General features: G+C 45.7%; 3 protein-coding genes across 7 annotated transcripts; all 3 read left to right on the forward strand.

The window, feature by feature from the left end:
• The first annotated feature begins 2,462 nt into the window (after nt 1–2,462).
• On the forward strand, nt 2,463–31,297 carry RAPGEF3 (Rap guanine nucleotide exchange factor 3). 3 transcript variants are annotated; one of them, XM_004428932.3, is made up of 29 exons: nt 8,723–8,910; nt 9,855–9,905; nt 10,360–10,572; nt 16,245–16,298; nt 16,383–16,489; nt 16,670–16,791; nt 16,941–17,109; nt 17,709–17,793; nt 18,098–18,158; nt 18,265–18,341; nt 18,534–18,680; nt 19,198–19,310; nt 19,585–19,673; nt 19,975–20,053; nt 20,261–20,411; nt 20,496–20,578; nt 21,241–21,280; nt 23,962–24,043; nt 24,351–24,497; nt 26,399–26,496; nt 26,945–27,070; nt 27,157–27,338; nt 27,586–27,676; nt 27,814–27,864; nt 28,835–28,922; nt 29,295–29,359; nt 29,817–29,871; nt 29,969–30,040; nt 30,882–31,297. In XM_004428932.3, the coding sequence occupies exons 2-29, from the start codon at nt 9,900–9,902 to the stop codon at nt 30,998–31,000; spliced, it is 2,772 nt and encodes a 923-aa protein (XP_004428989.1). In that variant the 5' UTR covers nt 8,723–8,910; nt 9,855–9,899; the 3' UTR covers nt 31,001–31,297. The 3 variants fall into 3 exon arrangements, with proteins under 3 accessions (XP_087298626.1, XP_004428989.1, XP_087298628.1); XM_087442500.1 differs by lacking the exons at nt 8,723–8,910; nt 9,855–9,905 and adding an exon at nt 2,463–2,544; XM_087442502.1 differs by lacking the exon at nt 9,855–9,905.
• An 11,608-nt stretch (nt 31,298–42,905) lies between these two features.
• Nucleotides 42,906–59,453, forward strand: ENDOU (endonuclease, poly(U) specific). The gene is made up of 10 exons (XM_004428931.3): nt 42,906–43,041; nt 47,556–47,678; nt 49,906–49,977; nt 50,506–50,640; nt 51,124–51,295; nt 51,677–51,876; nt 55,598–55,711; nt 56,352–56,458; nt 57,210–57,352; nt 58,299–59,453. Exons 1-10 carry the CDS (start codon nt 42,987–42,989, stop codon nt 58,417–58,419), a joined length of 1,242 nt encoding a protein of 413 aa, XP_004428988.1. The 5' UTR covers nt 42,906–42,986; the 3' UTR covers nt 58,420–59,453.
• Nucleotides 59,454–68,120: 8,667 nt separating this feature from the next.
• On the forward strand, nt 68,121–104,494 carry RPAP3 (RNA polymerase II associated protein 3). 3 transcript variants are annotated; one of them, XM_087442504.1, is made up of 18 exons: nt 68,395–68,693; nt 70,335–70,437; nt 70,778–70,936; nt 71,702–71,842; nt 75,307–75,429; nt 76,241–76,368; nt 79,398–79,519; nt 80,244–80,314; nt 81,840–81,965; nt 82,957–83,084; nt 94,102–94,223; nt 95,482–95,552; nt 95,670–95,771; nt 98,698–98,939; nt 100,222–100,408; nt 101,229–101,326; nt 101,814–101,914; nt 104,218–104,494. In XM_087442504.1, exons 2-18 carry the CDS (start codon nt 70,411–70,413, stop codon nt 104,301–104,303), a joined length of 2,034 nt encoding a protein of 677 aa, XP_087298630.1. In that variant the 5' UTR covers nt 68,395–68,693; nt 70,335–70,410; the 3' UTR covers nt 104,304–104,494. The 3 variants fall into 3 exon arrangements, with proteins under 3 accessions (XP_087298631.1, XP_087298630.1, XP_087298629.1); XM_087442505.1 differs by lacking the exons at nt 68,395–68,693; nt 70,335–70,437 and adding an exon at nt 68,121–68,203; XM_087442503.1 differs by lacking the exon at nt 70,335–70,437.
• Nucleotides 104,495–142,378: the final 37,884 nt, after the last annotated feature.

Here is a 142,378-nt window from a genome sequence, read left to right on the forward strand (position 1 = left end):
GAATGAATGAATGGAGCAGAACCCCCCCATGCCCCAGACCCTCGTCGGACTGTAATATGAGTGAAAAATACACCTTCGTTGTGCTAAGCCACTGAGATTTTGGGTTGTTTGTTACAGCTAACGTTACTACCCTAATGCACCATCCCTCATTCCATTTCAGGTCATGTAAACATATCCCGTATGGACAACCTGTCTGAACGATCAATCCCTCTGAATTCACTTTTGAATTGGGCCCTACCAATATTAAGACAGACTCCTAACACCCACCCACAGACATCTTGCCTGCTAAGACGTTTCTTCCTTACTCCCCTGAGGTGGGCACATTCCAGACATACATCTCTTCCCACCATGCTACGTCAGGGATACCCCTCCCGAGCTATATTCCAGTTGATTGAGTTTATTGGACTTGTCAGAGCTTCCTCCTCTCTGCTCCTTCATCCCCACACTGAGGGACCTCTGACGTTCTTTGGGGCATGTCCTTGTTTACTTGTGCTCCAGCCCCAAACCTTGGCGTCATTTCTGAGTCCTCCCTTTCTTTCACTCCCTACATCCAATTCACTAGCAAGCACAGCTGGGTCAGCCCTGTCCCTTCTCTCCATCTCCTGCTACCACCCTGGTCCAGCCACCATCATCACTACCTGCCCCCTGCAGCAGCCCCTAACTAGTCTTGCTCTGCTCATTCTTTCCCCTCCAGTCCATTCTCCAGCCAGCAGCTGGCGTTATTTAAAAATAGCAACCAGGGCCGGCCCCGTGGCTTAGCGGTTAAGTGCGCGCCCTCCACTGCTGGCAGCCCGGTTCGGATCCCGGGCGCGCACCCACGCACCGCTTCTCCGGCCATGCTGGGGCCGCGTCCCACATACAGCAACTGGAAGGATGTGAAACTATGATGTACAACTACCGACTGGGGCTTTGGGGGAAAATAAATAAAAATTATAATGAAAAAAAATAAATAAAAATAGCAACCAGAACACGGGGCTCCTCCTGCTTAAATCCTTCCAGTAGCTTCTCATAGCTCTTCCCTTAAATCGATCAGGGTCTTGATGATTACAGCGAGCCTCACCCTGCTCATTTCACTGCAGGCACATTGACCTTTCTGTTTCCCGAACTTGCCAAGCTTGTTCCTGCCTCAGGCTCTTTGTACTTTGTGCCTGGAAAGCTTTTCTCTGAGTGTTCATAAGCCTGATCCCTCATCCTTCACGGCTCAGCTCCAACGTCACCTCCTCAGAGAGGCAATCCTGTCCTCCCTACCTAAATATGATCCCTCACTCTGTTTCATTTCCTTCAGAGCACTTATCCCTCTGTGACATTGTCTTATGTATTTTTTTATCCTTTCCACCTCCACCCTCGCCATCTCATCGGAATACAACCTCCATGAGGACTGGGGCTTATCTGTTAGTTGACCAACTCCTCTCAGTTTGCCCTGGACTGTCCTGGTTTTACCACTAAAAGTCTCGCATCTCAGGAAATCCCTCAGTCTAGGGCAAACCACGATGGTTAGTCGCCCTACCACCTGCCTTGATCACTTCTGTATTCCCAGTACCTAGTCTAATGCCAGGTGCAGAGATAGGAACTCCACAAATATTTGTGCAGTCAATAAAGTATGGCTAGCTGTCCATAAAGAATTCTTTGATCCCGGCTCTAGGGGGCAGCCTTCTCCAACCTTGTGCCTGGAGACCCAGCTTTGCAAGGTTGGGCTAAAATCTCCTGTGCATTCCGATGCTGGCGGCCGGGGTTCGGATCCCGGGCGTGCACCGGCGCACCACTTGTCCGGCCATGCTGAGGCCACGTCCCACATACAGCAACTAGAAGGATGTGCAACTATGACATACAACTATCTACTGGGGCTTTGGGGGAAAAATAAATAAATAAATAAAATTAAAATCTCCTGTGCATGAATTTAGGTAGGGAGTTCCACAAGATTCTCCCCAGACCTCACGTGGTCCTCTTGCCCACCCCCAGCCCTTGTGGGGTTCAAGGCTGAGGACCTTGGTTAAGGCAGCTTGTGGCTGACACAGAGGTGGATCCACTCTCCCCACCCCACCTCGGCTCCCCCTCCTGCAGCTTCGTCTTCCTCCTGAGGTCAGGCTGATAGACCACAGAGCAGAAAGGACTATTCTAGAGAGGAGGAGCAGGTGGCTCGCTGCAGGGAGGAGCTGGCCCCATCACAAGCATCCCAGCTGCCCAGGCTGCAGGAAGGAACCCAAGTGGAGGACTCAGATCCAGGGGGTCACTTTCACCCCACTCCCAGTGCTGTTGCCCAGGGCTGTGGCTGCCTTCTCCCCCTCGAAAGGGATGTCTTCACTCCTCAGGTCTAGAGAGAAACTGCTCACAGTCTGGCTTCTCACTGAGATCCCACTTCCTCTGCCGGCCCACTGACAGCCTGGAGGTCCATGCAGAGGACAGGATGCTAAGTGAGAAGATGCTGAGCGGAAGCAACAGGTCTCTGAGCTCAAGAGCTAAATGAGCATCAGAGGCAGCGAAGTGAGTAGAGGAGGAACGTGTGTGTGCAACTTCCATCTCCTGACCCGAACCCCACAGTCACAGGTACCTACTCCAATTCTCTTTTCCCTTCCACTGTGGGGTTGTTGTTGGGGGTCGGGGGAGAGGTAAAGCCTGCAATTAACCTCTCCATGGACTTGCACCTGGTGCTGTGGGGGGTGAGAGGATGCTAAGCTGAGAGCAGGAGGAGAGGTCAGTAACTCTTGCTAAAGGACAATAAATGACAAAGCCTGGCATGAGGATTAGTACATATTTGTCCTTTAGATTTTAATGTGGGGATTGGATTCATTGAATGAGAAAGTCACCAGGAGGCTTGATTGGTACACGCAGATCTCCCCCTCGCCCAGCTGCAAGGGCCCTGGTGAAGTACAGGGACTACAAATAAGGCTGTCACCTGTGCCTAGTCCAGAGCATGGGACCCAGGAACAGCACCCTAGAGAGGTTCAAGCGGCCACATCTGAGGGGGCTTCCTGGAGGAGGAAGGGGAGGGATTAAAGATGGACTGAGGCAGTGCGAGGAATGGAGAACTGGGTGGAAAGGGATCAGAGAGAAAGACAGATAGAGGGAGCCGTGGGGGAGGTGAAAAGGACCCATGGCAGGATGGGGGGGGGCGGGAGACTCGGGCCGGCCCCGCGGCTTAGCAGTTAAGTGAGCGCTCTCTGCTACTGGCGGCCTGGGTTCGGACCCCGGGCGCGCACCGACGCACCGCTTCTCTGGCCATGCTGAGGCTGCGTCCCACATACAGCAACTAGAAGGATGTGCAACTATGACATACAACTATCTACTGGGGCTTTGGGGAAGGAAAAAAAAAGAAGGAGGATTGGCAATAGATGTTAGCTCAGAGCCGGTCTTCCTCAGCAAAAAAAAAAAAAGAGGAGGATTAGCATGGATGTTAGCTCAGCGCTGATCTTCCTCACTAAATAAATAAGTAAATAAATAAAAGGAGAGGGGGAGACTGGTTTACCTATTTAACTCCGAAACCTCTCTTGAGGCCCAGGGCCTCTGTACCCAAGGCCCCAACTGTGCAAGGCGTGCAGCCTTGAGCAAAGCAAGGCCAGCTTCTGCTCTCCGGAGGCTTTCGTTCTCTTGGAGGAGGAATCAGTAATAATTAGGCAATGATTTAATTTCTGTTGTGGTGAGTGCCAGGCATGTGGCAGGGAAATAGGGCCCTGCAGGGGGGGACCCTGACACAGGCTGGGTCTCTGTGGGGGAGGAGAACCAGGTTGGGGGGCGGCAGCAGGTGAGAAGCCACTGCTTTGCCTGGCATTGAGGGGCCCAGCAGGCACCCACCCTCAGCTAAGGCCTGAGGAGCCTGGGGCCTGGGGAGAACTGAAGCTTAGATGAGGGGAAATGAGGGGAAATGCAGAGTCCGGTGGGAAGTCTGAGCAGCTGGTGTCTGCCTCTCCATCCTGGAGGCCAAGACTGATACCAGGAAAGGAGGGAGCTACCGGCTGTCTCTCAGGCAGAACTGCAGACTTCCTCTCCCTTTTCCGTTTCCCTCTCTGGACCTCATTTCTCTCTGTGTCCCTCTCTGGACTCCATCTTTGCAGCCTCCCCTGGGCTTTCACTGTGTCCTCTCTGGAGGGAGGAGATGGGCAGTGGGGCTGGTGTCCAGAAGTCTTTGGATTGTTCAGCTTCCTCTCTGGCCCCAACACTTCCCGAGTGGGATTTGGGGCAGGATTGGGGTCTGCTCTGATGCTAGGAAGGGGCTTCTCTCTCTGGCCTGCTTGCCTGATTACCCACCTCCTTGCCCCCACCTCAGCCAGTGCTCTGAATCCAGATAGAACCAGGCATCTCATGAGCAGGGACCAGGGCCCTACTAGGACCCCTGCCTCAGGCTCCTGCAGTGCCCTTGCCAAGTCCCTAAAACAGGAGGGCAAAGTGGGTGCAGTTTGAGTCCTGAACAGAGGCCGTGGACCCAGGATGGGTTGGAAGATGGGAGCCCTTGAGATTAGGGTTTTGGGAAGGCTGGGGATGTTGGGAAGAGGGAAGGGGAGGAGGTCGTGTGTGTGTCAGCCCGGGGAGAGGCTAGGAATGGTGTAGGTGGGGATAAAGGCAAGTGCAGACTGGGAGCTGGGACAGGAGTACAGGGGTGAGGGCAAAGGAGAGACGCTTCGAGCCTGAGGGCAAGTGGCCACAACTGGCCTGGAGCTGCCATTTCAGAACACTGATCACTCAAGTTCAGAGGCAGTGTCTGCTGGCCATACACACACACACACACATCCGTTGAGAAGCAGAAGCTGGAGGGAGAAAGCAGCTGCTAATTTATGTGCATTCATATAATCCCAAATCTGCCTGGCAGGCAGGCCTGTTTCCCTCCCTTCAGCACAGCTCCAGACCTGCCCCTGCCTTCTCTCCTGCTCTCCCAGCCTCTCCTTACCCTCCGGCCACCACCGTCACCACCACAGGCCTGTTCAGTTATTATTTCCTTGCCCCTGTCACACGTAGGTAGCTTGAGCACCAGCCAGAAGAATGTGCCTCCAGAAAAATGTGGGGTCCCTGCCCTCGGTCAGCTCCCCACTGGTCCCCAGCCTTGTCCAGCCCTGTGAACCTCCCTCCAGTGTGCCTACCTCCCCCACTTAGAGAAGGCAGGAGCCCGTCTCTGCTCTGCCTCCCTGCTCCACCACTGTCATAAGTGGTTCACTAGTGACTGGCTGTGACCTGCTAGTCCTGGGAAGGTTTGGCTCAGTGCCCATCAGCGTTCCAGCTCCCTGCCTCTGCCCCCACCCCAGGAATGGGCAGGGAGGAGATGGGGGAACTGAACTGGAACCACCCTTGGGGGAAGGAGCCCAGGCAAGCATCCGAGGACCTTAAATCTTCCAGAGTCAGGAGGTAGAGCCCACATGTGGGTACCTGGGCTCTCTTCTCAGTCCCTCTCCATTGCCGGTCAACCATGGACAAAATAGAATGCCAGGGGTGCTGAGGGAGGCTGCAGCAGGCCCAGGACCCAGGCACAGCCCTGACATCTTCTGGTCTCCAAGCTGGGCCTTTTCTGCAGCCCCACTGGAGCCTGTTAGTTAAAACTTCCTCCAACCTCCCACTCTCCACCCAACCAACCAACCTCAAATGACACAGCTGAGATTTGTGAGCAATGTTTGCAGCACAGAAGGAGAAAAGAGTAGGGGACAAGGAAGCAGTGAGGAGGGACGGAGATGGAACAAAATGCCCTGAAAATGAACTGGGAAACCAGCCCTTCTCCCTTCAACCCTGCCCTTTGTATAGGCCCTCAGCAGGCACCAGCTCACTTCCCAGTTCCCATTCATTTCATTTCCACCCAAAATCACTTAGTGCCTACCTTATGCCAGACTCTGTGCTGTGTAGGGAGGCCTGACCAAGTTAGTGTGCTAGGGGCATAAAAGAAAATTCCACTAGACTCTGTGGTCCTGAAGCCCATTATCTGCTCGGTTTTAGATCTCCAGTTTCCAGCAGAGTTCCGGCACTTAACAATAGATGTTGAATGAATTAAAGATTCTGTGGCATTGCATAGGAAGGACTGAGGAAGGCAAGGTTGATCAGGGAGGCAGTACAATGTAGTGGTTTGGCGGATGGGCTCTGTAGTCAGACCACCTGAGTCTGGCTCTATCAAACTCAGCTGTGTGCCCTTGGGCAAATTACTTCACTTCTCTGTGCCTTCAGTGTCCTCACTTGCAAATAGGGATTGTTCTGAGGATTAAAAGTTGATGTCTATAAAATGACAAATATAGTACCCCGCACAGTGAGCGCTGGAAGAGATCATCCTTGGGCTAGAGGATGGAGTGGGGATGGGGCACACTGGGTGAATGCACCAGATTACTCACTGGTTGAATCAACCAGACTTGGTGGCTGATTGGATGTGGGAGAAGAAGGGACCGAGGTATCAGGTTCCTTGCTTAGGCAGTGGTGGCGCTCCTGGAGCAGGGAGCTGAGAGAGGCAGGGCAGGGGGAGGGGCAGGCTGGCGTGGGAAGGGAGTTTTAGACCAGCCTAGTGAGAGGCACCTGTGAAGACCCAGAAAGCTGTGGGCTGCACAAGTGTAGAGCTCAGCAAAGAAGCCTGGGTGTGAGGAACTCAGCCCAGGGTCAAAGCCAGGGGCTGGGAAGCCCTCCTTACCCATTCACCCTGCTCCACTATCCCTTGGGGGCCTCTGCAGTGCCCTGCCACCTGCCTGAAGGGAATGGGGCAGAGTGGGAGGAGGTCCATGCCTGGCGGAGAGCTCCTTGGATGGGTAGACTGCGTCAAGGGACCCTGCTCTTCAGCTTCCATTATCTGCCTCTTCCTTCCCTACCTCTGGAGCCTGTGCCCCCAGGTGTGCAGGAAATGACTCTGGATGTGGGCTTTTCCACCTTCGTGGGAACTGTCAGTATATTTGAGAGGCAGGATTGCAGAGTGCACACAGGATCCTAACTACTCACTGCTCCACATCTTCCTAGTTGTGGGACCTTTGGCACATCATTTAACCTTTTCATGTCAGCTTCCTCATCTATAAAATGGGATAACAATGATATCTACCTCATAGGGTTGTTGTAATGATTAAATCAGTGCCTATATATAAAGTATCAAGAACGGGGCCTGGTGCATGTTATCTACTGTTATTATTATTTATCTGCCCTAACACACCTGCCAGGCATCTAATGACAGTCAGGGAGGGTGAAGGCTGCACCAGGGCTTGGTGTGATTATCCCCAAGATGACTCACCATCTGGCTTGAGATGTCTTCCTCAGACACACTCCCCTCGTTCCCTGCCTCCTCCAGGCCTCCAGCTCAATCAAATATCTACTGAACTGTCATTCCACTGGTCAGTCCCCACCAGGGGATCCTGAGAAGGAAAAACTGGCCCCATCATCTGCCCTGGCAGGAGGTGGGGGGCTTGCCTGCCAGTTCTAAGAGTGAGACACCTGGAAGGCCCAATCCCGATGGTCCCCCCTGGCTACCAGTGGACAGGCGATCACCGCAGGCCATCGTCTCAGTCTCCCAGGAGAGGGGGAATGAGAAAGAGACGTGACAAAAGAAAGGAAAGGATGGAGTATGTTGAGGGGGGGACAGAGATGGCAGAAAGTGGGTTTGGAACACTTTCATTTTCACCGATTTGAATGACTTTCTTTGGATCCTTATACCTTCTCCCCCCCACACACACACATGCTCAATTTCCCTGTCTGTAGCTTCCTCTCTTAGGCATATCATCCAGGTTAGAAGGATGAATATGATGTATACACAATGCAGTATAGCATGGGGGTTAAGCGGAACCAAGCAACCTGGGTTCAAGGCCTAGCTCCACCATTTACTAGCTGTGTGACCTTGGCAAGCTACTTCATACCTCTGAGCCTCAGTTTCCCCATCTGTAAAGTGAGAATACCAGTAGTACTACTTCATAGGGCAGTGGCAGAGATTAAATACCTGTGAAGCACTTGGAACAGTGCCAGGCTCTCACAGGCTACAGTGGCCTGCGCAGAGGTCTGCAGGTGCCCAGCCGTCCAGCCTCACTCCCTGCTCCTTTTCCACATGCTCAAAGTAGGCGCAGAAATGGGGGACCCCTTTCTGACCCCACTGCATCTCTGGAAGCTCCTCTGCAAGAACCTCTAGACCAGGTCACTGGCCCCAGCAACCTGAAACTTCAATCCGTGCCCCCTCCCCCACCCCAACTCCTCCTCCTCGCTCTTCCCCGTGCACACCTGTGCCGCCCAGCCTGTTACTCTTCCCTGCCAATATCCAAGCTCTTCTTCCTCCTTTCAAATTCCCAGAAGTCGGGCGGGTGGGTTTGGGCCTGGGGCCAGATTCATTCTCAGCTCCCCTCCTTCCCTGAAGGGGCATTCAGAACTCCACCACCCTTTTCCAAAGTGTGGACACAGCAGATAACCCAAGAGGGTGTTTGTTCAAAATAACAGATTTTTCCATTTCATGCCAATAAGACTGAATCTGAATTTGGGTGGATGGAATTTGCTTAAAAGCTCCCGGGAAGATTTTTTTATACACATTAAAATTGAGATTTTAATCACAATTAAACCCCACCCCATCCCCAACTCCAAGAAAATAATCATCAGTGGAAGTGGGGGCTCAGGCGTCCCAGCGCAGGGGGGATGGGTTGTTAGTGATGTCTTTCCCAATCCAGGCAGGCTCAGCAGCAAAGGGGGAGGGGAAGAGATGGGCAAAAAGGGAGCGAGTCCTAGACAGCTGGGGGCGGGGCGTGCGCCTCCCTCCAAAACTCGCATTCACGTCCTGGGCAATTACGGGGCCGCGGGAGCCTCTGTCCTCCAGTCACTGTCTCTCCGTCTTCTCAGAAGCAGGAATGGGGCGAAGAGGGCGGCGCTGGGCCACCTGCGCAGTGGTGGAAACTGAGGCCCCGGGAGGAGACCGGCCTTGGGGCTGAGCCCGCACAGAAGGCTGGAATCCTAGGGCTCCCTCCACCCGCGGGGTCTCCGGGAAGCGCGCGGCGCGAGGTGTGGCCCTCTAAAACCCTCTCTTTTCGAAGCTCAGCCCCAACTCCAGCCCCATCCGTCCCGAGTGCAGTCCTTCCTCACCAGCCTCAATTTCCCTGCCTGCGCCCGGTGTGTGTGTACGGCCGGGATTAGGGGGATGGGGGGAGTGTAGGGAGCGCAACGGTGGGAGGCTCGGCGGCGGGATTCCCCACGGGAAAGCAGCCCAGTCCCTCCCCCGGGCAGTCGAGACCCTGAACCGAAACAGGAGGCAGGACGCCCCTGGCCGGGAAGCGGCCCCAGCCCGGATTTCCCTCCCGGGTGGGGCCGCAATGACTCACCCCCTTCCCCCTTCCCCCGGTTTCCTTGTTTGCATTTCTCCTCCCGGCCACGTGGCGGCCGGTGGAGCCACTCAGCGCCCCTATCCCGCCACCCTGGCCGCTGCGCCCCGCGCGCACACCCCAGAGCCGCTCCTGCCCGCTGGGCATTCTGAGGGCGCCGGATCGTGCCCGCGCCGCATACCCCCGAGTCCGGACTCCACCCCTGCCGGTGCTCGTCTCCTCCCCTACGCCCTCCTCTACCGTGAGGCCGGGCGCCTCCTCCCCGCCCCCTCCGCGGTCCGGGGAGGGGAAGGGGGCGGGCAGCGCAGGGGGTGTGACAGCTCCCGCCCGGACCAGTGCCAGCTGCAGCCTCGCTTGAGCGCCCGGTGCCAGCTGGCTGTTTCGTCTGGGACGGAGGCGGAGGCTCGGGGCTCCTTGTCTCTGGGGGGGGACTCCCCCCCACGCCCCCAGCCCTCCACCCACCCAAGAGGAGCCTCTCCAGCCAGCCCTGCCTCTGGCTCCCTTGGCAGCCGGTCCAGCTAGGAATTGGCCCTGATCGCTGCGCCTGGGACTTAGAGCCCGCACCCCTCCAGGATCCCCCTATCAGAGCTGACTGGGGGCTCACTGGCCCCCCCACCCCACCCCCAGCTTTTTGCTAGAGCCTGCACTGGCTGTGTGAGCTTGAGAAGGAACATGAAGGTGGGTAAGGTGGGGGGGGGGAGGAGGAGCGGGAGGAAGCTGACACTGTGGGGAGTTTGGGTAGGAGAGAGAGGGTTGGTCAGGGGTGAGGGAGGAGAGGACAAGAGGGGTTTGAGCTGAAGCTGCATTTCTGGGGGATCCAGTGAGTCCATAGCCTCATACTGGGAGGGGTGGAGATCCCTGAGGGGACATGGGCAGTGGGGTGGGGCAGAAGTCCAAAGAAGACTGGGAAGAAGGGCTCCATCTCTGGTGCGCCAGCTGGAGACCCCTAAGTGCGCCAGACTAGCAGGCCCCCGTGAAGGTCTTCCTGTCCCTCCCCCGGCTTCTGGCAGGGTTGCAGCACTTGGCCTGACCAGTCCAGAGGACTCTAAGGAAGTGGTTCTGCCTGGGGCAGTTATGCCCTGGTCCAGCTGCCCCAGCCCCATGGCTGTCCGCCTTCTTCCCCTTGTCACAGGTTGGCTGGCCAGGTGAGAGCCGCTGGCAGCTGGGCCTGGCTGTGGAGGACAGCCCAGCTCTGGGAGCACCGCCGGTGGGAGGCCTCCCGGACGTGGTGCCGGAGGGGACGCTGCTCAACATGGTCCTGAGGAGGATGCACCGGCCCCGAAGCTGCTCCTACCAGCTGCTGCTGGAGCACCAGCGCCCCAGCCGCATCCAGGGGCTTCGCTGGGTGAGTGCCAGTTGCCTGCCTGGGCCAGGGCCAGGAGCCAGGGCTGGAGGGGGGCCTGGATCGGGAGCACAGGCATGCTGCTGGTGGCCCAGCTTGATCTGGGGGCGTAGGGGGTACTATCGGCGTGGATGGTGGGTTGGGCAGATTGGCTGCAGTGTGCGTGGGTGCCTCACACAGCTGCGCTGTGTGTGTTTGTGTGCGTGTGGTGCCCAAGTGCCCCCATTTGGGCATGGTGGGGAGAGGAAAGGGATTTGTCATTTATCTGTCACCTGTGTGCCTTGAGTTAGGTGCTTGTGTGTTGTCCAGGTGGAAGGGGGAGGCATATGTGAAACAGTGGGGGCCAGGTCAAGTGGGAGTGAGGTAAGCTTAGTTACTATTCTTGAGACATCACCGTGGCAACATTCTCCTTTAGTGAGCTGCTGAACTGCACCTATTCTGCCTTTCGATCTTGGGGTGAGGTGGTCATGTGAACACTGCATGGCCTCTGGCTTTGGGGGGCTCAGGGAAGGAGTCTGAGAAGTTTGGAGAATCTGAGTTGATTGGAGCCTCTCTGTCAGTGAAGAGCATCTCTGGAGCTGTGAGAATGAAGGAGAGAGCAGGAGGGGAAAGAATGGTGGGGGGGGGGGCAGGGTCCAAATTAGCAGAGAGCTCCCAGCAGCCAACCAGACTTACTAGAGTGACTTCACCTGCTATCGGCAAGTCCCACTGAGTAGAATGACCACCACCTTCTGCCTCCCTCCTCTCCCGACCGCCATTGATATTTACCAAAATACGAGGCTGACTTGAAAAAACCAAGGCCCACCAACGGTGGTGGGGGGAGGGTCCTCCTCGCAATCAGAATGGGGAGGAGAATGTCCGTCCCCAGATCTCCCCCCACCCCTTCCTCCCTGGGTCTTCTTGATAAGGGGCCTCTTGGGCGTGGGTCCTGCTCAAGATGGGGCTCTGGAGGGGCAGAGGAGCTGGTCCCTCTGGGCTTAGTTGTCCCCCCACCTCCTCTGGGTCACTGGCAGTAGCTACTGCTTGGAGCCAGTGGGCTGGAAACCTCCCTCCCTCCTTCCCTCTCAGGCTATAATTACTTGTGCGTTTCCTGTCCCCTTCCCAGCTTGTAGAGGCAAGGTGGGGCGGCGTGGGGGGAAGGTCAGGTGTCAGGACAATGAGGTCACTGGAGGATCCCCTGGGACCCAAAGTCTGGGAGAGGGTGGAGGAGGCCGCCAGGCTGTCTCCTGACTCTCCCTGTCCCCCAGCATTGGAGGGCTGGTGTGTGGTGGGGAGGCAGGAAGGGTGGGAGTGAGGGTTGCTGGAGTGTAATTGGGGTCAAAGGCACAGAAACAAGGCCCCTTCCCTGCCAGGTGGGGGGGCACGTGAGGACTGGTGACTAGATTTTTAGGGCCAGGGGCAGGGGCCACACCCTCTCTGATAGCATCTCTGGGGAATGGGGGTGGGTGGTTTCAGCCCATTGCCTCTGTGTTTCAGAGGCTGTGGGTACCTGTGTAGCTGCACCTCTTGTCTCTGGGTGATGCCTTTGGCCCATGAAGGGCTCACGTGAAGGAACCGGTGCCGGACAGGGAGTATGCACACACAGGGTGACGGGTGGACGTTGTAGGGGAATGGAGCCCAGAGCCCCAGGAGGACAGTGCTGGGAGTTATTCAGACCATACCTACCTCTTGGAAACCCATCAACCTCCTGAGGTCTGAAGAGAGCACTTTCTGTTCCTACAGACCAGGGCAAGAAACAATGAAAGCAGGTTACAGCAGGAGGGCCTGAAGTTAGATGCAGAAAGGACTTACCAACTACAGCAAAGGGGACATTGAAATGGAATGGAAGAACATTTCCTTTGGAAAGCATGGGAGGGAGAGGAGATTGTCTGATGTCTGGGAGCCAACACAGGGATCAATCTATCTAGAGGCAGGGGCGAGATCAGGATGGCCTCTGGTGGGTCCCACGTGCTCAGAGAAGCCTGGGATGCTTCTCTTTGAGGGATTGTTTTGGGGGAGGCGGCTCTATTCTCAAACTCAGAAAACATGCTTTCATCCCATCTGTCCAAATAATGCTAATAGTTGATCCAATACCTATCCCAGGCACTCTTGTAAGAGCTTTACCTTTATCTTGTGAAATAATCTCACAACAGCCCTGTGAGATAGGTACTGATGTCATCATCTCATTTTACAGATGAGAAAACAGAGGCACACAGAGGCTAAGTGACAGGTCCAGGGTTACACAGCTGCTAAGGCACAAAGCTGGGCTTTGGTCCCGGGCAATCTGGCTGATCCTGGCAATCAGGAGAGACTCCAGGCTCGTGATGTACTCTCTCCTGCTGCAGATGGTAACCCTGACACCCCAAAGCATCACTGTGCCCCATGCATCCTTTCCCTGTCCCGCCATGCACAGCCTTGGCCCGAGACCGTAGCTGTGGCCTAAGGGAACTGGTCTGACGGGTCCCCACGTGGCTGTCTGGCTCTGTGCCTGCCCCTCCAGTGCAGCTCTGACACTCAGTGACAGGGAGGGTAAGTGGGGCAGGCCGGTACCAGGGGAGCTAACTAGCACCTCCTCCTCCCCCCAAGTCTTTCCTGTCCAGGCATGAGAGGAGGTGGTGGGTGAGGGCCTTCACCCCGACCCATACCAGCCACTTCCTTCCCACTGAGAACCCCTAAGCTGACCCTCAGGGTCATCAGATCAGGGCCAGGGTCAGCCAAGGTCCATTTCTTGCACTGTATCCACGTAATAGGTGCCCATCATGAAATAACAAAGTTTAATCAAATTACTTAACATGTACTAAGCAGTTACCATAAGCCAGGCCCTGCTTCGAGTGCTTTATATTATGAACTCCTTTGATCATTACCCTATGGGATCGGTATTATTACCATCAACCCCATCTTACAGATGAGGAAACTGAAGCACAGAGAGGTTAATAAGCAGCCCAAGGTCAGACAACCAGCTGGTAATGGGAGAACCAGGATTTGAACCCAGGTGTCTGGCTCTGGAACCCACACACTTGATCCCTGCCCCTGAATAGTACCCCACCCCCATCCTAGGAAGTTCCCAGTGCTGAAACTTTGTTTAAGACAATGCTTCCAAACTTACTTGCTCATGGAACATTCCAGAGGGCGGAATGCCTCTACTCTCTCGACTTCCATGGCACACAGTGGGGAAGCATGGGGTGGGCACCGTGGGCGATGGTAGGGCATGGTGGCTAAGAACACGGGCTTTGGAATCAGCATGGGGTGATCCTGGTGCCCCTGTTTACCAACTCTCAGGGCAGGTTGTATAAGCTCTGAGCATTCTCCTCTCAACTCTGAAATAGAAGACAAACATCTCCGTCCAGGGGCAGCGTTGGTAGCAGAGTTAGTCAATAGGATCTTACATTTCTAAGCAGTTGTGTGACTCTGGGTAAGTTACTTCATCTCTCTGGGCTCCTGCTTTCCTTGGCAAAATGAGAGGATGCCTTCAGGTCTCTTCCTTAGCCCTGATGGGCCAGAGCCCCCATCCTCTGAGCCTTGTGCTCATCCCCTGGGGCAGGACAGGAAATGGTTTAAGCAAGGCCTGCGGATCTGGGATCTGGGTCGTGACCAGCCTGGCCACATGACCTGGCATTTCCCCTCCTGCTGTGCCCTCTGGGGTCAGAATAATACCAGGAAGGGAGTGTGTGCTGGAGCCTGGGTCACGGGCACCAAAAGGAGTTGGGGCACCTGGGCATTTTGACATGAACAACAAGTCATTAGCACTGGGCACTGTTTGTTCTGACACAGGGGGCTGGCTGGGTAGCATTCCTGCCCTTCCTCCTCCTCTGGCTCCTCCTCCTCTTCCTCATTTCCTGTCCTTGAGTCTCCAAGGCTCTGTGTCTGGCACCAGGCTAGGCCTCATGACCGGGGCAGGGATACCCTTGGGACACCTAGAGACTTCCGCCCAGTGCTGGTCCAGGCGCCTACGCACGCCAGACCTCAGGCCTCTGCCTGGCGCACAGTGAGAAGGTGCCAGGACCAGGGAAGGAGGCTCTGGCCCCTGGCCTCATTGTTCCCCACTCCCCCAGCGAGGTCCTCTTCAGGGACCTGAGATGAGAGCAGCTGGGAAAGCAGGAGAGAGCTCCGGTGAGGAGGAGGGGAAGGGAGAGGAGCTGGGCAGGTGTGGCAGGTGGAGTGAGACCAAGAATGTGAGCACTTCAGGGTAGGAACTGAGTTTATTCCTGGCCGTCTGGCGCTCCCAGGTGTGCGTAATTGACTTACACGGGGCACTTCCCCTCAAGACTCTTGCTCCCTCGTAAGTCAAAAGGGGACAGCAAATAGCTGCTCTGCCTGCTTCATATCTGATCCTGTTCCATGTAAGATCAGAGGAAATCATGGAGGTGGTCATGCGTCGTAAACTGTAAAGGGCTCATAGAGGGTAGGGCATCCTGTCCAGAGATGTCCTGTTCTTGGATGCCAGGAAAAGAAGGGCCGTGAGGGGCTTTCATGGCCGATACTCCAGGTCGTACGGGCCCAGGAGTCCTATGGCTCAGTTGATATCCAGGGCAGGGAAACCTTGTTAACCAATGTTTCTACATAAACCCATCTTCCCGAGCCAGACCTATGTGCTGCCAAGTCTTACTCTCACCGGGTTCTGGACTAGTGGCAGCATCTTGAAGGAACAGCGCCTTCCAGCCAGCAGCCGCCCTTGGCCTCACAGATGAGTGCTAATAGCTAACATGTCCGTACAGCTCTCTGCCAGGCATGCTTTAAACATTTGATGTATATTGACTCACGTAATCCTTCCAAAAGCCTGAACTGGTATTGTGAGTGTTTTATAGATTTAACAGACAAGGAAACTGAGGCAGCGAGTGGTTAAGTCCTGTATTTGGGGTCACACTGCTAGTAAGTTGGAATCCAGGAGTCTGGCTCTGGGGTTTGTGTCTTTTGTTTGTTTGTGTTTTTAATAAGGAAGGTTAGCCCTGAGCTAACATCTGTTGCCAATCCTCCTCTTTTTGCTGAGGAAGATTGGCCCTGGGCTAACATCCTGGCCCATTGTCCTCTACTTGATATGTGGGATGCCCGCCACAGCATGGCTTGATAAGCAGTGCCTAGGTCTGCGCCTGGGATCCGAACCTGCGATCCCCGGGCCGCCAAAGTGGAGCACACAAATTTAACCACTACACCACCAGGCCAGCCCCACCGGGGTGTGTGTTTTTAACCAGCTGGTGGCCCCGAAACCCGCAGAGGGCAGGAGACTTGCCCACAGCCATGTGGTTGGGGACAGACCCTGGCTGGGGATCAGGTCTTGCGACCCCAGCCCAGGAGTTTCAGACCTCCCAAGCGGCTCACTTCCTGGCCTCTCACAAGCCTTCTTACCTCATATCCTCATGCTCCTCCAGCTCCATCACACCCCCCTAAACAGGTGCGGGTTCCCTGGCAGCCTGGGCACACCTGGGCCCTGAGTGAGCAGAAGGGGATCTCTGTGGGGAGGCAGTGCTTGGGTCTGGAAGGAAGACAAGGGTCTGGCGAGAGAGTGGCAGGGTGGGAAGAGGTGAGTGCCTGGCGCATGGGGGTACTCAGTGAGTATTTGCTTAATTGTTGAATGAGTGGCTAAATGGATGTGTTTACAGTTGGGATGGGGCAAGAATCAGGGTGATGGGGGAGAGTGGGGTCCAAGAACTGAATTTGAAGCCCGGCCTTCACGTGCACACCCTCCCCTCTGCCCTCAGACGCCACTCACCGACAGCGAGGAGTCCCTGGATTTCAGTGTGAGCCTGGAGCAGGTACAAGCCCGAGGGGTGGAGCTGGGAGGGGGCAGCACGGCCTGGGGGTCAAGGCCTGAGCCAGCTGTGCCCCTCACGCCCCAGGCATCCACGGAGCGGGTGCTCAGGGCTGGGAAGCAGCTGCATCGACATCTCTTGGCCACCTGCCCAAACCTCATCCGTGACCGAAAGTACCACCTGAGGCTCCATCGGTGAGTGGAGGCCTTGCCTGCACCCTCTCTTTACTGTGCCTGTCCCTCTATTCCAGCATCTAGCAGAACTGGGGCTGGGTCCAGGATGGTACCTTGCAGATGGAGAGTTCCTCCCTCTCCCCTGCACCCTCCTACCATTTGATGCTCCTTCTTCTTCCCTGTCCGCTTCGCCTCCCATAGGCAGTGCTGCTCTGGCCGGGAGCTAGTGGACGGGATCTTGGCCCTGGGGCTTGGGTTCCATTCCCGGAGTCAAGCCGTGGGGATCTGCCAGGTGCTGCTGGATGAAGGTGCCCTCTGCCATGGTGAGCGGGAGCCTGGGGTGGGCACCGGGGCTAAGCAGTCCTGGGGAGTGGGCATCGGGGATCAGGAGGGGTGGGCATTGCAGTGGGGGCCTCATACCCACACGGCCTCAATCTCCTCTCCTCTCCCATGTCCGGGCCTCTGCCCCCAGTGAAACACGACTGGACCTTCCAGGACCGAGACACCCAATTCTACCGTTTCCCGGGGCCGGAGCCAGAGCCCGCGGGGCTCCATGAGCTGGAAGAGGAGTTGGTGGAGGCTATGGCCCTGCTCTCCCAGCGGGGGCCTGATGCTCTGCTCACTGTGGCACTTCGAAAGCCGTGAGTTGGGCACCCCGCAAACCCAGGTCCCACGTGGCGCTCAGCCTCTGTGGTTCCGCGGTTTCATCTGTGAGGGGTTCCCTGACTTCTCACTGAGGGAAAGGACCATGGCTGGACCTGAAACCTGAGCTCTGGTCTGCATTCTGCTACAGACTTGCTGTGTGACCTTGAGTCCTCTCTCCTCCGCTGCGCCTGTTCCTTCCTCTGTAATTGAGGGTGTGGGTGTGGGGCAGGTGGCCTCCACAGACACTGCCCACTCTGAGGCGTAGCAGTGGCTGAGAGAGGTGGGCATTGGAGTCTGCAGGCAGGTCTGGGTTCAAATTCCAGTTCCACTGGCTACTAGCTGAGTGACTTTGGGCCCCTCCTTGCCAGCTTTCCTCTTCTGTCAAAGGAGGATGACAATGCCCACGTCATGGGGTTGTTGTGAGGCTGAAATAATGCGTGTGCAGTGCTAGTGTGGTGTCTGGCACGTGGTGTGCACTCGGTGAAGGCTGGCCCATTATTGATCACAGCCATTGCTGAGGCCTGAGCTTGGGGGTGAAATGGCCCCCGCCTGGCCACAATTCATTGTTTGCTTCCTGGCCCTCCTGTGCCTGCAGCCCAGGTCAGCGCACAGATGAGGAGCTGGACCTCATCTTTGAGGAGCTGCTGCACATCAAGGCTGTGGCCCACCTCTCCAACTCGGTCAGTCCCCCGGCCCAGCCCCGCTCTCGCCCTGTGATGGCCAGAAGACACTTCCCTCCCCATCTGTCTAGAGCTTGGACATTTCCACCTACTTTCCTGCCCCCAGCGTCCTTGTCTGACAATCCTCCGGCCTCTCCCAGCCCATGTCCTCCCTTGCTTTGCCTCCTGCGAGTTCTGGGCCACGTGACCCAGCTGCATCTCTGTCCCCCGAGCACTCGTGTCTTATGACCCAACTCCTGACCCCTATCCTGGCCCCTCTTCCCCTGGACTCGTGCCACTGACTCTCCTCTCCCTGCCCCTGCAGGTGAAGCGGGAATTGGCGGCAGTTCTGCTCTTTGAACCACACAGCAAGGCAGGGACTGTGTGTAAGTCAGATGGGACAGGAGGCGGGGCTCCTGGGGCCTGGACGTGGGCAGAGGCCCAGGAGAAGCATGGGTGCCTGGGGGCGTGTCTGACCTGCTCTTCTCTCAGTGTTCAGCCAGGGAGACAAGGGCACCTCATGGTACATTATCTGGAAGGGATCTGTCAACGTGGTGACCCATGGCAAGGTGGGTGTTCCCTCCCTCCTCACCCCTGGGCTGTAACTGCTCCCTCGTCCATGTCCACAGAGCAGTGCCTTTAATGGACCCAAGGCTGCGCATCTCCCAAGTCTCCTCCTGCCCAGTGGGTCTCCCGCTGTGGGTCTGTCCCAGTGATGGCTAGGGGGGCTGGGCTGGGCTGTGACCGAGGCCTGGCTGCAGGGACTGGTGACCACACTGCATGAGGGAGATGACTTTGGACAGCTGGCCCTGGTGAACGATGCACCCCGGGCAGCCACCATTATCCTGCGAGAAGACAACTGTCATTTTCTCCGGGTGGACAAGCAGGACTTCAACCGTATCATCAAGGTGCCGTTGCTGGGGGCGGGGAGGGCAGGGGACGGGAAGGGACACTTCTCTAGAGAAGTGGTGTGGGGCAAGGAGGAGGGACCAGAGAGAGCCTGTAAGGAGCAGGGAGAGGGAGGAGAGGGAGAAGCTTGGAGATGATGGCTGGAGGTGGGAGCACAGCCCTCCAGTGAGCCCCATGAACTCCAGCTCGGAGTGGGAGACCAGGGGGTGGTGGGGTTATGGAGGATGGGGGACTAGGGTGCAAGGGGAGGCAGTGTAATGGAGATTGGGCTCCATGGAGGGAGGCCAGGGAGGGATGGGGCAGAGGAGGGGCAGGCTCAGGCTGCATGATGGGCAGGGGTGGGAATAGGGAGCAGATCCAAAGCTGTGGGCATTGAACAAGATGGGAGAAGGGCTGAGGGTCCTTGTGGGAGCCTTGTGGGGCTCAGGGTCTGGAATAGGGGAGGTCGGGGGAGAGACCCTAGAATGGTGGAAAGGAGTGGTGTGTGCTGAGCCCTGGGTGTGGCTTCTTCTCCAGGATGTGGAAGCAAAGACCATGAGGCTGGAAGAACACGGCAAAGTGGTGTTGGTACTGGAGAGAACCTCTCAGGGAGCCGGCCCTTCTCGGCCCCCAACCCCGGGCAGGAACCGGTAACACACCACCAGGCTCTCTCTTGCCCACCTTCTCTCCTTGTCTTTCCCAGGCTTTACTCCCTTCCCCTGTGTCATACCTCTGCCAGCTGGCCCACTGGGCGTGGAGAGTCATCCAGAGACTAAGATGCACCCTTGAATCGGCCTCCCCTCCACCCCAAGGGAGGACAGGGCGGGCGAATAGGGAAGAGAGATAGGATTGATTATTGATGTCTGCCTGGCTGTGGGAGTGGGGATGGTGGCACAAGTGCTATGGATTGGCCGTTTCTGCTAGGTATACCGTGATGTCTGGCACCCCGGAGAAGATCCTAGAACTGCTGTTGGAGGCCATGCGGCCCGATTCCAGTGCTCATGACCCAACAGGTAGGGGCAGGAGACACCCTGCCTGCTCTCTGACTCATCGGGTGGTCAGCTTGGTCTGGGAGAGGGCCAAGCATCCTGCATCTGACCTCATCGGGCGCTGGATTGGTCCATTCGGCCAGTCAGCAGAAAGTCCTCATTCCTGTGCTCTTGGCTTGGGTGGGGAGCTGTCACAGGGCTGGGCATCACTGGTACCTTGCCCATGGTGGGGTTGGGGGCAGGGATGCTCCAGCTGTGCATATGCCTGTGCTCAGTAGACTTGACCTCTGAAGCCCCCTCCTGTCCCCCCGCCCCTGCCCTACAGAGACTTTCCTCAGCGACTTCCTCCTGACCCACAGCGTCTTCATGCCCAGCACCCAGCTCTGCGCTGCCCTCCTGCACCAATATCCTTCCAGCCCCAGGGTGATTAGGATGGTGTGTGGAGTGGGGAGGAGGAATCCCTCATAGCATGGCTATGCCGAGCCCCCCAAAGTATCCACCTTGTGCCAGGCCCAGCTTGTAAGCAGGCCTTGGGCGTCCTGCTCCCCGTTTGCCTGCGGCGTGGTGGGGGGGACCCGCTGGATGTTGTGGTTCCCTTGACTGGCGCCCACCTTCCACGCGGAGCCCGCGGGAGGCAGCGAGCAGGAGTGCAGCACCTACATCTGCAACAAGAGGCAGCAGATCCTGCGGCTGGTCAGCCAGTGGGTGGCCCTGTATGGCCCCATGCTCCACAATGACCCCGTGGCCACCAGCTTTCTCCAGGTACCTGGGAGGGAGGCAGGGCTGGACCGGGCTGCCAGGGTGGACATGGCTCCAGCCATCTCAGTGCATCTTGGCTCCTCCCAGAAACTCTCAGACCTGGTGAGCAGGGACGCCCGGCTTAGCAACCTGCTGCGGGAGCAGTGGCCGGAGAGGCGGCGACACCACAGGTGATGCTTTGGCTCTGGGTTAACCTGTCATAGGTGTGCTGGGCAGCACATCGGGGACTGCGAGCTCGCGGTGCACGTGGCGGGAGCATTGGCGGTGGTTGCTCATTTGTCTAGTCCCGCTTCTTTCCGTTCCTTATTCTTACCAATCCCTGGCTGTTCACCCTCACGTCACGCGTCGTCCATTCTCATGCGTCACGCGGTCATTCATGTGTCATTCTCGTATCCTGAGCATACCTGGATGGTTCTCACTTCCTCCATTCGCACGTATTTATTACCGGGCACCGTCAGTGCCAGCTCCTGCCGGCCCTTCCCGGTGAATCTCCTGGAGTTTACCTTGGTCTCCCCACACATTCCCACGGGGCAGCTGAGGTTTGGGGAGCGCTCATCCGCTGTGGCGCCTGCTCTACCTGATGTCCCGTCCATTTCTCCCGTGGACTCTCTTCCCTCCCCTGGCCTGGGAGAAGCACCGAGTCCAGGGTCCAGGTTTCAGGCCCCAGCTTTGCCCCTCTCTGGGCCGTGTTCACCAAGTCATGCTAACCTCTGAGCCTCGGTGAGGGCGATGGAATCCAGAGCCCCGGGCGCCTCCTTGCTCCTGGCCCCGTGCTGTCCTGCCCGCAGGGTCCCTGGCTCCCATCTCACCCCGCTTCTCACTTGCTCCACAGGTTGGAAAATGGCTGTGGGAATGCATCTCCTCAGATGAAGGTGCCCGCCCCGAATTGGCTCCTGTCCCCTCTGTCGGAGCCCCAGCTCCTTCCCTCTGCTCCCCCGGGGACCACTCAGCTCCTCCTTCAGGCCCTGCCCGAGGGGCTCTGCGTGGGAAGTTTCCCCAGGCACAGACACACCCTTGGGTCTGTGATGGGTGTTCACATGGCTTTGGGGACACAGAGGTCTAAGGTCACCCCCCCACCCCCACCCCCAGAGGCTTCTATCCTGACTGGGAGGTGATTGCTGCTCATAGTTAGAGCCTCTTAGCAGTTCCCCCTGGGAGATAAGGGATGGGGCCTGAAGGCAGCCTCTGAAGCCCCTGGTTCCTGGTGGCCAATGCCAGGAGCCCAGAGGAAGGCAGGCCCATCCCTGGGAGCCAGAGGTGGCCAGTGCCATTCCTGGCAGGGCCCAGGGGGAGCAGAGGGGGACAAGAAGATGTGACTGGAGCCGAGATTTGGTGAGGAATGGTGGGAGAAAGGACTGGAAAGGTAGGTTGGGGCTGGTTGTGGGGAGTGTTGCATTCGGAATAGAATCCAAATGCCCCACCTGGGCCTACCGGGCTCCTCTCCCACCTCATCTCGTCCCCCTCTTCCCTGCCGGAGACTCTCACAGGCTCCTTTTCTTCTATAGGTGAAGTTTATTCCTTGGAACTTTCTTTCTCTGGCTCTTTGCCTGTGTGGATCCTTCTTATTGTTCTGATCTCAGCCAAAATGTGGGGTTCCCAGGGAGGGCCCCCATCTCCCTATCCAGAGCATCCCCTATGCAGACCAGTGCCCCCAGCCCTGCCATGGCTGCTTCCCTCCGAGGTGTCCTCTGTGGTTTTCTTCAAAACATCATCACTGTGTAGAATTGTTTTTTCCTTTGTCTCCTTGCGTATTGTCTGTTAGTATCTGTCACGTCCCTCAGAATGCCGGCTTCACACGTGAGGGGCCTTGACCTGTTTCCCAGGGCTCACACGCTGCCTGGCCTGTGGCTGACGCTCAGGAGCCAGCGTGGACTTGTCCTCACAGGCGGGGCACGGTGTTAGGTGTCGACGATGCAGCAGTGGGCTGGGAGAGCCCCCCGCCTGGAGGGGCTTCCAGTGGAGGGAGGGACAGAGCTGCCAAGCAATCTTATCTGTATAAGGACAAGGATGGGGGCTGACCCAGGGTCAGGGAGAGCATCCCGGGAGCTGACTGCTGGAGCTGAGAGCGGCAGGGTGTGAGGTGGAGGGGCGCCCGCCCATCAGCCCTGGAGATGGGAGAGTGAGAGCCGGGCCGCAGAGGAGGCCGGGAAGGTGGGCAGGGGCCTGAGCGTGCAGGCCCGTGGGCCGTGGTCAGGGGTTTGGTCTCTGTCCTTACAGCAGTGTGAGCCATTGGAGCTATCTGAGCCAAGGATTGACAAGATCAGATTTGTGTCTTGAACTGGGCGGCGAAGCTTGCGCTTTATGCAGTGGACAGTGATGGCCTAGAAGCCATTAGGAAGCTGAACTGGGCTCTGGTCAGGCAGACTGGGGGAGGAGGGAGGGAGGCACCAAGGGGCGAGGGTGGAGGAGGATAGCTGGGCTGTTGCAGCAGATGACAAGTGAGGCGACCTGGGCAGGTGGAACTGGGGGGTTGGCCCGGGCTGGGGAGGGGGACACAGGGACACCCATTTCAGAGAAGAATCCCCAGAACAAGTGACAAGCTGTGCGGAAGCAGGGGAGGCGGGAACCTCAGTGCAGGAGAGTGTCTGGGAGGAGCAGTCTGGGAGGCAGGATGAGGGGTGCCGAGGGACGTGTGGAGTTTGGGGTGAGGGAGCACAGACATGGACAGATCCACGAGGCATTTAAGGCCAGGGCTTGGAAGAGAATTCAACACTGGTGGTGTGGTTTTGAGAGTCTTCCATGTGCCGGTGGCGCGTGAGGCTGCGAGGAATTCTGAGGCGAGCTCTGAGATTTGGAAATCTGGGGAAGAACCGTGGACTGAGGTGTGAACCTGATCTCCACAGTCAGAGCTGGAAGGAGGGAGAAAGTCAGTCCCAGCGTTGGCAGAACAGTCGGGGTGGGCAGAGGAACCATGGTAGGGAGGCCTTAGCCCAGCATGGTTTGCTGCATCAGCCCACTGTGGTTGGGGTTCATGCAGGAAGGGTTGTGGGATTTGACAGGGCAGTGACACAGTTGAGGGTTGATGGATAAGCGCACAGAGGGAGAGAGGAGCAGGCTAGCATTCCAGATGGGCCACTTAGCAGCTGTGTTGCCTTGGGCATGTTACTTAACCTCTCTGAGCCTCATTGATTTCATCTGTAAAATGGGAATGCTACTACTACTACTATTTTTGTCAAAGGGCTATTGTGTACATTTAGATACTTAGAATAAGCATGTACTTAGTCTGGTATATAGCAAAGAGCAAACTAGCAAATGGTAGCCGAAGGAGGAGAAGAGAGAGAAACCAGAGCAATAGCTGAGGTATGTTCCTCTCAGAACAGCTCTGGACCTATTTGGCAGACAGGGTGACACACCTGTAGAGGGGGACAGACTTCTTCTTAGCCCTACTCTGTCTCTTCTCCTGGAGCCTTGGTCCCTGGCGCCTGACCTGGCTCAGGTTCACGCAGCAAGCAGAGCCCCCGGGGGGTGTGCGTGCTGTGTGGGTCCCATGCTCCCAGTGACAAAAGCATGCTCTCCTTCGTGTCCTCCAGGCCTTACTTTCTCTCCCTCTCAGGCCCGGAACATACCTGTTTGGCTCCCCAGCCAAGACGAGCCCCTCCCCAGCAGCAACTGTGCCATCCGAGTTGGAGATAAAGGTTGGTGGTCCGAGCCAGCCAGGGGATAGCCAGCATCCTGCGGTTGTCATCCTCGACCTCAGTATACCTGGCCAAGGATGGCACGCTGTACTCCTTGGGTCTCTGTTCCAGGCTGCCAGGCAGAGCCTGCCTCCTGTGCCCCTCTCCTTGGCTCAGGGCCTCCCACCAGCTCTGCGCAGCATACCCACCCAGGCTTCTCCTTAGCGCCCTTGCCGCCTCCTCAGGGCCCCTCCCACTGCCCTCTCCCTCCTTGGGCAGGGAAACCAAGCAGCCTGCTCCCCCAGCTCAGCCCGGTCTTCCTCTCCAGTCCCCTACGACATCTGCCGGCCGGACCACTCGGTGCTGACCCTGCGGCTGCCTGTGACGGCCTCAGTGAGAGAGGTGATGGCCGCGCTGGCCCAGGAGGACAGCTGGACTAAGGGGCAGGTGCTGGTGAAGGTCAACTCTGCAGGCGGTGAGTTGTGTCTCTGAATAGAGTGGCCCCAAGGGAGAGGGTCCCCTCAGGGCCATGCCCAGATCTCCCACATTAAGGTCTTTATCATCTTGATCAACGTTAATGATGGTCGGCATTTATGGGAGGTTTATTCCGTCTCTTCAAAGTGCCTTGTGTGTCATGCTTAAGAGCATGGACTCTGGAGGCTGCTGCATGCATCTGATCTCAGCCCTTTACGTCACTGCCTGTGTGTCCCTGGGCAGGATACTTAATCTCTCTGTACTGTTTCATCATCTGTAAAAGGAGGATAATACGAGTACCTGCTTCATAGAGAATTGTGAGGATTAAACGGGCCAGTCTATTAATGTGTTTAGAATGGAGTCTGGCACATAGTCAGCTCTACATGGGTATCAGCTGCTCCTATTACCATCCTCGTGCTTATATATTCATTTAATCCTAATCACGATCTTAGGAGACAGGCACTTTTGTCCTATTTCCAGACAAGGACACTGAAGCTCAAGGGGGTTAAGCGACTTTCCCAAGCTCACACCGTCAGTGTAGCTGGCCTTTGCCTTTAGGTAGTCTTCATTCATTTAGTCAGTCAGCAAACATCTTTGAGGGTCAGCTATGGGCCAGCAATGGGTTAGGAGCTAGAGGTACCAGGTGAGATTGAGCAGCTTGATGGTTAAGAGCATAGACTGTGGACTCCCAGACCTGTGCTGGAATCCGAGACCTGCTGCTTACCACCTGTGTGATCCTGGGCAAGGTGCTTACCCCCTCTGAGCCTCCGTTGCCTGGTCTGTCAAATGAGCACTATAACTGTACCTATCACACAGGGCTGCTGTGGCTACTGAAGGAGATACTGTGTATAAAGCACTTAGCATGGGGGTAGCATGAGGATTATGAAGACCTGCCATTGGCAAACGTGGCACATTAAAAACTACAGTTGTCTGTGAAGAACACAGCCCAGGTCTGACAGCTGGAGCCCAGGGATTAGGAGCATCCAGAGAATAATGGCAGGGAGTGGAGGTGAGAAAAGCAAAGCCTTCTTCCTCCAGGAAGTAGGGGGAGAGGATGAGGTCACCTGTGCCTGTGCGCTGCTCTGGGAAGCACTGCCCTCTGCTGGCCATCTTGGAGAGTTGCAGTTGCCCAAAGCTGGTATTTGCTGAGACCCTACTCCCGCGCCAGGCGCTCTTCAGAGCACTGATCTCCAGATGGTTTTGATTGACACTCATGTCAGTAACCAAAATTTTATTACAAACCCTCTACTGTGTGTATATTTTCCTATGTCATACACATATATTCCTACACTAACGTTATGTAATTATAAAGCTACACACAAAATAGAAATGCAAAACAGATGAGAAAAATAAATCTAAGTAGAAGAGCTAATATTTTCTCCTGGATGCATGGATGGCCTCGTGTGCCTTACCCTGGAGGCTACTGACCTAGGGACTGGGGACTCAAACATGACTAAAAACACAGTCCCCATCCACGGAGCTGGTGAAAATGAACACCGAGGCTCTTGTAAGTTGTTCCCAATTTCAAAGGGCTTTTATATGTATCATATACCTACAGCTGCTATTTATATAAATTATTTCATTTGACTTGTGAGGAGTCAGGGCAAGTCTATTGTCTCAGTTTGCCAAAGGAGGAAACTAAGGCTCAGGGAGGTTCCCACCTTGCCCAAGTTCTGCCCGTCACATGAAGAATCCCCTTTCATCCTCCTCGGGGTGCTGCCTTGGGCGGTGTGTGTACGTGGGCACGTGCACCTGTGCATTCACAGCACCCGCCCAGGACTCCAACCCCGCCACTGGGAGAAGGGACCTCCCAGCCTCCTGAACAGGCCTCTACCCTGCGTCCAGTTACTCCCTGGGCTCCCTCTCTGTCCCCACCCAGAGCAGCCTCTGCTCTCTTTGCAGATGCCGTTGGCCTGCAGCCAGATGCCCGTGGTGTGGCCACATCCCTGGGGCTCAACGAGCGGCTCTTTGTTGTCAACCCACAGGAAGTGCACGAGCTGGTAGGGACAGGCAGGGCGCCAGGGCCCAGGGAGGAGCTGTGTTTTGGGAGTGGCAGGGGTGGGTGTGGGGGACAGTCACAGAGAGAAGAGAGAGGGGCTGGCTCTGGCTGCTGCTGCTAGCTCAGCTGATGGGGGGATTCCAAAGGTTGAGGGAGGGGGAGAGCTGGTTGGGAGCTGTCAAGGAGAAAGAGGAAGATCTGCCCTCATTAGGTGCTCCCCAGGGGACAGGAGCCCTACAAGGAGGGGTCTCAGTGTTGGGGAGCTGTCAGGATGATGCTCCTTGGGAAGCCCCATCCTTCAGAGGCCCCTTCACTCGCTGCAGCACCCCTCCCCTCCCCGACACTCCTCCGACCATGGGCACAGGGTCTCTGCCCCAAACTCTCTCCTCCCACCCTGTACCTCTCCCTGGATTACTCAGGCTCCCCCCTGAGCACTCTCCCACCTGCAGACCCCACACCCCGAGCAGCTGGGGCCCACCATGGGCTCTGCTGAGGGGCTGGACCTGGTGAGTGCCAAGGACCTGGCAGGCCAGCTGACGGACCACGACTGGAGCCTCTTCAACAGTATCCACCAGGTGCAGGGGCAGACTGAGGCCAGGAGAGCAGGCGGCGGGGGTGCCCCGCCCAGCACGCGCTGATCTCTCGTGCGCCCCCCGCCCAGGTGGAGCTGATCCACTACGTGCTGGGCCCCCAGCACCTGCGGGATGTCACTACCGCCAATCTAGAGCGCTTCATGCGCCGCTTCAACGAGCTGCAGTACTGGGTGGCCACGGAGCTGTGTCTCTGCCCCGTGCCCGGCCCACGGGCCCAGCTGCTCAGGAAGTTCATCAAGCTGGCGGCCCAGTGAGTGCCCGTGGGGTGTGTGGCAGAGTCCTGTGGCCGCCTTTTCTTAAGTCCCCCATTCCTGGTCAGTATGTTGCCAACTCTGCCATCCCTTTGCTTCCCTGGCCCCCTGGAGCCTCGGCCTCTCCACCCCATCCAGCCCCAGTTCCCGCAGAGGCAGCACTGGCCTGGCGCGCTCCTGGGCCCCAGGCCTGGCTCTGTGGGTGTGGCTGCTTCCCCTGAGGGTCCCTGGGTCTTCTGCTCACAGCCTCAAGGAGCAAAAGAACCTCAATTCCTTCTTTGCCGTCATGTTTGGCCTCAGTAACTCGGCCATCAGCCGTCTGGCCCACACCTGGGAGGTAGGTGCACTCTGGAGGGGAGTCCAGCCCCCTCCCCCAGTCCTGAGGTCAGGCCCCATGCCCGTCCTGGGAGTCTGGGCTGGGGATGGGGCTCTCATCGCAGAGCGGTGACAGCTCCATCTGCGTCTCCTTCGCAGCGGCTGCCCCACAAAGTCCGGAAGCTGCACTCGGCCCTTGAGAGGCTGCTGGTGAGTGCTGGGCCTCGGCTCCTCCCTCCAGAAACCCCGATTCCTGGCATCCCAGCAGCCTCTTTCCCTGTCCTCGGCTACTTCTAGGATTTCCAACCCCGGTCCAGGGCCTGGTTCCCTTTGGCCTGTGAGATTGGGGAGGTGGCTGAGGACTGGGGTGTTCAGCATTATGGTGGGGGTGCGTAGTGTCTTATATCCCTCAGGACGTGTAGGTGTGTGTAGGTATGGGGACATTTGCTGTGGCTGTGAGGTCCTATGTGAAGACCAGGACAGGCCTGGTGTCCGGCCTGGGGTCTGAGTTGCGGGGGGACCAACAAGGGGATGCTGATTCACCTCAGGACTCAGGAAGCAGGTCCTGGCACCAGCACCCACGGTGTGCCAGGGCCCGTCAGTGGCCCCTCGGGAGACTCAAGGAGCCTGTGGGCCAGACTAGGCCAAAAGATGAGGAAATTGTTGGGGAGCTGAACCCCTCGCCCTGAGGAATTGTGGGGGGCAGAAAGGGTTTGATGGGGCTCAGGAGAAAACTGGTGCAGAGGTGTTGTAATTAGCATGGCTCTGCGAGCTCTTGAGGAAAAAATTCACCCCGTGGGGCTCAAGAGCTTCACAGGGATATACCCACCAGCGAGAGCCGGAGACAGAGACAGTCAGACACAGGGACAGGGACAAAGGCAGAAGAGAGAGTTTTCCATGAAACCTCAGGGCCCCTGTGACTAATGGCCGTGAAGTTTCCTTGGGGGCTAATTGGAGGCTGGGAAGCCACATGCACAGACTGACAGTCGCAGCCTCGGGCCCCCTCCGGCCTGCCACCGGGCCTGCCTTGGTGGGCTCTGGGCTGAGAGGAAGCTGAGCTCCGTGGGGATGGGCAGACGGCCTCTCCTTGGTGGGGTGGGGTGTCTGGTTGTGCTGTGGTATGTGGTGGGTTACGGCGTGCGGGACCCTCCCTCTCTCACTGTGGCTCCTTCGCTCTCAGGACCCCTCGTGGAACCACCGAGTATATCGACTGGCCCTCACCAAGCTCTCCCCTCCCATCATCCCCTTCATGCCCCTTCTTCTCAAAGGTAATAGAACCAACGCTTACCTTCCCGCCTCCATCCCTTCCATTCCTGCACCTCTCTGTGTGTCCACCCAACCCTCTCTGAGTGATTCCAATGTGCTTATGCGTTTGGGAGCGCAAAGATGAACTAGTAGGTCTCAGGCGAGAAGCAGAGTTAAGACATGCAGACAAATAGTGGTGACATTAGATGGCCTATGATATGAGGCCTACGGGATGCAAGGAGATTGCTCTGGGAGGTCAGAGGGGAGCCGGAGGAAGAGGGTCATGTGGTGGTGGGACAGGCCCAAGGCTCCCCATTATCAGCCTATCACCTTTTCTGGGCTGCAGGAAAGGGAAGGAGTTTGGGGACCTATGAACAAAACCCATCTCTTTGCAGACATGACCTTCATCCATGAGGGAAACCACACGCTGGTGGAGAATCTCATCAACTTTGAGAAGATGGTGAGTTCCAGGACAGTGGGCGTCTGCTGCTGGAGTGGCTTGGGGGCTATGACTATGGCCTTGGAAGGGAGCAGGGGTGGGAGATGGTCTAAAGTTATTAATAATATAAATATGAATACTTCTTTTAAAATAGCCCCTGCCTTACTCCATTGCATACCAGAGGGCCTGGTCTCTATTAGGGGGTGCTGGGGTGACAGCCTCAAATATCTCCCTTCAACCAGAGCCCTCCAGGCCTCTTCCTCTCTGAGCCCTTCCTGACTTCTGTTCTTCTTCCCACTGCCTGGTCCCCGCTGGGCTCTGGGTGTGCTGGGGCGGAGCAGACATGACCCCATTTCCTACAGCCCCCTCGTCCCTAGGAGCATCCTGCTCAAAGAGAGCTCAGGGTCTCAGCTGCCCCCCAGGCCACGCCAGGGGCCTGCCCCTCAGGCCCAGTCTCATGGCCTTGCCTTGCCCGCAGAGAATGATGGCCAGAGCCGTGCGGATGCTGCATCACTGCCGAAGCCACAGCAGCGGTGAGAGGGCTGGGCCCCCTGGGTAGGAACCCCCAACCAGTGTCCCCTTCGAGGCTCCAGCTTGGCCTGTCTCCCTGACTCCCACCTGCCCCCACAGTGCCCCTCTCGCCCCTCAGAAGCCGCGTCTCTCACCTGCACGAGGACGGCCAGGCGGCAAGGATTTCCACGTGTAAGTGGGGGCGGGGTGGGTGCTGACAAGTTTGCCAGGGCGGCATTCACAGGCACCTGCACACATGATGCTGCTAACACCTCCTTCACAACACCTCTCTGAGGCGGGCAGAACGTTATCCTGACTTAAGGATGTGCAAACAGGCCGGGGTGTTGAAGGAACTCATGGAAGGCCACGCAATTCGTTAGCGGTAGAGCTGGGACCCTGGCACTTACTCCAGACCTGCGTTTTTTAAGTGGCCTTCAGTTGCATGGAATGGGATTAATTCTAATCCACAGTTCATGCCACCCTGTCATCATTGGGCCTGTGCGTGATGTTGTGTATGTATGTATTCTGCTGACACAGTGAACACCACAGGACCTAAGCCAACTATGAGCACGTTGACGTTAACTTGTGTCTCCCTGCACAATGTATCCCTTTCTTGTCCGCTCGCCTCTCCCCACCCAAGGTAACCACTATCCTGAATTTTGAGTTACTCATTTTCTTATTTTTTAAGATAGCTGTATCATATATATTCACACACACACACATATACTTAAAATGCCTCATATATGTAATATATATCATGACAACAAAATATTCTTTTAGTTGTTTTTGAACTTGGTAAGGGGTGTTATGCTGTATGTAACCTTGGGGTCCTGCTATTTTCAGTCTGTGCTCTGAACCCCAGTGCTACCTGCCCCCAGGTCCGTGGGGGCGGGGCAGCAGTCTTCAGGACTGGCCGTGGGAAGTGACCGGGTGGGTGGCGGAGGGCAGGAAGGCGATGAGCTCCATGGAGGGGGAAGGGATGGGCTCTACATAGTGGCATGGGCGCCCCCCTGACTGCTGTCCCCCCCGCCAGGCTCGGAGCAGTCCCTGAGCACCCGGAGTCCAGCCAGCACCTGGGCTTACGTCCAGCAGCTGAAGGTCATCGACAACCAGCGGGAACTCTCCCGCCTCTCCCGGGAGCTGGAGCCTTGAGGAGGGGCCTGGGGGAGCAGGCACTTCCGCTGGGAAAGCCAGGGTGCGCCCGGGCCAGGAGGCCCACAGGCTGGCCACAGCTGGGCAGGGCTCTCCGCGGAGCGAACTCGAGGCCCTGGAGCGGGCAGTGAGGACGCAGCTGTCCCCTGTGATGACTGGCGGCCAAGGAGGACCTCGGAATGAGCTGGGCCCAAGGCCAAGGAATGGGGGACAGAGAGGCCCTGAGTGGGTGGGAGAGCGGAGCAGACGCTGGGACTCTGTGTTCAATAGAGAGCTCTCCACACCAGGTTTTTTCCAGATTCTGTGCCTCGTGGCTTTGTTGTCCGGCCATCTCCAGGCCCCTGTGGCTTGTTTCCACAGTGGACTGAGAGCGCCTGCATGTGTGTGGCATGGGTGGGGCCGGTTGCCTGGGGAGGGCAGGGTGGGGTGGGTGGGGGCAGTCCTGCTTTTCTTTCCACAGCCTGTGAGATAAACAGCTGGGTGTGGTCAGGGCTGTTTGCACGGGAGTGGTGGTCCCTGAGGAGCCTTATTGTTACCATCAGTTACCGGAGATGCCTGTGTTCTGCCGCCAGCCCTGTGGGGTGTGGCGGAGAGGCGAGACCTGCCATCTGGGACAGGAACTGAGGAGGAGGTGTGCCTGCCTCCGGAGTGGACGCGGAGAGGCTGACGGAGCAGCCCACCCCCATGCGTGGTCTCTGGGACCCGGGCGGGGCTCCGGGATGGCTGACTGCTGTCCACATCTTAAGCCCTAGCCCAGGACCTGCTGGAGCCTGGAGCCCCTGTCAGCGGCCGGCCAGGGTGACCCTCGGCCCTCCATGGTGGTCTGAGAGGACTCCTACAGCCCAGCTGCAACTACCTCCTTCTGCCGCCCCCTCCTGGCTCTGCCTCCAGCGCAGCACTGTTGGGTGGTGCTCACGCTGAACTGAGGCCTCTGAGGGGTGGCCAGTGGTAGACAGGACTCCGAGGCAGAGGCTTCTGAGAGGAGCCCATCCCTTGCTGAGACGTAACAGGCTTCCCAGAAGTCAGATTTCTTATCAGTGGTGAGAACAGTCCCATCAAGCTCTGTCAGCCTTGAGGCCTCTCTTCCCTGCCCCTTCAGCATGTCCCCTGGGAACCAGCTCCTGCAAGGACCCCTCCTGCCAGGACGCTCACTTGAGGAAGCTCCGGGCGGGGCCTCCCTCCTCTCTGCTCCCACTGTCTGGCCTGAGAGGGACCTCTGGGCCATGGGGATGACCCCGGCGTAGGTATTGAGCAGCAGGGCCCCTGGGCATGTGGAGGAGGTGGGCTCATAGCTGGAGGGAGAGGAGGGGCTGGTGTGGCCCTGCACTTGCTCAGCAGGTACATCTGTGGGGCTCAGGCTGGACGCACCCCCACCTCCCCTCACCCCTGCACTGCCAGACCCCTCATCCTTGCGGTCCTGGACACACGTGCACCCCTTCCAGAAAGGTCAGAGCCCTTGGCGGAGGTGGCACAGCTGGGATTAGACCTCAGGTGTCTAAGTGAATGTAAGTCAATGAACAGTTCTCTGCCTCCATTTCTCCATCTGTAAGATGGGTGTGAGGATCTCAGTCCAGCTCTGAGTGACAAGTCCAACTGCAGCTCTGCCACTGCAGGCAAGGTGACAGCCGTGGGCAGCCTGTGTCCTCAGCCTGATGGAGGGGCAGCATCACTTGGGTGAAGCAGGCAGAGCCCACTCTCCCGGGGAGAGCCTTGGGTGGAGCAGACGGCAGGGGTGACCAAGCCAGTTCCGTTGCTGTGGGCAGAGATGGAGGACCACAGGGCATAGAAGCTTCGAGAGCTAAGCAATCAGGACATGAGGCCTAAGCCTTGGTGAGTCAGGACTCTCAGGAGCTTTCTTCTCTTCTAAACCCTTTGTCTTTCGGGGTTTCAGTAAGACCAGCCAGCTGGCCACGGCCCTCGACGTCCTTTCAGACTCAAGGGCAAGACCAGCCCTGCAACCACGGAAGCCAAGCGTGGTGGGGGGGTGTCCCCCATTAGCTCTTCTCCTTTTCTTCTCTGTGGTCGCACCTACATCCTGATGGAACTTGGGCAACTTTTGAATCTCCCTTCAGTCTTGGACGGCCTGCAGCCTCCCAGCTGCCTCAGTCTCTTGGGCGAGACGCCTTGTGAGCCTGTTGGTAGAGGCCCTGCCAGGAGAAGAGTGCCCAGAGTGACAGGAGGCCACCCAGTGGGAGCTGGAGACCCCGGTGACTGGGCTGGGTCACCGTGGAGGGGGAAAGGCTCTAGGTCATGGTGGCCTCGTGCTCTGAGGGCTGTGTTGCCTTCTGTCTCCCTGACTGCCCAGGTGTGGGGTCATGGAGGGGCATCCTCCCATGTCCTAGCAGCCCAGGCTGCCTGTAGGGGGTTCCCAGTATGTATCCCTGCTTCAGGACAGCCATGATGGGAGGAGGAATTCACGGGACTGCTGAGAGAAGGAAGTGTGAGATCAGACCTTAAAAAATCTCTTTTACCTGAAAGGCGCTAAAGCAGAGAGGGAATGAGTGTGTCCTATGGGGGAGAACGGGGCAGAGGAGCTATTCCTCCTCTCAGATACACAGCTCCCCACCCCTCCCTTATCCTTAGCTTCCCTGGCAAGGCCGGGGGCCAGGCCAGGGCTGTCACAGTTGGGTGCACACCAGGGGCTCCCGCCTCTCCAGCAGACTGAGCACGATCTGGTGCAGGGGTAGGGCAGGCCGGGGAGCTGACTCCCTGGCTGCTTCAGCTGCTCTCCCTGGGAACCAGTCCTCCTCTGTCCCCAAGCCCCATCCCCTCAGGACCCACCCTGAGCCGGTGATCTGGCACCCTCCACCCCCACCGCGTTCAGCAGAGAGTCAGAGCTCGGGGGGCGTAGGGCAGACCTGCTTCCATGCCCCCAGCAGCCTGGGCCCCTGGCTGTTCTGCTTCCCAAGCGGCCAAGATTCTTCTTCTATTGCTGATATTCACAGTGTTTATCATGCTGGTAGATTCAGATTTGAATTGTGTTTCTTTCCAGCATATCTGTTATCTTATTTTTACTCTGGCGATAGCGCAGGTATTTTTACCCCGTTTTACAGTCAAACAAACTGAGGCACAGGAAGATTTGCCTAAGGTCACGTAAGTGGTTAATAACAGGGCATCTGGTGAAGGACCTGGATGTGTATCAGCCACGCCTGTGCCACAGGCCAGATGCAATGTCCCTAAACCCCAACATTTTCTTCTCTTGTAGGAATAGACCAGGCATATAAATTCCTCCCTCCCTCCTTCATTTTGGAATACTTCCTCTGGGCCTGATAGGGGCTCTGTGGATGGGACAGGCCATCCTGGGCTCCTGGAACAGACCACCCAGCCAGGCAGACAGACACAGAATGAGGCCATCAGAAGGGACAAGATGCTGCAGAGGGCAAGTCCAGAGAGTGGTGATGCCTCTGGCGGCAGGGTCTCTCTGCTCACTCCCAAGCATTTAGGGCCACAGCTGCTCCCATGCTGGAATGCAGCTTCACAGCCCCAGCCATCTGGCCCCCCAGAGCCCTGCACACCGGGCTGCACAGCTCTGCCTGCCAGAGTTGGGGGTGCTCTCTGCTCACCCTTGGTATAAGTCACTCGAACATCCTGAGTATCAGGCAGGTATAGTGGCTGGTGGTTGGGGCAAAATCTCTGACCTGGCAGTTCTTGATCCCTCCCTCCCTCCCTCCCTTCCTTGGACCCATAGGCCAGAACACAAATGCATTTCCAAAATGTATCCTCACCTTCTGCCCCGTACACAGAGTTCTGGGCTTCTCACACATCTGCCAGGGCTATGGGCCTGAACTGGGTAAGTGTCCTCTCCAGCCTGTCCGATTGCCCAGCCAATCCAGGCACCCCTCCCTAGGATTCTGGACTCTTTAAGACCCGAGCCCAGCCCTCCTGCAGCCCAGCCTGATGGCACCTGAGGGCAAAGGGGCTTGCCGCCCAGGCCGATGGGCGGCTGTCCGCTGTCATCCCTCCCAGGGATGGTGAAACTGGATCACTCTGAGAAGCCGAGTCTGACTCAGCTGGGCTTGGAGAGCATCTTCTCTTCCAAGCCTGAGGACTTCTGGGAGCAGGTGGGCTTGATGGGGCCAGGGGGGCAGCTGCTGGTGGTGGTAGGTAGACTACTGAGGCAGGAGATGGGCCCAGGGACCCCCAGAAGAAGGAAGAAGGCTGAGCTCAGAACCCAGACCCACTGTTTGTTTGTGGGATTCTGGTTTGTGTGTGTTTAGACTCTAACCGGTGTGGACCCTGGGCCAGGGGGCTGGACGCTTAGGGCCTTGCCTAACTGCTTGCCGTGCCCTTGGTCCTTGGGGAGGGCTGGGGGCCTCAGTTTTCTAGCTGGGGGTGAGTTGGGGGCAGCCGGAGCTGTTTCCGGGTTGCTGAGTGGGGGAGAGTGCAGGATTTCCTGGCACCCAGGGGACTCTAACCAGCAGAGGGGTGGAGAGAGGGTGACTTTTTGGCTGGGACCATGAAAGCAGGACATTTTAAGCTTACTCTGCTTCCTAGAAAGGGGCCTATAAACCATAGCTTGAGGCAGCACAGGTGGGTGTCAGGGGGTCCTCCTTCAGTGGGCAGTGTGTGGGCCTCAGCAGCCACGTGGCCTGAGGCAAGTCCTTTCCTTTCCCTGGACCTCGCTTTCCTTATTTGTGAACAAGGATTTGGACTAGATAGAAGAGTTTGAGGATGTTTTCCTACTCTTAGTGTCTACGACTTAGGTAGCTCAAGGTGTCAAAAGGGGCGAGGGGACACAGATCCCTTTTGGTCATGAGACTGCGGACCCCTCCAAGAATCTTCCCAGAGGTGGCCTCCAGCCAGACTGCCCACAGGAAGGAGAGCCAGCTGCAAGCACAATTTCATTAGAAGGGATCTCAGAGTTCCCTGACCCTAAATACTGCCTCCTGCAGCTGCCTGAGTGCATGGCTGCTCGCTTCTCCCCCTTGAGTTCTAATTGTCGGTACAAGGGCCCTGTTGTATAGATACATAACCTGGGAAGAGTCTAATGGTCACTTTCAGGAGAAGATGAGGAAGGAAGAGCCCTGAGACCATGGTATTGGGGGAGTTTTCACACCATGGGGTGAGGGGTAAGGTCCAGAGTATTCTCTAGGGAGTATTGCAGGGGCTCTGGGGAGCGCAGAGCCCCCAGAGTGAGAGTCAGAGTGAGAGGGAGGTGGCCAGCTCCCCGCACTCAGCCTTGCTGGGGCCGGGCCCACAGGGGCAACCTGTGTGCTAGACGGAGAGCCTGCAGGTCCAGGCTGGACCCTCTCATGGCCCACGGAGGAGGTCAGCCTTCTCTGTCCCTCCTCTCTCTCGGTTCTTGGCTTCTGTACTAGGCAGCTGTTGGTAATCTCACCAAACAGAGCTCAAGGCTCAGGAGGCCAGAGCCCTGCATTTGTTCCCCATTGAGGCTCTCAGATTCCCGCAGAACAAAGTTCAGTTCCCTGGGCTGCAGCCACACCCCCAGGAAATAGGTGGTCACCTTTGGCGACAAACCCAGGTGAGCTAGACAGTGGGTCTCGTTAAAGCGTCATCCTCAAAGCTTGAAAATATTCAAAGCGTACATTTTGAAAAAATTATTTTGGGAAATTATAAAAGAAATCACATTATGGAGAGTTTCGGTTAGAAAACTGCCACTGTCTCATGCTTCGTGTTTCTGTTTTATTTTTTTGTGAGGAAGATCAGCCCTGAGCTATCATCCATGCCAATCCTCTTTTTACTGAGGAAGACTGGCCCTGGGCTAACATCCGTGCCCATCTTCCTCCACTTTATATGGGACGCCGCCACAGCATGGCCCGACAAGCGGTGCATCGGTGCGCGCCTGGGATCCGAACCCAGGCCGCCAGCAGTGGAGCACGTGCATTTAACCGCTATGCCATGGGGCCATCCCATTGTGTTTATGTTTTAGATGTTGTTTTTTCTGGGAGGCCTTCCCTAACCATCTTATGGAAATTAGGTCTTCTGTGGCCCTATTTTTTTGAACACACACTTATTTAGTCTTATTATGGAACAGGCACTGTTCTAAGAGCTTTGCAATCATTAACTTGTTCAATCCTCACAAGAGCCCTGTAAGGTACTCTTACCAGCTCTATTTTATAGTTACAGGGGAAACCGAGGCACAGAGAGGTCAGGGAATCTGCCCAGGGTTGTACATCTGGTGAGTGGCAGAGCTGGGATTCAAACCCAGGCAGTCTGGCTTTAGAACCAGTGTCCTCAGCATCCTGTTCTGCACCTATGATAGCTTTCAATGCACTTTGTCAATCGTCTCCCTCCCCCTTCAGGTGCTGAGCTCCTGCCTTTGCATCCACTTTGCTTAGCACAGTCAGTGAATGAAAGAATGAGGAAGGGGAAATTGCTCATAATCCAACTACCTTAGCACGATAATTATAGTAATTTTGACAGATTGTAGATCTCCAGACCATGAGTAGGAGCCACTCCTGCCAGTCTTGTTATTGTTGTCTTTATGAGGGCAGAACAGCTGGCTATGACCTCACACCTGGGTCAAGAGGCCAGCCAGGTGCCTCATGCCAGCGCTTGGCTCCTGCTTGGCCTCAGGCCGGCTCCATCTTGATCTTGCCCTTGCTCACTCCGTGGCTGTCTCTGAGCCTCGTTATCACGTCTACCTGTCTGATCCACTCCACTTTGTTCCCGTCTGTGCCTCCAGACCCTCTGAAATAGAAATTTTACTTTATAATCACTAGTACACAGTGTAAAACAAGCGCAGGTGGCAACACCTGTAGGCAGGTGGTTACTTTGGGATCCTAAAAAGCAGGGTAAAATTATCTTACAGTGTGGATTCAGAAGATGCTGGAATTCCAGGTTCTGTCTGATCTCTACAGTGGCTGCCCCTTTCAGTGGTGGTGTCACTTTGGGGTTTAGGTCCCCCCCAAGTTTCTATTAGTCCCAAGTAAACATACACTATAGCCAAAATTGTGTGTTTGCTATGAAAACACAACTACAAAACGAATCCCTACACCTACTGCCCCACACCTACTTCCACCTCCTGCCCATGAGCCGCCCCCTCAGGTGCAAGCTCTGGAGCCTCCAGGGCTCATGGAGGGATCCATCTGCTCTGTTTTGCTCATCACCTTTCCTCCAGCTTTTATAACAACTTGGGCTGGAAGTCTCAGTTCGCTCATTCATTCATTCATTGATGCATTGCTGGTCCCGGCACGTGTTGACAGTTTTCTAACACACATTGGGTGACAATACAAAGCAGTAGAGGGGACCCATGAGGCAGGGTCCCTGTCTCAGGAAGTTCAGAGGTGAGCTGAGGAAACCCATGGATGTCAAGTGAAATGGCATTGCAGGGGTTAACCGACACCACGTTGGCAGCGACATCTGTCAGAGGTGGCTGTGATGTGTCAGAGGCACTCGGACAAGTGTCAGGAACTGAGTCCATAGGCAGGAGGGATCCAGTGGTTTGGGCGGATGAAGTCAGGCTTTGTGGAACGTGGGGCTCCCCCTGGGGCGGGAGGGGGAGTAGGAGATGGACAACCAGCGAGTGAGGGGAAGGCATTCCAGGCGGAGGACTGGCGCGGGGCTGGGCCAGCAGAACCAGAAGCACAGCCTGGGACTCTGATGAATGGGCCAGGCAGCATCTCTGACTAATGTGCCCCGGGCGGGCGGTGAGTGTGATGCTGAGTGTTGGGGCTCCTGCAAACTTAAGTGCCTGGAAACACAACTGCGGTACCCAGCATACCAACCAATGTGGGAGAAAATCAGACATGGGGCCATTCTAAGACACATTCAGTAAGAGGACACTATGGACCGAGGTGGCTCACAAGTGATCAGATGTGGGCGACCATCCTGGGCCTCTAACCTGGGGCATTCCTTGGCCACTGTGGGATGGAGGCTGGAGACCCAGCATCTCCAGGTGCCAGGGTCCTTAGGAGGTGACTCCAGGCCTCACCTGTGCTGGGTCCCCTGCAGGGTCTTTCTGGTCTCTGGTCCTGCTGAAGTGACTTGGCCTTGCTTTCATAGAAGATAAGGGTTGGGGGGATAGGCTGGCCTGTGCACATGCCCCCTGTAGTAGCCTCCTGGATCAGTCTCTCCCATAGCCTGTTGGTCCTGACAGACTGCTGACCACCTTGGTAGCCCAAAGATGAGTGGGGTCTCCTTTTTTTTGTGTGTATGTGAGGAAGATCAGCCCTGAGCTAACATCTGTGCTAATTCTCCTCTTATTTTGCTGAGGAAGACCGGCTCTGAGCTAACATCTATTGCCAATCCTCCTCCTTTTTTTCTCGCCAAAGCCCCAGTAGATAGTTGTATGTCATAGTTGCACATCCTTCTAGTTGCTGTATGTGGGACGCGGCCTCAGCATGGCTGGAGAAGCGGTGCATCGGTGCGCGCCCAGGATCCGAACCCGGGCTGCCAGTAGCGGAACGTGTGCACTTAACTGCTAAGCCACGGGGCCGGCCTGAGTGGGGTCTCCTTTAAACAGTGACCTAATGCTGGGGCTTCTCTATCGTCTGTCCTACCAGAAACCAAGCAGTTCCAAGAACAATTTTCCAGCCCAGCCTGAACCCTGCCAGTCCAAGAACAGCATAGCATCAGGCATATGGTGAGCACTCTGTAAATATTTGCTGATGGAATTCCCATTCTCGGCACCCCTGACCGCTGACTGCCTCCTGGATCCTTGCCCAGGCGGATTCACCCTCTTCCCCACCCTCCACGAAGCCACAGCTGCACGCTCTCCTCACTCCCTGATGCTGAGAAGGCATTTCTGCTGGTGTTCTCATCAAGAGAATCCATCTACCACGCATGTCTCGCCACCCTCTCCCCACCCCAGGTGTCCAGGACCCAGCCTCCTGGGACTCCCACCTTGCTGGCTGCTCCTCACAGTGCCTCCTTGGAATGAAGAGCTTTCATTCAAGAGTGGAAAGTCGATGTGAGGACCTAACTGGAGGAGGACTTGGAAAGAGGAGCAGCAGTTTTCTGTCTAGACCAGGCCAGCCAGGAAAAGAAAGCTGTCTGAAATACAATTTAATGTCTGTCTCTATAGACATATATACGTGCATCTAAGCTTATGAGGCATCACTGCGTAAATATAAGGATGTGTGTTCATTTATTGGCTGAACAGAATTTTCCCTACTGTCCTGTTTGCTTCTGCCCACATCTTGGGTTGTAAAGTCCTGGGGGTTGGGAATCAGATCTGGGAAGGGGGATCCTCAGCACCAGAGGCTTTCACGTGGAAGCAGGACAACATCTTAGAATTGTTCAGGGCTTTACAACATCATATGAGAAGTGGAACGAGGTCCCTTTAATTCTGATGAATCTGATTCCAGACCATTTTGCATAGTAACCTAGACAAAATTAAGTGGTGGTTGATGTGTTTTGAAGGTGTGATGTTTATGGGACGAGGTGGCATCAGTGCTCATGAGGATGGCCTCTGGCCAGAGGGATCTGGGTTTGAAGGCCTGCTGTATAACTTAATAATTGTGTGCTCCTGGGCACATTTCCCAACTTTTCTGTGCCTCGGTTTCCTCATCTGTAAAATGAGGATGACAATAGTACTGTTAAGGGTTGTAGTGAGAATGAAGGAGATAGCACGCAAGAAGCTCTTTGTGTGTGATGTGTGGTAAGTGCTCCACCTGTGTTGGTGGTTGTGTTAAGGTCAATATTGTGGCTCTTGTTGGAGGACCCAGTCTGAAACACTCAGGTCCTCAGATGACCCATCTGGTTCTAGGGGGTCTGTCTCAACTGTCTTCCCTGCTCCCAGCCTTGCTTCTGACCTAAAATTCCTGATGGAGGGTAGAGCTCCCGCCCTCAAAGCTCCATCCCACAGTCAGTTCAGCTGGACATCAGGGCAACCCTAGCCAGACCCCACTCCCACTCTGAGAACTTTGGCCTCAGCCGGGGTCCACCCAGCTGGATGGGACAGACCATCCAATCCCACGTTCTGAGGTGTCATTGCTTCCTGGCCCAGCCAGTGACATTCTCCTCTATTCCCTAAATCAACTGGAGTCTGAGATATGTTCACGTGCTGCCAATCCAGGGAGGGTGAGGGTTCTGGCTGCCTGTGACTCTGTAGCCTGCTCTCAGGTTGTGCAAATGAAGCTTATGCAAATAAAGCAGCCATTTCTGCCCCTACTTCCTTTAACCAGGCTTTCTTCCTGGAGAACAGGGCCAGGCTTACCCCTCAGTTGTGCTTCCCGTGTAAGTCCTTTGTGAGGTGGCTTGCCCAGGCTGTGCTCTCCACCCCTGAGAGCCCGCATCTGGTCTCATCTCCACCCAGTAAGCGTTTCGGGGATTCTCCTTAACCCACCGCAACTGCTCAACCTGGGGCCTGGGCAAGAAGCCTCGAAATTAAAGTCTGAGAACTTGGAAAGGATCATCAGATCCAAACCCATCATTTCAAAGATGAGAAAACTGAAGATGAGAGAGAAGAAGAAAGTTTCACTGTCAAAGTAGCCTGGTTGAGGAGGACATGCTCCCCCACTCCCTTTCCAGAAAAAAGTCCCGTATAGAATGGTCTCACTTGTTCATTAATTTTGCCTTTTTTTTTTTTTTTTTTAGTGAGGAAGGTTAGCCCTGAGCTAACATCCCTTGCCAGCTCAGATTAGCCCTAAGCTAAAATCTGTGCCCATCTTCCTCTACTTTGTATATGGGATGCTGCCACAGCATGGTTTGATGAGCAGTGCGTATGTCCTTGCCCGGGATCCAAACCCACGAACCCTGGGCCCCTGAAGCGGAGCAAGTGAACTTAACCACTACACCACTGGGCTGGCCCCAATTTTGCCTTTTTATGAGACTTTTTTTTTTTGCTGAGGAAGATTTGCCCTGAGCTAACATCTGTTGCCAATCCTCCTGTTTTTTTGCCTGAGGAAGATCAGCCCTGAGCTAACATCTGTGCCCATCTTCCTCTATTTTGTGTATGGGTTGCCACCACAGCATAGCTGACAAGTGGTGGAGGTCTGCTCCTGGGATCTGAACCTGCGAACCTGGGCTGCCGAAGTAGAGTGTGCTGAACTTAACCACTACACCATGGGGCCAGCTCCAAGACTTTTCTTTTTTGAGAGGGCTGAGAATCGCCATGCAATGCTCTTTCTGGAAAGGGCATTTTACTTGGCAGTTTTCGCTTTTATTGGGAGAGGAAAACGTGGCAGCCCCAAGTTGTGGCACCTCTGCTCTTGGACTTGGGAAGAAAGGAGCCCTGAGAAACTTCACCTTGAGGGAGAGGAGTGTAAGTGAGGATGAAGGGAGGGGGCCCTGGGCTCCCAGGAGAGGAAGGGTGGGCCCTCTGGCTGCCTTTGAGAGGCCTCCTGCCCTTCCCCAGCCTCATAAACCTGGAACCTGTGAGAGCCTGAAACATGTAAAACCTGAGATGCTGACTCAGTGAGTTAGAGGCCCATTTGCAAGATATTTCTAGGGTGGTTTAGGTATGGGCGGCTTGATGGAAGTAAGAATAGCGCTTGTTTCTGAGCCATGCCTCCTAAATCTCTCCTTCCTATGACCCCAACCCTAGCTTGAGCGCTTACTCTTTGTCACATGTGTGATGACCATCTTATTATGGTCCTCATGCTAAGCACCAGGAATTGAAAAATGAAGTCAGCCTGTAACTCCTTGGAAGATCAGGCCCATGGTTTGCAGGTAGGTGGGTGTTTGCAGGGCATCACCTAAAGATAAGACTGTGGGTGCCCCTAATTTGGACAGGGAACCCCCCAAACTAGGCCCATCTTGCTGTGCCTTCCTTCATGACCTATTTTCTAGCTACCAACAGCTACCATTACCTGTTCTGAACATCTGGTGTTACCTGCCTGCTTAGTCACCTTCCCTCTGGCTTCAAACAGCTGTAGGGCCCCACCTTCTCTCCGCCTCCTATCCACCTGGGGTCGTTCCCTCCCCTTTCCTCCTGAAAGGATCTGGAGGTACCAGATCCACAAGTCCTGATGGCTTATAAAGGATCAGCCTGGGAAATAGGCTCATTTGAGAGCTGTGGCATTCACCTTGACTCTAGTGAAAGTCCGACGGCCAGTCCCCTTTTGGCCTCCAACTGGGCATCATGAGGGCCTGTGTCCCCCTGATAGTGGCCCTGCTATGCGGCCTGACCTGGGCTGGTAAGTCGCTATCCGGTGGGTGTGAAAGGGGCCCAGTATAAAGAAGTGGAGAGTTGGGGAACTGGGTGGAGGGTGAGGGTAGTGGGACAAGGGAGGGTCAGCTTTGTCCTAAAGCAATGGAGCACCTGAGCAGCCTCATCTGAGGAACAGGAGTTGTCTCTGGAGTGGGTAGACTGTGTGGGGGGGTGCAGGCTGGTGGACTAATATCACGGAAGTCCCTTCTTGACACCTTGGAAGACCAGTCCCAAACCTCCCCTTGTTCTAATCTGACTCTGGATCTCACCCAGGTTTTGTTTTCTGGAGTCACTGTGTGGTATAAAGCTGGGGCAGTGGCCTGCTGGTTTTGTGTGGCCTGGCTGCCCTCCATCACTCCTTCCACTGCCTGGGGATGGAGGTTGTCTTGGGTGGGACCTTCCTGTGGGTAAAGCTTTAGGAGATGGGCAGGCTCAGGGGGAAACTGGAAGAGCCCCTGAGCAGGAGCTGGGCCACGTGCTCTCTGGGGCCGAACAAGTGGTCAGAGGAATCGGTCTTTGTCCTGGTGTTGGAGGAACTAAAGCATATAGAAGGGTCCTGGCCCACAGCTACTAGCGGTGCAGGGCATGGGACCGGCAGAGGAATAGGAACATTTTCCTGTTTACTAGCTGTGCACAATGCTGACGCTGATATGTTAATTGGTGGTTAATGGGTGGGTAGGAATGAGTGCCAAGGGAGGGGGCTGAGCTGAGGGGTGTGAGGAGAATCCTCCTCTGTCCAGAGGAGAAGGAGTCAGAGCTTGATACCCATCCCACCCAACCCAGGTTGCCAGGTGTAATACTATGATGCATAAGAAGCATCCTACATGGAGTGAGATCTCAATGAATTGGGCTTTGATTACGATTATGATTGTAAATATTCCTGGGAGAGACTTACTCTTGGAGTCATTTCCAGTCAAGTTGTGGATAGTGACCCCTAGTGGGATTTTGGAGGGGAAAGCTGTTCCCAGTCCTCCCAACACTGGATGGGATCATGCATGTCTACACCAGCAGCCACTGCAGAGCCACCAGAATCAACTCTGTCTGGGCCCTGGGTGGTGGAGAGCCAGTGGTAGAGGGTGAGGGAGGGTGTGAGAACTTCTAGCTTAGTGTGAAGGAGTAGCTGCTGTGTATGGACGACCCAGCCTCGGGAAAGGAGAGCAACTTGAGTCATTTGGTCCCTGGGGAGACATCCTGAGGGCAGAGGCAACAGTGGCTTTGGAAGTGCAGGTGGAGTCCTTGCCCCTGGGGGTGGTGATTGACGGGGAAGTGAGGGTCCAGTGGGTGATGCCTCCTTTCCTAAGATGGGAGGGAAGAGGCTCTGCTCTTGTCTATCCTATTCCAACATCTCAGAACTTCGAGGCAAGATTATGAATCATATGGGGAGTCATTGCCAGCCTCAGGTCCTTGGTTGTTTCAAGTGAAGCTGGTCCTGGGAATGAATCTTCTTGGTTGACTAGGTCTCCATGGAGACAGCATCTGGGGCCCCCACAGAGGCACAGATGTAGGATGCTCCAACCCTCAGAAGGGCTGAGTGCTGGCATAATAGGGACATCGTGGCTTGGGACCAGGCTGTTTTGGTGGGCAGTATGGAGAGGGAGTGGGCATTCTGGCATATTCAAATCTTGGAAGGTGCAGAGAAATTTAGCATTTCATGGGAGAGGGGAGATCCTGAGCTCTTCACGGGGAATGGAGGGAGAATCTGTCTGAGAGAGGAAAGACCAACATGAAGAAAGGAAGAAAGAGGCAGAGAGATGAAGCAGAGGGACCAGGGGCAGACGGTTGCTGGAGCAGTGATTCAGGTGCCTGGCTGGTGAGCGAGGCATACACAGAGTCTGTGAAGGGGATGTGCAGGGTGGGGGTGCTAGAGTGAGGAGTCAGGGTGACTAGTTGTCTGAGGGTCCCCAGAACAGCACAACCAGGTGCCTGCAAGGAAAAGTTCCTCCCACCCCTCCCCTCCACCTTCAAATCCCAAGGTCGTCTTGAAGCACACCAAGTTTAGGGAAGTATAAAGAACCCCTGGCCCAGGGTTCTTCCTGGGGACAAAGTTGTTGAACAGAGATGACAAAGTCCACTCAGGGAGGGCCAGTGGGGGGTGTCCTCCTAAGCTTCACAAGCTGACTATTCACTTATGGCCCTTCTCAACTGGTGCCAGCTGCTGGAAGGGAGTGAATCCTTTCCTTGGACTCTGCTGATCTGGCCCATTAAAAACATTGCCCTGATTTGTCTGAATTCTCTCCCTTTGGATTCTGGGTGTACTGCCAGGCTGACTGAGCAGACAGCTGACAGAGCCTTCCTCCTGGGCTGAGAATTTCTCCTGAAGACCTTTGCATTCTGGTTCCCAGGGAGCATCATTTAAGATTCAAGAGAAGTTCCCCTGGGCTTGAAAGGACAAGTGGCCTTGGGCCTGGTCTTTTTAGCGACAATCCACTGGATCAGAGGCCTGCCTTCCTGGCCACATTGGAGGCCCTGTACACAACGTGAAGTTGCCTCAGGACCTGGGTTAACCTTGACCTGACACCTCTTTGATGTAAGAACACGGACCCATAGTGATGATGTCAGCTAGGTAACTATGGGCCTCATAAATGCGCTGACACCCCAGCCCCAAGGATGGCCCAGCTGAAACCCAGGGAGGGAGTCAGCTAGGTTAAGCATATCAACCGGGAGGACTGCTTCAGCCATTCTGAACACTTGCTGCCTTGAAGACGGGCATGGAATATTGCCACTTTTCATTTATCTAATAAACACTTATATGTGCTACTTATGTGCCATGCACTGTACTAAATGCTTTATAAATATTAACTCATTTAATTCTTGTGAATACTCTAGGAGATGGGCTTCTTCATTATCGTACTTTTACAGATAAGGAAACTGAGGCAAAGAAGGTCAAGTAACTTGCCCAAGATCACATGGCTAGAAGGCAGCAGAACCAGAAGCAGTTTGGTACCCGAGTCCAGGTTCTTGATGTTTCTGCTATGTCACCCTCATCAGCACAGTATAAGCCCTAATCCCAGAATCCAAACCGGTAACCAACCCATGTCCCTAATATTCCCCTCCACCCCAATCCAGGCTAAACTGAGATACTAAACCTGTGTGGAATCACAGTCAGAACAGAATCCCAAATCGAATCTAAGGCAAAACTGGGATAATTCTCCTCTTCTAATCCTGACACAGGCCTTGACCCTGAGTGTGGTCTTAACCCTACCCCCCATTCCTTATCCAAACATCAATACAAAATTGTTACTGTATCAATAAATTTAACTCAAACCCAAATCTTGACCGCAGCTCTTAATTTAAACCTAACTAACACCAACCCTGGCCCCAATTAGCTGTCAGTTTCCTCATTCATACAAATTTTGCTGCTAACGGTAACTCTGACTCTGATCTTGACATTCTCTGTAACCCACAGCCTGACCCCTAAACCCAGCACTCGCTAAATCCAAACCTCAGGAACCTCAAATGGAAACAAAAGCTCTGTTATCACCCTTCAAGGGAAGGAAAGGGCCCCAAACCAGCAGTCACACTGGCTTTCCCCTCCACTGTCTTGGCTGTGGTGGGCATGGGGGGGGGCTTGTTTTTTTAGGAGTGGCAGTGGGTTTGTACTGTTTCTTTCAATTTTTTTTTTGTCTTGAAATTCCCCCTCTGACGGAAAGCTGGCTTCTGCAAGCCCTTTGGCTGGAGTAAGGGATGTGGTCTGTGGTTATATAACGGATCCTATTCTGAAGCCCACTTCTCACCAATACCCACCTCATTCCCCACCCTGAGCATAAATGAATCGGAACGCATTCCAAAGATGACAAAGACAGGGAAAGATGTGTCATGGGGGAAATAGGGCGCCGAGGAGACCAGATGAAGGCGAAAGAAGACCGAAGAAGCAGAAGCCGTAAAAGGGACGGGACGAGAGGCAGGGGATGGGTCCGAGGGGAGAGGGCAGGTGGGATCACTGAGTGGCAGTGACTCACATTTATCTACATGACAGGTGAATGGTGGCCTGCGGCCATGTCCAGCCCACAGACCTCTTTTCAGACCTCTGCCTGAATTTTTTAAATTGGAAAACTTCACGTAAAAATTAAAGCTTCTCTTGAAAAACCGGAGGCTCTGGCAACACTGAGCCTGTATCTCAACATAGCAGTGAATGGCTGGAGCTGAGGAGTGCCTGCCAATTTCAGGCAGGGCATCGCTCCCAAGTTTGTCACAGTCCCCACCTCTTCCTTCTGCCTCGCTAATTCTTTACTCGTTTATGTCACAGGTCTAGCCCCAGTAGGCATGTGAGTTTGTGATCCTGGTCTATAGTGTGAGCCCTGCACTATTTGGTGGGTGGTGGGTGGTGGGGACGAGGCTTATGTTGCTCCTGGGAGGCTGTGCATGTACTTCTCCTTTGCAGACAGCAATGACCTTCCCCACCAGGTGGGTCCCTGCCCCTGTCTGTGAACCCTCCTGCAGGGGGAACCTTGATGAGAATAGGATCCCCGTAGAGCTGTTTGTGACCTTTACTGCCCACAGGAAAAATGGAGTCGTGTGCATCTCGCTGTAATGAGAAATTCAACCGAGATGCTGCCTGCCAGTGTGACCGCCGGTGTCCCCGGCACGGGGACTGCTGTGACGACTATGAGGACCTGTGTACCGGTGAGGATCCTTGTGGGGGGAAGGGCCTGGCAGGCACAGCAGGCCGGACCATGTCCAAGTGCAGCCTGCCCAAGGGGCCGCTAGCCTTGGTGTCCAGCAGTCCAGAGCAGCGTTCATGACAAGGACACTGAAGGGCTGAGCAGGGGTCGGGATTTGGCTGCCACTTGTCCCAGGTTTTCTAGGATGTCCCCAACTTAAAATACAGTAGATGTCATTTACCTGGATTATCTGTCTGAACTATCAGGATTAACAATATCTTGAAAGTTTAAGTAATTCTAAAAAAAGCAAAATGATCAAAATGATATTTTAGCATGTACTACATTACCAATTGTTATTTAACACATTAAATCACAAAAGTATAAAAATGGCAGTGAACTTGCTCAACTTGCCTGCCACCAGGAAGACTACATGGCATCTCAGTGACGGTCACAATTCACACCACTCTTCCCACAGCGAGGGGACCGAGCGGCCACAACTTCTCCAACCTGTCATTCTCCATCCAGTGATTAAAACGGGACACATGCCGCCCTCAAAAGCCAATTGTTCCTCTGCTACTCCAATGGCAGTTTTAAATGAATCATTTAAAAAAAATCATTGTGAATAATCCCACTGTTTGGATGTTTCCAATGTTTTAGACTCCCAGATAAATGATCTTCTGCTTTGTGACATGAAGCCTTGCTAAGTTCACAGTCAAACCATGTGTCCCAACTCCTAGTCTGGAAAACATGGTCACTGAAACAAGGTCACTGGTAGTTAATGGCCAGTAAGACCACTACATATGGCTGTGCAGGTTGTGCACTGCACAAGGGCACCTGGCTGACAGGGCAAGTTGGACCAAAATCTCATCTGTACTCTTTTCGCTAAGCCATGTGCCTTGGTGCAGAGCTGTGTCTGCTGAGAGAAAGGAGTGCTTTTCCTAATTTGCCCAAAGATGATATCTACTGACGCAGCCATGTGCCCACAGAGCCGCTTCCACCCAGAAGGAACCTTCCTTCACTTACACAAAAGTACCGTATGTTCCAGCAGAGGTCCTGATGATCAGGCCCAGGTGGGTAGACCCAGGTTCAGAGCTCAGTGCCAGAATCAGAGCCCACCTCTTTTCTGCTACCGCTGTGCCCCAGTCAGCAGACACAGGAAGGCCTGTTCACCTTGGACCATCAAGTGGCGTTTCAAGACAGAGACAATACCCAGCTTAGGGGCCATTTCATCTCTAAGTCTCTGATTTGCAACTCAGAATCCTTTTCCCATAGAAAAAAGATTATAAATGATGGCTGAGACTCCAGATCAGATGACAAAAGTCTATTTGGCGTAAAATGTGGCTGACTTAAGAACCCTGTGGATTGCCAGCCCTCAGAACGTAGGCTGGCACAAAGCAAGTGATCAGAAGATGTTTATTGACAGAATGAATAACCTGACCTGTGGTTCTGATGCTAATAACACAATACTGTCCAGCGACCTCACTAATAGATTCTGAATCACTTTGTATTAGTGTCGTTTCTTCGGGGGGAGCTATTTTACCGTGTGATGAGAGAGGAGATCAGAATCCCCAGGAACATTCCTCCCTCTTCCTCCCTCCCCACCCACACCCCACCCTTCTCTGCCTGGAGCCCAGGCTGCAGTCACCCAGCTTGAAGGCCCAGGGAAGGGAGCAGCAATAGGAATGTGCTTTTCTGAACACGCCCTCGCAGCCACAGTCCTTGTGGCCATTGCCAAGCGTTGCGAAGAAAGAAGGGAAGCTGATATCTCAGGAAACAGTTCTTGTTCCCAGAGGCCCTGGGAGGAGTTCACCCTTGACCCTGACTGGGAGTTAATTATAGGTAAGGGATGTCCCCAAGTGAGGGCCTCGTCATTTGGACAGTGTCAAGCCTATCCATCTATCAACTTTTCATTAAAGAAAAGTCATAACCCAAATCAGAGTTTTCAGTCCAGAAGGGACCACCTCCTGCCTCCCCTCCCCATCTCAGATGAGCACACAGTAGCAGAGAGCTTAAGTGGCACAGAGAATTGTCACCTGGGGAAATTCTTTTCACTTTTTCTAGCAGTTTTCAACAATTCCATTTCCAGGTTTTCTCCTCCCTCTCTTGGTACTCCTTCATTGTACCTTAGCCTTGGTTTTGTATTTACTTCCCATGCACATGCTTGTCCCGGAGGCTGGGGGAGCCGAGACTCAGTGATAAGGGGAGGGAACCCTCTGGATGGTCGGTGACTTTACTTCTCCAACCTACAGGTGAAGAGAACCTGGAAGAGGCAGAGCCATTCCTGGAGCTGGAGGAAGAGATGGAGGAGGCCCCGGGTAGCAGTGAGCCCACCTCCACCTCCTGAACTGAACAGGGGCGGGGGTGGGGGTGGGAGGCTACCTCCTTCAGGATAGAGGAGGAGGGACATGAGAGGGTGACAAGGAGGGGGCAGCCATACCAGCGGCAACAGGCCCAGGCCTAAGCCAGAGGGACCCCAAAGGACGACCTGGAGGTGGTGAGAAGAGTTCGCTGGACTCTTGGGGCCTGGGTGGGAAGAAGGCTCGGGGCCCCAGCAGCCTGGGGGCAGGCAGGAAAGAGAATCTGAGGCCTGCAGAGAGGCCAGAGAGGGAAGTGGAAGAGATTTTATCTTTAGAGTGGGAAGATTATAAAAACAACAGGCCAGAAAGTAGAGTTTGCATCAGAAAGGACTTCCTGACTGTGAAGGAAGCCTGTTTGTTTAAGCTTGTTTGTTTTTCTGACCTGGAGAATTTAATGGGAAGAATAAAGAGAGCAAGGTCGAGGAGGGGACTGGCCATGACGGAGCGACCTCTAGAGGTTGGCCTGGGGCACACCTTGCCCTGTTCCCTCAGACTTGTACTCCGCACCCAATTCCTGCCGGGGCCGCTGCCTAGAAGCCTTCGACAAGCACCACTCTTGCCACTGCAACGCCCGCTGCGAGGAGTTTGGGAACTGCTGCGAGGATTTCGAGAGCCTGTGTGCGCATGGTCAGTCTCCTGCTCCCTTTAGCGTAGCTCCAGAGACAGAGGAACTCTCTAGAGCAAGAGTTCTCCAGGTGGGGTCCCTGGACCAGCAGCATCAGCATCATCTGAGAATTTATTAGACATGCAAACACTAGGGCTTCACCCCAGACCTACTGAACCAGAAACTCTGAGGGTGGCGCCCAGCTCTTGGAGGGCTGTTTTAACAAGCCCTCCAAGTGCTTCCGATGCATGCCAAAGTTTGAGAACCTTCCTAGAGGAAAGGGACAGGGTGGACGTTTTGTGGGCATTCTGTGGGCAAGGCCATGTGCTGATTTTAAGGATCCTTTAGGCCCCAGGCCCCTGCCCTCCAACCACTAGGCTGCCTGATTGCAGCCCCTCTCCCTCGCTGCCGGCTTCTCGAAGGTGCCCAAGAGGGGATGCACACAGACAGCTGCCTCCCCTGGCCTTCCTGCCGGCTCTAAGACCACTTTCTCCAATTCCTCCCAGAGGGCTTCTCCCATAGCAGTGACGCCATAACCAAGGAGGAGCTGCAGAGCATCTCTGAGAAGATCTACAAGGTGGACACCAACAAAGCCCAGAAGGAAGACGTCGTTCTCAACAGCCAAAACTGCATCCCCCCCTCGGAGACCAGAGACCAGGTGGACCACTGCCCGGAGCCGTGAGTTCCCTTCCCTCCTCTTCCTGCACAGTCTCTCCCCAGCTGTGCTCCTTTCCATGCCTCAGCTCTTTTCTCAAGGCAGACAGGATCAAAGGGAGAGGAAAAAATAGGTCTCCAGAGACAAATAAAGCCACCTGGAGGGACTGTGGGTATGCAGTTGGGAGGGTTTCTGTGATTGGCCAGGCTGAGACTAGAACTGACCTTCCAAGAGATGAAGTGGCAGAAAGGAGACCTCATGGATCGCCTTCAAGAGTATCTGAAATCCCCCCTCTGCTCCTGAACCCAACCCTCGTGTGCCTGGCCCTGGCCCGTCTGGCAGTTCCTGGAGGGTTTCTGCTCCAGGTTCAGGCCTCTCAGTGGGCCTCCCTCCACCTCCTCCAGGCTCTTCACCTACGTCAATGAGAAGCTGTTCTCCAAGCCGACCTACGCAGCCTTCATCAACCTCCTCAACAACTACCAGCGGGCCACGGGCTGCGGGGAGCACTTCAGTGCCCAGCAGCTGGCTGAGCAGGATGCCTTCCTCAGGGAGGTCATGAAGACGGCAGTCATGAAGGAGCTCTACGGCTTCCTCCGTGACCAGAGTGAGTGAGCCCTCCCCGGGCCCCATGAGGCGGTGCTGAGGACTCGGGTCTGTCTGCAGGAAAGCCAGGCACCTCTCCGGGCTCCATGGTGGGGAGGTAAAGAGAGCAGGCGGGGCCTACGTGGAGGCCAGTGTACATGTGGAAGGGGGCAGGGAGGGGGCCAGAGGGGAGCCCAGAAGAGATCACGGGCCCAAGTGGGAGCTGAAGAATCCTGTCTGGCTTGGAGATCACCCCATCTGTTGACTTAATCTTTGCTGCCTCCTTTATCCCCCAACTTGGTGCTTCAGTCTCAGGGTTCTCTGCAGGGCGGGGAGCCCCCCACTCCACCCCAGGGCACTTCTCAGCTGGTCCCAGAGTCAGCACCACTTCTCAGGCACGTAGAGTCCCTGACTGTTCTCCCTCCTCCTGCACTAAGTCCAGGAAGGAGGTCGGCCCACTCCATGTTTTTGTTGGGGAAACAGCAACAGAAAATCAACAAAGGTTCAGAGAGGGAAGTTCTACCGGGAAGGGCTCTGGTTGGAGTGGCTCCAGAGAGAGACATTCCAAGCAGACCAAAAAAGGTTTGGGCCACAGGACTTCTTGGCATGGGGCTGTGTTTGTTAGTGTCCTCCAGATTCCTGTCCTGAACTCCAGGCAGCTGGGCTCTACCTCAGGGACGGCTCGGTCCAGGTCTTCCCTCTCTGGCTGTGGGATCACCAATGCCCAGAGCTGCTGCATTCCAACCTCTGGCCTCCCATTAAGAGTTAGCAACACTCTGTTTTTAGGTAAAGCCAGTGACACAAAAATAATCCCTATGACGAGGATGCAATCCTGCACTGCCCCCTGGTGTTCTCTTTGTAGTAAATATATGAGAGAATCCTGGAGGTCTAGACTGAGCCCCCTGACTTTTCAACCAAGAGAAGCAGAGGCCCACACAGGCTAGGTGACTTGTCGGAGGCCAAAAAGGAAGTTGTAAGCAGAGGCAGGACTGGAGCCCAGGGTTCTGATACAGAGGCCAGGCTGCTCCATCACTCATCCTGTCTTCACCTCTCTCCCACTTATCCTTCAAGTTGTAGCTCACATCCCAGCACATTTATGAAGCAGCGCCTGCCCCAGCTCACAGCTGGCCTTGGAAGTCTCTTCAAATGTCAAGGGTTTGGAGCGTGGCCCAAAATAGCCTTTGGCCAGAGAGACTTAGTTTGACTCCCTGCTCTGCCACTTGCTAGTGGTATGATCCTGGGCAAGTTATCTTCCCTGTCTGAACCTCATCTGTGAAACGGGGTTGTTGGGGAAGAGGAAGAATCCTCCTCTGCCCTTTACCTTAAGGTTCTTACCGCTGGCCAAATAATTAAAAGACAGGTTAGCAGGAGAAAATAATACCAAGTTTAATAACATGTATACACGGGAGAAACCAGGGAAACTGAGCTTCTCAACATAATAGCGGTGATTATCATCTTAAATACCATCTTCAGCTAAAGACAAAGGAGGACGTTGGGGGTGGGGAGGGATACAGAAGGGAGACAGAAATTTCAGTAATCAAGGCTATGCAGATTTAAGTCCTCTCCTTCCGTACTGATAAGATTTTCCACAGATAAGGCCGTCCCCCTCTCTTCCTAATACAGAGAGAGAGATACCTTTACAAATGGGGATTTCCCTTATAAATGTAAATGTTTGTCTGACAACTCTTTTCAGGGCCACCTATAAAGAATGTGACATGGGAGAGACAGAAATTTTGATAAAATGGGCTTGGTGCCTTTCCTATCGCAGCATCTTATTTTACATTATACTACAGCCATCATATGATACTGGCTCCTTCCTGAAACAGATCTTCTATGTGAAATTCTTTAGGCAGTTTGGGAGGGGAAACTCAAATGTTCTTCCTGTTCTTCTGAGTCTTTATTGTCTTCAGCTCAAAACAATCTGTGTACCAGAGCGGTGCATCTTGGGGTGATCCTGCCCTGAGCACCATCAGGGTCTTGGAGGGTTAATGCATATAACTCACCCAGTGGAAAGCCTGGCACCCAGTCAGTGGTAGCCATTCAGATTGTGAAATCATTCTCTGTTATTTTGTGTATATTTAGTCTTATTTTCCAACTGTGTTTTAAATCCTTGAAAGGAGGGAAGATGTCTGGTATCTCTTTTGTCTCTTCCACACACAGTTCTGGGCAGTAAACAGTCGATATTTGATGGCTCCCTAATTTAGATCCCCAGCCTTGAATATTCCTTTGGGTCCCAACTGACTTTTTGACATCTCCACTTGGCTATCTCACTAAAGAGAAGGCACGGTTCCCGCCTCTTCCTCCAGACTGGCTGCTTTCTCAGTCTTCCCCGTCTTGTAAATGACACCATAAATCATCCAGCTGCTCAGGCCAAAAGCCCAGGAGTTATATTTGATTCTTCTCTTTACCTCATTGCTCCCCACTCCCATCTCCTCTGTCATGTCCACCCTCAAAATCTATCTCTGATCTGCCCACTTCTCACCCCTCCTCCACGGTTGCCGCCGCAGTCTCAGCCACCACTACTTCTGATTTGGACAAAGCATTAGCTTTAAAATTGGTCTCCTGAGGGGCCGGCCCTGTGGAGTAGTTGTTAAGTTTGGCATGTTCTGCTTCAGTGGCCTGGGTTTGTGGGTTCAGATTCTGGGCATGGACCTACACCACTCATCAGCCAAGCTGTGGCGGTGACCTACATATACAGTAGAGGAAGACTGGCACAGATGTTAGCTCAGGGACAATCTTCCTCATGTGAAAAAAAAAATTGGTCTCTTTGCTTCTGCTCATCCACCCCATTGACCTTGTTACATACACAACCAGAGTGATCCTTTAAAAACAAAGCTCCTATTACATAATTTCCCTGCCTAAAACCCTTCAATGGCTCTCCCACCACCAAGAAGCTATAGTGTCATTAAGAAATTGGTCTCTGGAGTAGATTGTATGGGCTCAAGTGCTGTCTCTACCTCTTATTAACTGGGTAATCTGGCCTGAGTTATATAACCTTTGTCTGCCTCAGTTTCCTCATCTCTAAATTGGGGATAATTAGTACCTGATATGAAGATTCAATGTGAGGATTGAGGCACATAGAATGGACTCAGTAAATCTAATTTGTGATTGTTACTGTTTGACTGAGATCCAGCCTTCTTGCCATGGCTTGCATCAACTGGCCTCTACCTACCTCTCGTACCTCCCTTCCTTCCACTCTCCCCTCCTGCTCACTATGCTCCAGCCACACTGACTTTCTTTGAACTCCAAGCTCAATCACACTGGAGCACTTCCTCTTCCCTCTATGTGGAAGAATCTTTCCCCCAGATCTTTGCATGGCCGAATCCTTATCTTTCAGGTCTCTGATTAGTGCTGCCTTCTCAGAGAGGTCTTTTTAATCTTTCTTTCTAGAAGATCCCCCACCCCCATCCCCGCCTCCAGTCATCATGGGATAATCTGCTTTATTTTCTTCATAGCACTTGTCTGAAATCATATTATTTATTTATCATTTATTTGTTCATTATTTGTCTCCACTAGAATGTAAACTATAAAGACCTTGTCCTGTGGTTCCCTGCTGAATCCTCAGCCTTTAGATCTGGGCCTGGCACAAAACAGGTGCCCCATCGAAAGCTGTTGAACGAACAATTGGATCTACTTGCTGGTTGAACCTACGTGTCTCCTGCTGAAGCAGGTGGCCCTTCCTTGCTTCCCAGGATCTGGCCCTGCCTTCCCCTCTCCTAAGTCCTCTGTGTTCCTCTCCCCAGACCGCTACAGCTCGGAACAAGAGTTCGTCAACGACTTGAAGAACATGTGGTTTGGGCTCTATTCCAGAGGCAAGGACAAGGGGGATTCAAGTGGCTTTGAACACGTCTTCTCAGGTGGGATCACTCTGCTTGGAGAGAAAGAGTTGGAGGGATGAAGAGAGAGGGCATTCCTCAGGAGCAGGGCAGCATCGGGCTTTAATGAGTCAGCAGCCAAGCCAGCTAGCAGGGAGGGACCCGTCTACTCCCAGGCTAAGAGGGAGGGTGTGAGGAGCCAGTTTTGAGGAACAGTCTCTTCTGGAGCACCTAAGGGAGAAAGAAGACCAGATACTGGGGATTCTAAGGGGCACATGTAGGAAGGGAGATGTGTTTGGGGCCATGGTTGTCTACCTCTGAAGGTCCTCTCCTTCCAGGGCTTGGTCAGCTGCTTCCCAAGAGGGCCATAGTCTCTCTCCCCACAGCTCCACCCCATAAAGCTCCCACCAAGTCTGGCTTGCCCCTGGAGAAATGGCTGAGAGGAGTATCTTATATTGGTCACCAGGGTCAGCTGGGAGGAGGAATTCTCCCAAGGGCTTTAGTCGGAAGCGGGGGGCCTTTCGGGATGGGATGTGAGGGACTCTGGGAAGTTGGGGCAGGGAGCTGAGCAGGTGGACATTCTAGTAGTTAGAAACTGGAGAAGGGGGACGGCTTTGGCATGGGAGTGGGAAAAGGGTTGGAGGGGAGCCCCAGATCACCCACCTTGGACTCTGTACTATAGGTGAAGTCAAAAAAGGCAAGGTCACTGGCTTCCATAACTGGATCCGCTTCTACATGCAGGAGAAGGAGGGCCTGGTTGACTATTACAGTTACATCTATGATGGGCCTGTGAGTACCGAGTGCTGACCCCATGGGCTGGAAAAGCTTTGTTAATACTCAACTTCCTGCCCTCATTCTGCATGCCAAACAGTCAGACTTGTCTCTCACACTGACCCTCACTGGCAGCCTAATGGGGATTGTGAATATGGCTTCCCCATCTGCTTGAGAGCGAGTTCAGCCATCTAGGACTCTGGGCTTCCCTTCCAAACAGTGAAGGTTCCAGAACTGCAGGAGGCAGGAGGCAGAGGGCACCATCTCTGGATGGGAGGTGGGGACAGGGGAGATTCTCAGAGGGGGGAACCAAACACATGCAATTCCCCCCTGCCTGAATTTGCTTAGAATGCCCACATCAGCTGGAAGTTTCCGCCTGGCTAGTCTGAGTCAAACTCCTTATATTTTATAAAAAAGAAGCATTGCTGTCCTGTGCCAGGAAATAATTTGGCGGCAATAAACTGTCCCTCTCTTCCACAAGCGAGGGCCACAGGGAACAGTTATGCCCTGCTCCCTGGGCATTCATCATATTGATGCTGACTCTGGCCTCCCCAGGAGATGTGCACTGGCAGCTCCAGACAGAGGGTCCCAGCAGGGCTCAGACACCTTAGCAGGGCAGACTATTTCCTCAGTTGATTTAAGGAATCCAGCCTCCCCGGAAAGCTCAGAGACCCCCTAATGGGCGTTCAATGAATCCATTTGCCACCTCTCAGTCTGACTCCCCTCCATGGCTTTCACCAGACCCCCTTTGCCACCCTTCTCTCGGCAGTGGGATTCTTACCCTGATGTGTTAGCCATGCAATTTAATTGGGACGGCTACTATAAGGAGGTGGGCTCAGCTTTCATCGGCAGCAGCCCTGAGTTCGAGTTTGCGCTCTACTCCCTGTGCTTCATCGCCAGGCCAGGCAAACTGTAAGTACTAGGCCAGCCAGGCCTGTGAAGTGGGCAGGGCTGCAGGCTGTCCTCAGCCAGGACAGTCAAGGGACCTGCATTCTGCCACTCAGTGGCTGAAGGGGCTTGGATAAGTCACTGTTCTGGGTCTCACTGTTCTCACTTGGAAATGAAGCTATTAGATTTGCTTGGTGGCTGCCAAACGTCATCTTAGCAGCAGAACCACCTCCCCTCTTTTTCCCAAAGTGAAATCTTATGCAGGACCTTAACATATTAAACAGTTAGAGATGGAGTTGTCCTGGGGCTCCAAGCCTCCCTATTTGGTCCCACAGCTGCTTAGGGGAAACCTAGAGCCCCAGAAAGTACAGTTTGTAACAACTGGGCCTCACGTTCTCTAACATTTGAGGACTCTGGGTCTGACTACTTCTGAAACCCTAAGCAGACATTTAATTTCTGGGGATTTCAGCTCTAGAATCTGGGATTTTTGAATACGGCTCTGGGAAAGATAGAGCAGTATTCTTTAAGAAGATGGAAAATAAGGCATAGATTTTGTAAGAATTTGTATTTTTGTTAAATAATTTTATTTATTTGTTTTTTCCCCAAAGCCCCAGTAGATAGTTGTATGTCATAGCTGCACATCCTTCTAGTTGCTGTATGTGGGACGCAGCCTCAGCATGGCTGGAGAAGCGGTGCGTCGGTGCGCACCCGGGATCCGAACCTGGGCCACCAGCAGCGGAGTGTGCGCACTTAACCACTAAGCCACGGGGCTGGCCCAAGGCATAGATTTTGAAAGGGCTCCCTGCACGTGGGGAGCTGGAGGCAGTGGCTGAAGCAAGCTGTGGTAGCTCTCTTAGAGGCCATTTAAAACATGTGGAGCCCTTCTGCATGGGTTGGGCTTGATCATTCCAGCCTGGGGTCAGAGGTGGAGTGAAGCAGGCCCCTATAATTTAGCGATCTTTCCCCACAGGTGCCGGTTAAGCCTGGGTGGCCATTCCTTGGCCATCCAGTCCTACACCTGGAACAAGTCCACCTACGGAAATGGCAAGAAGTACATCGCCACAGCCTACGTGGTGTCTTCCACCCAATAGAGCTCAGAGCCAGCAAGGGGCATGAGGGCAGTGAGAGCTCTTGCAGGACTGAGGTGCTATCTGCTCTGGGCTGGAGAGGGGATGGAGGAGACTGGAAGGGATTCCCATATCCAGAAATGCCCATACGGGAAAGAAAGAAAAGATACAAATTAGAAATATGTGGAGAAACAGTTAAATCTTTGTCCTCTAGCATTTTGGAAAGAGCCCAGACAGAGAAGGTGGGAGCCCTCGATAGCTCTTTGCCCTGATGGGAAGTGGAACCATGAACAAGTCCTTGACCTCTCCAGGCCTCATGTTTCTTTTTAATGTAAAGGGAAGGTGTTTGCCCCTTTTCCTCTTTTTGGGGTTGGTAAGAGGGCAAACCTAATGATATTATTACTGTGAAGGTGTTTTCAATCATTCTTAGGAAGAATGGCAGGTAGAAATTCAAGATTACTATAATGGCTGTTATTGTAGACAGCCCTGCAAACTGCAGTTCAGCCCTATGTTGGGGCCTCAAAGAAATCAGTTCACAGAAATCAAGCAGTGGGTATTTGGTCTTTTCTACGGTTAGATCCTCTCAGAACAGGGTCTGGGAGAACTCTGACGCTGGATGGAGAGGGGAGTGGATTAGCACAGTGAGTGGGCTGGGGAGGGAGTGGACTTCTCCAGGCCTAAGTGTTTTTGCAGCCAGCTCAGTAACTGCATCGAGAAGCTTCCTGCTTGTAGATATTTAGTGCAGTTACAGAGCCATATTTGATCCCAAATAGTTTGTGAAAGAGTTCCCTTCCTAGGAGGAAGATTTTGCATCAGAAGAAGAAAGGAACCTATGGCTTGGTGTTATGAACATAACTATTTTAAGGCTTATCCAGCAGCCATAATTTGTATAAACTCTAGAATGGAAAACCATGGAGATGGAGGCTCCCTCTTTCAACCTCAATTATGCATTTCTCCCTGACCCCATTGGGAACCAGATGCTGTCTCACAGAGCCAGGCTTGAACTATGGTTTAGAAGGTTTGAGTCTCCAATTAAAGTCATTTAAGAAAACTTGAAATGTGTCTCTTCTTTGTATATGGCACCCCTCAACTGTCTGTCTCCCTGCCTTTTCCCTGGAGCAGGGCTGGGAGTGATGCTTCTGGCTTTAGTGTCTCTTCCGGATGGCTTGAAGAACGCGGTATCTCGGTGAAGTCCCTGAGGACTCACCAAGTCTCTCTAGCCGAGAGAGAGGGAATTCTTCCTGGTGGACTTGTAATATGAAGAGTGAAAGGAGTGTACTTCCGGCTTCTGGTTCCACATATAAGTAGCTTGGAAGTCACCACTCCATCCTAACAAGTAAAAGACTGAACAGACTGAAAAATCAACACTTCTTCTTGGATACATAAGAGACGGGAGGACACAGGCAACTATTGCCCTCAAGACTGGAAAGACAGGCAAATATAGGTTGGAAATAAGAACATAGATTGGAATAAGATTGCAAAGACATGGCTTAGTGGAGCAGAGACTCTCAAGCAGAAAACACTGCAGAAACTAGTGCTGGGGTAGGAAAACCTGAACTATAATTGATGAACAGCTGGAGGCTCAGTGAAGACTACTCTGAGAGTTAACCCCAGGGGACCCAGTCATGGGGGGGCCTCTCACAATATTGTGAGATTTATCTCCAAGAGCTCTACCAGGTTCCCATAGTAAATCTCTGAGAAAATCCCCTTGGGCTTCTGGCACAGGGAGGAGAAAAGGAAACATTTTGAAATATGCCAGAGCACTCTGTCCTTCTTAACAAGGCCTGTTCTTGGGGAAAGTAGTTAGCCAGAGGCTAACCTGCTGGGGTGTTATCAGGGCATAACTGACCTGGGGAAGGGAAATTCCCAACTCCAGCCCACTCTAGCCATCCTGTCCCATGTAAGGGGGGAGAAAAAACTGAGAAATTCTTGTGAAGTTCACACTCCAGAGGCATAGGCTCACTAAACAACTGAGACCTAATCATAAAAGGAGAAGAAAGAGAGAAAGGAACAGAAGAAATATATGAAGCCATAATGACTGAGAATTTCCCCAAATTAACATCAGACACCAAACCACAGAGGCAGGAAGCTCAGAGAACACCAAGCAGAATAAATGACAAAAAACTATACCTTGGCATATCATTTTCAAATTAAGGAAATTAAAGACAAAGAAAAAAATCCTGAAAGAAGCCAGAGGGAGGGGAAAACACCTTACCTATAGAGGAACAAAGATAAGAATTATAAATGACTTCTTCTCAAAACCATGCAAGCAAGAAGAGAGTGAAATATTTAAAGTGTTGAGAGAAAAAACCCACCAACCTAGGATTCTGTAGCCCATACAATTATCCTTCAAAAGTGAAGGAGAAATAGACTTTCTCAGATAAACGCAAATTGAGGGAATTTGTTACCAGTGGAATTTCCTTGCAAGAAATGTTAAAAGAAGTTCATTAGAGAGAAGAAAAATAACATAGGTCAGAAACTGGAATCCACATAAAGAAAGGAAGAGTATCAAAGAAGGAATAAATAAAGATAAAATAAAAGCTTTTATTTTTCTTATTCTTAATTGATCTAACAGATAAAGTTTGTTCAAAATAATAAAAGCAAAAATGTATATGATTATATATACTTATGTGTGTATATATATACTTGTATGCTTATATATATTAGGTAGGTGTAGACACACATTTATATCTAAGTAAAATGAATGACAGGTACAAGGGATGGGAGGAAGGAATTAGGATTATTTTGTTATTATAAGGTACTCACACTACCCATGAGGCATTATAGTGTTATTTGAAAGTGGACATGGATTAGTTATAAATGTATCTTGTGAACTCTAGGGCAACCATTAAAAAAAGTAAAAAAAGAAGTATAACTGAGATGCTAAGACAGAAGAGAAAATGGAATCATATAAAATGCTCAATTAAAAGCATAAAAGACCTGAAAGACAGAAAAAGAGTTGAAGATAAAAATAGGAACAAGAAATAAGGGCAACAGATAGAAAACAGTAATGAATGCAGTGGATATTAATCCAACTATATCAATAATAACTTTGAATGTCAATGGTTTCAATGCATCAATTAAAAGACAGAGATTGTCATAGTGGATCAAGAAACAAGACTCAACTATATGTGGTCTACAGGAAACCCACTTTAAGTATAAAGATACAGATTATAAGTAAATGGATAGAGAAAAATATACCATGCTAACACAAATCAAAAGAAAGCAGGGGTAAGCTATGTTAATTTCAGACAGACCAGACCTCAAAGTAAGGAAAATTATCAGGGATAAAGAAGGGCATTACATAATGATAAAGGGATCAATTCTCCAAGAAGACATAACAATTCTTAATGTGTATACACCTAACAACACAGCATCAAACTACATGAGGCAAAAAATGATAGAACTAAAAGGAGAAATAGAGGAATTCACTATCATAATTGGAGATGTCAATATCCTTCTCTTACAGAAATGGACAGATCTGACAGGCAGAAAATCAGTAAAGACATAATTGTACTCAATGACACCATCAATCAACAGTATATAATTGACATCTATATACCACTTCATTCAACAACAAAGAATATACATTTTTTTCAAGTTCATATGGATCATTCACCAAGATAGAACACATTCTGGGCCATAAGACACACCTTAACAAATTTAAAAGAACAGAAATCATACAATGTTTGCTCTTAGACCACAATGAATTAAACTAGAAATTAATAACAGAAGGATAACTGGAAAATTCCAAAGTATACAAAGATTAAACAACACACTTTTAAATAACACATGGGTCAAAGAAGAAACTCAAGAGAAATTTAAAAATATTTTGAACTAAATGAAAATGAAAACAACTTATTAAAACGTGTGGGATGCTGCAAAAGCCATACTTAGAGCATTGAATGTATATATTAGAAAAGAAGAAAGATCTAAAATCAATAATCTAAGTTTCCACCTTAGGAAACTAGAAAAAGAAGAGCAAATTAAACATAAAGTATGCAGAAGAAAAGAAATAATAAGAATTAGAGCAGAAATCAATGAAATTGAAAACAGGAAATCAATAGAGAAAATCAACAAAACCATAAGCTAGTTCTTTGAAAAGATCAATAAAGTCAATAAGCTACTAACTAGGCTAATTAAGAAAAAGAGAGTGGTCGCAAATTACTAATATCAGAAATGAAACCACAGATCCCATGGACATTAAAAGGATAATAAAGGGAGCCAGCCCCGATGGTCTAGTGGTTAAAGTTCTGTGCTCTCACCACTTCGGTGGCTCAGGTTCATTTCCCGGTCATGGAACCACACCACCTGTCTGTCAGTTGCCACGCTGTGGCAGCAGCTCACATAGAAGAACTAGGACTTACAACTAGGATATAGGGGCTTTGAGGAGAATAAAAAGAGGAAGATTGGCAACAGATGTTAACTCAGGGTGACTCTTTCCCTGCCAAAAAAAAAAAAAGATAATAAAGGAATACTATGAACAACTCTATGCCAACAAATTTGATAACCTAGATGAAATGGACCAATTCCTTGAAAGACACAATCTGCCAAAACTCACACAAGAAGAAATAGATGATCTGAATAGGCCTATATCTATTAAGAAATAGAATCAATAATTAATAACTTCCCCAAACAGAAAGCACCAGGCCCAGATGTGTTCACTGGTGAATTATACCAACAGTTTAAGGAAGAAATTATACCAATTCTTTACAATCTTTTTCAGAGGACAGAAGCAAAGGGAATACTTCCTAACTCATTCTATGAGGTTAGCATTACGCTAATACCAAAACCAGACAAAGGCATTACAAAAATAGAAAACTACAGATTAATATCTCTCATAAACTTAGATGCAAAAGTCCTCAACAAAATATTAGCAAATTGAATCCAAAAAAGTATAAAAAGAATTATACACCATGACCAAGTGGGATTTATTCCAGGTTGCAAGGCTGGTTCAACATTCAGAAGTCAATTAAAAAATGGGACCTTAACAGACACCTACCAAAGAAGATATACAGATGGCAAACAAATATATGAAAAGATGCTCCACGTCATATTTCATCAGTGAAATGCACTTTAAAACAACAACTAGATACCACTACATACCTATTAGAATGGCCAAAATCCAGAACACTGACAAACACCAAATGCTGGTGAGAATGTGAAGCAATAGGAACTCTCATTCATTGCTGGTGGGAATGGAAAATGGTACAGTCACTTTGGAAGAGAGTTTGGTGGTTTCTTAAAATTAAACATTATCTTACCATATGATCCAGCAATCATGCTCTTTGGCATTTACCCAAAGGAGTTGAAACAAAAACTTGCATGTGGATGTTTATAGCAGTTTCATTCATAATTGCCAAAACTTGGAAGCAACCAGGATGCTCTTCAGTAGGTGAATGGATAAACAAACTCTTATACATCTAGACAATGGAATATTATTCAGCTCTAAAAAAATGAGCTATCAAGCCAAGAAAAGACACAGAGGAACCTTAAATTCATATTGCTAAGTGAAAGAAGCCAATCTGAAATGGCTATATGCTGTTTGATTCCAACTATATGACATTCTGGAAAAGGTAAAATTATGGAGACAATAAAAAAGATCAGTGGTCGCCAGTGATAGGGGTAGAGGAGAGAGATGAATAGGCGGAGCATAGAGGATTTTTAGGGCAGTAAAAATACTATGTATGATATTATAATGATGGATAGATAGTCATTATACATTTGTCCAGACCTAGAGTGAACCCTTGGTTAAATTATGGACTCTGGGTGACTAGGATGTGTCAATGTAGGTTCATTCTTTGTAAAAAAAAATTGTACCATTCTGGTGAGTAATGTTGATAATGGGGAAGGCCATGCATGTGTGGAGGCAGGGGGTATATGTGAAATCTCTATCTTCCTCTCAATTTTATAATAACCCTAAAACTTCTCTAAAAAAAAAGAAAAGTCTTAAAAAAAAGAACGAGTGGAAGGAGCACTGCACATAGACTACGGGGGTAAATGGAGACTGGTGGTCCCCAACCCCAATAACCTGCCTCCTTGACCACATACACAAGGAACATAAGGATGCCTCTGGATGCAGCTTTTTGTGGTTGCAGAGATTAACCAAACTGAGGAAGGAAAAGGTGCTATAGAGATCCACAAAGAGATTTCTCACCCATAAACAGATTATTTAGGCCACAGATGCTAGGAGAATGCCACATATGAAGGAACACCTCGGGCAAGTTACAGAGTGCGGATGGATGAAACACGGCCTTGCCCTGCCTTTCTTCAGGGGAGCTGACAGTCAAAGGAGCAAGATGGGAGTCAGTGGAACACTGTGGTCACAGGTGCCAGCCCTGAAGTCAGATTGCCCAGGTACTTCGTCAGCTGTCACTTGCTGGCTGTATGGGCAAATTTCTTAATTATTCAGATCAGTTTCCTCATCAGTGAAATGGGGAATACCATTGTTGTGAGATAAGGAATGTAAAATAATATGCTTATTTCTTTTCTTTTTTTTTTTTTTTTAAAGCAGATGTAGTTTTATTTTTTTATTTATTTATTTTTCCCCCCAAAGCCCCAGTAGATAGTTGTATGTCATAGCTGCACATCCTTCTAGTTGCTGTATGTGGGACATGGCCTCAGCATGGCCAGAAAAGCGGTGTGTCAGTGCGCACCCGGGATCCGAACCCGGGCTGCCAGCAGCGGAGTGTGCACACTTAACCGCTAAGCCATGGGGCCGGCCCTGCTTATTTCTTATAATAAATTCTTACTTGTCTCACTCTACAGATTTCATTTTGCACTGGATGAGGCAGTTCACCTTCCTTGCTATCAATCTTTCCTTTATCTACTATGCCCAGTATTTGTGCTCCTTACAGATCTCTTCAGAGGCCTTCCAGTTAGTCAAGTAGGAGACACAGACAGAGATGTAGGAGAGAGTTACCATATCTCAGGGTCTGGACCTTAGCTTTGTAGGAGGGAGGAGCCGGAACTAACATTTGTCAACTCTTACTATGTCCCAAGCTGGGCTAAGGAGCCCTTTTACATATATTTTCTCACTCCAGTAGGTATTTTTATCTTCATCATTTTAATTTTACCTAGACAACTGAGGCTTACATTAAGCCACATTCTCAGTAAGTAGTAGAATCAGGATTGCAAAATTCAACCCTTTGCCTCAGGCTATAGTGAGCCTGGAATCCTATCAGTATTGACTCATTCATTCATCCATTATTCCTTCAAAGAATACTTATTAAGGCCTGTGATGGAGGTTACTGGTTGCCGGTCATATCTGCTCTTCCCTTGTTCTTCTTTAATCATTGAATTCCCAGTTTTTAGATGAGCACGTGACTACCAAGAGTAAAAACTCTCAATCTCCTTGCAGCCAGGAGTGGACATGTGTCTAAGTCCTGGCCAACGGCACGCAAGAGGGAGTGTTCTTAAAGACCAGGGGGTACCATTATTCTCACTCTTGCCCTTTCCTGCTGACTGGATTTCAGACAAGATAGCTGGAGCTTGGGCAGCCATCTTGAACCACAAGGGGAAGCCACATACTGAAGATGGTGGAGCAGCAAGGTAGAAGCCTGGCTCTGAGACTGGGATTATCATACCAACCGAGGATTGCTTATATTCAGTCTTCTTCTATATGAGAGAGAAATACTATTCTCTCATGTTTAAGCCACTCTTATTTTGGGCTTTCTTCCACATACAACCAAACCTAGTACAGTTTCTCTGTAACAGAAAGCCCCAAGGTTCATTAATGTTCTTGGTAAGTTACTTAGCTAATATTCCCTTTCCTCAGATGCATATTGACTGTCAGAATCTTTATTTAACCACTTGAAAGGCTGCAATAACTGTTTTGGACATTAACACTATTCACAAAATTAACACCATTCACAATCATTAATTGCAGTATTTTACTCTTGCAATAACATTCATATATATTTCCGCTGACCATTAGAATTCAACATATAGAACATATATAGAGATTGTCTCTTTGAAAATGACTATTCAGATATTAACAGTAAGTCCAACTGAGATGACTGGGGTTTTTCCTTAGTAAAAGCAAATAAGTAAAAGAGACATAAAAGAAAGGTATAACTTACCAATCTTGTTGAAAACTATTTGAAGACAAGTGTCAACAGAAGTGGGGAGGAATGCATGGAATCTGGAAAAGAACTTAAGATGGCCCAGGTCTGAGCTCACAGGAGAGAAGGCTGCCATTATAGGCATTGTTCTCTGGTAGGACAATGGGAGCCTCAGAATTTCATTCAACTAACTCCTCTCGCTTTGACTCTGTACTCATTAAGCAACTGTCTGATTATTATGTGACGAGAGAGAGAAATAGAGAGAGAGAGAGAGAGAGAGAGAGAGAGAGAGAGAGAGAGAGGGAGGGAGGGAGGGAGGGAGGGAGGGAGGGAGGGAGGGAGAGGGGGAGGGAGGAGAGAGGATTCACCTGAGGGTCTTTGAGGTTTTACTAGAGCAGCCAGCTGGCCCCCTTCTCGCTCATCTTAACCCACTCTGCCAGAATTAATTTAAAAAATATAGCTGCTTTTGTTAAGAATATCTACAAATCAATATCTGTTTTAAAATTATTTATTATTTGATTAATTAAAACACAAAAACTCTTACAAGTCAGTTATCTATCCCCCTAACACAAAATCAAAAGAATCATTTCATTAGTAAATATTTTGATAATACACTTAATGATTTCACTACTATGACTTTAAAATACAGAGCTATCAAGTAATTATACCGGGGGAAAGATGTGCTAATGATACGACCTTGTGAGGGAGGACCCTACAATGGCTTTTCATTGACCATTACCTGGATTAGTGGTTCCCAGCCTCCACTGCATAGCTATATCCTGTGCTTTAAAAAGTCATGATGCCCAGGCTCAGTAATAAAATCAGTTTCTGGGGATAGGACGTAGAAATCAGTATATAAATATATATATTTGTATACATATTTTAATGCTCCATAGGTGATTTCAAAGTTCGGCCAAGCTTCAGAGCCACTAATCTGGAGTTTTTGGCTAATGTTTGAGATCACAGAGCTGTCTCAATTTGAAAGTTTCTGTTTGTTTTTGTGGACTTTTAAAATTATTTTTGTTTTAAACTTTAGAGTTATGAAAACGAAAGAAAGCTCACTCATACAGGATGCAGAAACAAGTGTTAAAAGCTTTATAGTCTTTCTTCTCTGTAAGCCACTGCACATCTAAAGACAGACATTAATGCTGACACACGTCCAAGAAAGACAGAGATAGATACACTTAAAAAGAGTTCACTTGCCAAAGTGCAAGGGAGTCAAACTGAAGAACTGGTTTGCCAAATACAAGTACTTAAAGGAAAAAGAAAACCTGCAACATGGCCAGGTTACCAGTTTACACAGTCTGTTCAGGATAGAGACACAATAACTGTCTCACAAGATTATCATACTCATAAAGGTCGTCATGTACAGTTGGACACCAGCAAGGCAAATAACAGGGTCAAAATTGAGAGGATTCCAAGGAAATATTCAAGGCGTTACTATTTGGGGAATCAGAACAAGTCAGGATGACCCTGCGGTTTTGGGGTCACCTACAGTGAAGTTTAGTCATACTGTGAACACACAAGTCATCAGATTTCGCCTTTCTGTCAACTCCCTACTCTGATTCCGCCCAGACAAGGAAAGTGCGTTGTTTCTAACCTTCTGCGCACGCTCCAGCCCGGGCTCCAGGGGGCGGGGCGAGGGCACGCGGGGACTTGTGGGAAAGCCCGGGAGGGCGGGGCCGGCGTGAGTCGTCGCGGATCTGTCGAGGCGGCGGCGGTGGGGGCGGTAACGGCCCGCTGAGGTGAGCGGCCGTTGCCGTTATCGCCGGCTGCAGCAGCCAAGGAAGCTTCTGGGGTCTCCTGGCGGGGGGAGGGGCGCGGCCGCGGGTCCCGGGTGAGGCGGAGAAGGCGGGGGCGCGGCGTGGGGGCGGCGCGGCGGTGGCCGGGGTAGCGGCGTTCCGCGAGGGGCTCGCCCCGCGCGGCCGGGCCTGGACGTTCCACCTGGCTTGCGGTCACCGCTCCCCGGCTGCCTGGGCAGTGGGCGACTGCGGTGGTCGGGACCCAGATCACCTTCGGAGGAGACCGCGGTGGGGCGCGCCCCCTTTCGGCGTGGGTGTGCAGTGTTCGTCCGGGTATTGGGGATGGAGGTGGTACCCTCATACTCTGGAAGTTTCCGGTTGCTGCTCGGGCCCCAGCCCTGTCGCAGGTTCCGTGGGAGCCACTGGACCTCCGGGAGCAGCGGAGGTGATGAGTGACATGGAGAAGGTTTCGACCCCCTACAGCATCTCAGTGGTTTGCTGCGCTTTTATTCATATTTTTGAGTCTCCAGCTGTACTGTACCCACTGTACTAGGTTTGCTTTGTAATAAGATATACATATGTGATCAGACATGGGCGCTGCCCGAAAGAAGCTTGAACTTTGTTTAGTTTCTGAGGCTAGGCTAGGGGTCAGAAGACCTATCTGCATTTGCAGCCATCGCTTCCACTTCCTAAACGAATCCCTTTTCTCCTCCTTCCTCTCTCTCTCTCTGTCTCTCTCTCTCTCCCCCACCTCGCTTCCCTCTCCCCGCACCCCTTGAGCTTTGAACCCCCTCCCACCTTTTTGGAGACCTTTCCCCATCGCTCATCCTCTTTCCTCTATCTTTTACCTTGTCTCTCTACGCCCCTCTCCACCAGACTGTACTCGTGAACAATTTTATGTTATTCAAAACGAAATTTTGCTAATCCCCATATAATCTTCTTCAGCTTATTTTATTTCCATCCTTTTTTAAAATCCCATTAAAAATCTCAATAATCTTGATGTGACTAAATATAATGCACTTTCTTTCCCCTGTTTGACCTCTGTGGCATTTGGCACTGCTAACCTCTCCCATTTTCTTGAACTCTTTCTTGAAAATTCTCTCTCTTGAGTGTACTCTTCAAGTTTTCCTCCCAGCTCTCTAGATACTACTGCCTAGGTTTTCCTATGTTGGTATCTCTTCCTCGGTTTGTTCCCTAAATATTAGTGCTCCCCCATCCGCCCCCCACCATAGTCATAGTGATGAAACATGTCCAAATCCCATGATTGTAGCTTGCTTGTTTATGCCAGTGACACCCAAGTTTATATCTCTAGCCCTCTGTAACTGGATATCTCCTCTTGATGTCTCATAAGCACTCAAATTCAATGTATTCCAAACTGAAATAATCTGTGTTTCCATTTGTCCTCCAATCCTGAAACCTCTTTTCCTTTTTAAGTTGTGGTTCGTAGCACCACTAATCTTACCAGACTCTCAAGCCAGAAATCTAAGACACTGTTTGAGTCCTCTTCTGCTCCCCAACTCCTCAATCGAACCAGTCATCAAGTCTCTTTTATTTTACCACCTTAATACTTTCACTTACCTTTCAAAATATAGGTCCTCATGGCCTGGTGTTTCAAGATCTGTCCCGTATCCACCTCTTTAGCCTTCTCTTCTGTTAGTCTCCCTGCTAGTCCCCTTGCTCTGCCTGCCCACTCCTCCGTGTTAGTCACTTGGCTGGCCCCTTTTGAAACTAGGCTCACCTTTCAGCGCTTCTGGGGACTCTTCCTGTGAACCCAGCACCCTGCCATCTGATATATGCCTGTCCTTTGTGGTCAGCCCATAGCACCTATCCATAGCATCTATATGTACCTCTAGCACAGTGGTTCTCAGCCAGGGGTTATTATGCCTCCCAGGGGACATTTGGCAATGTTTGGAGACACTTTTGATTGTCACAGTCTGGAGGGGGGGTTGTAATACTGGTACCTAGTTGGTAGAGGCCGGGGATGTTGCCAACCATACTACAATGCTTGGGACAGCCCCCCTACAACAAAGAATTACCTGGCCCCAAGTATCAATAGTCCCAAGGTTGAGAAACCCTGTCTTGCGTAATATTTTGTTACTCAGTGCTTAGATTATCTTGTTTTCTTCTCCACTAGACAAGGACCTTGTCTTACTTGTTTTTGCGTACCTTAATCTTGATACATGGCCTATCAGGCAGCAGAAGTTCAATAAATGTTGAGAGGAAAAGAAGTGAAGGAGGTAATTAGGATATGCTTATGAACTCGAGAGATGAGTAGCCAATGTGCTACCATGGGCTGCTTGCTAATTTCAGTGATTCCCCCCATTGCCTTTCATTCATGTTGCATTGCAGGGTTGCCCAAACTTGTCTATTTTTCATTTGTTTATTGAGTAAACGATTTATTTAAAAAATAATATACAGAAATTTTCTTTCTTCAGCATCACTTTAGGCTCTCTTCTGTCCACGTAACTTGGCCATTTATGAAGTGGTAAAGAAATCATTAGTTAGCTAGGTTTCAAAATATAAACCAAATAATTCTATTTAATTCTTATCAGAGGTTGGTTGGTCATTACTCTCCAGGCCATAATGACTTCAACAAATAAAGCAATTGAATTACAACTACAAGTGAAACAAAATGCAGAAGAATTACAAGACTTTATGAGGGATTTAGAAAACTGGGAAAAAGATATTAAACAAAAGGATATGGAACTAAGAAGACAGAATGGTGTTCCTGAAGAGGTAAATTTCTTAAATTCCTACTTTAACATGCAGCAAAACTACTTATTTTAAAATAAAGCACAACCTTTTAAAACATTTTGTGAAAATACTGAATTGAAGTGATTTGCTTCCTGCCAACATTTTAAAAACATCTGCTTTTTAAAGTCTTTGTAATAATTGTATTAACTATATTAAGACATTTTAAGGCTTAGTGAAAAGTTACTGAAAGGAAGACCATGTGATAATTCTGAAAGGTAAATGAATAGCATCATAAAATATGTAGGTGTATACATTTATTATATATCATATATAATTATATATTTAATGATATCTTAAGGTACAGTGTTGCCATAAAAATATAGGTAGTACCTAGGTTCAACCAAAAGTTTTTCTTAAGATAGCGCATTTAAATGTGGATAGCTTTTTCATACTGTATGTAATGCTGTGGAGGCAGTTCAGTTTGCTGTTGTACTACTGCTAATTCATTGTACTAAGGCTGAAGATAAGGAAGTTTTTGAAGTTTGGATTTAGGATTGCAAATTAAATGTATAATTAAAATTTCTAGGTAATACTTGTGATTGAACAATGTTCAGTGTTCGTCAAAAGATGAGTTAAACTTTTCAAGCGTGAATAATCATTATAAGTGAAGATGCTAAATTGGTATCTTAACAAAATTTTAATAATTCTTACTGGAAAATATAATTTAGTGAGAATTTAAAACATCGCTAGTTATACAAAAAGAGTAATAGAGCAGTGCTCAAAACTTTGTTTTTTTTCCCTCCCTAGAATTTACCTCCTATTCGAAATGGGAATTTTAGGAAAAAGAAGAAAGGCAAAGCTAAAGAGTCTTGTAAAAAAACCAAAGACGAAAACACAAAAAACAGGATAAAATCTTATGATTATGAGGCATGGGCAAAACTTGATGTGGTAAGTTAATCTAGTTGTGTGCTTCTTAGTATTTGAGTAGAATTTTCTTGGAGTTAGCTGAGTTGTGGATTAAATGAAAAATAATGTAGTTCTTATGACCTCTGTCTTTCTCTTATAGACTATTTTATGTGAAATAAAAATTTAATTATATAGCTCTTCAGTTAACTAGATTATTTTCTCTTCTGCAGTCATCTTTCAGTGAATAGTGGCTAAAACAGCCAGGATTCTTTTCTTTTTCTCTATTTTTTTCTTTCTTTCTTTTTTCTCTTTTTGCAAAAAATAGTACATAGAGGTCCGTTGTACTCTTCTCCCGGTTTCCCCCAATGGTTACATCTTACTTAACTATGGTACAGTATCAAAACCAGGAAATTAACATTGGTGCAATGTGTGTTCTCTGTCATTTTATTACACGTATAGATTTGGGTAGCCACCATTGCAATTAAGATAACAGGACTACTGCATCACCACAAAGATCTCTCTTGTGCTACCCATTTATAGTTGTACCCACCATCTTCCTCCCTACCATGTCTAACGCCTAAATAGCCAGAATTCTAAGATAGTAATACTCCCAGAAGAGAATGACTCTGCCAATACTTTTTTTTATAGACTAAAGGACCTGTTGAATACTGCTAAAAGAGAGTGCCCTTGTGTCTAGTCTTAGACCTGGGGTTGTGCGACAATAAAAGTAGGCCCATCTTGATCCCAGGAAAGTAGATTGACTCTTCTAGACCAGCAATAGCAAATGTGTGGTGCGTGCCTCCCGTCTCCCACATGTGGCACACGGCATAGCTGGAGAGTTAATTACCACCAGTATTCTGCCTCAGAACCTGCTACCCAGTGCTCTAAGCAGCCATGATCAAGTCAGCCTGTGAAAGGGAACCTGTTGGCCAGCCTTATTCTAGACTCTGGCCCACCTTAACAGTTGATTTGGTTAGGTTGATTGGGAATAGATATCCCATTTTAGTCTTTTTTAAAGTGCTTATTATGTAATATTTGATTCATAAAAAAGAATATGTGGAAGTGTATTTTCTAAAGCATAATAATAAAATGAATACAGGAAACCACCATCTGACTTAAAGAGAATTTTTCCAATTCCATTGAAGCTACCAATGTGCTCCTTCTCTCTCCCATCTTCTTTTCTCCCTTCTACCTGTAGAAGTAACCACTATTCTGATTTTTATGTTTATTATTTTCTTTGCACTTCTCTGTTTAACATGTTTATTGAGGTATAACATACAGACAGTAAAGTCCAAAAATCTTAGGTGTACAGCTTCCTGAATTTTTACTCGTGTATACTTGAAAAACCACCATCCAGATCAAGATACAGAACATTTCCAACATCCCAGAAGCCTCCCTTTTCAGTTGATAACCTCTCAGAGGTAGCTACTGTTGTGAGCTCTGATGTTGTAGATTAGTTTTGGAATTTCGCCTTAACGTGTCATACTACAGTACCCAGTCTTTAGTGTTGGCTTCTTTTGCTAGCATTGGCTGGGATCCATATTGTCAGTAGCAGTAGTTTGTTCTTTTTCATTGCTCATCAGAATTCCATTGTGTGAATATATCACCATTTTTGGTCCATTCTCCTATTGACATACATTTGGGTTGTTTCCAGTTTTGGGCTATTATGAATAAACCTGCTATGAACATTTTTTGTACATGTCTTTTGATGGTTATGAGCACCTGAAAGGGGATTTGTGAGTCATAGTTTATATGTACATTTGGCTTTAGAAGATATTGCCAAACAGTTTTCCAAATTAGTTGTATTTTTCTTAATGAAACTAAGGCTAATTGACTCTAGAGAGAGCTGGCACCGTTATTAAAATAGTTTGCCATCTGCTTCAGTATTGTCTCAATGTAAAAACGTATGATTTTGAGTCTTGAATTTATTGTCGTTAGAAATGGTACCTTGGGGCCGGTCCGGTGGCGCAAGTGGTTGAGTGCGTGCACTCTGCTTTGGCGGCCCGGGGTTCGCAGGTTTGGATCCCAGACACGCACTGATGCGTTGCTTGGTAAGCCATGCTGTGGCAGCATTCCATATAAGGTAGAGGAAGATGGGCACGGATGTTAGCTCAGGGCCACCCTTCCTCAAGAAAAAAGGGGAGGATTGGCATCGGACGTTAGCTCAGGGCTAGTCCTCCTCACAAAAAAATAAAAATAAAAAAATAGTACCTTCTGGAGAGCATTGTATAGTTTGCTTTCATTTTTTGTGATTTTACACCTTATAGCCTTTTCCTTTCGTAAGTTGGTATCTTATAATGCCCTTTCATGAAAAGAAGGAATCATCTCAGATGATTTCTTAGAGGTGCCTTCTGCACAGTCATTTACACATTGAACAGATATTGATAGAACTGCTGCTTTGTGTGGCCGTTGCCATCAAGATTGTAATGTATTGCTTGACATTGTTATTTTAGTGTATCTATACAAGATATAGATGTTTATTCACCATTCTATTCTAGTTCAGATCTGAGCAGCTGCTTTAGTGTCCTGCTGCCGTTAGTTTTCTACACATGTCAGCATAGCAGGGTTGGACAGTCTTGGCTTTAATGTTGGTAGGTTGGTGGTATTTCTAGAATTTTCATGCTAAAACACATAGCTAAATTAAGTTTTTGTTTAAATGAGCTTTAATGAACTCCTTAATGCTTACTGGTTTAAAATATCTTACTAAAAATCATTCTTTTATCGTATATGATAAAAAGCATATGATTTTAAAGAATCTTGATGGAGTCCTTGAGATTATTTGCTGTGAAAGGAATGTGTGAGTCACAAGAGATAGGGAGTTACATGACTAGCATATTATATATTTTCTTGGGTAGAGGCAGCTTTATTTTGAATACACAGAGAGACAGTAATAACATAGTAGTTGAGAGCTCTCTGGAGAAGAACCCAGGCTGTCTGGGTTCAAATCCTGATTCAGCTACTATTACTGGCTGAGTGACCTTGAGTGAGTTAACTTACTTCTGTGTTTCACTTCCCTCAAGTGAAAAACATGGGTAATTATATCTGCCTCAGGTGTTGTGAGGATCAGGCGTTAATTGTGCTCTATAAGCACTTTTTTTTGTGTGTTAAAATAAGAAAGAAAAAAGGTTTTTAGAAAAAACCCTTTCTCTGCTATTGGTTGCTAATTACATTAGTTTGGGGTTAGTTGCAAACTTCTTTTATATCAAGACATAATACCTCACTGCTAATAGTTGTTGATTTAGGGGTGATTTGTAGACTCTATTGACGTAGTTCCTAAAGTAAACTCTTTAATTGGTTTGGATCTTGATTTTCTAAACAAGGGTACCTTTTTCTCTGTATAAAATCTTTACAATGAGAGGTTATTTGGGTTGCTTTTTTGGGCCTTTAGGTCCTTAGATCGTAACAACTTTAAGTTCTGTTGAGTGTTCCTTTCTTTTTTAGTGAACCGTTTTTTTTTCTTCTTAATGGTCATGTAATTATGAGCACTGTTCTACTTATGATTTCAGGACAGTATCCTTGATGAACTTGACAAAGAAGAAAGTACTCATGATTCTGTGTCTCAAGAATCAGAGTCGGAAGAAGATGGGATTCATGTAGATTCACAAAAGGCTCTTGCTCTAAAAGAAAAGGTACTCTTTAGTTTAGTTTTAGCTTCCTTCAGGTAAGCAGGATAAGTAGAAAATCATGTGGATCCCAAGATTTCTTCAACATAGTTTAGGAGGTGTTCAAACTTTAAGTTGTTATTGGCTGTATGCCTGTCAGGAGGCAGTGTGGTGTAGTGGTTAGGAGTACACGATCTGGGTTCAGATCCTGTGGTAAGTTCTTTAAATTGCCTGTACCTCAATTTTCTCAGCTGTAAAATAAGATTAGTATTATTACTACACCTCAGTGGGTGGTTGTGAATTGTAAATGAATTGTTATGTATAAAGTACTTGGACCTTACAGAGGGTTGTTCCAGAGTTTTTAGTAGTAGACTGAAATAACTTAAAATCAACGTTTGATTCTTGGCGTGAATATTGTATCCCACTTCTCCGTATCACAGGCGATCTTTGGTTACTTTTCGGAACCAAAAAGTTCAGCATCTCCCTAAGGGATGCTTTATTATTATAAAACTATATTGCTTTTCAAAAAGCTGGAATTAATTTCAGATTAAACTTCATCTCGATGCCTTTCTTTTGTTACATTTCTGTGAGATATTATTGTCAATAAAAAGTACATAATGCTAGCTATTTTATTTATTTTTCTACCAGGGCTCTCGGATTTTGCCCATACAATGACTGTATAGTGAATTGTAGCACTTGTAAAAAGACCATTTGCTTAATTCTCTTTTCTTTCTTGGTAGCCTTGATTACATGCCTAATGAATTAGAAAGAGATGCGTAATATTGAAAGAAAATGGCTCTGGAATTCTGTGCTTGATATCTGACTCGTGCTTTTTCAGGGCAATAAATACTTCAAACAAGGAAAATATGATGAAGCAATTGAATGCTACACCAAAGGCATGGATGCTGATCCGTATAATCCAGTCTTGCCAACAAACAGAGCGTCAGCATACTTTAGGTTGAAAAAGTGAGGAGTTTCTGTTGTGTGGATATTTATGTGTACTGTATGGAGTGTGTGAATATTGTATGCGTGTACGGAGACTGATTTTTAAAAAAATCTTACATGATAAAGTGTGTGGGAAAGATTGAAAATGTATTATATTTCTTTTCAACTGTAAATTCTTAGAGCTTGCTCCCTTTTATTGAGTTATTTTATTTAAGCCATTTCAAAATTCACATGCTCGGGCCGGCCCCGTGGCTTGGCGGTTAAGTGCACACGCTCTGCTGCTGGCGGCCTGGGTTCGGATCCCGGGCGCGCACCAACTCACTGCTTCTCCGGCCATGCTGAGGCCGTGTCCCACATACAGCAACTAGAAGGATGTGCAGCTATGACATACAACTATCTACTGGGGCTTTGGGGGGAAGAAAATAAATAAATAAAATCTTTAAACAAAACAAAACAAAATTCACATGCTCCAACTGTGTTTCTGTAGCTCACTTTATGGAGGTATTCCTCCTCTAAAAATTGAGTAATGATGTTCTTTATCTAATTCACGAAAGAAAAAAAGACTTAGCTGGGTAAAAATTTTTAGAAATTAATTTCCCTCCATTATTTTGAAAAACCGTTTGTCCACTATTTAACCTAGAGATCTTTCATTAGGGTAAACTTAAAATATGTTCCAACATTTGTTTTAAGTCACGCTGACCCTTTAAAGACATACTTAATGTTGGAAAACGTAATGTGTTATGATCTAAGCATAAACAGGGAACTGACCTATCATAAGAATTGTTAAAAAGACAAATACCGTCAAGGAAGATATTTTTAACTGTTTTAAGTTATTTGGAAATAAAATTACATTGATGTCTGAGTTTTTAGTATTTAAATAGCTTATTTCTAGGTCTTTGAAACTTATGATATTAATATCCTGACAAAGTAGGGGAAGATTTACATTTTGTAATATTTGATATCTACAGTATATGTAAGTTATAGATTTAAATAAACTCATGTAAACCCACCCCCCAACTTAAGAACTAGAACATTACTATTTTTGAAGTCACCTCGATATTTCTTTCCATATCCTGATCCTTGCCTCCCTCCCCGTTAACCACTCTCTTGAATTATATATTTATTTTTGTGATTTTAAAAAAAGTTTGTTATATATGTATGTACCCTGAAATGATATATTGTATAACTTTGAGCTTTAAAAGTATACCATACTGAATGTAGTCTTCTGTGGCTTGCTTATTTTTCTGAATATTATATTTGTAAGATTCCTTCATATTTTGCATATAGCTGTAGATCTCTCATTTTCACTGTTTCGTATAACTCCTTTCTAGGTATCCATTCTTCTGTTAGGTTGTTGGTTGGTTCCTTTCTTCCTCTCTGTCTTTTCCTTCTCCCTTTCCTTCTCTTTTCCTACCTCCTACCCTCCTTTCCTTCCTTATTTGAAACAGTGATACTATGGATGTTTTTGTACATTTTTCTTGGTGCTGGATCATAGGGTGTGCATATGTTCAGCTTTACGTGGCGATGACCGGTTGTTACAAAGGTAGTTATACAAGTTTACATTCCCATTAGCAGTGTGTAAGACATACCTGTTCTGTGTCTTTACCAACAGAACAGGGCTTCTTAATTGTGTTCCATCTAGCTGGTATAAAATGGTAATTCTTTGTGGTCTTAATTTGCATTTCCCCAATTTCTGATGAGGTAGAGCATCTTCTTTTATGTTAATTCACTGCTTATATATTTTTTCTGTGAAATGCCTGTTTTGTCTTTTGGCCATATTTCTGTTAGACTATTTTTCTATTGATTTTTAAGAGATGTTTATTATGGCTACTAATCCTTTAGTGTTTATTTTTAATAGTTATCTTCTCCCAATTTATATCTTATCTTCTTTCCTTATGGAGTCTTAATGAACAGAAATTCTTAATTTTAATGTATTTCAATTTATTGATTTTTTAAAAGGCTAGCACAAAAATATGACTTGTTAAAAGAAATAGTTTCCTTCCTTGAGCTCATAATATAGTCTTCTATGTTTTCTTCCAAAAGTTTTTATGTTTTACTTTTCACATTTAAGTCTGATTATATATACTGAAGGTAGCATTCCAGTTTCATATCTTTCCATATGAATATCCCAGTTGTTGTAGCCCTATTTATTGAATACCCATTCTTTCCCTGTGGATCTACAATTCCACCATTGTCATATGTCAAATTTGTGTGGATCTCTTTCTCATCTCTCTATTCTTTACATTGGTCTGTAGCCTACCCCCATACTCATTCCCCACACTATATTTGATTACTATAGCATTATAATTATAATAAGTCTTGATATTGGGTGTTGGACATAGTCTCTCTATTATTCTTCAGGAATGTCTTGGGTATTCTTGGACTTTTGCTTATCAATATACATTGTAGAATCATCTTGTCAAATTCCTTGAAAAATTCTGTTGGGATTTTGATTACAATTTCATTGGATTTATAGCTCACTTTGGAGAGAATTACATTATGTTTGTGTGCTTTATTGTAGATGAATATAAAATATCTCCACTTAAGTTGTCTTTAATGTATTTGAAGACAGTCTTGCATGTGGGTCTTATACATCTTTTGCTAGATTTGCTTGTTTTTTGTTACTGATCTCTGGTAAAGAAACCACCTTGCTAAACTTGCATTATTTCTAACAATGTCTAGATTGTTTTAAGTTTTCTAGGTAGACTATCATATCATCTGAGAATGTGAGTTTTGTTCCTTTCTTTCCAGTCTTTTTAGCTATATTTCTTTCTTGTGGAACTGCATTGGCCAGGACCTCTAGTACAGTACTGACAAAAAGCAATGATAGTGGGCATTCTTGTCCTTTGCTTTAAAGGGAATGCTATTTACATCTCACTGTCAGGAATTATTGCTTTCACTAGGCTTAACTAAATAAAAGGAGGTGGGAAACATGCCTTCATTTGGGAAGTAAGTCCCCTTTTCAGAGATTTCGGAAACAAATTTTGAAGTTTTGGTTCAATGAATGATTTTTATTAACTTCACTTTATTTTTATTTTTTTAAATTACAGATTTGCTGTTGCTGAGTCTGATTGTAATTTAGCAATTGCCTTGAATAGAAGTTATACAAAGGCTTATGCAAGACGAGGTGCTGCTCGATTTGCTTTACAAAAATTAGAGGATGCCAAAAAAGGTATTAATAGTTTCCAGGTCATCAGTATCTAAAAAATTCTTTAATAGGTTAACAGATGCTATACAAAAAGTACTGGGTAATCACAATTATTACCTTCAGAGAGCCTTCTGTATAAAGCTCATTTTTGCAATTTAAAGGTATCTTGATATCTTGGGGAAAAATGCGTTATTTGCCATCCATCTGAATTTGGTTCAAATTCTCATTCCACTATGTATTAGCTCTGTGATCAAGGGAAGGTTATGTATCTTCTGTGATTTTCAGTTTCTCATCTGTAAAATAAGGATTAAAACATCTTGTTGACTATTGTGAGGCTAGAGGTAATGCATGTAGAGCTCTGAACATGTTTTTATTTATTTATAAATTCTAAGCCTTTTATTTTTCCATAAAATAGTTTTGTGTAGTATAAATCACAAAATCTGAATAAAGCTGATATCTAATAGGATCCTGCTGCTGCTTGGCTTTATGATGGACGACTTATGATAGCAGGTATCCTTCCTGTGGCTAATGGAAGAAGGTGGTTTGTCACAGGGTTCTGTCAAGATTTTGTCTATCCAGGGGGAGAATGGAGCAAGTTGAATAGCCTTATGTTAGTATTCGTTAGTTCCTCTTAATTTTGCTATAGGACAGTTGCCTATTAGTCACATGTAATGAACGATTATTGTTTTATACAGATTTTTTAATATCATGTATTTTTCAAAAATTCTTTATCTTCTCTTTTACTCAGATTATGAAAAAGTATTAGAACTGGAACCCAATAATTTTGAAGCAACAAATGAACTCAGGAAAATTAATCAGGTAAACTGTAGTTATTTAAATTAAGTGTATTACTTATTACCTTTATTTGATGAAGTAAAGCTTTTTGCATAGACTTTATGCTATAGATTACTTGATATAGACATTTTTCTATTTCTAATTCATCGTACTATAGAGTTTTACTCAACAAATTTGCGAGCTAAAGGTAATATAATGGTATTTAAAAAGAGCCTTAATTAATCATCATCTTAAAAAGTTGTCTGAAATCTTCGTAACTACTGCTGCTTTACTTTCTCTCGATTGACAGAATTGTTTTTCCTTTATCCCACTAATTTTTCTTTCTTGGCTTGTGCTTTGATTTCTGCACTAAACTTTTGTTTATTTCTTTGATTTTGTAATTTTTAAGTTGCTCCAACTTTATTTATTTATTTATTTTTTATAATTTTATTTATTTATTTTTCCCCCAAAACCCCAGTAGGTAGTTGTATGTCATGGTTGCACATCCTTCTAGTTGCTACATGTGGGACGCGGCCTCAGCATGGCCGGAGAAGCCATAGCTTCGGTGTGCGCCTGGGATCCGAGCCCAGGCCGCCAGCAGCGGAGTGCGCGCACCTAACCGCCAAGCCACGGGGCCGCCCCTCCAACTTTATATCTTAGCAAAAAACAGTACTAATGTTTTAACAGTAAGAAAATAGTTGTTACTTAGATGTAAAATTTGCTGTCATATAATACTGAACAGTTATGTATTCCTTTCATTTTTGCTGTTGGATCAGAGTTATAATTATTTTGCCATCCATTGAAACTTTGAGAAAAAAGTGACAGTGATTGGAGAAAATCTGCTTTTCAATATTGCCATTACTTATTGATTATAATTGTGAACTGTATTGTATATTTTTATATTTTGTCTTAGGTCAGATAATGACTATGAATATTAAATTTGAGAAATTTGGTAATGTGGTCTTAATTACCTGTTTTATCTTTGAAAATAGTTCCTAGAATGGTGCCTGGCCTGTGTAGAAATTCAATAAATATTTGTTGAATAAATAAATGAACAACTGCCTTTAGTGGATACTACTTATTTTAATTGGAATAAGATGCACATTAAATTTATTATACTTTTTTTTTTTTTTTTTTTTTTTTGGTGAGGAAGATTGTCCATGAACTCACATCCATTGCCAGTCTTCCTCTTTTTGCTGAGGAAGATTGGTCCTGGGCCAACATCCTTGCCGATCTTCCTCTATTTTGTATATGGAACGCCACCACAGCATGGCTGGATGAGCCATGTGTAGAGCCGCACCCGGGATCCTAACCTGTGAAACCCGAGCCTCTGAAGCGGAGCGTGAGAACATAACCACTATGCTACCAGGCTGGCCCCTGTTATACTTCTTTTTGCTTTTTACTTTAATAAGTATAAAGACTTTGAATTAGAGTAAAAAATATTATTTCAATTATTAATTTGAAATGTGGCAGAAATTCTAATATATTTGAGTAATTTAGTATTTTAAAGTCAAATACATATGCATCTTGCATTACTTATTTTATTTTAGCTGACTGCTTTATCTCCTAGGCTTTGCCATCCAAAGAAAACTCACGTCCAAAGGAAGCTGATAGAATGATTAAGTCACCTGAAGGAGAGAGAAAACAAAGTGAAGAGCAGCAGAATAAGCAGCAGGCCATTTCAGAGAAAGATCGGGTAATCCAGAGGGATTCCAACATACATGTTTTGCTGCGAGTTTACTCTTAGTTTCTTGTATATCAGTTAAGTTTCTGTCTTCTTTAATATTATATTAAAATTCTTCAGTAGGAATTGGGAATTAAATATACTAAAACCTCTGGAGCCTACTAATTCAAAATTTGAGTAATCAATGACTTAATACTTAATTTTTAAAAAAACATATTTAAGTTTAGGGAACAAATTACTTTTGAGTGTTTTAATGTATATTGACATATAGATAGTTATAAATTAACATAGAAATAAATTACAGTTCATTCTTGTTTATAATTTATTTTTTTCATTAACCCACACTAGACTATCTGCTCAAAATTCCTTCAGAAATCCTGAGTTGAGACTTAATTTAACATACTTATAAGCCTTTCATGGACCCACAGAGTATTCCTAATAAACACTTATGGAATGATTATTGATGGTGATATGTCTGACTCTGACTAGCAATAAATGTTAGAATGAAATCTGGTATACCCATTCTAGTACAGTTTAATTTATCCTGTGTTTAGGCATATTAATGTTACTGAAGAGCGAGCTGTACAATTCTAGTGCTTTGTTCTTTCACAAAAATTATTTGAGTTAAATTCTTTTGTACAGCTTCTAATATAACTAAAGACTTAGTATAATACGTGGGCCTATATTTATTAAGATCTGTTTTCAAATTTAAGCTTTGTATCATATTTAATTAGTAGAATAATAGTTAATGCTGCAAAGTAATATAGTAGTATACATTTTTTTTCTTCTTAGTACTGAATGGAGACTAACACCATTAAAAAAAAAAACTGGAACGAACAAATTCTAAAACATGTATCACAGACTAGATATTTAACAATTAAAACATACTTTAATTACTGATATAATGTTGATGCGTATCCTTGTAGTGTTCTTAAGATTTGAATTCAACTAATTTTTTTATGTATGTTTTGATTTCTCTCCATACTTCTCTTCAAAATGACAGGGGAATGGATTTTTTAAAGAGGGGAAATATGAAAGAGCAATTGAATGCTATACTCGAGGGATAGCAGCAGATGGCGCTAATGCCCTTCTTCCGGCTAACAGAGCAATGGCCTATCTGAAGATTGAGAAGTAAGTATTGGTTACATTTAATGCTTTTCAGGATGAAAATGAAATTTACTGTAAATTGGCATATTAGCTAAACAATAAATGAAAATTTAATGTATTTACCCTTGAGCAGTAAAGTTAAATGAGAGGAAGAGACAACAGAGAGACAGAAAGACAGAGAAAGTGTGCACGTCATAGTACCAGGCACATAGTACCTATTCAGTAAACATTAGCACTTGTTGTTAAATATTTTCCCACTTCTAATAGTTTGGCATCACACAATTTAACACTTCTTTAATTGCTTTATGCATGTTATTCTGAATTAGTGATTTAAAAATGATTTTTAACCTCAGAACCCTTTGGGCTTATCTTAAAGTGCTTTATATATAAATCTTATCTTAAAGTGTTTTATATATAAATATATAACAAAAGGGAATTGCTGTCATTGAAACTGCTGGTTGATCACATGTACAACGAAAACTTGGTCCTGTGATATTAACCAGCTGTTTCTGGATGTGCTCAGGGGTTCCAAGTTGGCCAATCAGCAGGATGATATCTGATGGCTGAAACTGTCTTACACTGTTTTGTATCTCTTGTAATAATACTTTACACACTAGTGACAGAATTTTAAAAAACCCATAAATTTTATAAATAGGAATTCTAAATTTTTTGGTGCCATGGATCCCTGTGGCTGCATGGTGATCCTGTCTCAGAATAATATTTTTTTTTTTTGTGAGGCAGATTAGCTCTGAGCTAACATCTGATGCCAATCCTCCTCTTTTTTTTTTTTTCCCTGAGGAAGATTGGCCCTGGGCTAACATCCATGCCCCTCTTCCTCTACTTTATATGGATGCCATCACGGCACGGCCTGACAAGTGGTGCATCATTGCGCGCTCAGGATTTGAACCTGTGAACCCCAGGCTGCTGAAGTGGAGCGTGTGCACTTAACTGCTATGCCACTGGTCCAGCCCCTCAGAATAATATATATATATATTTTTATTGATGTTTTAATAGTTTTTAACATTGTGAAATTTTGGGTTGTACATTTTTGTTTGTCCATCACCATATATATGACTCCCTTCACCCCTTGTGCCCACCCCCCACCCCCCTTGCCCCTGGTAACCACAATACAGTTTTCTCTGTCCATGTGTTGGTTTATATTCCGTGTATGAGTGAGATCATACAGTGTTTGTCTTTCTCTTTCTGGCTTATTTCACTTAACGTAGTACTCTCCAGACCCATCCATGTTGTTGCAAATGGGACGATTTTGTCTTTTTTTATGGCCGAGTAGTATTCCATTGTATATATATACCACATTTTCTTAATCCAATCATCAGTCAAGGGACACTTAGGTTGCTTCCGCTTCTTGGCTATGGTGAATAATGCTGCAATGAACATAGGGGTGCATAAGCCTCTTTGGATTGTTGATTTCAGGTTCGTTGGATAGATTCCCAGTAGTGGGATGGCTGGGTCATAGGGCATCTCTATTTTTAATTCTTTGAGGAATCTCCATACCGTTTTCCACAGAGGCTGCACCAGTTTGCATTCCCACCAGCTGTGTATGAGGGTTCCTGTTTCTCCACATCCTCTCCAACACGTGTTGTTTTTTGTCTTGGTGATTATAGCCATTCTGACGGGCGTGAGGTGATATCTTAGTGTTGTTTTGATTTGCATTTCCCTGATGATTAGTGATGCTGAACATCCTTTCATGTGCCTATTGGCCATCTGTATATCTTTGGAGAAGTGTCTCTTCATTTCCTCTGCCCATTTTTTGATCGGGTTGTTTGTTTTTTTGTTGTTCAGTTGTGTGAGTTCTTTATATATTATGGAGATCAACCCCTTGTCAGATGTATGTTTTGCAAATATTCTCTCCCAGCTGGTGGGTTGTCTGTTCATCTTGATTCTGGTTTCGTTTGTCTTATAGAAGCTCTTTAATCTGATAAAGTCCCAGTTGTTTATTTTTTTCTTTAGTGTCTCTAGTCTGGGTAAGCATGTCATCTGAAAAGATTCCTTTATGACCAATGTTGAATAGTGTGTTGCCTATATTTTCTTCTATGAGTTTTATAGTTTCAGGTCTCACCTTCAGGTCTTTGATCCATTTTGAGTTAATTTTTGTGAATGGCGATAGCAGATGGTCCACTTTCATTCTTTTGCATGTGGCTGTCCAGTTTTCCCAACACCATTTATTGAAGAGATTTTCCTTTCTCCATTGTGTGGTCTTAGCACCTTTGTCGAAAATTAGCTGTCCGTATATGTGTGGTTTTATTTCTGGGCTTTCAATTCTGTTCCATTGATCTGTGTGTCTGTTTTTGTACCAGTACCATGCTGTTTTGATTACTATTGCTTTGTAGTATGTTTTGAAGCCAGGGATTGTGATGCCTCCTGCTTTGTTCTTTTTTCTTAGGATTGCTTTAGCTATTCGGGGTCTTTTGTTGCCCCATATAAATTTGAGTATTCTTTTTTCTATTTCTGTGAAGAATGTCATTGGGATTCTGATTGGGATTGCATTGAATCTGTAGATTGCTTTAGGTAATATAGACATTTTTTTTTTAATACATTTATTTTATTTTATTATTATTATTATTATTTTTTCCCCCGAAGCCCCAGTAGATAGTTGTATGTCATAGTTGCACAGCCTTCTAGTTGCTGTATGTGGGACGCGGCCTCAGCATGGCCGGAGAAGCGGTGCCTCGGTGCGCGCCTGGGATCCGAACCTGGGCCGCCAGCCGCGGAGTGTGCACACTTAACCGCTAAGCCATGGGGCCGGCCAATATAGACATTTTAACTATGTTTATTTTTCCAATACACATGCATGGGATATCTTTCCATTTCTTTATGTCATCATCGATTTCTTTCAATAATGTCTTGTAGTTCCCATTGTATAGGTCATTCACCTCCTTGGTAAGATTTATTCCTAGGTATTTTATTCTTTTTGATGCAATTGTAAATGGTATTATCTGTTTGAGCTCTCTTTCTGTTAGTTCATTATTAGCATACAGAAATGCAACTGATTTTTGTAGATTGATTTTGTACCCTGCAACTTTGCTGTAGTTGTTGGTTATTTCTGATAGTTTTCCAACGGATTCTTTAGGGTTTTCTATTTATAAAATCATGTCGTCTGCAAATAGTGAGAGTTTCACTTCTTCGTTACCTATTTGGATTCCTTTTATTCCTTTTTCTTGCCTAATTGCTCTGGCCAAAACCTCCAGTACTATGTTGAACAGGAGTGGTGAGAGTGGGCAGCCCTGCCTCATTCCTGTTCTCAGAGGAATGGCTTTCAGTCTTTCCCTGTTGAGTATGATGTTGGCTGTGGGTTTGTCATAAATAGCCTTTATTATGTTGAGGTACTTTCCCTCTATTCCCATTTTGTTGAGAGTTTTTATCATAAATGGATGTTGCATCTTGTCAAATGCCTTCTCTGCGTCTATTGAGATGACCATGTGGTTTTTATTCTTTGTTTTGTTGATGTGATGTATCACGTTGATTGCTTTGCGGATGTTGAACCATCCCTGCGTCCCTGGTATAAATCCCACTTGATCATGGTGTATGATCTTTTTAATGTATTGCTGTATTCAGTTTGCCAATATTTTGTTGAGGATTTTTGCATGTATGTTCATCAGCGATATTGGCCTGTAATTTTCTTTCTTTGTATTGTCTTTGTCTGGCTTTGGTATCAGGGTGATGTTGGCCTTGTAGAATGATTTAGGAAGTGTTCCATCTTCCTCTATTTTTTGGAATAGTTTGAGAAGGATAGGTATTAAATCTTCTTTGAATGTTTTGTAAAATTCACCAGAGAAGCCATTTGGTCCTGGACTTTTATTTTTTGGGAGGTTTTTGATTACTGTTTCAATCTCTTTACTTGTGATTGGTCTATTCAGATTCTCCATTTCTTCTTGGTTCAGTTTTGGGAGGTTGTATAAGTCTAAGAATTTATCCATTTCTTCTAGATTGTCCAATTTGTTGGCATATAATTTCTCATAGTATTATCTTATAATCCTCTGTATTTCTGTGGTTTCCGTTGTAATTTCTCCTCTTTCATTTCTAATTTTATTTTCTTGAGCCTTTTCTCTTTTTTTCTTAGTAAGCCTGGCTAAGGGTTTGTCAATTTTGTTTATCTTCTCAAAGAAACAACTCTTTGTTTCATTAATCCTTTCTACTGTTTTTTTGGTCTCAATTTCATTTATTTCTGCTCTGATTTTTATTATTTCTCTCCTTCTGCTGACTTTTGGCTTTGTTGTTCTTTTTCTAGTTCTTTTTTTTGTTTTTAATTTTATTTATTTATTTTTTTCCCTTAAAGCTTGAGTAGATAGCTGTATGTCAGAGTTGCACATCCTTCTAGTTGCTGTATGTGGGACACGGCCTCAGCATGGCCGGAGAAGGGGTGCGTTGGTGCGCGCCTGGGATCCGAACCTGGGCCACCAGCAGTGGAGCGCGCGCACTTAACCGCTAAGCCATGGGGCCGGCCCAAATGTAGGTTGAGCATATTGGACCTTACACACATTCTCTCTTTTGGTGCTCCAGCATTTTTTTTTTTTTTAATTTATTTATTTTTCCCCCAAAGACCCGGTAGATAGTTGAATGTCATGGCTGCACATCCTTCTAGTTGCTGTATGTGGGATGCGGCCTCAGCATGGCCAGAGAAGCTGTGCGTCACTGTGCGCCTGGGATCTGAACCCGGGCTGCCAGCAGTGGAGCACGCACACTTAAACGCTAAGCCATGGGGCCGGCCCTCTTTTTCTAGTTCTGTTAGATGTAATTTAAGGTTGCTTATTTGGGTCTTTTCTTGTTTGTTAAGGTGGGCTTGTATCGCTATGAGTTTCCCTCTCAGGACTGCTTTTGCTGCATCCTGTATGGTTTGGTATGGCATATTTTCATTTTCGTTTGTTACCAGATAGTTTTTGATTTCTCCTTTAATTTCATCAATGATGGATTCATTGGTTGTTCAGTAGCATGTTGTTTAATCTCCACATTTTTGTCACTTTCCCAGTTTTTTTTTCATGGTTCATTTCCAGTTTCATAGCATTATGATCTGAAAAGATGCTTGTTATGATTTCAATCTTCTTAAATTTATTGAGGCTTGCTTTGTTTCCCAACATATGGTCTATCCTTGAGAATGTTCCATGTGCGCTTGAGAAGAATGTGTAGTCAGCTGTTTTTGAAAGGAGTGCTCTGTATACGTCTACTAGGTCCATCTCGTCCAGTTTTTCATTTAAGTCTACTATTTCTTTATTGACTTTTTGTTTGGATGATCTATCCATTGATGTAAGTGGGGTATTAAGATCCCCTACGATTATTGTGTTGTTGTTAATGTCTCTTTTTAGGTTTGTTAATAGTTGCTTTATGTACATTGGTGCTCCTATGTTGGGTGCATATATATTTATAAGTGATATGTCTTCTTGGTGGAGTGTACCTTTTATCATTATATATTTCCCTTCTTTGTCTTTCTTAACCTGTTTTATCTTGAAGTCTACTTTGTCTGATATGAGTATGGCAACACCTGCTTTCTTTTGTTTGCCACTAGCTTGGAGTATTGTCTTCCATCCTTTCACTCTGAGCCTGTGCTTGTCTTTAGTGCTGAGATGTGTTTCCTGGAGGCAGCATATTGTTGGGTCTTGTTTTTTAATCCATCCTGCCACTCTGTATCTTTTGATTGGAGAGTTCAATCCATTTATATTTAGGGTAATTATTGATATATGAGGGCTTAATGTTGCTGTTTTGTCACTTATTTTCTGGTTCTTTTGCGTTTCCTTTGTTTCTTGTCCCATTTGTTTCGGACTGCCAGTTCAGTTTGGTTTTCTGTCTTATGACTCTTCTAGTTTTCTGTTTGTTTATCATATGTGGTTTTGTTTTGATTATTTGTTCAGTGATTACCTTGAGGTTTGTGTAAAAAATCTTGTGTATGAGATATTCCATTATCTGATGGCCTCCTATTTCCTTATACTAAGTCAATTCAATCACTTTCCCCTTCCCCTTCTAAGTCGTTCTTGTTATACCTTATTCTATCTTGTGTTGTGGCTGTGTGTTTACAGTGATGAGGTTAAATTTATTTTTGGTGAATTCTTTCCTTTGATCTTTGATTTTAGTGTTTAAGTGGTTGCTAACCTATTCCGGTAAAGATCTACTATTTTTATGAGTTTATCTACCTGTTTTTCTCCTTGCTCCAAGCTTTGTATTCCCTTTCTCTTCTTTTTTTCAGACCTGAGGGCCTTCTTCAGTATTTCTTGTAGTGGGGGTCTCGTGGCCATGAACTCCCCTAGCTTTTGTTTATCTGGGAGAGTTACTATTTCTCCATCATATTTGAAGGATATTTTTGCTGGATAGAGTATTCTTGGCTGAAAGTTTTTGTCTTTCAGTATTTTGAATATGTCATTCCAGTCTCTCCTAGCCTGTAAAGTTTCTGTTGAGAAATCTGCTGAGAGCCTGATGGGAGTTCCTTTGTACGTTATTTTTTGTTTTTGTCTAGCTGCCCTTAATATTGTTTCTTTGTCATTGACTCTGGCTAGCCTTACCACTAGGTGTCGTGGAGAGGGCCTTTGCCTGTTGATATATTTAGGTGACCTGTTGACTTCGCTTACTGGTATTTCCTCCTCCTTCCCCAGATTTGGGAAATCTCGGCTATTATTTCCTTGAATAGGCTCTCTGTTCCTCTTTCCCTCTCTTCTCCCTCAGGAATACCTATAATTCTTATGTTACATTTCCTAATAGAGTCAGATATTTTTTGGAGACTTTCTTCATTTCTTTTTAGACTTAGTTCTCTCTCCTCTTCCGTCTGGAGTATATCTGTATTCCTATTCTCTAAAATGCTAATTCTTTCCTCCATATTGTCAGCTCTGTTCTTTAAAGATTCCAGATTCTCCTTTATCTCCTCCATTGTGTTCTTCATCTCCATCAGCACTGATTGGTTTTTCTTTATGATTTCAATCTCTTTTGTGAAGAAACTCCTAATCTCATTAAATTGTTTGTCTGTGTTGTCTCCTATTTCGTTGAGTATTTTTTTTTTTTTTTTTGTGAGGAGATCAGCCCTGTGCTAACATCCGCCAATCCTCCTCTTTTTTTGCTGAGGAAGATGGCCCTGGGCTAACATCTGTGCCCATCTTCCTCCACTTTATATGGGACGCCGCCACAGCATGGCTTGCCAAGCAGTGCGTTGGTGCACGCCCGGGATCCGAACCAGCGAACCCCGGGCCGCCGCAGCGGAGCGCGCGCACTTAACCGCTTGCACCACCGGGCCGGCCCCTTGTTGAGTGTTTTTATGATAGCTATTTTGAAATCTCTGTCGTTTAGATTATGGATTTCTGTGTCTTCAGGGTTGGTTTCTGGGTGCTTGTCATTTTCCTTCTGGACTGGTGATTTCATATATCTTTGCATTGTGGTTCCTGTGTTGGCTTTGTTTTTCCTCATCCTGGAAATCTCTGGTTGCAATTTCCACCCACCGCCATTGTGTGGTGGTAAAGGGCTGTGTAATCTAAGACCCCTGCGCTCGGCCACGGTTTTTCCGCTGCGATCCTCGGGTTGGATCGTTTGGTCTGATCTGCCGCGGATCGCTTGGTCTGGTCTGGTCGGTTGAGTTTCAGGGTCCAGTTTGCGGGGAGGGAGGGGCTCTCTCTTTTGCCCTCTGGGTCCCTGGCCTGGGGGGCTTCTTGTTTGCCCCTCGTTATCCGCTCTCTGGGGTGCTCAGATGTTGATGGTAGCCCTCTGGCTCTTCTGAGTCCTCTGTGTGGGTGTTTCCCACTGGCTGAGAGAGCCCAAAGAGCTATGGTTTCCCCACAGAGGGCTGCCCCTCCCCCCTCTCTGGGAGCCTCGAGGACTGGGATCGCTGATCTCATGGGGAGGGAGAGTTCTCCTTACCTCTCCCCACTTCCTCCCGGGGCCCAGCACGTTCCACTCTCAAATGTGCGGCAGTGTTGATCTTTCCGATCTAGCTTTTCACTGTGTGGGATTCCGTTGTTGGTCTGTGACTGTTCCTTTTGTTGTATCTTATCGGGGGAAGAGTTCACGGGAAAGCTCACTCCACCATGACGCTGATGTCACTCTCCAGCATAATATTTTTAAATGCATAATTATATTTCTAGGATTACAAAGGAAACCAGTTATATTGAAATACAGTTCTAAAGGTATTAAAATTTGTGATATAGTGGTTGATATACTTTTTTAAATTAACACTACAAAATGAGAAACATTTAAAATATAGGCAAGGCAAAGTTAAAAATTTATTTTAAAGACATTAATGTGAGGGTTTGAATCAGGACACTAGAATTTGGGATGATCTTGGACATGTTTTCCACATATTGATCAACTAATAAGTGTGGATAGAGAATACCCAAAAGCAGCATTGATGATTCTGTTACCAGTGTGATAACATGTGACTTCATTCTTCGGCATCTGAGTGACTAGTAGGAACAGAGTTGCCCAGTAGTTGGCCAGCTGTGTCACAGGAGCATCTCTAGACAGGGATACTGTGATCACATGCAGGCAAACAGTAAGTTAAATTACTACTGTAATTCTGAAACAGTGGTGAGCATAAACGATACTGTGAGAGATTTGTAACCATTACAGTGTGATATGAAAATATCTGCTTTTTATTGGTGACAGAGTCATAGATACCGCTTTTACTACTGTGGTTTGTTGTCTACATTTATAATTGAAAGAAAAGCTGAATTTCATTTAAAAGTTAGTAAAAGTAAGAATGTAATATTTTTCCCATCCAAATTTTCACTCTCTCAAAGGACCTCAGGTTAGGAACCTCTGTCATAGAAGTAAATTTTGGTTGTATATTTAAACCCATTTAAACTAATAGACAAAGCTAGAGATATGTTATTTTGATTAGTCAAAGTAAAGATCATTGCATGTCTGGCCAGCTTATGAAAATTTGATTTTTGCTCTTTAAGAATTGTGTATTGATTTAAAAATCGTAAGGCTTGGTTTCTTAGGTTTGACTAATGCCAAGAATAATACCTTCTAATAGGTGATAGATTATATCTGCATTTATGAGAGCTCTATTTTATTGTATTAGTTTTATTGCTTTAGTCAATAATTACATTAGTATGTTATAGCAAGCTGGCAGAGTATATTTTAAATTAAAAGAATCATATGACTTTTATTTGTATCTTTTTCTGGTGTATCTTTTAGATTCACACTTAATATCAGAAGTTTTCTTATGGAGACTGTTGTCAGTTATTACAAACTAGATGAGGAACATAAAAAGGAGCGATTTTTAAACTTGAATAAATCTTAGTTTAGGTAACCAGCCTGTAGCCTGAGTTCCTTCAAACTCTGTCAGATTAGAGCTGTAAAGGTTAATTGGTTGTATGAAAGGTGGGAACTAGTAGTATAGTCTTATCTCCTAGTGTGTGGGGTAACAGTAGAGTAAGTAATAAGAAATTTGCCTAGAAAGGCCAAGCAGGGCATCTGGAGAACGAACATCATTTCTGGAGGTGATGGTCTACATTAGTAGTTGGCATCGGGGATCAGCAAGAAATCCTTGAGTTATGGTAATGGAGTGTGTGTGAGCTGGCAAATTTTAGAAATGTAGGTTTGCTAGATGGTTAGCTTCAGCAGATCTGAAGAGGCAGTAAGATCAGAGATGGGGCCAGAAGTTTGGAGCAGGAGTCTAGTCTTTTGGTCAGTAACAAATCTGGATCCCATTCTTCGAGGGAGTAGAGCATAGATTGAGAGAGAAGATAAGAAGAAAAGGATCCAATAGTAGTAGATGTTAGATCTGGGAAACAGGTTGAGGGTTGGTCACAAAAATAAGGTAGACTCGCTTGCTGAGAGACTCTCGCTTGCTTAGCCTGGAACCAGACTAAGACTTGATGTAGCAGAGGGTTCACTGACGCTAGATGGAGTAGAGCTAGTGCAAGTGGACCCAACAAAGTCAGAAGAAGAGGTTCAGGGGCTATGGAGTTAGGCAAGGATTATACTAATTTTCTGCATTAATGATCTTTATTATTTCTATTTTTAATTAGTTTGTCTTTCCCCCCACCATCTAAAAGGTATTTATAGATTGGATTTTTCTAAATCCAGTTTGTACTTGGAGTGCACAAGGGACATTCAACAATTTCAAGGGACTTAACATGAGTCCAGTGTCAAAGAATAATCTTCTTCTACCTGTGTGGAAACTTCAGATTTTTAGGATAATTATTGAATTTTTTTCAGATATGCAATGGAACATACTTTTGAATATGCAACTAAAGTGGCTCCTAAACATTATCTTCTAAATTTTCTTTGAATTAGCATGTTTGGAAGCTTTCTAATTTATTCTAATTTATTTCTAAAGAATGATATAATCAGCAAAGTGGAAAATTTTTCATTAGAAATTCTGATTTTCTGTATATGAGGTCTTGTTTTGAGGGTAGGATGGCATTCATTTAGGCCTTGGGGAGAGTGTTATCACAGGAAATTCTTTTTTTAAAAAATATTTTTATTATGAAACATTTCATGAAAGTAGTATAATAAACCCCACATTCCCAATCATCTGATTTTAACAAGCCATACCTTTTTTGTCATATTTATTTCAGCTTTTTTCCCCCTGAATTATTGTAAAGCAAATCGCAAACATTGACATTTCATCCCTAAAGGATATTTCGTATATACCCACAATACCATAATCACACCAAATAAATTCATAATAATTTAACATTTTAATATATGGGAGGATCTCAAGTTTTTGTTGTTGCTTTTTTAGTTCTTCTTAGCTCTTTGTTATCATAGAGTAACCTATGCATATGGAGGGTTGAAGGGTGGTGGGCTGCAGCAGTGGGGTTCTTTTATCTGCTCTAGTCATATTTTACTGTCATTAAGTCCATCCGTCCAGCAGTCTCTTTCTTGACTTTCCTTTAATCTGGTACCATCTCATTCCTTCCCAGATGACTCTAAGATTTGGTGAGGATGAAAAATAAAAAAATAGTCTTTTCCCTCAAATACACATTTTGGAGTTGATAATTGAAATTATATGCATGCTTTTTACCTTAGAAACTCAGTTTATATGAAGGTTTTCTATAAGCTGCATTTTTCCATTTGGTACTTTTATCATGTTTAATAGATATGAAGAGGCTGAAAAAGACTGCACACAAGCTATTTTATTAGATGGCTCATATTCTAAAGCTTTTGCCAGAAGAGGAACTGCAAGAACATTTTTGGGAAAGTTAAATGAGGCCAAACAAGGTACGGCTGTTTTTATAACAACTTTCACTCACTCACTCTGATGATGCTCCCAAGTTAAAGAAGCAGGGATTTGTGTAGCCTTCCTATCTTGGTTCAAGGATACAGAACTTGGAGAAGTACATTTTTTTTCACAGTTTAGATTATGAATAGGTTTGCAGATTTGAAGGAATGCAGCTTTCGTAGTGAGCCTGATGATCTGTTTTACTGTAATAGCGTGCAGTACAATCTGGCTAAATGCCAATCAGAATTAATGAAAAACTTGAATTGTAGGTGAGAAGGAAAAAGGCAAGAATGAAAAGGAAGGGAATCACAGCTAAGGATAGAGGATAATGTGAAGTCTGAAGTGATGCCCCTTTTTTATTCTTGATACTAATTATTTTATTTTTTATGATCTGTCTTAAATATTCATTCTATTAGTCTTTTTGAAGAAGCAGTTTGGTTCTGTTGTGTGTTTTCTGTTTCATTTATTTCTGCTCTTTATTTCCTTCCTTCAGCTTTCTTTTTTAATTTGCTCTTTTTCTAACTTCCTGGCATCAATACTTAGATAATTGATTTTCAGCCTTTCTTCTTTTCTGATATTTGCTTAAATCTGGCAGTTTCTTTCTACACCTGACTTTAGCTGCAGACTGTGCTTTTTTTTTTTTTTTTGGTAGTAAAATATACATAACTCCAGAACTTTTTCATCCTATCATTCTGAAAACGCTATCCATTAAACAATAACTCTCCATTCCCCTCTCTCTCCAGCCCCTGGTACCCAGCATTCTACTTTCTGAATTTCTAGAATTTGATTATTCTAGGTACCTCTCATAAGTAGAATCATACAATATTTGTCCTTTCGTGTCCATACTTATTTTACTTAGCGTAATATCTTCAAGGTTCATCCATGTTGTAGCGTCTGTCAGAATTTGATTCTTTTTTGAGCCTGAATGGTATTCCATTATATAGAATTTTCTTAGATTCTTACGTTTGGTGAGTTGCCCTGTCATTTGTTAATATTGTGAGAATATTAAGTTAGATGACCTCTAGGCCTCACTTGTATCATCTGTAAAGTGGGGTTGTAGTGAGGGTTACATGAGAATTCATATAAAGCAACTAGAATAGCACTCAATAAATATGAGTTCTTCTTATTGCTTACCTGTTTCCTAGCATCCTGAGAAACCTCTTGAGATAATCATGGAGTTACTAGCTAAATGTATCATGTCTTGAACTCCATAAAGTATTTTCACTAATTTACTGTATTTTTAAAAATTCACTTTAGATTTTGAAACTGTTTTACTTCTGGAACCTGGAAATAAGCAAGCAGTAACTGAACTTTCCAAAATTAAAAAGGTAACGTATTCTTTTCACCAAAATATAGCCTTATTTTTTGAAACCTAAACATATTTATTTGTTGCATAATTAACTTGAGAATATTTTGATAGTCATGTTTACAAATTTATTTTCAAGGAATTAATTGAGAAAGGACGTTGGGATGATGTCTTTCTCGATTCTACACAAAGGCAAAACGTGGTAAAACCCGTTGATAATCCACCTCATCTTGGATCAACTGTAAGTAAAGCAATTTTCTTTGATTTTTTTCTTTGCTATTTAAATATCAGTGTTGTATTAATAAGAGTTGGAGACAAACTGTTGAATTAATAAACTCTTAAAAGAAATGTTGAAAACTCTTCCTGGGGCCATTTTTAGAATTTTTAAAAAATATTTCTTAGGATTATTGACATAATAAAATTGGGGAAAATTCAGCTTTTTAGAATTCTGGGGTAAGTGACTATTTTAATTTAAAACTATAAATTTAAATATTGCTACATATTTTATGATATTAAAGGAATTTCAAGCAGTTTCATATTTTGTATAATAATTAAATATTTTTTATTTCTAGTATTACTATTCTTATTTGAGATTGGAATTTTATTACAATAGCATCTAGTATGGAGTTAGAGCTAAAATCAGTACTTAATGCCAAAATCTAGTATAGGCATAATTATCCTTAAAAATATACATTGCACCTTGCTTTTGGTATACCACACTGCTTTTCGTTAAGTCCAACAAAGCCAGTTGTTTTCCTGCAGTATCGGAACAGAAAGAGTAGCTGGCGTGAATTTAGCAATTTGTTTTGTGCTGAACCTTTAAAGTTGAATTCATTTAAGGCAAATATATATATATATATATATATATATATATATATATATATATATATATATGATGTGACTCTATGGTAATTTCTAACATTTAAATATTATTATATTTATAAATTATGAAATATAAAATACATAAAATACACAAAACAAATTAAGTTGTAAAGAATATAAAGTGAACACCTATGACACTACCACCAGGTCAGAAAATTGAAAGGTATCAGCCCCCCAGAATCTCCCTGTGTTCCCCTCACTAATCGTGATCCTCTCCCTGGCCCCTAGATATAACTTATGCATGGATGATGCTTTGAGAGAAGTAACAATTTCATAAGGAAGGCAGAGCAGATATTTTTATCCTCCTTTTGCAAAGGAAGAAAGTGAGGCAAAGAAAGTTTGTGTTTTGCCAAGTTGATATTTCAGGTTAGTAGCAGATAGAGGATTCCTTAGTTTAATACTTTTTCCAGTGATCTTATTGTGATTTTATACTTGGATTTTCTGAAACAATACCAGTTTCATGTGTTTCATGTGCCAGGCATAAATCTAGGTGCTTTTGTACATAATTTACATTTTCATACATTATATTCATTTGCTATTATTTTGTTCTTTTCAATAAAGGTGATTACATGTTTAATTAAATGTGATTTAAACTTTTACATCTTTGTAAGACTTCACAAAAATTAATTCACAAGTTTAAAAAAAGCCTTTGTCACACTTTGCTGTCCATGACTATAAAGTTATTGCCATATGGTAAATCATGTATCTGTATGATGTCCCAAGGCCAGTATACCTTGAGCAGCTTTTATAAATTTGTTGGCTTCTTTTCTCCCTCACTCTAAAAATCGATTTGTGTTAACAGTTGTGAAAAAGCAACATGTCATTCCCCCGTTCCCCCCAACCATCATCAAAGCTCTCAGTACCCACTGGTCTGCACTTAACAGAGACATCTATTAGGACATTTGTTAATTAGGATCATGTTTACACATTTGTTGTCAATGAAAGGATTTGGTTTTAAATGGGACTGTGTTGATTTAATTCAATAGTTATTGCCTGTCAGAAGTTATAGTCTATTTTTTAACACTAACACATGTCCATCCTTGGTCAATATCTTGATAGAAAACTGTTGGTCATGATAGTTCTCAGCAAAACAAAGGCCTTAGCTTAACGTGATTATCCTTTAAAATAGAACTGCTAACAGGATTCTGTTAAGTTTACTAATAGCGTTTTTATTTATTCTCTCATCCAGTAACACTCAGTTGTTACCATTACGTCTTATCTTAGTTATGTTAATAGAATATCTGGGTTTGTTTTTTTTGTTGTTGTTGAGGAAGATTAGCTCTGAGCTAACATCTGTTGCCACTCTTCCTCTTTTTGCTGAGGAAGATTGGCCCTGGGCTAACATCTGTGCCAATCTTCCTCTACTGTATATTTGGGACACGTACCACAGCATGGCTTGATGAGTGGTGTGTAGGTCCACATCTGGGATTTGAACCTGCGAACCCTGGGCCACTGAAGCAGATCGCGTGAACTTAACCACTACGCCACTGGGCCAGCCCCTAGAATATCTGGTTTTAACATTGAATTTAATATATATATATGTCAAAAGTTTTCATATTTACAACTTTTTGATTTAAAATTCAGCTGTTAGTTGGAATGAATACTTAAGATATTTATTAAAAATAAGAGTACTATATCTAACCTTAAGAAGAAATTGAAAATGGTTGACACTTGTAATGATTCGTATAAACAGTGAGTGCTATTTATTTTATTAAGTTAAAAACCATTATGGTTAAGTCTTAACAACTTTGTGAATATTATTTGGCAAATCTTTAATCCTGGGCTGGTTTTATCCAGCTGCTACATACTTAGAGAATGTACTTAGCTTTTAATGTTAGTGTGTTTCATACAGAATGCTAGTTATTGCCTGGCCTTGTTCTTTTTGCCATCAGTTAGCCCACAGTACTCTTGTTGGTTTAGTCATATTTTTTCTTGGCTTTGCCTCTTGGATAAAGTCCAAACTCCTTGACGTGGCACAGAAACCTCTTTATAAGCTGTCTTTAAGCAGCCTTTCACGCCTTGTCTCCACCACTCCTCCCCCTGCACCAGCCCTACTGGATTTCTCACCTTTCCAATGACCATGCAGTACTCTTCCACATTGCCCTTCATCTTTTTCTTCTTTGTTATCTCAGACAGAGTATGACTCCTAAGTCTGTCTGGCCATCAAATTGAATTTGCTTGTAACTGGGATATTGGCTGTAAGAACACTGCAACCTTTTAATTTGTGACCCTAAAATAGGAAACCTTTATATGTTGATTTAAAGACTTGATTTTAATTGTTTTAGAAACCACTCAAGAAGGTTATTATTGAAGAAACTGGTAATTTGATACAGACTGTTGATGTGCCAGATAGCACTACTGCAGCTGCTGTTCTGGAGAGTAATCCTATTAATCTAGCAAATGGAATAGCAACCACAGGCCCTACAACTAAGAAGAATTCAAGCCAAGATGACCTTTTGCCCACAAGTGATTTCCCAAAAGCAAAACTATTGAAAATAGAAGAAATCAGTGATGCTTCAGCCCTGCAGTGAGTAGAAATACTCTTATTTGATACTTATCCAGTATGGTAATAATTTCATTAGAAAATTGATATTACTGATGAGACTTCTGGTTTGTATTTACATCACCATAATTTTTTGAACTGCTTTAACTTCATATTCTAGTTTTTTTTGTTTGTACTTAAATGTAAGAGAGGTTTTGCTTAAGAAATGATCCCTATTCCTTTACCATAGTGGGGAATTTAGAAATAAGAAAGTATCTTAAATTGATTTTGTCCATTTTGTTTTGTAGAACTTCAGTATATGTTTCACTTTTTTAATTCAGCAAAAATTTTTAATTTTCTAAAAGGAAGCTTCATAAAAGTATAGAATTTAGGCATTATCCTTATTCTAGCCATTAATACTTGAGATTATTTGTGGGCTCTTTAAATTTGTTTGGAATTTTTAAAAATAGTCATATGTTTCCTTAACGATGAGAATATAAAATATATAGACTAATTAGGTTTATTTTGGGGTATTGAAACTTGATGTATTCTTGCATTGCTGCTCAACAATCCTATTAGGGGTATTTTTTTTTTTTTTTTTTTTTTTGGTGAGGAAGATTAGCCCTGAGCTAACATCTGTTGCCAATTCTCCTCTTTTTGCTGAGGAAGATTGGCCCTGGGCTAACATCTGTGCCCATCTTCCTCTACTTTACATGGGATGCTGCCACAGCATGGCTTGACAAATGCTGCATAGGTCCATGCCCGGGATCCGAACTTGCCAATCCCAGGCTGCCAAAGCAGAGCAGAGCGCGCAAACTTAACCTCTATGCCACTGGCCAGCCCACGTTTTTTTTAACTTTGACTTTTAGTAGTAGTTCTCTTTAAAGTGATAGTATGGATTATGGGAAAACGCTAAGTAGGCAAATTTTTTTTTAAAAGGAGGAAGCATTTCTTTCTTCTTGGAATGTCTTTCTTGAAACTGTGATAATTCAGATTTCTGAAAGGCTGAGTGGTGAGTATGTGTGATGTAGTAATAATGGTATGTAGAAATGCTGTGCTTCAGAAAGTGTCCGGGCTAGTAATAGCCCAACATGAGAATAGTCATTACATAGCCAGCATGTGAAAATTTGCAAAGGTGTACTCTGTCTCTCTAAAAATACACATATATTATCAGCTGGAGGAATTTACTACTTGCAGAATGTAAATAGAGAATACAATATTAATAGTGTCAGAAATTTAAAAATCTCTATTGATGTTTCCTTATATAAGCTTTGACTATTGGTGGTCCTTTTCTAATTTTTTGACCGATGTCTCTGAAATATTTCAGACCTCAAGTCAGTTTGAAACAGGATGTGTGTCAGTCTTTCAGTGAGAAGATTTCCATAGAAGTAGACAAAACACCTGCTCAGTTTATCACAACTGTTCTTCCTCCAGTTCCTGCAAACTCATTTCAGCTTGAATCTGATTTCAGACAGCTGAAAAATTCTCCAGATATGTTGTATCAGTATTTGAAGGTAAGAAAGAGGAAGCTAGTAGTTCTATTGGAAGTAAAAGGTCAAGGAACTTCTTTTGTCACCATGTAATAATAGTGCTATATTTGCTTTTTGTATAATATGATTAGAAAATGCTCGTATCCCCTGCCTTATATCACCTGGCCAGATCATTTTAAATATTTGCAACCAAGGAACTTTTGGAAATAGGTTCTGTGTTAAATTCTGTTGTCTAAAATAACTTAATCTAATTTCATATATCATAACTTAAACTTAATTCTTCATCCTTCAAGATGGGGAAAGAAGCTTAAAGTACATTGAGTGCCTTCTGCATGTGGCAAGCAATGCTTGCAGTATTTAGGCAGTGATTCTCCTGAAAATGAGCTTTTTTTGCTCTAAGAAAAAGAATAAAATCATATGAAATTTACCAAGTAATGGATTTTAGCATTGTCTTTTTCACGTGTAATTACAGTAATAATCTATTATAATTATGCAGTATACCATTACTTCCAAATACATTTTCTCATGTAATTCTATTTTTTAAGTTCTCTAGTTATTTTTATCGCTCCTTAAGAGCTTTCTCAAGGTTGCTGTCTCAGGGTGGTGAACATCTCTCTGTTGATGCGATTTTTCTCTGACTTGAACAGAGTGATTATCTTACAGTTCCTCTAACTTTCATTCTTCTATTGTAATTATATTTCATTGTAACTCCATTATTATTCATTAAGTACTAATGCATAGTAGTTATTCTTTACTATATTCACCTAAGCAATTATTGTGTAAGTTACTTGTGATATGTGAATGTTGCCATAATCTAATTTTCTAACTCTATATTTTTCCCAAGCAAATTGAACCATCCTTGTATCCTAAGTTGTTTCAGAAAAATCTAGATCCAGATGTATTCAACCAGATCATTAAAATTCTGCATGACTTTTACATTGAGTAAGTTAAATTTTTTTAGTTATACTTTCATATTATAATGCTATACTATTTCTAATGATTTGAGGAATTTATTCTCTTTGATATTCATATTATTACCTTCTGTATAGCAAAATTAGCTCTCTAGTAAATTTTACTGTTGCAGAAGTTGTAAAGATGTGACAAGTGGAAATGATAAAAAGAGAAATGATTAAGTAGGAGGCAAAAGGACTTGAACATTTTTTTAGAGAAAGGTAGAGTATCTAAGTGACATGTATTATAGCAGATTAATAACATCTGTGCTAAGCCCGACATTTAAGAATATTATAATTTCTTCAATTAACTTGGCTTGATAAATCTCTTCATTTGGGCACTTAAAATATATACAGGATCTAGAGAAAAAAGGTAAATGAAGACCTTATTTATATATAATTAGAAATATTGTGTTAGTAAACAGAATTAAATGAGCTACTTTTAGTTGATCATTTGTTATATATTTGAATTATTTTAGGAAAGAAAAGCCATCACTCATCTTTGAAATCCTACAAAGACTTTCTGAACTAAAAAGGTTTGATATGGCAGTGATGTTTATGTCAGAACCTGAGAAAAAAAGTAAGTTTTGTGAAGAAAGCTTTAACATACCTCTTTATTCTTGCATGTTCCTTTATTTATTCAACAAATGATAGTAAACATTTATTGAATGTTTACTGCAACAAGGTACATATAATTAAATTTAAATTAATTACAATTAACTTAAACTTAATTACAATTAAGTAAAATTAAATTTTTTAATCCTGACGACAACATTATGAGGTAGGTATAATTATTGTTACGCTTTTACAAAGGAGGACACTGAGGCATACAGAGGTAAGGAACTTGACCAAGGTCAGGTATCTAGGAAACCAGATCCAGGACTTAAACTTGGGCGGTCTGGCTCTGTAGTCTGGGCTCTTCTACTTGAAAATGCAGTGATAGTGTAGTGGTTGAATTCCTGCTGTCGTGGAACTCGTAAAGAGTTCTTGCTGCAGGAGCATGTAAATGGGCCTGGGTGACGGGACATCTGACTGTGAGAGCTCATTTCCTTGAGTCTGTTTGATTTAAGCTGAATCATCAAAGAAGTGCAGGAGTCAGTTAGATGAAGGGGAAGGGTTTTAGGCCGAGGGAATGACATGTACAGAGGTTCTGAAGCAGGAAAAGAGAAAATTGAGTTCAGAAATTAAAAGAAGTGCAGTGTGGCAGGATTGTAGAGTTAAGGGATGAGGAGTGACAGGTGATTGGAAGAATTAGATCACTTATTTATTTCTACATCTCAGTCTTTGGCATGAAGTGTCAGTTTTACTTAATTTAAGTAAAATCAAACTATGCAGAAACTTCAATTACTCAGTTTTGGGTTATACTCTAGTTTTAGAAAAAGAGAAAAATCATTAGAATACAAGAGTACCCAGTTTTTTAGTGGGTTTTTTGTTTGTTTGGTGAGGAAGATGGCCCTGAGCTAACACTTGTTGCTAATCCTCCTCTTTTTGCTGAGGAAGACTGGCCCTTGGCTAACATCTGTGCCCATCTTCCTCCACTTTATATGGGACGCCGCTACAGCATGGCTTGACAGGCAGTGCATTGGTGCGCACCCGGGATCCGAACCTGGGCCGCCGGCAGCGGAGCGCGTGCACTTAACCACTACACCACAGTGCCGGCCACCCTGACTTTGTTTTTCTAATATGCCCAATTGCCAAACTTCTTTTGGCCTCAGGGGCTTTGCATCTGGCTGTTCCCTCAGCTTAGAATATTTTCCCATGTATCTTCACCTTGCCTGCTTCCTCACTTCGTTCAGTTTCCTCCTGACAGTCACCACCTCAAAGACACCTTTCCTCACCAGACTGCTCAAAATAACTGCCCACCTCATCATTCTCTGTCTTCTTACCCTGCTTTATTTTTCTTCGTAATATGTAACTAGCTGACAATATTTCATGTATTTACTATTTCCCTCTCCCTAATAGAATGAAAGCTCCATGAGAGCAGCAGCTTTGTCTGCCTTGTTCTTTAGGCCTCAGGGTGTGGAACCATTCTTAGCACATAATAACCTCTGGAATGAATGACTTTCTTGCCACCATAATGTGGTAAGTTCAGGTGTACTCAAAGAATGTGAGTTCGTTCTTCAGACTTATTGTCTTGGCTGGGTCACCACTGTCAGCTGAGTTAAACATGGGAAGCGCATGTAACTAAGCGTTCAGTAAATATTAGCTATTGTTATCTTTTATTATTGCCATTATTGTTAACAATTATTAGCTACTTTTAATGTTGAGAAACATATGAACTATAACAGTGTTTTCCAGAGTATTGAGTATGGACCTTTCAGTGTTATGAAAGATAAAGTTTTTACATGACTCATAGACAAATCTTTTTTTAACTTTTAATAGTTATATATTTTATTTTACTGTATATTATAAAAATGTATAACTAGCCCATCAAATATTATTTTGTAGATATTATTGCTAGTTTTCAGTTTATAGTAGCCATATAAAATTTTCTTTTAAAATAAAGCGATTTAAGTTTGAAAAACAGTTAATTGAAATATTAAGTAAATAAAAGTACACTTGTTACACAGGGGAAAAATCTTTTGGGTAGTCTGTAATGAGTTAAGTTTAATTTGCAGGATTAATGTCATTGAGAATGTAGGGGAAATTTTTTACTGTTAAAGCAAAATAATTCTGGTAAGAAACATTGGATTACTGTATAATTTTTTATTCTCAGGTTGGCTTTTTAAATATCTGATTTAGAATTTATAAATAACCATAAAGATTATTGCTTTAAAATGTAACACGTTTTTATTTGACAGATCTGATTACTCTCTTCAATTTTTGTTTTACTTAGTTTTTAAGAAAATGGAGACTAAAATGAATTTTTTTTTTCTTTTTCAGTTACACATGTATTATTTAATCACATAGACAAATCAGGATTGAAGGATAATTCTGTTGAAGAACTCAAGAAAAGATATGGCGGTTAATTTCCTTCCTTTTTTACTGAAATTATTCTTTGACTTTCATATGTAAATTTTTTTTACTGAAAATAAAGTGTTTTGTGCTTTTTAAGAAAATGATATCATACAGGAAAGGACTGTCTTTGGACATGAGTTAATTAACTATACAGTGAATTGTGATATGTCTTTTTCTGAAAATAAAAATATAAATAATGAGATATACTTGATTAAAGATCAGTATTTTATTTTATAAGTCATTTTAAATGTTAAATTAGGTACGTTCTTCAGTGCCCCCTAGTGTTACATGATTTTTATATTTTCATAAATTTTTGTAACCACATGACAAAGTTGCTTCATTAGCATATGCATGGTTATATTGATATATTGGGAGTTCAGGAAGTAACCAGATGATTTCTTTATAAAACTTTTTCATATCATTGTGCCAGTTCACTGACATAAGATTATTTAGCTGCAGGATATGTATTTTTAGTATTTATGTTGAAAGGAGACTTTTTTTCTTTTTGGTGAGGAAGATTGGCCCTGAGCAAACATCTGTTGCTAATCTTCCTCTATTTTATATGTAAGACACCTGCCACAGCATGGCTTGATGAGCAGTGTGTAGGTCTGCACCTGGGATCCGAACCTGCGGACCCCAGGCTGCCAAAGTGGAGTGCACGAACTTAACCACTACACTACTGGGCCAGCCCTGAAAGGAGACTTTTCATGAGACTTTTTAAATAGGTTAATTCAAGAGTCACAGCATCCTTAAAGTTTAATGCTGCAGATTTTTTTCCTCGTGATATCCATGTTATATGTCAACTAAAGGCAGATAATCTAAAGCAAGGTGTAAAAATTTTAAAAACTAGGAATACTTCAAGTTGTAATTAGCATATAGCGTACGTGTTGTGTGTGAGTGTGGTGTCTGTAAACTTTCGAAAGCTAATATTCTACTCATCCTTGTTCTGCATAGTACCTTATAGTCCTTTGCACGTAGTTAGGTGCTCAATTGATATTTATAAAATTTAATTGAATTTGACAGGAATCAATTTTAGTAAATGTTTAAAGTAGCAGCCTAGCAGATTTTGGGCATCCGGTAAATGTTGCTCAAACCAGCTTAATTTTAGAGGCTATCAAATTGTTAAAAAAAAGTGTTGTCACCATCCTATAGCTGCCATCGGCATCAATAAGACAGTCAAATTTACGACTTTATTTTGTTGCATCATACATATTATTATGCTTACAATTGCTTGAGGGATAATCGTAATCTGTTTACAAAGATAATTTCTCCAGTTCATGGTATAAATTATTGAAGTGATCATACTATGTATAGCCTTAGTATTTTACAGTACACTTAGGATAGAGTTTATTAATGTTATATGTTGCTGAGTGTGTTTTCTTATTATGGTATATGAACAGTGATATTTAGCCTTTTACATATAGTTTATACATAAGCTGTATGTATTGAATTTTGAATGACTTGAATTTTTCTCATGTCATTAATAAGAAAGTGATTCTGATGTATAGAAAAGCATTGTAAAGGCAAAAAAGTTCTTTCACATATTTTCTTACGTGATTCTTAGAAGAAACTTACAAGGTAGTCAGGGCAGGTAGTGTTTTTTAATATAAGAATATAAGAATTTTTAATATAAGAAAAGGAGACTCAAGAGGAAATGTTTCCATGATCACAGAGCTAAAAAATAGCAGAGCATGTTCAGAACGTGCTATCTTCTAACTCCTAATCTACAGTTATTTGAACTACTCCCAGCTGCAATATTTATGTTGTGTTACCCCTGTAGAGACTGTATACTGAAGAAGTATAGATCCCAAGATTTTCTTTAGAATTTGCATGTAAATTTTTTTTAATGTTAGCCTGTTTTCTCCCAGAGACAATTTCATGTAGTTGTTAAGACAAAAGGCTCTGGAGTCAGACTCTTATGTTTGAGTTCTGGCTCCATCTGGCTCTGGGACCTTGGACCAGTCACTTTTCTATGCTTTGGTTTCCTAATCTGTAGAATGGGTATACTAATAGTTTCTACCTCATTGGATGATTGTGAGGATTAAAGGAGTGGACACCTTCCTTTTTTTGGAATGTGTCCTTTGTTTGGAACAGGGCCAGATATATAGTAAGCACATACTGAGCTACTATTATTATTATTACAATTATTCTCATTTCTTAAAAGTTGGAATAAAGTAGTCTTCGGGGAATGTCATATTGTTGCCTTATGGTGGTAAATAGAGTCATTTTAGATCAAATGACCTGAGTGTGCATCCTGTTGCACTTAACTAGCTTGTGGCTTTGGATACATTGCTCAACCTCTTAAAGCCTCAGTTTCTTATTTACATAAAATTAGAAGAATAAGTGCCTACTTCAGAGGTTCTTGGAAGATTAAATGTGCTAATACATGTAAGCATTTAATGTACTGTCACATAGTTCTCAGTTATTTTTGTTAATAGTAATAGTAATTGACATAAAGACACAAAAGCAGAACTTTCCCAAGTGATTTCTTTCTAAAAATCTAGTTCTTCACTGTTAATACTATCTTCTTAACTTGATAGCAACATTTAAATCATAATTATTTTTGCATTACTGACAAAAACACCATGCCTACCACTTATTGGCTTATTCCCAGTCTTTTGTTTCATTTACATTAAGTTCAATAAATTGATAAGAGTATACCCAAGTACCATTTCAATAATTTGTGCTAATGCATTTGAGAAAGATTTTACTCCCAAGCTACAAACGCATTATCTGTTAACAGAAGGCATTTCCGAACACAGTACCAAGCCTCAGTTTACCTTTTTACAATTTCTTCTTAATGTTTGGCGTTTATCAGAGTTCCATTTAAAATAAAAAATTTAATGGTAATGAAACTTTTGTTTGATTCATTCATTCCAATATTTATTGAGTGCACATATAATACCAGTACACATCTAGTACTGGTAGCCACTGGAAGTACAAAAATGACCAAACATGGATTCTGCCCTCACAAAGCTTAAAGTGGAGTGGGGGATACAAGTGAACGGTGTGATAAATGCTGTGACAGGTAATATCAGAGGATCCTGGGAAACAGCAGGAAGAGCGGATGCCAAATACAAGACATGTTTGAGAAACTTGAGGTTTAATTTGGAGTGTGGAGTGGGAGCTAGACAGTGGTAGGAAATGAAGCTGAGGAAGAAAGCAGGGTTGAGATCAGAGAGAATTACACTGTTTACAACTTTTTCAGAGTAATCACTTAGAAGAAAAATGAAGCTATACACGGTATGGGTGATCCCAAAATCAGTTTGATTATATTTTGTGAAATGATAATTTGGGGCAACGAAAGAACTTGATTAAAAATCCTTTTTAACACACAATTGTTTTATTGAGCTTATATAATTTTAACAATTCAGTTATTTCCTGCTCAAGCATGAGGATGGATAGCCTTGCTTTAATTTAGCCCCAACAGCAGACCGTCCAGCTGTAAGGCTTTTAACAAGATACGTGACATCTTTTACTTTCATACAGCAGTCCTTCTACACTCCTAATTCTAACCCAGCAGTGGCGAGGAGTCCGAATTCCTTATATCCCTCCCTGAAAATGGCTGCTCCTGAAGTAGGAGCATCTTGAGTATCCAGAATCCTTCATTAGCTGATGCTTACTGTGGAGTTTGCAATTGAGCGAAAAAGGCTTCTGGGTAATGTTATTTAATACATGTTCATCTACTATATGTATTTTAGAGTATCCATATTTATAATAGACAATACACACAGACACACTACCACCACCAAGGGCTGTGCGTGTGTGAAGCTCTGCCCTGCTGTGCTGCTGGACGCAGCTGTGGAGGGGCCTGCAGAGCGCTTGGTCTTTGTTCATCTGGGCCCTCTCTATCCCAGGATCCAGGGCCGTGGGCAGCATATCTAAGAAGATGCTCCCTCAGTTTGTGTTTGGCTTCTCTGATGGCGACCAGCCAATCAAACCAGGGAGATGGGAGACTGTCGATTCCCTTGTGGCTATGGCGTTGGTCCTGTGCGTTTGCAGTAATAGGCACTGTGTTGATAGCGGAAAAGCCAACAGGACTGTAAGTAATGAAAGGCTTCATGGATTTGACTGATGATTCTGGAACTGGAGATGTGGGACAGAAGATTGCATGGAGGAGGTGGGGCCTGAGTGGGCCTAGAAGGGCTGGTTAGGTGGAGGAATGGTGACTGCTGTGAGTTACAGATCGAGAGCAAAACGGCAGAATGGAAAGTGCTGTGACAGCAGTTCCTGAGTGACACAGGAAGGACCCGGTCCTGTTCACTCAGGAGAGAGCTTGGGGGGAACAGTAGTGGAGTTGTCACTTGGTTTGTCTCCTGGAGGATCTTATATTTTATATGATGACACTGCAGCATTTAAACTTCATGCTTTTGAAATACTAGCCTGAGGGGTCAGAAAAAAAATCAAAGGGAGCAGATAGTTATGCAGTCGACGTGGATAAGACTAAATGTTTAGTCCTCATTAGAACCCTTTTTCTGGTTTATTATCTCTTCAGGGAATGGTGTAAATGAAGAAGACATGCCTGACTTCTAGCGGGTCTATTTTAATCTACTACTTACTACTCGCTTTATTGACTGACATTTAAAATCACCAAAGCTGGTGAACATGTTGATGATGACCCTGAGGCTGGTGGTGAGGGAGAATGTAGTTTCATAAAACTAGGGGCATCCTTTGGGTGGTGTGGGGCAGGTGAAATCAGGATAAAATGAGCAGATTAATAAAGGTGAGGTATAGGCCATAAGAAATATTGAAATGTATGTAAAAATGTCATCAATAATAAAAGATTCTCAGCTGTTAATCAGTTACTGCAATACATCCAAAGCTCTCCCGACCCCTGGTTTGGCTCGCTCTCAGTAATGAGTCTCTCGAGACAGTTACTTCCTGCCTCAGGGTGGAGACCGATCTGCATGGAGCAGAGCACAGAGTAGGCACTCACTAAATGTTCACTGATGAAAGGTGAGTAGAGCTGGAGACAGTCAGTGCTGTGTATTGTCCAAAAACACCAGGCAAAGGTGATTCTAGATTAATTTGATCTTACAAAAGGAGAATTTAAAATATAGCCATTCTATAGCCAAAGTAGTGGAAACATGCGAGGGTGGATGACTCAGTCCTTCCACTGATCAGGTACCAGAAGAGAATTTGCAATGCCATTTAGAATACATCTGGAACTTTGTCCCAAGAATCAGGGCTATAGTAGAAGATAGAGTTTTTATTATAACCTGCTGTGTGCTGTATAGTTTTCTTGACACTTACTTGATCTTATTTGACCCTTGAAACCGTCCCGTGAGCTATCTAGCGCAGCTGTTAGGGTAACAGAGACCTGGGTAAATTATTTGCCCAAAGTCATGCGAATAGTGACATTACTCAGATCTCTGTGTTGGTTCCAGAAACCTCTATTGCGTTCCCTCTCATGGGATCCAGTAATGATGCAGACTTTACTGATCAACTGTTAGCACTGCAAACCATTGAATGTAGCTTCAATGGGAACTGGAATTAGTCTGCATATCAGTAGGATTACAAACATGGAATGTGTTTTCAAGAGATGACTTCCAATGCATATTACTTGGCACATAATATGAAGCTAATAAATATTTGCTGACTGACTGACTGAATGAATGAATTCGGGCACAATAGAATGAGAAGTATTTAGAAGAGGCTTTTAAGTTTGACTCAAAGCACTTGCCTAAACATTAAAGACCTTTCCATCATCAATGGGGATTATTTTAATTCTCTTTTACAGGCTTGTGTTCAGAGAGCTCCTCCCTGCCAAACGGTTTTTGAATACTAAATGAGTGTGGAAAGGGAATAGGAATTTTCTGTTTCTCAGGTGGAACTCTCTTATTGGTCATAACAGTTCAAGTAGGCTTAGTGATAATATTAGCTACCATTTATGTACACTCTATTGTGTGCTAGGCACTGTACCAGGGGCTTTGCGTATATCATCTCACTTAGTCCTAGACACAGGCTCAGAGAGACAGGTTGTCCTGCGAAGCTGGGAGTCAAGCAGAGGTTAGTCTGTTAGACACTCATGCTCTTCTTTCTTTGCTACAGTCACCGCTGAACAATCTTCACGAAAACAAAAGCAGGACAGCTGGAGAAGCAGGCTGGCAGCTGGCATGTCTTTGGTATTACTGCAACCCACTGGATCTTCAGAAAATAGCACGTACATGGCAGACAGCACGCTCATAGGAATCAAAATGAAAGTGAATTCTAATTTCTTAGGAAGATGTTAGGAAGTATTTGTAGTAGTTTCCTGCCAGCACATACAGCAAAAGTGAAGGTGTAATCTTTGATCTTGTGGTCCAATATTGAAACCTGGGAGGAGGAGACAGTGAAAGGAGGGGATATGGCCAATACACTTTGTTATGGCTGGTCCTGCACGAGTTCTTTAGTTCATTCAATCAGCCACAGGCAGGTCCTGGAGGCCTCCTCTGTGCCAGTCGCTGCGGTGGTTGGCTTCTGTAGTTGGCACACAGGAAAGGACGTTAGTGTTTATTTGGGCCCTCTTATGAGCCATTGGATTCACTCTGTCCTGGGCCGTGGTCACACAGGGAGGCTATGAGGTCTGGACAGGGAGCACACCTCAAAGTTGGTGCCCAGCCGTGGCTACATCAGAAGCTCTATCTTCCCACACCAAGCAGAGCCCCCTTCACTACTGTGTCACAAGGTCTTTCTAAGGACTTGGAGTATGTGTGTGGGGATATTCTTCCTCCCTTCAGTACTTTAGTGCATGGGACCTGGATCTAAAATAAGTATCAGACTGAACTTTGAAGAAGAGATGTCACAAAAATGCAGTGAGGAAGGAGTGTGCAGAAATATCTGTCCTTCCTTGGTACGGAAAGCAGGGAGGTGCTTACGTGTGTGTGTTTGTGGGTGTGTGTGTGTGTGTGTGAGTGCGCACACATGGTAGAACATGGCTCAGAGACTGTATATGACACTCAGGTCTGTTTTAACTACTGGCATACAGGGATACCTGTTTCTCTTCTACTTTCTCTGCCTCCCAGGACTTTATGGAGTCCATTTAAGTAATAAAATATGGTGATTTTGGTGTTTATTCTCACTGGGATAATTGAATATGCATATTCTATAACATCAGAGCAAAAACTATAATTACTTCAAAGTCCAGGCAGATCCTGAATTATGGTCAAGTGGTGCATTTGCAATGGCAAAAAGCCAAGTTGAGACCAAGAAGTTGTCATAGTGTTGTGGTCATTGGTTTGATATCCCGAAGATTATACCATGTTCAATCCTGTCTTTTCTGCTCTCGTACCCAGCCTTCTGTGAGTGTTAAACATCCTTGAATTCTTTGTGATTAGTTACTGCTCATTGGGCAGGTGTTAGCTTATTAGGATGGTGAGAAGACCAAAGCAAAGTCCTCATTTGTTTATTACCTGGCAGTAAATAGGGATGATTGATGTGGCAGTCTGTTTCTCCAGCTAAAGTTGCCACTGACCTGACTGTAGCTCTAAGAGCCTACAATTCAAGACCCAGGGCAGTATTATCCCTAGAGTGTGGCAATGGTGGAAGCCATGTTGGTTGTGGACTTGATTATGTCCTTAGCTCTGGCCCTGGATTAGAGAGCCACTGAGAAGTGCCAGAAGGCCCCATTGCCAAATACATCTCTCCACTGGCTTGCTGCGATGCCTGACAAACCTATTCTAGACCTCTTGGAGACACAAACAATTTTACCTCTGCCCACGCATTATTATAATTTGAAAGAGGTAACGCATGAGCTAACTGATTCTTTAGCAGAGATGATTTTATCTGATAAAACCCGTACCACCCTCATTACTTAGAGAGGAGGATTCTGAAGCAATCCAAAGGCAGGCCTTGGGAGACCAAAGCCCAGGTGGAGTCTAGGATACTCCAGAAGTGAAAAGGGTGATCTAACTGGGGAGATGCAGAAGGAGAGAGGAAGGTGAGTGGGGCCTGGCCGCCTCTCACAGGCTTGGAGCTTCGCCTGAGTGAGGCCTGCAGACGCTGAGGTCCCAGGCTCACAACCTGACATAAGTATCTGTGGGTCTCCAGGGTGGGCATTCTCCTGAGTTGGTTCAGTGCTAGGTACTCATAGCTTACAGCTTTGGTTACTGTTACCTCAGTAATAACCAGACTGAGGTTAGTGGAGGGTGAGGTTCAGTAGGATGCTGGGAGGCGGCCCCCATCTGCCTTCAGCCCTACTGCAAACCAAATAGCAAGGCCATCTGAAGCCCTCAGTGTGCAGAATGCAGAGAGAGGACCAGATTCAAATTGACTTATCTGTCACCAGGATGCCCTCAAGGGCTCCAGCTCTGGGGGTCATTCATTCTGTTGATGTCCCAAAACATAGCTTGAGTCTCCTTGTGTCACTGGAAGACATGACTCTTTTATTGGGTCCCAGCAATGGCCCCCCCCCTCCGCCCCGCCCCAGGGAGGGTTAGCATGAGCACAAATCTATCCCGACTGTTCCTTGTCAGCTCTAGTCTGGACAGCAGCTGCAGGCTTTCCTGCTGTGCCCATTTTGTAGCCTCTTTTCCAGGCTTCTGCTCCTCCCCCGGCCTGCTTAACCCCAAGCGTGGGCGTAGGCCCCTCTGTTAACCTCCCAAACACAGGTGATCCTAGAAGGCATAGTTTAACAAAACATTACCGAATGCTTGAGGATGCCATCAGAGCAATATGCGACAGGAAAGAGAAGAGCTGTCCCTGCTCCTGGAGCCCACTGCTTCTTTGCATGGCGCCCCTCAGGGCCAGAATTCTCCTCTACCAGCTGGCCTAAGCCGGATGAAGCAAAAACTAGGTACCCTGCTCTCACAATCTCCACAGAGGTTCATTGCTCTCCGTGAAGATGGTCTTTACCTTTGAAGGCTCAGCATCGCAGTCTGCAGCCTCCGCACATGCACTTGGATTACTCCTGCTTTCCGGACTTCCCCGAAAGAGTGGGTAGGCACTTACCTTAGATCTGCTGGACCAAAACACCAATCGTGTTTCCCAGAACAATGGGGGAATCTTCCCAAAAGAAAAAGAAAATCCAGTAAACATACAAGAGTGCAGAGAATGCTTGTGATTCCCCAAATCTTGGCTTTAATTTTTTTTGTTTTTGGTTTTGTGTCGCACATTCGGTACCTGGGATTTGATATGCCCTTTTTACTCACCCTATCACCTTCTTTTCCATCCAAGAAAGCCTGATTTGGATAACCAGAGTCGGTCGGAATGTTCACACTGGGTGTGTAGTCTGTAAGTAAACTTTGGCCCGTGCATCTGAAATGTTACAAACTCAGCCTTCACTCCGTCTTCGCATCTCATTTGTCATCACACTTGACTCATCACTGCATTTGATAGAGCAAAGCAGAACGAACTCTTCACTAACCAACCACAAGACAATATTAGCCACCAGAGAATTTTGAATCCAGGTCTGGTAGAAATTCAGAAAATGAGAAAATCGTACAAGGGAATGAGGCTCCTTAGATGGTGACCTTGGAAGATCTTGTTAACAGGTCAACTTAACTAGCTGTAAATGACCTGAATTCAGGACTAAGATTTTCGTTACTAGTGATCAATATTGATTTTAATTATATTACTCTTAACATTTCTTAGAAGGAAAGCAAAGAGTCTCATTTTCATGTATAATTACTTTCCGTAGACCTGCTTTTTACTTGGAGCTGTATTATTGTCATTTTCTTTCTTTCTTTTTTTTTTTGTGAGGAAGATCAGACTTGAGCTAACATCCAATGCCAATCCTCCTCTTTTTTTGCTGAGAAAGATTGGCCCTGGGCTAACATCCATGCCCATCTTCCTCTACTTTATATGGGGTGCCGCCACAGCATGGCTTGATAAACCGTGCGTTGGTGCGTGCCCAGGATCCGAACCTACGAACCCCGGGCAGCCGCAGCAGAGCCGGCGCACTTAACCGCTGTGCCACGGGGCCAGCCCCTATTGCTATTTTTTTAAGGGCTGCATTATTAGCTTTGGTCCAGGAGATGGCACTGTGCTTTTCAGTTTGGGACTTGGACATGGAATCTTACACTTCCTTCTCCTGCAGCTGTCGCGTATAATAGGGTGGTGTGTTGTGAAATCCATGATGTAATATATTCATTGATCAACTACATTAAAACATTAATTAAAAAAATTGAATCTGAATTACAAGAATGAGGTTATATTATAAATTCATAAAATTAATCTACTTATTTTCAATAATCAAATATTGAACACTTAATACTGTACTGGATATTTAGTGGGTGAAATAGAAGTAGAAAATACCACCTTTGCTTTAAGAAGCTTAAAACCTAGAAGTGGACTCGCAGGCTAATAAAAATGAAACAGAAGAGAGTTATGTTAAATGAATTAGGAGTTAAGAGAAAGGAGAGATTACTGTGGTCTGACATCAGAAAGAGGACTTCTCAGAGGGAGGTGGTAAATAAACAATGGGTAGGGACTTTTGGATAATGATGGTGGATTAAGCACATTCATTTTTCTTCCTGTCTCCCCTCAGATTCTACTAAAATAATAGTAAAGGATTGCAAATGAATAAATCATAAACAGCAAAAAGAAAGGCAGCAGGGCATTAGGAAATGAGATAACACATTTTGGAAAGATGAAGGAGGAGGGAGTTATAGAAAGGATCTGCGTGAAGGAGCATAAAGCAGGTGTTACGGGCTGAATTGTGCTCCCCCGAAATTCATATGTTGAAGTCCTAGCCCCCAATACCTCAATGTGACTGTATTTGGAGATAGGGTCTTTAAAGAGGTAATGAAGTTAAAATGAGGGCATTAGGGTGGGCCCTAATCCAATATGATTGTTGTTCTCATAAGAAAGAGATTAGGACACACACCAAAGGGAAGACTACACCAAGAAAAAGGGAAGAGATGGTCATCTCCAAGCCAAGGAGAGAGTCCTTTAGAAGAAACCAATCCTGCTAACACCTTGATCTCGGACTTCTAGCCTCCAGAATTGTGAGAAAATAAATTCCTGTTGTTGAAGCCACATATTCTGTGGTACTTTGTTATGGAAGCCCTAGCAAACTAATACGGAAGATACTCTACGTTCCAGAACCCTTCAGAAGCTCTGGAGTAGGGAACACCAGGTACAGTAAAGGGTGGGTGTCTATCATTAATTTTGGGAAATTCTCAGTCATTATTGCTTCAAATATTTCGTCTGTTCCTTTCTTCTCCTTCTGGTATTTCTATTACATGTATGTCACACTTTTTGTAGTTGTCCCGCAGTGCTTGAATATTCTGTTCTGTCTTTTTCACTCTTTTTTCTCTTTGCATTTCAGTTTTGGAAGTTTTGGGTTCTACGTTTAGGTCTGTGATCCATTTTGAGTTAATTTTTGTGAAAATTGCACTGGACAGATCTTCCAGCATTGTGCTGAAGAAGAATGCTGAAAGTGAACATCTTGCCTTGTTCCCGATTTTAGGGGGCAAGCATTCCATCTTTCACCATTAAGTAGAATGCAGATCGTAGGTTCTTTTTGTAGGTACTCTTTATCAAGTTGAGAAAAGTCCCCTTTATTTCTATTTTTTCTGAGAGTTTTTTTTTTTAAATCAAGAATGGGTGTTAAATTTTTTCAAATGCTTTTTCTGCACTGATTGATAAGATCGTGTGATTTTTTTTCCATTAGCCTTTTAATATGGTGGATTACATTGATTGATTTTCAAATACTGAACTAGCCTTGCATCCCTGGAATAAATCCCATTGGGTTATGATATAGAAATCTTTTTGTATGATGATGAATTCTATTTGCTAATATTTTGTTGAGGAATTTTTACATCTATTATTCATGAGAGATATTGGTCTGTAGTTTTCTTTTTTCTTGTTAGTACTGTATTGCTGTCTTTGTCTGGTTTTGGTTAATACTAGCTTCAGAAAATGAGTTGGGAAATATTCTTTCTTCTTCTGTTTCCTGGGAGAGATTGTGTAGAATTGGTGCTAATTCTTCTTCAAACATTAGATAAATTCTCCAGTGAAACAATCTGGGCTGGAGATTTATTTTTGGAGAGTTTTTAAATTAGAAATGAAATTTCCTTAATATTATAGGGCTATTCAAATGATTTATTTCATGTTGAATGATATATGGTAGTTTGTGTTTTTTGAGGTGTTGATTCATTTCTTCTAAGCTGTCAAATTTGTGTGTGTGGAGTTGTTTGTAGTATTCCCTTATTATCCTTGAAATGATATTTTCAATTGTTTTAAATTTGTTGAGGTTTGTTTTATGGCCCAGGATATGGTATATAATTTGTGGGCACTTGAAAAAACTGTGGATTTTGTTGTTGTTGGGTGGAATATTTTATGAATGCCAACCTGTTGGTTGATGGTGTTGAGTTCTTCTATATCTTTGCTGATTTTCTGTCTGGTTATTCTATCAATTTGTGTGTGTGTGTGTGTGAGGAAGATTGGCCCTGAGCTAACATCTGCCAATCCTCCTCTTTTGGCTGAGGAAGACTGGCCCTGGGCTAACATCCATGCCCATCTTCCTCTACTTTATATGGGATGCCACCACAGCATGGCTTGCCAAGCAGTGCATTGGTGCATGCTCGGGATCCAAGCCGGTGAGCCCCGGGCCGCCACAGCAGAGTGCGCTCACTTAACCGCTTGCGCCACTGGGCCAGCCCCTATTCTATCAATTTTTGAGAGGAGTGTTGAAGTCTCCAACTATAATTGTGGATTTGTCTATTTCTCATTTCAGTTCTACCAGTTTTTGCTTCACATATTTTGCAACTCTACTGTTTGGCACATACACATTTAGGATTGCTGTGTCTTCTTGGTGGATTGATCCCTTTGTCATTATGTAATGTCCCTTCTTGTTTCTAGTAATGTTCTTTGTTCTGAAGTCAACTTTGCTTGATATTAATATAGCCAGTTCTGCTTTCCTTTGATTAATGTTTGCATGATATGCCTTTTCCCATCCTTTTACTTTCAACCTTCTTATATCATTATATTTGAGGTGAGTTTTGTGTAGACAGCACATAGGTAGATGTAGTTAGGTCATGTTTGGTAATCCATCCTGCTAATCTCTGTCTTTTAATTTGTACATTTAGATCATTTATATTTAATGTAATTATTGATATGTTAGGACATAAGTCTGCCTTTTTATTTTTTGCTTTCTGTTTGTTCTTACTGTTTTTCATTTCTGTTTTCTTTTTCTTGCCTTCCTGTGTGTTACTGGAATGTATTTTAAAATTCCATTTTGATTTATCTTTTTTTAAAAATATAGTGTTTTAATATAGCTTTTTTATTGCTCTAGGTATTATATTATATGTGCATAACTTACTACTGGTGTTGTCATTTTGCCCTTCAAGTGAGGTATAGAAATCTTACCTCCATTTACATCCCATTTACCCTCCCCTATTTATAACAGTCTTAAATATTTCCTCTACATACATTTAGAAACATATCAGAGAATGTTATGAATTCAGCTTCAACCTTCAAACATAATTTAGAAAACTCAAAAGAAGAAGGAAAGCCTATTGTATTTACTTAGTTTCCTAATATTCCAAGGTTCTGCCTTTAATTGTTTTCTTTCTGTTTAGAGAACTTCCTTTAGCCATTCTTTTTGGATGGTCTCCTGGTGAGACCTTAGTTTTCCTTCATCTGAGAATTTTTTGATACCCACGTCATTCCTGAAAGATATTTTCACTGGGTATAGGATTCTTGGTTGACAGTTCTTTTCTTTCACTGCTGAAAAATATAGTGTACTTCCTCTGACCTCCATGGTTTATAATGAGAAATCTGCTGTCATTGTTATTTTCCTATGGGTAAGCTGTCATTTTTCTCTAGCTGCTTTCAAGATTTTGTCTTTGTTTTCAGTTTTCAGAAGTTTAATTATGATGTGTCTTGGCATGGACTTCTTTGAATTTACCCTGTTTGAGGTTTGCTCAGCTGCTTGAATCTGTAGGTTTTTTTCTCTTGCCAAATTTGGGAAGTTTTTAGCCATTATTTCTCTGAATACTTTTTAAGCCCTGCCATCTTTCTCCTTTCCTTCTGAGACTCAAATTACATGAATGTTAGATCATTTTTTACAATCCCACAAATCCTTGAGACTATACTTTATTTTTTGTTTCTCTTCTCTGTGTTTTTCAGATTGAGTAATTTCTAATGTTCTATCTTTCAGTTCAATGTTTTTCTCCTATGTTTCCTCCATCTGCTGTTGAACCAATCCACTGAGATTTTTATTTCAGTTATTGTAATTTTCAGTACTAAAATTTCTATTTGCTTTTTCTTTATATCTTCTATTTCCTATTTTTTATTTGTTTCAAGCATATTTGTAATTGCTTGTTGAAGTATTTTTATCATGGCTGCTTTAAAGTCTTTGTCAAATCATTCTAATATCTCTATCTTCTTGGAGCTGGCATCTGTTAATTGTCTTTTTCATTCAGTTTGAGTGCTTTCTATTTCTTTGCATAATGAGTAATTTTTTAAATTGAAACCTGGACATTTTCACATTATGTATGAGATTCTGGATCATATTTAATCCTTATTTCTAAAGCTGACTTAATCTGATGCTTCTCTGCTGGGGGGGGGGGGCGTGGGTTGTCACCACCACTCTGTTACTGTCAGCTGGAGGTAGAGATCTGAATTCCCCACTCAGCCTCTGTTGACGCTTGGGGGCGAGGGTGGGGACTCTGCATTACTAATGGGTGGAGATGGGAGTGGAGTTTCCCCATGTGGTCTCTACTGACAGTGTGGTGAGGGCAGTCTCCTTATTGCTGAGTGGTGGTGAAAGTCCTGCCTCTCCATTAGGCCTCCTTTGACACCATAACTGGGAGGGGGATGGGCACCTCATTACTGCCGGGTGTGGGTAAAAGTCCAGTTGCTCCATGTGATCGCCATTTATACCATGAGGGGCTGACGTGCTTGTTACTGGCCAGTGAGTATAAAATTCCTGGCTCTCCCCTTGGCCTTCTCTTACACCAGCCTCCTTGGGTGTTGGAGCTCCTCATTAGAGCCTGGTAAGGGTGGAAGCCTAGGCTCCCTACTTGGCTTTTGCTGGTGTGGATGAGAGTGGAGCCACAGATTTTTCTGTGGTGTTTGCCTGGAGGAGAACAGTTATTGTCTGAAAGTTTCTGTCCTGCTTGGCTGCACCTTTCCTGGTCCTTTGGCCAGAGAGAGCAGATTTTGGGGGGCTCTTTTTGGACTGTGCCCATTGGTTTTCTGGGTTGCTGGCCTCTTAGTGCCATGTTTGGGATAAATGAGGTAAAAAGAAAGCTCGGGGTATTCACCACTGCATTCTTTGGGTCCCAAAGTCACGAGTCGACCTGCCTTCTTCTTTCTACTTTTCAGAGTTTTCTTACGTTTGATTTGTAAGCAATGTCCAGGGTTTTTAATAGTACTAGGCAGGACAAATAGGAAAAGTACATCTACCACTAATTGTTTTAAAATATTTTCTGTATTTTCGAATTTAATCTCACTCAGAAGCTTAAGTCAAAATCTCTGCATCATGCTTGGTTCCTCACTTTCCCTCGTTTTCCACCGGTAAGTCCTCCGGCTCCATCTCTGAAACATATTCAGTCCCCTCCTCTCCATCTTCAATTCCATCAGCCTAGGTCAAGTCCACATCTCCTTCCTAGACTACTACCATTAGGAATAACTGATCTCACTACTTCCATTCTTGCCCCCACAACCTCTTCTCTACGTAATTGTTAGAGTAAACTTTTAAAAACATAGATCAGTTCATGTCACTACCCTGATTAAGAACCTCTAAATGGTTTTTCATTGCCCTTTGAATAAAATATAAATTCCTTATCCTAGCCTATTAAGTCTCCACGTGATCTAGTGCATGCCTACCTTTCCAGCTGCATCTCTTCCACTCCTTCCTTAGGTCAAAATGCTCCCATCATCCTTACTTCATTTTCTCTCTTCAGTCTTGTACCTGCCTCAGGGCCTTTGCACTTGCTATTGCAGAGCCCAGAGTGCTCTTCTCCCAGATCTTCACATAGTTCCTTTTGGTCATGCAGATTCTGGCTCAAACATCACCTCCTCTGAGAAGCCTTCCCCACCACCTCCCTTACCCAAGTAACTTTCTGTATCAACACACTGTTTAATTTTTTTTTTTGGTGAGGAAGATTGGCCCTGAGCTAACATCTGTTGCCAATCTTCCTCTTTTTGCTGAGGAAGATTAGCCCTGAGCTAACATCTGTGCCCATCTTCCTCTGTTTTGTATATGGGATGCTGCCACAGCATGGCTTAATGAGTGGTGTGTAGGTCCGCACCCGGGATCCAAACCCATGAACTCTGGGACGCTGAAGTGGAGCGTGCCAACTTAACCACGACGCCACCAGGCTGGCTCCTATTTAATTTTTTTCAAAGCATTTATCACTAATATTTTCTGGTATATTTATTTGTTTACTAGCTATCAGCTGCCTTCTCCCTCTGAGATATAAACTCCATGAGATCAGGGTCATTGCCTATCTTGTTTACTGAGATGCACTGGGGACACAGTATCTAAACAATTTTTACCGAATGGATGAATTTAGTCAACTCCTCGTGAGCTAATTACGTAGAAGGGTCCATGCTGGGTGCAAGACAGTATTTTATGTCTGGCACATCATTGAATCGGAGCACTGGCCTTCTGTTGTGGATATCTTCACCACCTTTTATAAAGTAGGAAACTGAAGCTTGGGGAGTCTCAGTACTTCCCCCAAAATTAATGAGTTCAATTCCACCAACCTTTACTGAGGGTACACTATGTGCCAGGCACAGAGCATGGTACCAGAAATACAAACGTGGATAAAGCAGGGCTCTTGCCCTCTGATTGCTCACAGTCTAGTGTGGGAGGTAGCACAAACCACTACTACAATGAGATGTGTGAATGAACTGTGGTAAGCCTCATTCTGAAGGTAGGAACAAAACTCTAAGAGGTAAAGAATTGTGTGACTAATTTTGCTGAATGGTTGGATGAAGATTTTGAAAAGCTTTACAGAGAAGATGGCATTTGAACTAGGCCTTCAAACATGAATAGGATTTTGCCAGGTGCGGAAGGGGCGATAAGAGCTTTCCAGACAAAGAGAAGGGGAGATGTGAAAGCAGAGGCCGGAAGGAGCACACCTTAGCTGTTTGAGCAGGCTGGACTTGCACGGCATTTATTAAAGTCACCATTAAGTGAATCTGGCCGAAGAACTGTATGAATAGACTTTCATTCTCTTCTGAGTTAATGAAATTTTGATCTATCTCCAAGAGTCAATCAAAGTTTGCTTTGTTTAAGATTTTACTTCCAAAGCTTTATGTGGTTTTTCCTCAATCAGCCTCTTCTATGGTTGAATGAACTATGGTTGAACAATGTAGAAGTGAGGTTAAGGGCATGGTAAACTCACAAATCTCTGCTGTTTGCTTGTTCCATGGGCTTGGTACAGGGGGATGTGCTGTATCTAGGGAAGGCTCTCTTACCCTCTGCCAATATGACCACATAGCATGAAATCCCTGAACTAGGATTTCTTGGAACACAGATATCACTGGGAAGAGAAACATATAAAACTTATTGGATACTAACATCCTCAGGAGAATAAATTTGTGAGCATCTTCCCTCTGTGCTGGCCTATGTCCTTAAGGAAAAGGGAATGGGCCTTTGGTTGTAGGAGAATGATTAGGACAAGGCTGAGTACGGAATATATGCCAAGTACGCATGGCGCTTTGTGCATTTAATCTTATCAACACTATTCTCTTAATTTTACAGATTGACTCACTGAGGCACAGAGATGTTGAGTAGCTTGACTGAGGTCACACTGCTAACAGTAGTAAAATTGGAATTCAAACCCAAGTCTGCTTCCAAACTACACTGACTCTCTACACACACCTCTTGCAGTAGCATGCGGCATTTGGGTGGGGGTGGTGGTGAGCTTGGTAGGAAAAAAGTGGTAAAGATGTCGAGCACAGAGGTCAAAGTTCACGCAGTTCACAGTCACACTTTGGGCTGACCCTGAGAGTAGTACTGTCTCTCCAGTCCGGGAGTTGTCCTTTGACCTCATCCATGTACTATCTAGAACTCTTGGAGGGGTAGAAGCATTATCTAGAAAGGCTGATGAAGTTCTTGGCAAAATAAGAATGTACCAGGCAACTACTTAAAGTGGCCTGCATGCTTCCTACGGTCACTCTGTGGCTTGGAGATAATGAGAAGCCTTTCTCATCAGATGGCATGTCACAGACGAGAAACGCAGTGTGAAGGAAGGCAGCACGAGAGTCAGCCAGCTGCGTTAGGTACAGGCTGGCTCGTGTCCATCACCCCCACCCTGGGGAAGACTGGTGCGATTATTTGCCAAGTTCCCTTCCTGCTCAGACTCGGGTCCCTTGGAAGCAGCCAGCATGGCTCTTCAGAATCTGTCACCCAGAAATTAGGACTGCAGTCCCCAGGAAGATGTCCTCCTCCCGTTTGTTACATGCGTTTTGTCCTCCAGAGATTAAAGAGGATCGTGCACGCAGCCAAACAAGGAGGCTGTTGTGCATTCTGAATAGGGACATCACACTCACAGACACACACACACACACACCCAGCAATGGCATGCTCATCTTCTACTCCTTGTACTGTAGCCGTGCAACAAAATGCAAAAGGCCTTTGATCTGCAGGTCTCCATTCTGCAGTGTCTCTGGTTTCTAGCCACCCTGTCAGGCTCTCAGGGTGCAGCAGAGGTGGGAGGTAGAACACTCTGCATCTCAGGTCAATGTCAGGGTCTCAGTCCCCTACAGGATATACCACTCTGTAACTTATTCCCTAGAGCTGGAAGCTGTGTATCATTTATTCTTTCACTCCTTTATGCAAAAAATATTTTATTCAGTGACTGTTACATGTACCTTGAACATATCACTAAGCACTGTAGATTCAGTGGTTAGGGAGACAATGCTGGCTCTATTACACTGAAAATAAAATCTCACCTCCAGCATTGGGTAGAATCTCCTTGTTCATTTTTCCCCAGCCACGTGAGCCTCCTTTCTATTTCTTGAATATGTCTTAGGCCTTTCCTCAGGACTCTCTTCCCTCCTCATCTTGCAGGTCTCAGCTCAGAGGTTCCTTCCTAAGAGAGGTCCTCCCCAGGCCCTCAGACTGAAGTGACCCTCTCCCTCCCGGCCCTACACCGGCTCCTGCACCAGTCATTCTCTGGCTAGCGTATCTGCTTTTTTTGTTGCACCCCTGATATTTATCACAACCTCATTGATATTTTTCATTTATCGGTTACTCATTTCTTATCTGTTTTCTAACCTCTAGTGTGTTAGCTTCTTGCACACAGGGACCTTGCCTTTTTTATTCCTAGCACTTAGAATAGCTTAGAATAGTCTGTATTAGTTGTTCAATAAGTATCTGTGAATGAATGATACTGGTCGTGCCTTTGTGCTTACAGTCTAGAGAGACGGGCCAGCATCAGAACTTAGATTCAAGAGTCAGACAGCCAGGGGTCTGAATACCAGCTCTGGGGCTAATGACCCAAAGTCCCTGACCTTCAGGTTCTTCATCTTTAAAGTGGAGATAATAACAAGCACCTACTCCACAGAGCTGATGTGAGGAGTAAATGAGATAACTCATCTAAAGTGCTTAGTGTCGGGTTTGCGACACAGTCAGTGACAATAAATGTTGTGTTTTATTACTGGGAGCGAATCCAATGGGAATACAATGAAATGTACAAGAATGCAATAAAGTGTAATCAATGGGATGAGAGGGGAGGTGGAGGGCAGGCTGCCCCAAATGGAGTGACATCTAAGGTGAAAACTGTTTCAGACAGATTTCATCGAGGAGCCACATCCAGCCAGTGATGCCCATGACCAAATCAACAAACCACTTTGATGGAGAGACGTTAATGCTGAGGATCCTTGTTGGCATGGTGGTACCAGAAGGATCATACCCAAGTTCTCCTTGCCCCTTGGTGGATCCTGTCCACCTACCTGCAGCCCAAGAATCAGGCTCTTCGTTACAGTGGAGGCAGCAGCCCTATAGCAGCAAGCACCCTGTGGTTAGGGATGCTAATGACTGACTTTAATAATCTGGTGTGGTTGAGGTCACTTTCTCTCATTTAGAGTCTGGGTCACGTATTGGAAGAAACGTACTAGCCCTTTATCTGCTGTCAGTTCAGATTTCATGCTTCCTTCTGTGTGCTCTATCTAAATTAAATCTACTCCACTGGGAAGCCCTCTGGCTTTAGCTCCTATTTTTGGAATAGTGGTCAAGACTTGGGTCTCCAGAAAAGGAGACCCCAGGCCTCCTGCTGTAGTCTGGGCCCCCCAGGCTCTGCCTGCTCTGCACACTCCACATACCATGGTGGCTCTGAGGGTTAGTGTTTCTCTTTTTCCTGCCACTGGGAAATTGTTCAGCCAGTAACACCAGTGGCATCTTGAAGCCAAGACTTCGTCCACCAGTAATTCTCCCACAGGCTCTGAAGACAAAGTACCAAGGACAGCGATGAGGCCCTGCATTTCACGTTTGTCTGGCTCTCTTCTGGATGAGTAGATAGACTCCCAACAAAGAATGACAGGTAATAGCAAGCTGGAGGTCTGCAGGGGGAAGAGATGAGCCTGGAGGCTCAGAGTTACCTACTGGATTGACAATGTTGCCAAACGCCAGCTGTTAGCAGTCCTGGGCCCTTTGCCATTTTCAGTGACACTCGTGGGTAGAGCTGGAAGTGGGGTGGGGGGTGACCGATGGTGCTCCTGTGGGCCAAGCATGTGGGAGTCTCTCTTATAGCATTGAAGGGACCTGCCAGATGGGGAAGTGTGCTGCGACCACGAGGCTGTGACTTGGTCTTCCCTTGGAGTCCTCCTCCTAGGATGGCCACTGCTACCACTGGGCCTGGCTCCCAAGATGGAGGAATTAAGCTTTGAAAACTCGTGGATACAAACCCCTTTCTTTGGATCCCCTTAGCAGATCTTGGGCAAACTGGCATTTTCAAGAGGACTTTACCAAATCTAAGAGCAAACATAGAATATAAATGAAGAAGATACTAGAGGCATAAAAAGTTTAGCTCACACAGCCCAGGTCTCTTATGCCATCCTGGGTAGCTCTCTCCTGGGATCCCCAAGACTGTGCCATTATGCTGTGTCTCCTGAGTCCCTCATCTCAGCTCCTAGACTGCCTCCGTGTGGAGGGCACCTTCTCTCTTCCCTGATGCCAGAATCTGCTTTCCCTGACATTTTCAGTTCTTCAAGATCAAGGCCAAGGAATAATGCTAATTCTGCCTCCCACGTAGGGACTCTCCACTCAGTTTAAGTTTCTGGTCTAAAGATGCGTGTTTCTCCAGCCACCTAAGAAGATGCTGCATTTCAGGTGAGACCTTTTCTCTGCTTAGAGAGAGCAGTTTTTTTCTTAATATGTCCAACGGTGAAACAACAAATAGGAACATTCATTCAAGAACTACCTGCTTACAGCTTTGTGGAGGAATTCACTGATAAATGGTGCTCTGAGGGGGCAAATCTGACGAGCGAAGGCCTAGAAAGACACAGTTTGGCAAACTTTCCCTCTTCCTCAATGCCCTTCTCAGAGTATCTCTGTTTTGGTGTCATTCATCACATTCACACATTTAATGCGTTTATTGATTGTTGCTAATTATGCCTGTGAGCCTTTAGAAGCTTTTCAGCAGGTTTTCTGGAGGGTTTTCCACATTGTATAGAGTGTGAGGAATGTCACCTTCATTGTGACAGGAGGAACCTGTCTCTGGCAGGTGATGGGGGTGGTGGAGGGTATTTCCTCACTGTGAGATGAAGGGTGTACTGGACTGGATGGTTTCCACCTTTTCGCTCCTATAGCTGCCTTTTATATCTTTTACATCTCAATGAGCCTATTATTTTTCTGCCAGACAAACTGAATTTAATAAGGCATTTGCTTTCTCACTTATTTAGGATCCAGAGCTTGGATTTTTATGACATAACCAGTGTTACCCTATCAAGATGATGCAATTCCAGGGCAAGGCAAAGAAACTTGGGTGAATTAGTTAACAACTCTCCTGTGCTGGCACATGCGATTTTCTGTTCATGTTTTAAAATGCAGTGTATCCTTCTTAGAGGTCTAAAGGGACAGCAAGGGAGGTGGTTGGAGGAGGGGTTGGTTGATGGGAGCTGAAGTGGGTTGGGATAGGCTGGCGTGGCTGTGGGATGGTGGGACGTGAACTCAGCAGTTGTGTCTGAAGGTATGAGAGGCAGCGGGGAGGAAGGGAGGCGTTGCGATGGAGTAACGTGATGGTGGGGTTGTGGCTGCCGTGTTGAGTTGTGGAAGATGGAATAGAGAACAGAATGGGGCCGATTGTGGACGTGCTCAGACACCAAACTGAGGAGCCTGGAATATCTGCTGGAGACAAAGAGGAGCCTTTGGAGGGATCTGAGCTCAGAAGTAATCTGATGAGCCTGCCTTCGGGAAACTGGTCTGGCTGCAATGTGTAAGAGGATTATACTAATTTCAATTGCAGAGTTGTAGACAGCAGTGTATTGAATAAAGAAACCATAACATGTAAATATTTTACTTACAAAAGCATAACTCTTACGTTATGTTGTGGCAGGAGAATATTTTAAGATACTAATGAGTTTTTTTCTCTCTGAATTTCCTTCTGAACTTCCTCTTCCGCATTTAGGCAATTAGTTGGTCCTGTGTTCCTTACCACAGGGAAGGGGATGTGGCAGAGATACATAAGTGTGGGCATCCTCTTGACTTTCGCTTTCAAAAGTCCAAACCCCAAGGAATAGGGAAAAGACTCAAAGAATAGATAAAAGTTCCCAGCCAGAAACTAAAGGGAGGTGTGATTTCTCAAAGACCAGAAAAAGAAAAATCTCTGTCTCATCCCCAGGGTGGGGAGAGGGTGAGAGGTGATGGGAGCAGAGGGAACCTGCACTCTGCCTCCGAGTCAGAGCCCTGCAGAGGCCGCCAGTCTCCAGGAGATTCTGTCACGGGAAGACGTGGCCTTCAGCAACTCCCCAAAGACCCGGGACTCCGTGTCACTGTAGCATCAGGGGCGTGGGACATGAAGACCTTCATAGACAGCACCGAATATGAACAGATGACATGGTCACCAGAGGGGACTCTGGCCCCACAGCAAGCTGGCACTGGGTAAGACTCCAGAATTGTGGCTAAGAAACTTACACTCCTCCTCCTGTGTCTCTCCTTCACTCCCACATGCTGACCACACTCACACCTCTCTGACACCAGATGTGTGGGGATTTTTCCCACACCAAGCAATTCTTTGTGACGTCAGCTGGTGTACTACAATTTAACTCAATTCTGACACTATCTCCTGGATCTAGCGTCCGATTCCACAGGTAAAGGGCTCAGTGCCATGAAAGTGCCTCCACCACTTCACATGCCAATCACAAGTAGTATGTCCCCAGGTTTCCTACAACTTCTGTCCAACTTGGCTATAAACCGAAGGATACAAAGCAGAGGTTCCCATGACCTCTTCCCCCTTGGATTCGGTTATTTGTTAGAACAGCTCACAGAACTCAGGGAAACACACTTACCAGTTTATTATATAACAAAAGATATGATAAAGGATACAGATGAACGGCCAGATGAAGAGATACATAGGGTGAGGTCTGGGAGGGTCCCGAGCACAGGAGCTTCTGGCCCCGTGCAGTTGGGGTGCATCACCTTCCCAGTATAGATGTGTCCACCAGTCTGGAAGCTCTCCATACCCCATACTCTTGGGGTTTTATGGAGGCTTCTTCATGTAGTTATGATCGATCCTTAACTCCACTTCCAGCCTCTCTTCCCTCTCTGGAGAAGGGGGTGTGGGGTTGAACATTCCAAGCCTCTAATCATGGCTTGGTCTTTCTGGTGACCAGCCCCCATCCAGGAGCCCACCCAGAGTCACCTCATTAGAACAAAAGACACTACTGTCACCAGGGAAATTCCAAGGGATTTCAGAGCTCTGTGTCAAGGACTGGGGACAAAGACCGAATAGTAGAACAAGAGATGCTCCTAGTAATCTTGTCACTCAGGAAATTAGGGGTTTTAGGAGCTCTGTGCCAGGAACTGGGGGCAGAGACCAATATACATATTTCTATTATCTCACAGTGGTGCATCCCAGGGAGAGGGCTGGGAGGTTGTGCTTCCACTCTCCTAGCAGAAGGACGATTTCAAATAGAAGTTAAGTTGAATTATAAAAAATAAAGCTATAATTTTTGACACCAGGGTGTCTGGATTCATATTCATACCCTCTACAAGCTTAATTTAGTTATAGTGAAAAATATTAGTTAGCCATGGCTATTTGAGTATCTGATAGAGGCAGTTTTCTATAACATTTGTACACATTTGCAGATCCGAGTGCAGAGTTTAGGCGCCTTACCCCGGGGTGGTGGAAAGAGCCCTGGGCTTAGAGAAACCTGATCTTATGGTCCCAACTTTGTCTCACACCAGTGCTGTGACTTTGGGCTAAGGTTGCTGTATAAATACAGGACACCCAGTTAAATTTGAATTTCAGATAATGAATAATATTAGGGATGTATTTATACTAAAACATTATTTGCTACTTATCTGAAATCCAAATTTAACTGGCTATCCTGTGTTTTCTCCCCCATGTCTGGTAAACTTACTTTGGGCAAGTCATTTAAACTCTTGCAGCTTTAATTTCCTCATCTGAAAGATAAGCGGAATGATACCCACTTTAGAGTGTTGTGCTTAAGGTTAAATGGGGTCACTGGGGGGTGGGGGGGAAGTTTGCCTTGACCCTTTTAGGTCCCTGGCTGGGTCAGAAAATTAAACTGACAAAGACAGATTACCAGGAGAAAAGTATGAAAATGTGTTTAGTATGAGTTTTATGGGACATGGAGCCTTCATAAGGAAATGAAGAGCTGAAGCAACAGACCTGAGTATTGTGCTCCATCTGATGAAGAGTGGACAGTCGTGGAGGGATCTGATAGGTCAAAGAGCATGAGGTAAGTGTAGTGAGCTGGGGAACTTAGCAAGGCCTGTTGGTTAGGATTCTTCTCGGCGTCCCCTTGTCTTCTGAGATAAGGATGCTCCTTTCCTCCAGATGCAGGGAGGGCACCTCTCACGTGAGGGTTTTATGACCTGTTTCAGGGGAGAAGGGCGGGGCGAAGGTCAGAGTGACTTCCTGCTTCTGCTGTTTTCTCAAACTCCTTCAGCTTAAAAAAAATCAGTATGAGGGCCAGCCCCTTGATCAAGCGGTTAAAGTTCTGTGCACTCCGCTTTGGCAGCCGGGGTTTGCGGGTTCGGACTCTAGGCCGAGACATACACCACTCTTCAGCTGTGCTGTGGAGGCATCCTACATACAAAATGGAGGAATATTGGCACAGATGTTAGCTCAGGGCTAATCTTCCTCAAGCGAAAAAAGAGGAAGATTGCCAACGGATGTTAGCTCAGGGTGAATCTTTCTCACCAAAAAGAAAAATCAATATGCCGAGATGCCATATTTGTGGGCAACATGTCCTGAACCCCAACATTACAATGGTTAAAAAATGATTTAGAATCTGTAGCTCTATGCACCCTTAGACTAGTTCTATAATAGTTAAGTCTGCGTGGACTAAGACAAATTCAGGTTATAATTCTTATACTTAATAGATGTGTGTTCTTGGATATCCATAAAATGGGATAATAATGGTAGCTACCTCATAGCATACTTATGAGGCTTAAATGAGTTAATGAATGTAAAGTGCTTAGCCCTGAGCTTGGTACATTATAAGTGCTCAATACCTAATACTTAGTTACTACTGCAGTTGTGCAAATATGATGTAATATTACCAGGGTGAATCGAGGAGACTTGGAAGTAAGTCACTGAACCGAGGACAATTTATTGAGTGCTCTCCCTGAGCTCAGTGCTTGTGGGCAATATCTTCTCCTTCCCGAGAGTTATCAGAAGAGGATAGAAATTGCCAAGTTTGTCTGGGGAAGAAATTTACAGATTATCCTGTGTATGTTAAGAGACAGAGATAACTACTTTGTGAGCATTTTTGAAGTGTCTAAAAAATTTTCCTGGACCTCAGCCCATCCTACAAACTCCGAAGAACTCAACAGCTGATGCCTGCGTTTCCCCCCAGGTAGAAACATCCCTCCAAACAAACCGTGGGTTCACGGCTGCCTTAGATGTATCACTGGCCCGAGGCCAAAACTCTTCCTGTATATTAAATGAAACAGACCCGATCTGGGTCACAGCATGAGCCGATGGTGAGCTGGCCTTGCCCTATTTCTCTAGAACCCCGAGAACAGAGGGAGAAAGAAAGAATTAATCAAACAGAGCCCACCAGAGGAGTTTCTGGAGCGGCTCTGATATCTTTTAATATAGGAAAACATTAAGATGTAACCACACAGAAAGGAGAAATAGAAGGTAGCTATTAGTGGCAGCAGCAGAAATTTTTGAGCTTGTTTAAAAAATGTGAATATTTGTTTAGCCGCATCTCATGTACTAGCCGTTGACTTTTCAGAGAGGTAATGGAAAAGTGTACTGATAAGCAAGTGAATAAGCCATCAGACCCTCCAGCTGACAGATAAACAGAAACCTAGCCTCCTCCCAACCTCCTCCTCCGTGGTCCTGAGCTCACCCGACCTGGGCTGTAGATTTCTTTATGCTGCTCTCTCTCTTTTCTCTCTTTCAGTCTTTCTGGTGTTGTCTTTACCAAGTCTTTCTACTCTAAAGCTTTCAAAATCCAATCCGTGTTGCTGCCTCGTAAGTCGTTTTTATCATTTGGTAGGCTGAACTGCTGAAATAGTTACGCCTTTCCCTGAGCTGATGTGCTGGGGGTGGAGTGGAGAAGTGAGCGTTCACAGCACTTGAAGGGTGACAAACACATTTCTATCAATCACGCTGCACAGTCAGAACTGACACGTAAGATGCCCCTTGGGACGGACTGATTTTTTGCCTTTTTTTTTTTTTTCGGTTCAAGTCCTTGTCATCTCTTTTCATTTTATCTTTCTTCAGATGCAATCGAGGCATGTTAGCGAATGTAAAATGTGCAAGTCAAACATTTCTTTAAAAAGCAGCTGTTTTGAAACAATATAGCCCATGGCAGTCAGATATATTTTCTTACTCTGTGATAACCACTTGCTAACGTGGAAGCCTTATTAGGTAAACCCATCTCCACATACAGTGGTGAACAATTCCTTGATACCATTGCTTGGATGTGAAATAGACTTACAGGTTGAAAAATAAATTAAGCTTTCCACTAAAAGTGTGTATAGTCCCCTTCCTTACTTATGGTTCCTGTAGCTCAGAATCCAGGGTCCTCTGCGAAGTCTCCTGCATTCGTTAGTCTGGTTTCCCCACTGAACCTCTTTAGATTACTTTTCTGTTCCCGAGCCTCTTTCAGTTAGTTCTTTTCTCATTTTTCTTTCTCTCATAAAAATTATTTAGAAAATTCATCGTTAGTGAACCTGTGTTGACTGTTTCCCATCATAGGGTCCATGTGATTTGGAATTTGGGGAGATGGGAATTAAGCAGTGGGAGTGGCAGCCTGTGCAACTGAGGGTGACCAGATAATCACCTCCATCACCCCTCTCTCGTTTCCACCCTCTGCCTCCCACCTCCTCCTACGTTCCCAGTAGTTTAGACAAGGCAGTAGGAAGAGCGTGGACTTCGTGGTCAGACAGGCCCGTCTTTGAATCTGCCACCTCCGAAGCTGTGTGACCCGGTAGGGCACTTGGCACTCTAGGCCAGGGTTTCTTTAGCTGAAACCTGAGGGTCACCGTGTGCCCGCTATGCCTGGGCCCATCTTGGTTTATGCTTTGTGTCCTGGCACACTTGTCAACAGCGTCTCCTTTCATTGTCTCAAGTGTCCCAAATAGATTACAGGGTGGCCCTAAAAATCAGGATAACTCTTACCTCCCATTATCCTGATGAGAATGGCATTTTAAGTGTCTGCTATAGTGTCTGGTTCATAGATCCTTCAGATGGTAGCTTTTGTGATGAATAGTGATTTGAAATGATGCTCCCATCTGATCCAAGTAGTTTACTTGATACGTGTGAGTCTGGACACTGGCTTAGAGCGGAAAATTCCGTTTCCATCTTATAATCTAGAATCCTATAATTCTATAATCTAGAATTTAGGTTTTATGCTTTGTTTCAGAAATGGATTTAACTCCCTCCTAGGTTTTTTAGGATCTCAATTAAATGGAGGGCTCACCAGAATAAATTCACCACAGTTATAAGCAGTAATAATCAGTTTAGGTTGGAAAGGAGAAGAGAAACCAGGCACTGCTTATTTCATTTTTAACAGGGAAAAAGTGCTATTTAAAACAAAACAAAACAAGAAAAACAAATAAAACGTTCTAGGGAAGGGTGGAATTAATCGCAGGGATAGATTGCTTTTCCAAAGTAATTCTCGGGGCGGCCTGGTAGTGTAGCAGTTAAATGCGCATGCTCCACTTCGGCAGCCCTGGATTCGCAGGTTCGGATCCCGGGCCGCACCAATGCACAGCTTGTCCAGCCATGCTGTGGTGGCGTCCCACATAAAGTAGAGGAAGATGGGCAGGGATGTTAGCCCAGGGCCAATCTTCTTCAGCAAAAAGAGGAGGACTGGCAACAGATGTTAGCTCAGGGCTGGTCTTCCTCACCAAAAAAAAAAAAAAGTAATTCTCCTCCATGAGCTCTTTGGGTAGACGTTGAGAGCTGAACAGCCTGGTAACGAAATCCAGAGGGCAGAGGTCCTTGGGAAGATCGGTGAAGTGTCTTAGCAGAGAGGAGGGGGACCAGGTGATGCTCAAGGTAAAACATCATAGGTGAGAAATTCTCTCGAGTGGAAATGGCAGAGGAATTTATGGGAAAAAGTTTGTTAGGGAGAAAACCAAGGGCTGGCCCTGTCTGGTTTCTTCTGGAGTCATGAACCAGCTGGCAGACTATTAACTGCACACAGTTATGTGCCAGACCCTGGACCAGGCCTTGGTAACGTGGGGATGTGACACGGTCCCTGCCTCAAGGAGCGCAGACGAGAGAGAAGGAGACACACGCTAACAGGACTCCGTACTGTGGTAGAGGTACGCTGTGTAAGCTAGGGTGGGCTGACTGCTGTAACAAACAGCCCCAAAGCCTCGTGACTGCCCACAACAGACGTTTGTTTCCCTCTCGTATTACAGAGCAGTGTGGGTGTTAGGAAGGCAGTCCTCATGTGGCTCCCACAATCTCATGGTCTTGGAGTTCCCTTCTGGATCCTCTGCCTCCAGTCAACAGATGGAAGAAAGAAGAAACTGGAATGTTGCACAGGAAGATTTTTTAGGGCCAGGTTTGGAAGTGGTGTCCACGAGCCATTTGTTAGAGCTTAGTCACACTGGCCCCACATAATGCCATGGCTGAGCGGTCCCTTTCTGATAACAATCGTACGTGATGGAAGGGGAGCATTAGTCTTTGGGGAACAGGTGTCTGTTTCTGGGACTTATGCATGGAGGAGGAAAGTAATGGGAGCTCAGAAGAGAGAGAGACCCAACTCTGTGTGTGTGTGTGTGTGTGTGTGTGTGTGTGTGTGTGTGGTGGGAGGAGGGAAGGACAATAATAGCAAAAGTTTCCAGAAGAATTGATATTTAAACTGAGTTTTAGAAGACAAATAGGATTTAAGCCATGAAGAGTAGCGGAAAAGGACAGTTTAAATTAAAGGAACAGCATGTGCAAAAGCACTGGGGCATTCATTCATTCATCTATCCAACAAATCTTTATAAAAGTGTCTTTAAGGTGCCAGGAATCATTCCAAATGCTAGGAATGCTACTATACATAAGACAGACAAGTTTCCCACTCTCATTACCCTACATTCTAGTGAAGGCAGGCAAACCATAAATAAACAAGCAAATAAGTACACAACTCAAAAAATCAAATAGCAGGTGGTGTGGGGGGAACTGCATGTCTTTAAGTAGGGTTAGGGCACAAGGTGCATGTTGAAGGCAGGGGTGGAGGAGATGAGAAATGATGAGACTGGAGAAATTGAAAAGACCAGCCAGGAAAGGCCCTTCATGCGTCAAGGGGCATCAGGGAGAGGGGATGGGCTCAGCTTTGAATTATGGGAAGGTGCCTGGCTTGTGACTGCAGAGAGACTTCAGGCTGGCTGCAGGCAGGCCAATTATAAAGCTGCTGGAGTAACTTAGGTCTGAAATAAGAGGCATTGGTGGGGAGGGGTTGAAACGAGAGCTGTGAAGGGGCCACAACTTATAGGACGAGACAGCTGCATCATGGGGTCTAGGGAGAGCAAGGGTCCGAAGATGACCCATTGCCCCCTCCTCCCAGGTTTCAGGCAGAAAACAGGCAGCACGAGTTTCCTTGATTTCAGTCCAGTCATTCAAGTTTGCATACACTTTTATTTTTTAAAATGTATTTGTATAATTGCACAGAAAAAAGCTAAAAAATTAAAATTCAACTCTATGTTCTTTTATTGGGCAGTAGTGGGTACAAATTATTAACTTATTATTTGGTTTAAGCGTTTTGGTTAGTTGGCTTAACCATTTCCATTTCTTGCTCCGTGTATTTCCTATTATGAATGCGTGTGACCAGGGAAGGGCTGGGGGAACGGCATTGCTGTGAGAGCGGGCATCCACAGGGCCTGCTCCGAGTGGGGTGGACACCCACCGAACAGCATCGTTGGACTAAGTGTGCCTGCTCAACGTGACAACTTGGAAGGGGAAAACACTCATTTGAATATATGTTTTGAGATGTCTAAACAATCCACGAGATCACATAATTTTGTAGGCACCTGTTGTATTTACGGGTTTTCTGAGCAGCTTGGTGAGGGTCAGCTGTGCGCCACGAGGGCCAGTCTGTAGTGATCTGGAGAGAGAAGAGAAATCACGGAGAGGAGCCTGTGGCTCGGATGTGCTCTTTACAATGGAAACCTCCCTCTCGTTACAGCCTGAGAGATGCTTACTGAACACCTCTAACGTGCCCTCGTGTTAGGCTGCTGGGAGGGCAGCCCACTGAGGTTCAGCAGAGCGGACTTGGGAGTCAGACTTGGTTTAAATCAGCGGTGTGCTGGAGGCAGCTGGGAAAGGCTCCGAGAGCCAACTGTTATATATTCAGGAATTTTGCAAGCTGAATGTTAAAGCATTGGTAGCTTGAAATCAGCCATGGTGTGGGAGCATTTACACCATGGAAAGTGACAATCCCTACAAATCAGACCTTTTTTTTTTCCCCCAGGGAGCTGGTTTACCAGCTCACCACTGGAAGTCAGTTGCTGCTTACTAGCTATGTCACTTTGGGTAAAAAATATAACATTTCCCAGCTGTGTTTCTTCATCTGTAAAATAGTAATTCAATTCAATGCTATTTGCCTCACAGCCTTATTTAGAGAGTTAAAAGCACTTTGCGTACAGCCTATTCCATATCCAGAGCTCAAACCATGGCTGCCGTTGTTGGATGCTGTTAGATGATAGTACCCACCTATCCTGAGCACACAGACTATTTGCTTGCAAAGTGGGTGTTATTATCTCCATGTTACCGATGAGGAAACTGAGGTTCCAAGAGATCAAGTTACCTGCCCAAGACCGTAAGCCTAGTAACCGGTGGAGCTAAAAGCTGCCAGACTGCAGAGCCCATGCGCCTTCTGCTTTCCATCCTGCATCTGGACTGGTCGGTGGGGCCTTTAAAGTTGTGTTGGGGTGGGGGAAAATCCCCTTTCTTCCCTTTTGTGTTCTTATGGCTGGACTAACAATAAAATTGACACAAGACCAGATTAACAGGAGAAAAACCCAGTGTAATCTGTACGTATTGGAGATCATAAAGAACTGGTGCTCAGAGAGTGAACAGAGCAGGCAGTATATATACATCTTTTACACAAGGAAACATAAACTTGTGAAGAATTGACAGGACAAAGAAACTTAGGTTTGAAGTACGTAAATAGCGAGGAATTTAAGCAGGGTTTCGGCTTGAGGTGGTAAATTAGCAAGGTTCGTTTATGCAGGATTCTCAGCCCTGAATTCCCTAGCTCTGGTGATAAGGATGCAGGGAGGGCGCCTTTCACAGGGGAGATTTACTTCCTGCTTTCATGAGGAACAGAGACAGGAGGCTCAGAATACCCTCTTTGCTTCTTATTTAATTCAAAATAATCAATATGCTACTGTGGGATATTTCGAGGTGGCCTGCCCTGGGCCCCAGCAGCTGCCTGATCAGGGAACTAGCACACGACAGCGCAGGGAAGCACCTGTCTCCTGGCCAGAAGCACACCACCCCCTCCTGTCTTTTCACCTCATCACATTTCACTTTCTTTCATCCTTCAGGTGAGATGGCCCAACATTTTTCATGACCAAGCTGGAATTCTAGCTAACATCTTTGATTTTGAACTAAAATTAAAAAGAAAAATCAAATAGCAATGGAGGGTTTAGAACTGATTTACTCTTTTAAGAGAAGTGTACAGACATATTTGGGGGAATAGAAAGGAAAAGAATATTGAAGTAACAAATGTAATTATTATTACACAGAAAATCTTTCTGAAGACCAGAGCTGCAGTCTTCATACTTTTTTTTTTTTAATTTTTTTTATTTTTCCCCCAAAGCCCCAGTAGATAGTTGTACGTCATAGTTGCACATCCTTCTAGTTGCTGTATGTGGGATGCGGCCTCAGCATGGCCGGAGAAGCGGTGCGTCGGTGCGCGCCTGAGATCCGAACCCGGGCCGCCAGCATCGGAGTGCAAGCACTTAACTGCTAAGCCATGGGGCCGGCCCCTTAGTATGTTTTTAAATAAACTTACAAATGATGTGACTGAACATACCTACTCTCCGATTACTGCTTTGTCTGTAGCTGTGGCTCCCGGCATTTTTAACATACAATTTTATAGTGACTCTTTTTAATAGAGTTTTCTAAAAGAGATTTAAAGTATTTCTCAGAGGAAATATCACCATCAACTGGGACAGACAGTGTTAAAAGGAGAGTTTGGTTTCCTAAGGTGTATCATTAGTAACACTTGTTTTATATTTAAGACCTTCTCTCTTAGGGAGAAAATAGGACCACGGTAGCCAAGGCAGAACATGATGCTTATAACCTCCTGGATTCAAATGATCAGGCTCTACCCTGAATGTAATGAAAATTTCAAAGATGAAGAGAGTTGCTAGAAGTGCAACTCCTTAGAGCATGGAGGGAGGAAGGAAAAATATCAGAGAGGCATTCCATGACAACTCTACTCAAATGTTCTGGAATGTTCTGGAAATGTGACAGATGCTGCTGCTAAGGTTCAGGTTGCAGGGCCTTCCCTCTGAACAGCACCAGATGTCCCTGTGGAAGGAGCTGGGCCCCTACACCTGCCCGCTGGCAAAGGGAAGGGATCAGGAATTCTGGAGACTGACTTGTTTTCTTAGTGAAGCTGACCAAAGCTAGGCAGAGATCAGAAGCCTGAAATCAACAGTCCTTCAAAGTTCAAGGCATCCAAGAAAGAAAAATCATTTCCTTTCTGCTGTGTGTGTTTTCAGAGAGAAACGACATGCTAGATTCAAGTATGAATTTAACCCTGGTGTTATTTATCAATTGCTTGTTCATTTATTCAATTCACACTTACTGAGGATCTAACATGACCCAGAAACTAGGCTTGATGCTGAGGATCTAATGATGAATAAGGCATAGTTTTTTATCATCCAAGACTGAGAAACCCAGTGGGAAGTCATTTAAACAAATAAGTTTAATACAGTGAGATAAGTGCTAACAGAGGTGTGTACAAAATGCTAGCAGGAACCGTGCTAAGACCAGCTTGATGAAGCCGGGAAAGGTTTCACAGTGGAGATGACCTTTGAGTAGATTAAACGTATCTTCCCTTGTCTATCTAAACTCCAGTGAAAACCAATAAACATGACCAATATTTACTAGTTCAATGTTCCTTCTTAGCTACCCAAACCACAGAGAATAGTGAAGCAGTTTCCAAACCTGGCACCCATCAGATTCTCCTGTGGGGCTTAAAACTCCTGGGACCTTTAAACATATGAAAAAACTCTCAACTACACTCGCAATAAAATAAATGCAAATTATTTCTCAGATTGGCAAAACATCCAAAACCCATCCTATTTGTGAGGGAAACAGGTCCTTTCACGCACTGGTGGTGGGAATGCAAACCGTTGCTATGCAGGGGAATATGGAAATATATTCTAGAATAAGAAATTAAAGAAGCATTTGTTCTTTGTCCCAGCAATTCCACTCCTAGAAATGTATCCTAAACATATGCTGGCGTAAGTACAAAATGACACATGCACAAAAGGTATTCCTTGTGGATCTTTCTTACTTTCCTTCTTTCTTATTGTAATAAGAAAAGATTGGAAATAACTCAAATGAACAGCTGTAAACAGCTGGAGTATGGTATAGCTACACAATGGAGCACTATGCAGTCATAAAAAAGAACAAGGACGATCCCTGGGTACTGATGTAGAGTGCTACCCAGAATATATTGTTACATGTAAAAAAAAAAAACCAGGATGCAGAACAGGGTGCAGTATGCTACTTTTGTGTACGAAGGGAGGAAATAAGAATTTTCGTATGTTTTTTTCTTAAATTTACTTCCCCCAAACCAGTAGAATGTTAAATCAGAAACTAATAAAAACAGTAACCTATCTAAAACTTTAAAAAATACCTCTTTAGTTTAAAATAACCTTAAAGTTAAAGAAAGTTACAAGTCTGGTGCAAATAATATTTTTTCCAGAATCATTTTGAGTAAGTTGCTGAAATACTGCTCCCTCTACGCATTTCCATGAAACACAGTACACTCATCAAATGAGGATGTAAACATGGAAACATGACCATGTGGAATCCTTAGACCCATGCAAGTTTCACCACTTGTCTCTCAGTGTCCTTTAGAGCAAAAGGATCCCATTGAGAATCACGTGCTGTGTTTAGTGTCAGGTTTCTTTAGTCTTCTAAAGTCCGGAGCAGCTCCTCAGTCTTTCCTCACTTCGTGACTTTTTGAAGATTTTGAATATTGCAGGCCTGTTACATTGAAGAATAACCCTCAATTTGGGTTTGTCTGATGTTCCTCATGATTAGATTCAAGGCTGTGCAATTTTGGCAGGAATATCACAGAAATGACGTGTGCTCTCATTACATCTTATCAGATGGTGCGTAGTTTTGAATTGTCCCATTAGATGATGTTGACTTTGATCACTTGATTAAGGTGGCCCACTGTAATTACTCTTTTCCCTTTGTAGTTAATAAATATTTGTGAGAAGGGACTTTGAAACTATGTAAATACCCTGTTCCTCAACAAACTTTTGATTAACTCATATCATGACTTCCTATTTTATACATGGATTATAATTTGTTACTGTCATTATTTATTTTGAAGCCCAAATTGTCCCAGATTGGACTAGCGGGACCTCTTCAAGCTGGCGTCTGTGTCCTTTCGAGATGGTTTCATTATTCTTTGAGTACTTCCTTGCTTTCTAAAACAAGACATTCTGCCGCAGCCCTGGAATCAGCCATTTCTCCTCCAAGATCCTTGGTTCCTTTCAGTGGAGAATGATGTTTAGAAACTAAGATTTATAAAGTGCTAGCATGCTCATTACCATTGGGGTCTTGCTGCTCTCATGAAGTCTCAGTGGACAGATGAATATATGTATATGTTTGTGTGTGTATAAGTTTACATCTATATTTATTTCTATGTATATATTTTGAAAACTGAGCTCACCTCCATATCTCCAATTTCTATCTAATATCACAAGATTCATTCTAGTTTTCTCCCTTTCTATTATTTGTAACTCTCTTCTCTGACACTGAGAAAACTGGCTCCCATTTTCCTTAATGTAACCACTTATTTGCTCAATGCACCTGTATGTAACCAATCTCCCATCACTGCCTCTGCCCCTTTGCCCCATGTAGATGCTCTGCTCACTCCACCTGTGCTCTGATACTTGCATCAGGTGGACACTGTGTGGAAGCCCTCACCTTGCTGGGGCTCCTACACCCTGCACCAGGTAGCCCTCCTAGGTGAACTCCCTCCTGACTCTTCTTGGGCTCTGACTACCCGTGCCAGGCTGCCACCACCTGAGGATAACCTCCTTACTCTGCTTGGGCTCTGACTCCCTACTTTGGACCACCATAGCTCCCTGCACCCCCTGCCATAGCCACCTACTTTACCCTGACTTGCCTAAGAGCTGTAGGACTGAAGAGTTCAGGAAGGCAAAGGAGGGAGGAGGAGGAGGAGAAAAATGAAAAAGTGGAAGCACATAAGCTTTCTAAAAAAATTACAAGATGGAGGACACAGAGATGAAATCAAGACTCATATACATTTTTTATATAATTTTGATTTTTTGACCAAGTAAATCTTTTCACATTCAAAAATAGAGTTCCTAAAATTGAAAATAAAGAGATGTAATTATACATCAAATTGGTAGCAAACACAGCAATAAAATTATTTCCAAATGCTTTAGAAGACAATATTTTAACATGCTTAGTGGGATATGTTCTCAGGACAAAAGAAATCTCAAATTTAATTCAGAAGTTTAAAGCAAGTTATAATACTGATATTTTTATTTTGAAACATATATATTGTAAGATAAAGCAAATAAGTGATATGTTAATGTTTTTAGCAACTGTTTTTAGTGTAAGAGAAAAGCAATGCAAGTATAAAACCCAAAAAATGTTAAAGTAGACGTTTGCATTGTTAAATTTGAATTGGAAATTTCAATATAAACATATGACTTAAAAATATATGCACATGTATTTCCCCCCACCTCTGTCCCTTGGAAGGGCCTGGAAGCATTGACAACCCAGTAGCAGGGAGTACCGCTAGAACCCAGATTTTGGTCTCTAACTACTGTTCCCGCTGAATGGAATGAGGGTTGTTTAAAGAAATGGCTGATTCTGAGTCTGGGTGAGAGAGTGACAAGGTGAGCCTGGGACATCTTGCTGTGCCAGAAAAAGAGCCAGTTTGAAGGGGCTCCTATTGGCCAGAAATGAGACAATTTGAGCTTCAAAAAGAATGACTGTGGGCTGGCCCCGTGGCTTAGCAGTTAAGTGTGCACGCTCCGCTACTGGTGGCCCGGGTTCGGATCCTGGGCACGCACCGACGCACCGCTAGTCCGGCCATGCTGAGGCGGCGTCCCACATACGGCAACTAGAAAGATGTGCAACTATGACATACACCTGTCTACTGGGGCTTTGGGGAGAAAAAGGTGGAGGACTGGCAATAGATGTTAGCTCAGGGCCAGTCTTCCTCAGCAAAAAGAGGATTGGCATGGATATTAGCTCAGGGCTGATCTTCCTCACACACACACAAAAAAGAATGACTGCAATACAATGAAACACACTGAATATATAAAAATCTGTACGTCTATAAGATGATACTCAGAAAAGAGAAGACCAAAGACAAAACAAAACACCATCTGTCACTTACTCCCTACTCTGAAAAGTGATAATGCAAAGTAAGTAATTACTTTGCCTTTCTAGAAGGAGCAGTTGATGAGATAAATGTCTCTCTCTCTCAGTTGCTCTTTCTCTCTCTCTCATAAAGATTTTCAGCTAATAAATGTAGAATGAATGATAGAAATAAAAAAATCACCATTTTGTGATTGACAAACATTAATGTACAACAAAAATTTCATAATAAAGAAAAAAAATTCTTTTCAAAAAAAAGAATAAAAAATGGGACTCAAAAAAAAATCACCGTTTTGCAACCCCTAATGAAGTAATTGATTTAGGGAAGAATCATCAGCAGATGATAAAGCCACTAGGTGAGGGAGAATTGGGTACTCTAGTGCTGCTGAAGTATTACTCCACAGATTGTCTGATGATTGACAAAGCAAAATGGAATGTTTACAATGGAGGGATGAAGCTGTCTCTCTTTTACTAATAATGGGTCAATTAGATATGATGTACCTCACATATGATATATGATCTCAAATAGCATCAATGATGATATTGTGCCTAAAATGTTTAATCTGAATGTAGTCCAGCCTCTAGTTTAGTTCAAACTCTAGTTTACAGGGAATGCATGGGTGAGTGGAATAAGTTAAATGACCCTACAAATTCAGCAGTTGGACAAACTCAGAAAGTAGGCCAATCTGAGGGACAGCTGGCCTGTTCTCTTCAGCAAGCTAATGTCATGCCAGATGTTATCTCAAAACGGGCAGGGAGAGCACTGTTCTAGGTTATAAGTAACTTAAGAGATCTAACAACCAAATGTAGTGTGTGGACCTTGACTGGATCCTGGTAGGACTAAACTGGGAGTAACATACATTTTTGGAGCAATTGGCAAAATTTGAATATGGATCAAGTATTAGATGATGATAATAGAGAATTATTAATTTTGTTAGATATATAGT

This window comes from Ceratotherium simum, chromosome 17 (genome assembly GCF_057802395.1).
Source record: "Ceratotherium simum simum isolate JZ-2026a chromosome 17, ASM5780239v1, whole genome shotgun sequence".
NCBI classification, from domain to species: domain Eukaryota; kingdom Metazoa; phylum Chordata; class Mammalia; order Perissodactyla; family Rhinocerotidae; genus Ceratotherium; species Ceratotherium simum.

What these genes read in the sequence shown, in the direction of transcription:
- ENDOU (XM_004428931.3), top strand. Translation starts at nt 42,987, where the DNA reads ATGAGGGCCTGTGTCCCCCTGATAGTGGCCCTGCTATGCGGCCTGACC. An exon ending in GTGGACCACTGCCCGGAGCC is followed by an intron (nt 51,296 to 51,676) that starts GTGAGTTCCCTT and finishes CACCTCCTCCAG; the next exon opens with GCTCTTCACCTACGTCAATG. An exon ending in CGGCTTCCTCCGTGACCAGA is followed by an intron (nt 51,877 to 55,597) that starts GTGAGTGAGCCC and finishes TCCTCTCCCCAG; the next exon opens with ACCGCTACAGCTCGGAACAA.
- RAPGEF3 (XM_004428932.3), top strand. An exon ending in TGAAGGTGCCCTCTGCCATG is followed by an intron (nt 16,792 to 16,940) that starts GTGAGCGGGAGC and finishes CTCTGCCCCCAG; the next exon opens with TGAAACACGACTGGACCTTC. An exon ending in CGGCCCTTGAGAGGCTGCTG is followed by an intron (nt 27,865 to 28,834) that starts GTGAGTGCTGGG and finishes CTTCGCTCTCAG; the next exon opens with GACCCCTCGTGGAACCACCG.
- RPAP3 (XM_087442503.1), top strand. Translation starts at nt 68,649, where the DNA reads ATGAGTGACATGGAGAAGGTTTCGACCCCCTACAGCATCTCAGTG. An exon ending in CCATTTCAGAGAAAGATCGG is followed by an intron (nt 81,966 to 82,956) that starts GTAATCCAGAGG and finishes TCAAAATGACAG; the next exon opens with GGGAATGGATTTTTTAAAGA. An exon ending in TGTTGTATCAGTATTTGAAG is followed by an intron (nt 100,409 to 101,228) that starts GTAAGAAAGAGG and finishes ATTTTTCCCAAG; the next exon opens with CAAATTGAACCATCCTTGTA.